The sequence below is a fragment of the Lycium barbarum genome, chromosome 6 (assembly GCF_019175385.1).
Source record: "Lycium barbarum isolate Lr01 chromosome 6, ASM1917538v2, whole genome shotgun sequence".
In the NCBI taxonomy this organism is placed as follows: Eukaryota; Viridiplantae; Streptophyta; class Magnoliopsida; order Solanales; family Solanaceae; genus Lycium; species Lycium barbarum.
Genome location: NC_083342.1, coordinates 108,853,556 through 108,997,734, shown reverse-complemented (window position 1 = coordinate 108,997,734; position 144,179 = coordinate 108,853,556). Strand labels below are relative to the sequence as shown.

General features: G+C 35.9%; 10 protein-coding genes, 2 long non-coding RNA genes and 1 pseudogene across 14 annotated transcripts; 5 read left to right on the top strand and 8 right to left on the bottom strand.

Annotated features, from left to right (window-relative positions):
- Positions 1 to 2,815: 2,815 nt before the first annotated feature.
- On the bottom strand, positions 2,816 to 5,448 carry LOC132599960 (uncharacterized). Its single transcript, XR_009567084.1, has 3 exons — positions 5,219 to 5,448; positions 4,946 to 5,137; positions 2,816 to 2,869 (listed from the first exon to the last, which is right to left on the bottom strand). It is a non-coding gene; the product is annotated as an uncharacterized LOC132599960 (long non-coding RNA).
- Positions 5,449 to 8,536: 3,088 nt separating this feature from the next.
- On the top strand, positions 8,537 to 12,589 carry LOC132645376 (aspartyl protease AED3-like). Its single transcript, XM_060362329.1, has 3 exons — positions 8,537 to 9,056; positions 11,023 to 11,497; positions 12,074 to 12,589. Exons 1-3 carry the CDS (start codon positions 8,574 to 8,576, stop codon positions 12,433 to 12,435), a joined length of 1,320 nt encoding a protein of 439 aa, XP_060218312.1. The 5' UTR covers positions 8,537 to 8,573; the 3' UTR covers positions 12,436 to 12,589.
- A 6,339-nt stretch (positions 12,590 to 18,928) lies between these two features.
- On the top strand, positions 18,929 to 20,229 carry LOC132645374 (U-box domain-containing protein 11). The gene has a single exon (XM_060362328.1). The coding sequence runs from the start codon at positions 19,113 to 19,115 to the stop codon at positions 20,049 to 20,051; it is 939 nt and encodes a 312-aa protein (XP_060218311.1). The 5' UTR covers positions 18,929 to 19,112; the 3' UTR covers positions 20,052 to 20,229.
- Positions 20,230 to 29,219: 8,990 nt separating this feature from the next.
- On the bottom strand, positions 29,220 to 35,308 carry LOC132645375 (uncharacterized). The gene is made up of 3 exons (XR_009584094.1): positions 35,171 to 35,308; positions 31,490 to 31,578; positions 29,220 to 30,830 (listed from the first exon to the last, which is right to left on the bottom strand). It is a non-coding gene; the product is annotated as an uncharacterized LOC132645375 (long non-coding RNA).
- Positions 34,669 to 37,634, top strand: LOC132645373 (trihelix transcription factor ASIL2). The gene is made up of 2 exons (XM_060362327.1): positions 34,669 to 35,458; positions 37,055 to 37,634. The coding sequence occupies exons 1-2, from the start codon at positions 34,835 to 34,837 to the stop codon at positions 37,460 to 37,462; spliced, it is 1,032 nt and encodes a 343-aa protein (XP_060218310.1). The 5' UTR covers positions 34,669 to 34,834; the 3' UTR covers positions 37,463 to 37,634.
- Positions 37,635 to 47,125: 9,491 nt separating this feature from the next.
- On the top strand, positions 47,126 to 50,760 carry LOC132645372 (thioredoxin-like protein CITRX, chloroplastic). The gene is made up of 4 exons (XM_060362326.1): positions 47,126 to 47,448; positions 47,973 to 48,095; positions 50,143 to 50,223; positions 50,409 to 50,760. The coding sequence occupies exons 1-4, from the start codon at positions 47,257 to 47,259 to the stop codon at positions 50,523 to 50,525; spliced, it is 513 nt and encodes a 170-aa protein (XP_060218309.1). The 5' UTR covers positions 47,126 to 47,256; the 3' UTR covers positions 50,526 to 50,760.
- Positions 50,761 to 51,126: 366 nt separating this feature from the next.
- Positions 51,127 to 70,022, bottom strand: LOC132645371 (E3 ubiquitin-protein ligase KEG). The gene is made up of 16 exons (XM_060362325.1): positions 68,951 to 70,022; positions 63,852 to 64,214; positions 63,508 to 63,738; positions 63,152 to 63,274; positions 62,518 to 62,851; positions 61,847 to 62,004; positions 60,582 to 60,739; positions 60,309 to 60,430; positions 59,504 to 59,638; positions 56,162 to 56,286; positions 55,943 to 56,047; positions 55,585 to 55,827; positions 54,106 to 54,439; positions 53,535 to 53,723; positions 53,030 to 53,335; positions 51,127 to 52,881 (listed from the first exon to the last, which is right to left on the bottom strand). The coding sequence occupies exons 1-16, from the start codon at positions 69,664 to 69,666 to the stop codon at positions 51,658 to 51,660; spliced, it is 4,866 nt and encodes a 1,621-aa protein (XP_060218308.1). The 5' UTR covers positions 69,667 to 70,022; the 3' UTR covers positions 51,127 to 51,657.
- A 2,051-nt stretch (positions 70,023 to 72,073) lies between these two features.
- On the top strand, positions 72,074 to 72,886 carry LOC132644361 (uncharacterized). The gene has a single exon (XM_060360957.1). It carries the CDS (start codon positions 72,074 to 72,076, stop codon positions 72,884 to 72,886), a length of 813 nt encoding a protein of 270 aa, XP_060216940.1.
- Positions 72,887 to 77,252: 4,366 nt separating this feature from the next.
- On the bottom strand, positions 77,253 to 87,340 carry LOC132599959 (protein argonaute 4A-like; annotated as a pseudogene).
- Positions 87,341 to 93,859: 6,519 nt separating this feature from the next.
- On the bottom strand, positions 93,860 to 107,868 carry LOC132645370 (sphingoid long-chain bases kinase 1). 2 transcript variants are annotated; one of them, XM_060362324.1, is made up of 10 exons: positions 107,496 to 107,868; positions 107,296 to 107,392; positions 106,636 to 107,162; positions 106,176 to 106,544; positions 104,946 to 105,039; positions 104,802 to 104,839; positions 101,590 to 101,736; positions 100,096 to 100,195; positions 94,608 to 95,536; positions 93,860 to 94,295 (listed from the first exon to the last, which is right to left on the bottom strand). In XM_060362324.1, the coding sequence occupies exons 3-10, from the start codon at positions 107,056 to 107,058 to the stop codon at positions 94,146 to 94,148; spliced, it is 2,250 nt and encodes a 749-aa protein (XP_060218307.1). In that variant the 5' UTR covers positions 107,059 to 107,162; positions 107,296 to 107,392; positions 107,496 to 107,868; the 3' UTR covers positions 93,860 to 94,145. The 2 variants fall into 2 exon arrangements, with proteins under 2 accessions (XP_060218307.1, XP_060218306.1); XM_060362323.1 differs by lacking the exon at positions 107,296 to 107,392 and having other exon boundaries at positions 107,496 to 107,867.
- Positions 107,869 to 112,027: 4,159 nt separating this feature from the next.
- LOC132599958 (uncharacterized) lies at positions 112,028 to 113,037 on the bottom strand. The gene has a single exon (XM_060313105.1). The coding sequence runs from the start codon at positions 112,729 to 112,731 to the stop codon at positions 112,243 to 112,245; it is 489 nt and encodes a 162-aa protein (XP_060169088.1). The 5' UTR covers positions 112,732 to 113,037; the 3' UTR covers positions 112,028 to 112,242.
- A 10,789-nt stretch (positions 113,038 to 123,826) lies between these two features.
- Positions 123,827 to 129,299, bottom strand: LOC132645368 (serine/threonine-protein phosphatase 7 long form homolog). The gene is made up of 6 exons (XM_060362322.1): positions 125,761 to 129,299; positions 125,504 to 125,668; positions 124,961 to 125,395; positions 124,254 to 124,868; positions 124,101 to 124,169; positions 123,827 to 123,901 (listed from the first exon to the last, which is right to left on the bottom strand). Exons 1-3 carry the CDS (start codon positions 126,550 to 126,552, stop codon positions 125,324 to 125,326), a joined length of 1,029 nt encoding a protein of 342 aa, XP_060218305.1. The 5' UTR covers positions 126,553 to 129,299; the 3' UTR covers positions 123,827 to 123,901; positions 124,101 to 124,169; positions 124,254 to 124,868; positions 124,961 to 125,323.
- Positions 129,300 to 133,045: 3,746 nt separating this feature from the next.
- Positions 133,046 to 136,945, bottom strand: LOC132599957 (uncharacterized). Of its 2 annotated transcripts, none has more exons than XM_060313103.1 (4): positions 136,407 to 136,945; positions 134,869 to 134,941; positions 134,600 to 134,784; positions 133,046 to 134,013 (listed from the first exon to the last, which is right to left on the bottom strand). In XM_060313103.1, the coding sequence occupies exons 2-4, from the start codon at positions 134,903 to 134,905 to the stop codon at positions 133,927 to 133,929; spliced, it is 309 nt and encodes a 102-aa protein (XP_060169086.1). In that variant the 5' UTR covers positions 134,906 to 134,941; positions 136,407 to 136,945; the 3' UTR covers positions 133,046 to 133,926. The 2 variants fall into 2 exon arrangements, with proteins under 2 accessions (XP_060169086.1, XP_060169087.1); XM_060313104.1 differs by lacking the exon at positions 136,407 to 136,945 and adding an exon at positions 135,074 to 135,206.
- Between the last annotated feature and the right edge of the window lie 7,234 nt (positions 136,946 to 144,179).

Sequence of the window (144,179 nt, the reverse complement as noted above, 5' to 3'; positions counted from 1 at the left end):
CACGTATTCAGTTCTCATGATCCATGACCATGTTCCCACGTAACCATGTCAAGCTCTTATGTTTTACGTCATGTTTCTTTAATGTTCATGTATTCAACCCATGTCCAGCCATGTTCTTAACCATGACCCATCATTCGAGGACGAATGATCCCAAGGGGGAGATATTGTAACACCCCGTACCTTTAACCTAAGCTTTGACCATGATCCTAGACTTAGAAAACCAGATAAAGAATGTGGGAATTTGAAATTTCCTATTCAGTTGTAAGATGGTGGTTTACGCCCATGAAAAGTGACCGTATTTCAGTATACGACCCATATTTTAAGTCGTAAACTGGTACCAAAGATTTCTGAGCATTCTGGAATTTGACACTTAGAGGTTACATCGTTAAATACGGATCGTATTTCAAAATATGGCGCGTATTTCAAAACTTATTCGGAATTTGGGAAAACTTCCTCGATAAAAGTTGTAGAGCTTTGAAATACCTTTCCAACGGTATATTATGGGAGTCAAACGGACATCATCCCAAAGAGTTATGGCCATTTTACTGAAGAGACGCAGTGCACTCCATACGGAATACGGACCGTATTTCAAAATACGGCCAGTATTTAACTGAGTGTAAACTTCAATTTTCCAGAACAGTATATATTCATCCATATCAGTTCAAATCAGTATTTTTCATTCCTTCAAGCCCTAGAACGACCTCCTACCCTCTTCCATCATCAAGAACACCAAGGTAAGCCTACTCTAATTATTCCAAGTTAATTCTAATACATATCCTTGTAATCTAAATAAGAAATCATCATTTCTAAGCTAGGGTTTTCAAGAAAACCCATCTCAAAGTTCAAGAATTCAAGATTTTGGAAATCTTTTTCAAAGTTCAACTCTTTAATTCAAGTTTTGGAGCATCACCAGGTATGTAGAGTTACTATCTACGTGTGGGAACATCATTATTCTTCCCCACACCTCCTAATCCCTAAATTATGAAACTTTACAAAACTAGGGTTTCTATTCTATACTATGCTCATGATAACCCTAGGTTCATGTCTATGACTATATTATGTTTGAATTGCTATTATTCTATCATTGTGTTCTTGATACTCATTATGATTATTGAGAATCTGTCCGTAATCCATGAAAACCCATATTTTGTATTCCATGGGTTCTTGCATGCATGTTTTTGACTAAGAATGATTATTTCATGAATATCCTATATGTCTACAAGTTTTCATGCAATTAAATCATATAATTACTTTCATGCCATGATATAAGAAATATACATGCTAAATACAAGTTATTTCATGAAACCATGCTACAAGTTATCTCATGAAACCATGATACAAGCTATGTTACAAGTTACTTCGTGAAATCATGATTACAAGTTATTTCACGAAAATCATGGGCATCTTATCCAACTATATTATGTTCATGTTTTTGGGAGTTGCATGAATTACCGAGAAGGCTCAGATAGCCTAAAACTATGTAGCCACCGTTAGACAAGGATCGCTCCGCCCAGTTAGGACGATACCTTAATTTTACACTGAATGGATCCATCAGGCACGTTACCACCTTATACCCTGGCAAGGTATGGGGGCTCTGCTGGTCCGGCGAGGTACCAGACTCCACGTACCCACGTGGTGATATCATGTTGTCGGTTTATGAAATGCTCTCCCTACTTATCATGTTTTACTTATGTTTTTTATATATATACCCATGCTCATGCTCATGTTCATGTCCAGGTTTTCAGTTTCAGTTCTTATTATGTTATTTCATGTCCCATGTTATTTCATTCAGTTGCTTTACATACCAGTACATTCAATGTGCTGACGTCCCCTTTTATTGCCCGGGGGCCTGCATTTCACGATACAGGTACTGATTTACAGGACGACGCATCTGCTCAGTAAGACAGCATTCGTATTAGCTTATTGGTGAGCCCCATCTCATTCGGGGTTTAATCAACTCTTTATTTTATGATTAGCTATGCATCTAAGGTATGCTGGGGGCCTTGTCCCAGCTAGTATGTTTTCCATGTTCATACTTATGTTAGAGGTTTCATAGACTGGACAAGTCAGTTATGTCATGTCACACTTTCGGAGTCGTATAGCCATTTTGGCTCATTTATGTTATTTCCGCACTCATGTTTAAACAAGTATTTTGATTAAGTATTATGACTTATTGCATTTTATAAAGGCTCATCATGCATTCACGTTGTATTCTGCTCATGTTATGCCTCATGATGATTCAGCAAGCCATGTGGTTCGCTCGGTCACATGCAGTAAGGCACCGAGTGCCGTGTTACTCCCAGGCTATGGTTCGGGGCGTGACAGTAAGCTACAACTGCGTCATGTCCTGTCTAATCACTTCTCCCCAATACTTCTTCGGCCTGCCTTTACTTCTCCTGAAACCATCCATTGCTAACCTCTCACACATCCGCATTGGGGCTTGTCACGCCCCAAAACCCACCCTAGACGTGACCGGCATCCGACGTCATGAACAACATCGGAAGAACCTAAACGACATAATAATAATACTTGAACCCGCCAGGTTCAATATTCGCCTCCAACAATTTATAAATTAAATGTAACACATGAATTAAATCAGCGGAAGTCTTTATAAGCAATGGCCATCAACGTGGCAAACACCCATTAAGTCGTACGAGACTTTTGACAATCTACCAACAATTCTGACAACTATCTATGGAGCTTCTAAGAGACATAACAATCGTCAAACTTCGGGACGCAGCCCGGAAATCTAGAATAATAAATGAAACGGAAAGTGTCCCACGAACAAGGATGTGGGCTCACCAAATCCACAACAGTAGCAAGTCCTATTAAGCGTCGAAAGTATCACGAACCTGCTCTTCTTCGTTACCTAACATACCATAAAAAACAACAATGGTATGCCTGAGTACTTTTGTACTCAGTGAGTGCCTCGGGGACAACAAGTATTATGAAAATAAAATATAATAATATATAAAGAAATCAGTTCTGAAAAAGATAGCATAAAAACAGCCATTCCACTTTGTGATTCTCAATATCATTTGTTAAACAGTTTACAAATCCATTAATCAATATAGAAACAAGTATTCAACATGTGTATCTCCATAAGAATTATCAAAAATCGATTATGAAGTCTTTTGTTAAGTTACAACTTTTAATTATGCCTTTCAAATTGATCATGATTGTCAACAACGGTTCCATGAGAGATTACGAATATTACACATATACGAATATTTTACATACTGACACAAGCCCAAGAATCAATCACATCGAGGGAATGACCGTAGGGTTCCCTTGTCACAACTCACCACACCGAATTATAAAGTCTCGGTGACCACTCATCCTCCCGAATGGCTAGGCATAAACACACCGGGATATGAAATCCCCGGTAACCACTCATCCTCCCGAATGGCTAGGCACACTGCGCAATACACCGAAATATAGATTCACGGTGGCTACTCTTCCTCCCGAATAGCAAGGCCATTAATGCACCCCAGGTAGCGAACCCGGGAGTGGCCACTCCTCCTCCCGAATGGCAAGGCAATTAATACACTAGGATCCATAGTGGCTACTCCTCCTCCCGAATAGCAAGGCAAACAGAACAACAAAGTCCATGGCATAGAAGCCGATTCACCAATTGTCTCAAAGCAGTCATACCGTCAATAACATTTAAGTTCATTACACATATCGATCAACGAAAGGCATATCAATTTAACTCTTTACCATTTACCATGCCAAGAATTTCACTTACGAATTCTATATCACTACAAGCCACTCACAGGAAACAAGATAGAAAGCAAGCCACTCATAGGCAAACTAATCAATCAATCGATACTCCTGGTTAGGAAACCACGGAGGCTAATCGTCCTCTGGACAAACACAACTTTACCATACAGTTACAAAAACACAAACAAAAATACAAATAATGTCATATTACTAAATTATCAATTATGGCTTTGGGCCGAACCTCACTTCTCAAGTCATCATCCCAAATAGAGGCATTTCAAGTTACCACCGATTGAGAATCTTATTCAAATATCTTATTCAAATTTCAAGTTTAAGAAACCCATTTTACAACAAAACAAGTTGAAGGTCTAACCTTTAGAAGATTAAGTTCAATCATCCAATAATGGGGAAAAGCGAGTTTCACAAAGTAGTATAGTTCGTGTAAGGTTCGATGCGGGCTTGACCCTACACACGCATGACCTTGTCTAAAAGAAATCATCTTTGTAGTCAAATTATCATTACGGAGCATTATGCCAGATTGAAAGGATAAGTTATTCCGACCAATGTTTGAAAACGTATAACTTCTTTACGAAAGATTTCCATGTCTTAAATCATCAATGAGAATATCATTACCAACCCTTAACCATCATTATTAAACATATCTTATAGAGGAAAACATTCATAATATCACATACATATATAGGGTTTGTTACAATCTAGGTTTAATGTGGGTTTGTCCCCTCACACACATTAACCACCATTTAAACATGAATTAGAGTTCAAGGAACATGAAAAGATTTCTTTTCCTTTCATTCATTAAAGGATCTTGAATAATATTTATACTTCCAAATTCAAGAACAACAACATCAACAACAATCTCAACAATTATTTTATATCAATATCCAACTAATTCTATCCATTTAATCATACCAAAACAGCCCACAAATCATTTGATATCCAAAAATCATAACCGAGCTTTCAATGCCATTTTCTCTATTCTAACCCGTCAAATCTATCAATGATAAGGGTAAGAACATTATTAAAATCTTAGACATACATTAGGGTTTTGTATGAGAAGTTCACCCTTTCTATTCAATAAAGAACCTTCAAGAAAAGAAGTCATGCATTCCAAAATAAGATTTTTCAAAAGAGACATACGAATCAAAATCAAAGAGTTTATAAAAAAAAATCGATCAAAAGAGTATGTTCAAAAGAGGCATACCTTAATTTGTTAAACAAGATTTAACAATTCACTTTTCTATTGAAGAACACCCAAAACCTAGCTTGAATCACTTTGGAAGGAAATATGTTGCAAACCCTTAATTGCTCCAAAACCTGAATTAAAGACTTGAATTTTGGAGAAGATTTCCCAAATCTTGATTCTTGAATCTTGAGATGGGTTTTCTTGAAAACCCTATATTAGGAATGATGATTTATTGTTTAGATTACAAGGATATATGTTAGAATTGAGTTGGAATAAATAGAATGGACTTACCTTGGTGTTCTTGATGTTGGAGGAGAGTAGGAGGTCGTTCTAGGGTTTGAAGGAATGAAAAATAATGAGTTGAACTGATATGGACGAATATATATTGTTCTGTGAAAGTGAAATTTACGACCTGAACACTGCTGGTCGTAAAGTCAGTTTACGGGCCGTAAATTGATTTACGGACCGTATTCTGCACTTTGGACTGCACTGTGTCGCTTCAGTAAAATGGCCATAACTCCTTGCACAGATGTCCGTTTGACCCCCGTAAGATACCGTTGGAAAGGTATTTCAATGCTCTACAACTTTCATCAAGGAAGTTTTCCCAAATTCGAAATAAGTTTTGAAATACGGGCCGTAAAGTGAAATACGGTCCGTATTTAACCATATGACCTCAAAATGTCAAATTCCAGAATGTTCAGAAATTCTTGGTTTCAGTTTACGGGCACTGTTCATGGTCGTAAATTGAAATACGGTCACTGTTCATGGGCGTAAACCACCATATCACAACTGAACAGAAAAATTTCAATTTCCACATTCTTTATCTGATGTTCTAAGTCTAGGATCGTGGTCAAAACTTTCGTTAAAGGTACGGGGTGTTACAGGGCTTCCCTGCATCTCCTCTATATATGTCCAAACCATCTCAGCCTCTCTTCCCGCATCTTGTTCTCCACCGAGGCCACTTCCACCTTATCCCGGATAACTTTCTTTATAATCCTATCTTTCTTAGTATGCCCATACATCCATCGAAACATCCTCATTTCCGCAACCTTCATCTTCTGAGCGGGAGCTGTCTTGACCGACCAACATTCCGCCCCATACAACATAGTAGGTCTGACTACCACTCTATAGAGCTTGTCTTTAAGTTTTAGTGACACCTTCTTATTACACAAGACTCCGGAGGCGAGCTTCCATTTCATCATCCTACTCCAATACAATGTCACATCATTGTCAATCTCCCCATTTCCTTGTAAAATGGATCCAAGATATCTAAAACTTCCCTTCTTTTGGATGGCCTGTGTCTCAAGCCTCACTTCCATGCCGCCTCATGCTCTACATTACTGAACTTGCACTCCAAGTACTCCGTCTTGTTTCTGCTCAACCTAAACCCTTTAGACTCTAGAGTCTGTCTCCAAACCTCCAGCTTAACATTAACTCCGTTGCGGGTCTCTTCAATCAAAACAATGTCGTCCGCAAATAACATACACCAAGGCACCTCACCTTGAATTTTCCGTGTTTGTTCATCCATCACCATGACAAATAAAAATGGGCTAGGAGCTGATACCTGATGTCCTGATGTATCCCCATTTCAACTGAAAAGTACTACGAACCTCCTCCCGCTGTTCTTACCTTTGTCTTGGCTCCATTGCATATGTCCGCATAAAAAGTTATTAAATTACTGATTTACAGTACATACCTTACTTCTAAATCAAACGACTGTACACAAACTTGCTAGATTGGCCTTAAGAGAAGACGTTCTTTCTTAAATATATTTTCTTTCTTCCTGTCCAATAACAAGCTAAAGCGTTAGAAGGCAGTACTAATTGCAATATATTTATGACAAAAAGCTCTGTCCAAAAGCAAATCTGATTTGACCAACAAGTGGTTTTGTTAATTTATGGCACTCTAAAAGAACTTCATTAAATGTTTGGAGGAAATAGACAAAGAAGATAGATTGTTATCAAAGATATTGTTTTTAGTTTAAATACTGAGTACTGTTCACTAAGCTTGTTGCTTAATGCATGTCGATATTTAATATTCCATTGGTCGACAAAAGAAAACAAGAAAATCGAAAATAAAATTTCCTCAAAAGATATTGAATAACAAAGTAATATCTTTTTATGTGGAGAACAGAGAGGGGAGGGTGATGACATGATAAGTAAATGGAATACAGTCTGTATCAAACTAGACACTACACACTCACTAGCCTGCACTTCACACCTCTCTTATTAGTCTTACTCCCAAGTCCCAGTACCCATGTTCTAATAAAGAAAGAAAAAAGAAATTTAATATAATATAAAGGAAAATGCTTCAGAATTACTAAATGGGCATCTTAGTGCTGATTGGTGGATAACTAACACTTAAATACAAAGATTACTGTTTAAATTTGTTAGGAAATTCTGTAACTTTTGTCTATATGCATGCTATTGTATATGTTTCATGGTATAATTTCCATTTATTCTATTGGCTTAATGCATAGGCGACCCCCTAAATTTGTCCCTTTTTTCATTTTGATACTTCAACTAAGTGTTGTTCCTATTGAACTCCTGAATTTGGCTTCAAGTATATCTATCAAACACAACCCAACTTACTTAATATATATGGTGAGTTTCAATTTTTTTTAGCCTTACGCGTGAATGTCAATCGCATCGTACGTTGAAAATTCAACCAATTAAAACACTCAACCCATTTTAATTATACACATCAGATATTAACTTTTGGTTTTGATTTTTTAGTTTTCAGTTTCGTTTCCAGTTTTGGTTTCTTAATTTCCAGTTTTTGATTTTTCAGTTTTTATTTTCCAGTTTGGGTATTGGTTTCTTATTTTTCAGTTTTAGTTTCCAATTTTGATTTCTTATTTTTCAGTTTTGTTATTTGATTAGTTTAAGTGGTGGTTCTTCACTTGTATGTATAACACAGTAGTGCACTTCTTCCTATCCGATGTGTATAATCAAAATGCGTGGGGTGTTTTAATTGGTTGAATTTTTCACGTAGGATGCTATTGACATTCACGCGCAAGGATAAAAAAAATTGAAACTCACCATATATATTATGTAAGTCGGATTATGTTTGATAGACACACTTGAAGTCAAGTTCAGAGGTTCAATAGAAACAACACTTAGCTGAGGTGCCAAAATGAAAAAAAAGGTTAGAAGTTTAGGAGGCCGCCTATGTAGTAAGCCTTCTTTTTATTTAGATCTTCCTCAGCCTTTTTGTTTTTGAAAACTTTAGTTGAACATCTTGATATTCCCCCAAAAGATTGAAAAAAAGAAAAGGGTAATTGCACTTTTGTTCTCGGCTATGTAAATCCTAAAATTGGTACATTTAGATCATTTTTAGAATAATATTCCCATGAATATGGAGTAGCAAGTAAAAATTAATCTAATACATAAGTAATTAATCCATTTAACAGTTAATAATCGATTAAATTTGTAAATATTCACCGGAATTCATAGTGCGCGTGTTTATTGATCAAAAGTTAAATATACTAACCAAAAAATTGAAATATCTAGATATTTCACCGATTAAAAGAGCAAATTTTTTTTTAAAAAGAAAAATTAATCAAAATAAAAGCACACCTCCTCTACTATATATACATGTATGCAAACACTCTTAAACCACATCAAAACCCCCAAAGAAAAGGCCAATGGAGGGCTCTATCAACATTCTCTCACTATCCCTTCTCTTAATTTTCTCTCTAGCCCAAGGGGGTTTAACCAATCCCAAATGTGCCGAGTTTCACCAAGACAACAAAGGCTCAACACTACAAGTCATACATGTAAACAGCCCTTGCTCTCCTTTTAAACAACAAAAACAATCATGGGTGGACAGTGTCCTTCAAATGCAGTCAAAGGATACAACAAGGTTGCAGTTCTTGTCTAGCCTTGTGGCTGGTAGATCTTTTGTCCCTATTGCATCTGGAAGACAAATTCTACAAACCCCAACTTACATTGTTAAGGCCAAGATTGGAACCCCACCTCAGACATTGATGGTGGCTCTAGATAATAGTAATGATATTGCTTGGTTCCCCTGCAGTGGTTGTGTTGGTTGCTCCTCTAGCACTGTTTTTGCCCCCGCCAAGTCCACCACTTTCAAGAATGTTAGCTGTGAACGTGCTGTTTGCAGCCAGGTAATTAATTTATACTTCCTTGGTACATTTTATCATGTTTATCTCGTTTTGTAGTATATGATAGTGCTAGAGTTGAAGTTAAAGAAAGAACGAAAGACATTTGGGTATATCAAAAGTGTTTTTTAGTCTTAAAAATGTGATGACACTGTTATAACTATAAGAGCTTGTCATTTCTGTAAAATACAGAAAGGTTAATATTTAATAAAGTTTTGAAACATTGAAATGTATCATTTTTTACATTAATAATTTTCTTTTTTAAACAAGTGTCCATAAGAATAACATTTTTGAAAGATTTATGCAACATATTTGTGTTTTTACTAGACAACAATAACAATATACCTAGTGTAATTCACAAGTGGAGTCTAGGGGAGGATGATACGTATGTAGACCTAACCTTATCTTATAAAGATAGAGAGTCTGCTTTTTATTAAATCACGGCTCAAGTAAAGCATAACAGAAAAATTAAGAAAGTAAAAAAACAAGTGTGGCCTTAAATATGTCATGGTTTGTTGGAAATGGAAAGTTTACTAAATACTCCCTCGGTTTCAATTTATGTGAATCCATTTGACTGGGTATGGAGTTTAAAAAAGTAGAGAAGATTTTAAACTTATGATGTAAAATGAGTCACATATATTTTGTGTAGTTATAAATCATTGCATAAAGATAAATTATTTTCAAATATAGAAAGAAATCATTCTTTTTGACTAATAAAAAAATGAGTTCACATAAATTAACAGAAGTAATATAAAAAATGCCATTTAGTTTGAAACAAGACTTGAAAGAAGACATAAATTGTAACACAACGAATATGTTGAAAATGACATATTTTTGAAACAAGACTAAAAAGGAGACACGTAAATTGCACTTAGTAACAGAGTGAGTTGTAACTAACTTTAAATATTTGTGGGTATATTTCTGCTACGATGGAATATCAACCATTTTTTCTCTGGATAAGTTCATATCGATAACATGAAAAACTAGCTTCTCCATCTGTCCAATTTGATGATCCTACTCAAGTAATATAAGCTTAGCTAGATCAGTACATACAGGAATAAACTGTGTTCAGCATTAATTCAGAATTAAAAACCGAAAAAGTAGGTATCAATTAGAAAAGCTAATCATTGTTTTAAGATCGTGTTAAACTCATTATTGGTAAAGTAAGTAACGCGCTAGATACGGCGCGTGAGGCCTGAAAAGTTGTTTCGTCCTTCCTGGCCTTTGTCGAATGTCGACATTTGAGCAAAATCAGCGGCAGGGTTGTCCGGTATATACTTATCCCGTGACCTTTGTCACATGTTTTGGTCAACATTCTCTCATCCACAAAAGGACATTACTTATTTGTAACACTTTTAAGTGGACATAAAAATATAAATAGTTGTAAAATGGATAGTATTTGTTAAATTTAATAAATTCTGGATGAATAAGTAACTACTATAATTATTATGTCTCAATATATTCTAAACAAGTTAGGTTAACTTTACGAACTATATATATATATATATATATATATATATATATATATATAAAATTCTATTAGGATTAGGTAAAAGAGTAATAGGTAGCGGAGTGTAATATTACTTTTATGTGAGATAGGTATGAGGCTAGTTTCTCTTCTCCTCTTCTTATTTAGTAGTAGGCTTAATAGTATTATCAAATATTCTCAACAATAATATATCCAGTGCAATCCCACGAAGTAAGTCTGGAGAGAATAAAGTGCACGTGGACCTTAACTCTATTTTGGGAGGTAGCAGCTTTATCTAATATTCTCATAGTATATTTTTTATTTTTACTACTAAGTACCTGTTACTCCATTTGCTGTATTTATCTTGCTATTTTGCTGCTGTTATTTTCTTGATTACAATTTAATTGAGCTAAGAATTTATCAGAAACAACATCATCCCACTTATGAGATTACATTGGATAGGTTGTAATTGTGTAATGCTAATTGCTAAAAGTATTTCCTCAGGTACCAAACCGCAATTGCGACGCCGCAACTTGCACCTACAACCTAACCTACGGCGGTTCCAGCATAAGTGGAAGCCTCTCAGTAGACACATTGTCACTCGCCAAAGACCCCGTGTCCGAATTCTACTATGGTTGTGTCCTAAAGGCCACTGGCAAATCAGCTCCACCTCAGGGTCTATTAGGTCTGGGCCGTGGCCCATTATCATTCTTGTCCCAATCCCAGAGCCTCTACCACTCCACATTCTCCTATTGTTTGCCCAGTTACAAGTCTCCCAACTTTTCTGGCACGCTTAGGTTGGGCCCAAATGGTCAGCCCCAAAGGATTAAGACAACCCCATTGTTAACAAACCCAAGGAGATCATCCCTTTACTATGTCAACTTGGTTGGAGTTAAAGTCGGAAAGCGAATCGTCGATATCCCTCCAAGTGCTTTGGCTTTCAACCCTTCCACCGGTGCCGGCACCATAATTGATTCTGGTATTTATATTTTAACTGTTTAGTAGTCTTGTTTAGCAAGTTTTTAAAATCAACTTATTTCAAAAAATGCTTTTTGAAAAAATAGTTTGTCAAACTTAAAAAGTGTTTTTTACGTGTCTCTTTTTCAAAGAGTTCTTATTAAAATTATTTTAGAAAAAGCTATATTTTTAAATTATTGAAAAACAGCTTTTGATACTCCAGAAACACTTATGTTTCTTCGAAAACTTGATCAAACACCTTGCGTTTTTTAAACTATACACTTTTCAAAAGAAACAAGCATCTTTGCCTCTCAAAAAACTTGGCCAAATAGGCTACTCCTCCATTTCAAATTATTTTGCATGTTTTCTAAAAATAATTGTCATAAACTTAAACTTTTTTATTTATTTTATCCTTAGTAATAATTGTGCGTAGAAATTACAAACACTGGTAAAATAGTTAAAACTCCTTTCTATTTAATGTTTTTTAAAGAGTGTGTAAAATAAAATCACGACACATAATTTAAGACGGGAGGAATATAATTTAACAATAGTACCAATTTTTCCTAAATGATTTTTTTTGTTGTTGTTGAATTGGCAGGCACGGTATTCACAAGGCTAACAGAGCCAGCATACACAGCAGTAAGGAACGAGTTCAGGAGGAGAATGGGTAGGAAGACGCCAGTAACATCACTTGGCGGATTCGACACCTGTTACACCGTCCCCGTGACTATTCCAACAATAACACTAATGTTCGCCGGCATGAACGTAACATTACCACAAGACAACTTCCTTATCAAGAGCAGCTCTAGCAGTACAACTTGCTTAGCTATGGCTGCTTCACCTTCAGACCCTGTCAACTCTGTACTCAATGTTATCGCCAGCTGGCAACAACAGAATCATCGATTTCTGTTTGATGTTCCAAGTAATAAGCTTGGTGTTGCACGTGAAACCTGTAGCTGAACAATTACTACTGCTACTTAAGTTGGATTTTTCTTTGTTAAGTTAAAATCATTTGATGGGACCTTATTTTTCTGTTTTTTTTTTCTTTATTTCTTTTTTCTCGTGTTTTTGAATTGGGGAATGAATTATTAGAAGATTGTTTCACGGTTTGGCACTTATGTATTGTCGGTGGGTGGGTGCATTTTGCTTATTTAAATAGTAATATTTAGCACTATGTTGCCCTTAATATGGAGTAACAAGCATAAATTTAACAGTTAATAATTCAGTTAGCCAATAAATTTGTAAAAATGCTCAATCAAAAGGAATTGAAAGTACACGATATAATTAATCAAAAGTTAATATGCTGAATAAAAGAATCACAAGGTCATCTAAGATTAGAAATATCTATATTTGAGAGACTAAAAATACAAATCTTAAAAAAAGTTAATTTGGATTTTTCTTTATTAAGTTAATTTACTATATCATCATTTGATTGATGGAACCTTTCTGCTTTTGGTTTTCTCTTTATTGTTTTTTTATTTGATTTTGAGTTGGGGAATGAATTATTAGATGGTTTCACGGGTTTGGCACTTTCGTATTGTCGGTGGGTGGGTGCATTTTGCTTATTTTGGAGTTATGTTATCACGGGTTGAAACTTGAAAGGTGCTATTCCCTGTTTCCCACGTACTTCTTTCTTGTTTTACCTACCCTTCAAGCAAAAAAATAAAAAATGATTACTGGTCCATTCCAATTGTGGCAGACATTTCTTATTGGTCATGGTTCGTGATTATAACGGTTTGAAAATATATTGTCCACTAAAGTAATCTAAGGGGTCGTTTGGTGGGTGAACAAGATATAACCAGATTAGTATAATTAGTGATTGTATTATGGAGATTAAATAATCTCATTAATAAACAAACTAGGTGTTTGATTTAAACTAGATAAAGTTGAATAAATTTCTTTCCCAAATTTTAACCTTGAGTTTACTAAAAAACTTTGAACAAAAAGTTTTGAAGAAGCTCAAATATGATACTTTACTAACACAAAATTGTTAACTTCGATTAAAATCCTACCAAACGTGAAGTAAAGCAATTGTATTTAGTTTCGGGATTGGTGTCCTTTATCTACCAACCAAACATCCTTGAGGGGTTGTTAGGTTCGAAATCAGATTATCCTATAATTATAATTGAAATTATTTTTTTGACCTTCTATATGGAATAAATAATCTAATGATTGTGGTATTTGTTGTTTAAAAATAATCTGTATAAGTCTAAATAAAGTTTCTGAATCTGTAAAACACTTAGTAAAAGCAGATTACACAATCTGTAAAAACTATAAACCAGTAAATTACAGAAAATGGACAAATGAACAGAAACAGTGTTAGAAAAAAAAAAAATATATTCAGAACATAATCGAGCCCACTTAGTTCAAAGTGTGTCCTTAAGGAAATTATTCCCCTCACAGTACTCGAGGTTGATGGAATATCCCCTCCCAGGATAGAACGATTATCTTACCAAAATAGTAGTACTCCAAATTCTGGTAGCGGCAAACCACTCAATGGCAGTATATCACACAGAAAAGAAAACTTGTAAGAAGAGTAGAAGAATAGAGGATTTCAGAAAAGGTTTGCACCTTTTCAGAAAGGGTTGCAACCTTTCAGAAAATGTACGTTTAAAAAAAAAAAAAAAACGGAGGGAAATTTAAATTAATCCGGGGAGAAACGGGTCGCGGGTCAGACACGCGGATCCGGGTCACTAACGGGTCAGAATCAGATCATTTGACCAAATCCAAATCCAAATCCAAATCCAAATCCAAATCCAAAGCCGAGCCGAGCGAGCGACGACGACGGCGCGTGGGGTCCTTTCCCCCTCAACCCTTTTAGCAACTAGAGAAGGTGTAATGTAATATGTACACCTCTCTTTTTCTCTCTTTTTCCTATGTGGGACAGATGCTTTAACCAAAGCACAAGGAACCTTTTACATTTCCCAAAGCAAAAAAAAAAGGGACCTTTTATATTCCCTTCACTTTTCATCCCATTCACCAATATCAAAAAACCCAACAGTATTAAATTAATCTTATTGGTGATAATATAATGAAATTACAATTACAATTGAAAAATAAAATGAAGAAATAAAAATATCTTCGGCTGAGACTCGAATATCTCGCTCTCTTTAAAGAGATTCAAGCCCACTGCAGCAAATCTACCGATCCAGCAGTAACCTTTCTGACTTGTTCCCTCCAGGATTCAACAACCCGATCACGTCAAATTCTGGATAAGAGGTTGAGTCCAAAGCTCCACCAAAAAGAAGAACACCTTCCTTCAGCCAATAAACTCTTTTTTTAACTCACTCTTTATACACTTTATATTTTTCTCTATATCCACAAAGTAAGGATGACAAACTATTTATAGTTGAAAAATTCATCCTTGAATTAATTGGATAAAAAAAGTGGATTATAGGGATAATAAAGTGGTGTGAATATGGAGTACTAAATGTGATAACGGGAAAATAAGTTACAAGGCATAATGGCATAGTCAGACAAGAGCCTATTTTCAGCTTTAATGGCCACAAATGTGAATGGTCAAACAAGAGAATGAGACATTTTAATATATCAATAAAATAATATTAAAATGCTCAAAGATCTATCAAATCTTAATTTAGGTAATTTCTCATTCAAGCAATAGATTTAATTCTTAATTTTGTATCGGAATAATCCACTTAGGAGTCATTTGATTGGACCCCTAAAAAAAATTTCAGCGTTTTGAAATATACTCAAAATTAGCAAATGGACAATTAGAATTTAGACATCTATACTTCCATAGAATTTTTTTTTCTCTCAATGTCATAAATTTTCATTCACGCACCTGAGCAATTTCAAAATCAGTAATTAGTCGTTTCTAACTTCGCCAATATAATAGGCTTTGTCATTATTACTCTTCATAAGAACTTATAAGAAAAATTTCGAACCCATCTCATTTTCTTTTTGGCGAAATATATGACCCTCTATACTGGTCCAAATATTTTCCACTTGAACACCTCAAGTGAACCCTTTTTCATTAGAACACTCTAACACAGTTTCACTTAAAACACATTTTGCTCAAACAATCAACAAATATAATATGTGCACTCTGCACTCGTTAATGTGGCAAAAAGTTCACCAATAAGAAGAAAAAATAAGTGGCTCTTTTAGTTCCAAGTAATTAGTTAAAATAAGCTTTTGGTAATTATAAAAAATTTAATCCCAAATATGTCCTTTCTTTCTCAAAATACGATTTCTTCATTTTTACCATTGTACCTTTGTCGGCTCCAACGGAAATTGTATGAAATCACAATGATATGAAGTTTGACGAGAGTAAATTCGAGGTAGTATTTGTGGTTTCTCATGTATTTTGGGTGGAATTAGTTGGAAATATTAATGAGGTTGTGAAATTAATTAAGGATGCGTGATTGATTGTTCTTTGCTAGTGTTTTGTTCTGATATAAAAGATCGGACCCTTAACAAAATTATGATCATCTCCATTTTTCCGACCATCTCATTTTCATTGAGGTACTGCAGTAAATGATACTCCCTCCGTCTCATAATAAGTGTCACCTTAATCAAAAAAATTGATCTCATAATAAATGTCATCTTAGGAAATCAAGACAGACAAAAATGACAGGTTAAGGTAATATCTAAATGATGATTGGACAAGCCACATAGTAACTTGGTATTGTTGGATTCCCAATGTCAAAAGAATTACTACTTGTGCATGCTCTAATCAAGATGAAAAGGTAATTTATTTTTATTATATAAGGTTAATTTAGTAAATTTCACATTGCATTATTGATTTTTTAATATGTGTGATTTTGTTAAGGTGACACTTATTATGAGACGGAGGAAATATGTGATAATGGTGAAGAAAATTTCTTGTGAGAACTTTTAAAATGTTGGTAGAGGGATTAAAGATTAGTTCGATAAATATTTTCGCATTGCTTCAGCGGATGCAAAAAGTTTGAATATTTGAAGAAATTAAACATAAATGAAATGCACCGCAGTAATTGTGAATAAAAAGAGTTGAAGGAGAGAGATTTTTTTTTTTTTTTTTAAGTCCTAACATGCAAATCGACGAACAATTTTTATGCATACGCTTATTTAGGAAGAGGGAAACACGTCTTAAGCACAATGAAAATCTTGTAAGTGTTCGGCTGGAGAGGAGCTCAATTAAGGTATTCAAGTTGAATATCTGAACTAGTTTAGAAGGTCGTCTATGTATAATGTATTCCGCCTTTCTTTCTTTTTTCTAGTTCACGATCATCGCTTCCTTCTCCGTCTCCATAATTCCCAATTTCCCATTAATTTCTTTTTCAGCCACCATGACGCCACTAGTCCACTAGACCACGAGGCACCCACCTTCCCCGACTTTTTCCATGGCCTAAATAAAGACTATCAACCACAAATCCTATCAATTCATGGAGAAAATTAATGATTTAATATGAATAAATGCCTTTTCACATTATAGGAAAAACTCCTAATTCGTAGTTGAGATATTATTTGAAAAGAAACATACCAAAATGTTGATTACAACATGTATACGGGTAAAACCGAAGACATAGGCACGCTCGGTTTCCCGTTGTCATGGTTATGCTCGGTCACAATACGATCGTCTCACCGGGAACGAGGCTTCGAGCTCGGGCGGGGATGAGACGATAAAGGAAGGGCGATTGACTGTCATTAGCAGGAGACCAAAATATCCGTCCTTACCCGGATATTTCGGCGTCGATCTCGGCAATACAGCTGTCACTAGATTTACTTGCTTTATTTAGAATTGTACTATGGTTGAAACTTCTCTACTATATAAAGAGGAGGTTATCATTCATGAAAAGGGTTGACAATAGCAAGGAGAGAAATAGTTTACGTGAACAATCATAAGAATCTTATTAAATCATTTTCCATCTATTCTTAAGTTCATTTTTTATTATACCTCGTGAGAGCTTGTAACAAAAGAGTATCGACCTCGGTTTCTATACCCGAGGCCATACGTATTTAACATTTGGTTAGATCTGCTTCTCTGTTCATTTAGCCACATATCTTTGGCATCACGTACAAATTTAATTGTTCTCTGTTTTAAGGTTAAACACAACCAATGCCACAATTTACATGAGTTCAGCTTAATGCAAAGACCTTTTCTTTATGCTATTAAGCTTTATGATATTTGTTTACCCGTAAAATCAGCTGACTTGAATTTGTATACGTGGTCAAGGACACGCGGATCAATATGACTGAAATAATGAGATAAATAACAATAGAACGTAATATGAACGAAATGTAATTGAAAATAAGGAGCTAGGATAGCCTGAGAAGTTAGAATAGCCTGAGCCTTGGAGAAGCCTTTGAGCTAGAGTCTCCGGGCAAGCGAACAATCAGAACTTTGCTTAATTGAACAAGAGCAATTAGGAGCTAAAAGCAAAATAAGAGGAGGGTATTTCTAGTATATATTTTCAGATGTCTTACAACAGAATGAGAATATCTATTTATACTAGAGCTTTGGGATGCATGATCCACAAATCATGCCCCCTTAATTACCAATATTAATGCTGCAATAAAAGGTAATAAAGGGCCGAAGAATCTTGGGTGTCTTCTGTAACGATTGTGCATTGGATGACATTTGACCGATGAGTTGGCATGCTTTTCCGGATCTTTTATAGTTTCTGTCTCTGATAGCAATTACTTCTCTGGAGCGTCGTTATGCTTTCCCGAAGCCTCTCGCTTGCTAACTCAAATCTAACATGTCCCAATCGCCACGTGTCATCTTTTGATACGTCCACTTAGTATCTACGGATTCACCCTATACAATATTAAGAATTTTTCCAATCATTAGAGTGGTGAGCTGGGAATCGGCTTGCAAGGAAAATCTTGATTGAAAGTCCATATCTTTCTATTTTCCTCTATCTCAGGTCAGAAAAGAATATATGGGTCTTTCTATTTTCCTCTATCTCAGGTTAGAAAAGAATATATGCGTCGAACTTTAATGTCTCACTGATTTGGATACGCCGAGATATTGGCTATTGCCTTGTAAATCAGAATGCTTCAAGGATATCAGAAAGTTTACCTATTCACATTCAACTCCTTCCAATTAATTCAATTCCTTTTATTCCTTTTACACTTAAAACGTTTACATATATCTTTACTTGTTAAAAGGTTTTAAAAGTCCAAATGCTAATTTTCAATCTCTTGTTTATTTTCCACAAATGAAAAGAACGTCTGTATAGAAACCTCACACGCGTGACCTGTCTGTCAAAACGTAAAAACCACAGCACACCAAACTCTCTTAACACAAAGTCAACAATGGCGTATTTAAATAGTATTACCCCGTTCCAGTTTACGTGTCATTTTTCATTTTAGAAGAGCTAATTTAACTAAATTTTAAAATTAAATTAGATTAGATTAATTTAATATTTTAGCATTAAAATTTTATATATTGAAAACTATATGAGAAAGTACTATAAATTATAATTTTTTTAATATTAATTTGGTGGAAAAAAATCTTAAAATGTTGCATGCTGTTGGAATTTTGAGAAGAGAAAAGTGACACGCAAATTACGAAGAGGGAGTATTTAAATTATTAGTAATATGTATATCCACTACATAAAGGAATTCATGATCGATTCAACGAAGACAAATACTTAGATCACCCTCGGAAAACTCGAAGATTGCCAGAAATGGAGGTCAAACGAAGAGCAGTAAAGAACCTCGTTATGAAACTAAGTTCCGTCTCAGAGCAAACACGAACTGAAGCAATCTGCGAACTCAGATTAATTTCCAAAAACGATTCCGACAGCAGACCGTTAATCGCAGACGCCGGCGCAGTTCCATACTTGTCGGAATCCTTGTATTCATCGAACAAGTTGTCTCAAGAGAACGCAACCGCCACGTTGCATAACCTCTCAATTTCCTCCAAAGACTTGCTGATGTCCACGCGCGGACTCCTGGACGCGCTCTCTCACGCGCTCCGAAACCCTAGTTCCCCTTTCGTTGCTCAGTGTGCTGCTGCAACCATCTTCAGCTTATTAACGTTTGAATCTTATCGGCCAATCATTGGGCACAAGAGGGATATACTTTTTGGGCTTATAGATATTATAAAGAACCCTAGTTCGGATTCAAGAACTGTTAAAGATGCGCTCAAAGCGCTTTTTGGTATCGCGCTTTACCCGTTGAATCGTGCTCAAATTATCGAGCTTGGAGCTGTAAATCCGTTGTTTTCGTTGTTATGTAATGATGGTAGAGTTGGGATATTGGAAGATGTTACAGCTGTGATTGCTCAAATTGCGGGCTGTGAAGAGAGCTGGGAGGCTTTTAGGAAGATATCAGGTGTTGGGGTGTTAGTGGATTTGTTGGATAGTTCTACTGGATCAAGCGGTAGAACTAAAGAGAACGCGGTTTCAGCCTTGCTGAATTTGGTGCAATGTGGCGGTGAAGAGACGGTCAATAGTGTTCGGGGTGTAGTTTTAGGGGCAGTGGATGGTATTATTGAAGTGGCGGAAAATGGAACGGATAAAGGGAGGAGCAAGGCGATGGCGTTGTTGAAGATACTCGATGCGAGTTCTTGTATGTTTCAAGAGGAGGAGGGGATGGATTGCTTATCGAATCACTCATTATGAGTATGTCAAATATATCTCTATGGTTATGCTTGTAAATGCCTTTTTTGTGTTTGTACTCTTTCTGTTATTATACACAGTGAATGGGGTGTGAAAATGCATTAATGTGGTTGAAACTTGGAAGAATTAGTTTGGATTGACTGCTAACTAAAACAAATTGAATAACCACTTGATTTGTATTTTCCCTTTTCCTATTTCTAATTTTTGGATGCAACATTTTTTACAAATTTTAGGCGTTTCTTATTTTGTATTAACAGAATATTCAGAAATGTATTGCAGTCGCTAGATAGTTCAAAAGGACTATTGCATTACCTGCTTGATGATAAAGTTATTGCCTCTGGGAGTGAAAACTAGAGAGCAGAGAATAGTTCAGTCAATTGAGTATGGACTTTACTATTGGATTTGATCACTGACCCGAATACAATTATACATACAAGACGGTTGGCCCATTTTTATGTGTGCCATTTCAGTATCCTTCATAACTTACAACAGTAGTTTGTTGGTTCATCATCGATGTGTCGCTTTAATAGGTGTAAGTCATTACTTGTTATTCACAGTACAAAAAGACATTTGACTCGGGGGTTTACATTTAAGTGTCTAAACCCAGCAACTTCCGTTTCTTTGTTTTTTCTTCTCTCAGGCCTTTGAAATATGTGTTATGCTTATTTCAAAATAAGTAGTTGTTCAGTCTGTTTTTCTTCAACCAGTTTGATGCTTTCAGATGAACAACATTTAACCTTATGGGCGGGGTCAGTATTATGTTTACAAGTGGGAACAACAGGGCGTCGTTGGTAATCAAGGCAGTCTAACAGGCCTGATCAAACAAATTATGTTTACCATTGGGAACATATTACTCCTTAAACTTGTGACAACTCGAACATAGTAGGGTAAAGCAGATAAGAATGAGCTGACAAGTACAAAATATGTTCTCCTCTCTCAGCCGCATTGCCACATGATTAAAATGTGGGACTCGGCGCAAATCCAATTAAGAATTTTGACTAAGCTGAGTTTAATTTGATTTTTCTGCTTTAAAATTGTTTTAAAATAGACATTAGAGAGTTTGACTAAGTTGAGTTCTATTTGATTGTTCTCCGCTTTATTGACTTATTGTTACCTCAAAGCCATGAACTTTTTCCAAAAGACTTCCACCTTTCTCTCTTTATGAATGTTACATTAATGTTCACTTAGCCTAGCATACAAATTAAGCTTTTCCTTCCATTCTAAATACATGTGAGATGGACTTACTTTCCTCTTTTCTCCTTTTTATCTCTTTGTTAGGCTTAAATTATACTCTGTTGTTACTAACTCCACAGGAGGAAGAACCCTTTGTATCTTGGGAGAAAGGTGCTTTATAGTTGTAGCAGGACTATCCTGTTCGATGCATACTTGCACAGAACCTTTTTTCCCCCTTTGTTTCTCAAAATAGTATCTTCTGCATCCCCCTTGCTCGCTGCTGCAACGAATGGATAAGCCTGTGAAGGTGATGCTGCAGAGCATTAACCTTCTAGTGTGGGGGTTGTGCAATGTGCGTGACTTGGCTGCAGCATGTGCTACAATCTCCATACGTGAGGCTCCTGCTCAAAATGTTGTCAGCTAAAGAGGTATTAAGGGCTAGAAACAACTGAAGAAATTAGGAAAAAATAGTGGTGACCTTAGGCTATTGATGAAATTTTTGGAAGTATATGAAATAGAGTTAGAGAAAGATTAAGAATCATAGAAGATTACTAATTCTATTAAAAGTGATACATTTTACATTTATAAGCCAGTCATAGGTCTTGCTGAAGAGAAGAACACGTGATATCAGGTTTCTCTCTCCCCCAAAGGCTCGTGCAGTACTCTCACTATCTTGTTCCCATCTCATACATATTCTAAAAACATATGTTTCAATTATAAAATTAAAATAAAAGCATAACAGGCTGACTTTGTCGGGCTATTTTGTAGATTCTTTTTCATGTGTAATATATGGTACAACAAATATTTATAAGGTTTAGAAGGGGACAAGAGAGAATAGAGGGTGGAAAGGAAAGGAGACGGTGTTACTCGATAATGACTCCTGAATACTCAAGAAAGCCTACCTTACAATAAAAAATTACGCATACTCAAGAAAATTCCGAGAATCTAACCTGGGTTGAATCAGAGGTTGCCTCCGATGAAGAGAATTCTGGTGACCAATGCAACTGCTGTACAGAGGATAATCACATACCAGCTTGACTAATTTTTTTTGAGAAAGAGATGAAAAGGAAAGGATAAGTATATGAGTTGATTTGTCGAGTATTGTGGTTGATTAGATTGGTTCTGACTTCTTGTCTTGTAACCAGGCTGTAGTTGAGTAATCTCATACCAATTAGTTTAATTCGGGGAAAAACATTTGAGTTGATTTGTGTTTGCACATGATACAGTTAGAGTAGATTGGTTTGTAACTCACTGCTTTATAATTGATTAATTACATGTTAACTTTGATTAATTCTAGGACACCTGAGCTGATTCATTTTGTTTGCATATATTGTGGCTAGATTGCATTGGTTTCTGCATGTTTAACAACTAAAACCCACTATTTAGTGGTGGATAAGTTCTACAAGGAAAGTGGAAAACAGTGTAGACAGCAACTTAGAAGTATCAAATCCTGGCAAAAGTTGGTGAAGCTTAAGAAATTATTAAAAATTGTACTCAGCATCCCCGAAAGACATCTTGATGTGGTTAGTTGCTCCATCTGGAGAAAATCTGAGAACTGCTCCAGGAATATCAAAGTTCAAAGGTGTGAAAATGAGTACAGTAGATGGACGTTGAGATCTTTATCTGTAAGTACCTTGACTAGCTTTACAGCTAGTTCTTTTGCTTAAGTTCCGACCCTTCTGTATGGATTGAATACCTTGGGTAGTCTTAAGCTTGTTACTTAGCAAATTTACCTTGAGGTGATATCATTAAGCATCATCACACAATCTTGAACTTGCTTCTCTAGCAATTTGGAGCTTATAGGATGCGTTATTGCAATATATTTTTTTGATGACGCGTTATTGCAATATATTCATGTTTGTGTTCTCAGTATTCTTGAATTTGTTTGATACTAACGGGGTAGTTGTCTTCCGTTGTCCTTCCCTCATAGAAAAATGAGGTACCTAGACTTATCAGAACAAGAAATGAGGTACCTAGCGTCTTTACTGGTCTCGGCCAAGGTTCCAACACTTTCCGCTAGCCTTGTCCATTTCTAGAAAATGTGGTTTAGTTGCTCAAAATGCATTGACTATCTGATCTATTAACCAATTGCCAATTTATGAACTAGGCAACTCCAAATTGCTTTTTGGTGCATGGAAGTATGTTTTTAAGGAATTTGTTTTTATCCTTTCAATATTTGTTGTTCCTTCTTTGCACTCTTTTTCTTGTTTGCTCTATGTGAGAGAGAGAGAGAGAGAGAGAACCAGATAGTGTGTTTGTGTTGTTGAACGAATGGCCCTATACCTTTCCCTTCCATTTGAGTTCATGCTGATCTGGCTTTCAGTTTGTTCTACCGTCTTAACATTCCTAGCAAGAGAAAGTTCTATATAGAGACAATACTGATTTGACACAAATCTCTGTGCGAAGAGGTAAGTTGTATGTAGACTTAGAGTCTGTTTGGATGGGCTTATAACTTAAGTGCTTAAAAACACATTAATCTTACCTGAACACTACAAAAGTGCTTAAAGGCTATTTTGGCTTAAAAGCACCTAACTAAGCCGATCCAAACAGGCTCTCAGTACTGTTATATCTGGTACTAGTTATACACAATGAACACAAATTCACAGATTATCCACTAGTTTCTGTCGAGACTTTCAGCAACTGAGGCAAATTGAAGTGCATTTGTACCTCATAACACAGGAAGAAATGCTCGTTGGTGCCCTAATGTTCGAGCAGTGCCTGCTTTTGCATGTTATTTGAGCCTTCTTTTTTCTTCTCTTCCCCTACCCATTGCCGTGGGTGTGCTGTGGATCTAGCTTATTTTGGGTTGGGGAGGGCAATTCGGTAAGGGGAAAGGAAGGAAAGAGGTTAGTGAGTATCGAGCCTAAACCTCTTTCCTTCCTTGGATTGAGAGTTGTATTCAAGTAATTTTACTTAGTTATTGTCACTCAAGCCTCATGCTAAAAGAGGTTCAGCAGAAGCGTCAAGATTACCCTCTATTTGTCTCTTTGTTTCTGATGAGGTGCAAAAAATCCTATTGAAATCAGTAATGAGTTTGCTATACTAGTTGTTGACGCTACTGGTTGGGTTTAGATCCCCTCCACTTAGCTTCCTCCAGTTTTTGTACAATAGAATTTTTAATAATGTTGATTAATGTACCCTACATAAGGACTAACTCTAGTGTTAGACATGGGTTTAGATGCCATCCCACTAAACCTTACCTGATTTTTTGTCCTAATACATTTTCTAGTTGTGTCTTGTCTTCCCTCTTTTCTTTCCATGTTTCGTGCCCTTAGACGGAAGTACTGACAGGTGTATGATCACCTACTCGGATACTAGATGCTTCTATTTCTTATTTGTAGATTAAGATGTTATTAGGTAACAGAAGGCTATCAGAACTCCATTTTAATCGTCTTCTACTCTTCTGTCCAGACTTCTATACCATAGGTAGCTGTTCCCCTATCTTGACTTGCTTCAGAATCCATTCTTCAGTACTATCCAGCAAATTATAGCTGGCTTTGCATAAATGTGCACAAAGCATCCCATGTTAGGAGGGTCCGGGAAACTTTGCACAACTATCGAGATGTTTTTTATGCACAAAACTCAGTTAATTGTGTACTAAAACAGAAGAATCGAACACGCACTGTAACAAAGGAACTTACTGATAACTAGAATATGTTGATAAATTGAAAGAAAAGGTAGCCAGCCAGTGCCCAGTAGTAAAGGTGTCAACCGGTTCCGTGTAACCGGTTTTAACCGGTAACCGGACCGGTTAAACCGGAACTGGAACCGGTATAACCGGTCCGGTTCCAAATTTTTCTTAACCGGAACCGGTTAAACCGGTTAAAATTAAAAAAAAAAAAAAAAAAAAAAAGGAAAGAGCCGTTGGACTTGGGCCTCGGTAATGGACCGTTGGCAACGGTCCATTTGCAAAAATGGCCGTTGCCAAACGGTCATTTTCTTAATTTTTGGCCCCCAAATTTTTTTTTTTTAACACTTTAACCCCTTCCCCACCCCTATATAAACCCTTCTTCATTTTCATTTCAATTCACTCTTCTTCATCTTTCTCTCAAATCTCAATCTCTCAATTATAGTTACTTTGCAATAATTAGCCACAAAGTCTTATTATAGTTTGAACTTTCAATTATTAATTTTGCAATTATAATATTGTTGGTGGAGTTGGTGATTTTGCAACAATCCGAAGTAGCTTTGGTGGATTTGCAATTCTAGCCGCCTTCGCTTTGTTGGAAATTATTCCGGCAATTTGGTACCTTCGTTCCAACTCTATCTTTAATTTTTGCAATTTAATTCTAGCAATTTATTTTTCGAAATTTAATTTACGCAATTTAATTCTAGCAATTTAATTTGTTGTAATTTATTTTCTTGTGATTTATTTGATTGTGATTTAAATAATTTCTATTTAATAATGTTAAAGAGATTAAGACGTGGTGCCGGTAGTAGTAGTCGTACTGTTAGGGGTGCGCTTAATGAGGAAACATTTGTGGAAGAAACACCTAATTTAGGTATTGATGTTGGTGGAAATAATCCACTTTTAGGTCATGAGGCAATGCAACAACATTTTATCGACACTTTTAATGAAGACTTAGATGATGATGATGATGAAACACAACCCCCCGAAAATCCTATAGGAGATACAGGTCCTGCACAATCACATACACAAGACAAACCGCCTAGAACTCGTAAGCCAACAGCTAAAGTTTGGAAATTTATGACTAAGGATAGGGAAAATCAATCAGTTACATGTACCCTATGTGGACAAGTATTTAGTTTTAAGCAAGGAACTGGTAAGGATGGTGGAACGGGTATACTAAATGCTCATATGAGAACCAAACATATGGATGTTTGGGGAGAGCAAACGGGTTCAAATGTGGGGGGATTCAAATGACGATAGACCCACGAACCGGTAGAAATTTTAAGTATGACAAGAAAAAAGAACGCGTAGAAGTAGCTAAAATGGTAGCTTATGATTGTTTACCATTTTCCTTTCCCTCGGGTTTAGGGTTTGTTACTTACATTTAACGTTGTTATAACCCGTTATTTGAGGGTATTCCTAGAAGTACTTGTAGAGCCGATGTTATAGATTTGTTTAAAAAATATAGATTTTATTTGCGCCATGTATTTAATTCTTTAAATTGTAATGTTTGTCTTACCGCTGATTTGGGTCTTAGTATTAACCATTTAGATTTCTTTGCTATTACATGTCATTGGGTTGATGACAACTGGGTTATGCAAAAAAGAATTATAGCTTTTTTATACGACGAAGGAAAAGGTCGTCACGATGGAAAATTTTTAGCCGATTCAATGTCTACTATAATGAGATTTTTTAACATTTATAGAAAAACACTTTGTATTGCTTTAGATAATGCTTCTAATAATACAAAGGCAATTGGTCTTTTAAAAAGAGAAATAAACCCTCCTCTAAGAAATATTTTTCATGTAAGATGTAGTTGTCACATTTTAAATTTAATTGTTAAAGATGGTCTTATGCATTTTGATGATTCTGTTCAAAAAGTTAGAAATGCTGTTGCGTTTCTTTTTTGTAATGCTAATAGGGGAAGAATTAGAGATTTTAAGAATGCTTGTGTGGAAAATAACCTTAGACCTAGGAAAATTCAAGTAGAAATTGAGACTAGGTGGAACTACACTTACATTATGCTACAACAAGCATATGAGTATAGGATTCCCATACAACAAGTTCACAACAAATATAATATTGATAGTGAGGATTGGTTAACTTATAGGCATTGAGAAGATGTTAAAGAATGTATTGAACTCTTAGAAATTTTTTATAATGCAACTCTTGCTTTTTCTAGACAATTCTATCTCACGGTAACCGAAATTTTAGCCTACTTAGCGGAAATAGCTAGAGTTTTACAAGAGTATAAATATAAACTCGATTATCAAGTGGCTATTTTTGAAATGATAATCAAATTTAAGAAGTATTTTTTTCCCATCCCAACTTTATTTATATTGGGTTCCCTTTTAAATCCTTGTTTAAAAGTGTCTTATACTAAAAATTTGGTTAGTCAAATTTATACATTTTTAGAAATTGAAGAGGGAGTTCAACCATCTTTAGCTGAAGCCGATCTCGCTATTGATGATGAGTTTAGAAGAGTTTTTACTCATTATTCTAGTTTGGAAGAACGTGCTACACCAGTTGCTCCACGCCCTACTACTTCTCATAGTAGCAAAAAGGACTTGTCGGGTTTAAAAGTTTTACATTCACAGCCTACATCTTCTTCTACTGCAAACTTTGATGAATTTAACTTTTATTTGATGCAGCCAAATGTGGATATCAGCCAACTGGATGAGGTGGACGTCTTAGCATGGTGGAAGAAGTACAAGGCAAGCTATCCGATACTTTCAAGAATGGCTCGAGATATCCTTACGGTTCAAGTATCAACCGTGGCTTCGGAGAGCGCATTTAGCCAAGGAAGACAGCAAATTGGAGACCATAGACATTCATTATCCGGCTTTAGCTTGCAAGTACTAGTGTGCATTCGAGATTGGATTAGATCGGAGCGACGCAACCAAAACTCAGAAGCGGAGCAAGGCGAAGAGGAAGAAATTGAAGATTTGATAGCTAGTGGACCGGACCAAATGGAAGACTTTGAAGATATTTCCATGACCGAATATGATGTGGGGGAAATTAACGAAATGGTTCAAAATTGGTGATTTTATTATTCTACTATTTTTGTATAACTCATGTATTATTTGCAAGTTAAAAAAAAATACAACTTGCAAATAAATGTTATCCAAGAATGAATAAAATATATGGCTCATTGAGCTTTCTTCTATTTACTTGTGTTTATATTTTTACTTTTATTAAGTTAGGAATATACCTAAAATATACTAAGAATATACTTAAGTTATATAGTATACTTAAACATATATAAGTATATATAGTATATATATAAAAAATAATATATATAGTATATATAGTATATTCTTAGTATATTTTAAGTATATATAGAAAAAATAGTATATATTGTATATACTATAGTATATAAGTAAGTATATATCGTATATATAGTATATAAGTAAGTATATATAGTATATAAGTAAGTATATATCGTATATATAGTACATATATACAAGTATATATAGTATATATACTATATATATTAAGTTATACACATATATAAGTAAGTAAGTATACTATATATACTTACTATATATACTTACTTATATATAGTATATAGTACATATATAGTATATAAGTAAGTATACATAGTATATAATAAGTAAGTATATATAGTATATATACTATATATATTAAGTTATACACATATATAAGTATATATATTATATAAGTATATATAGTATATATATTAAGTATATATTGTATATATAGTAGATATGTATATATAGTATATATATTAAGTTATACCTATATATATATTAAGCTATCCTATATATAATATATAGTACATATATATAGTATATATATTAAGTTATACATATATTTAGTATATATATTAAGTTATACATATATATAAGTATATATAGTATATATAGTACATATATATAAGTATATGTAAGTTATACATATATATGTGTACGAAAAACACTATTCTGTATTGCTGACTTGCTGTTAGGCTGTTAGTCAGTAAATATTTAAACTTTAATTATAAAATTGTATAACATATGTAAATATACCTACAATATACAAATAAATACTATAATATATATATATATATATATATATATATATATATATATATATATATATATATATATATATATAATACAAAAAATATAAAAAAAAATATTTTAACGAATTCAAACCGGACCGGTTCCGGTTTGGACCTTAAAACCGGTAAACTGGAACCGGTTAGGCAGTTCCGGTTTTGGAACCGGAACCGGCCGGTTTCCTAACCGGTTCCCGGTCCGGTTCCGGTTGGAACCGGTTGACAGGCATACCCAGTAGTATAAGCCTTTCATGGAGAAAGATCCTGCCATCACCTCATAATATCTTTGGGTTGATAGTCCTGACGTGTACGTGAAAAGTCAGCAAAACGGTGGAGAATTAGCAAAAAGGTTGAAAAGGAGAGTGGAAAGGGCCCTAAAAGTAAAAAAGGAGCAGCTAATAAGTTGGAATGACGAAAGCGCATTGGCCAGTGGGCAAAAGGAAGAGAAAATCATTGAGGAGAGTGCAAAAAACTTTTAAAAGGAAAAAAAAAATGAAAGGGATATCAAACCTAAATTGTGTAGGAGCTCATTAGATAATCTTTTTGTATTATTCTAGAGATTGTTTTTCAGAAGTTTTCTCAATCTTTGAAAATTCTTATTACTCCCATCTCATGTTGTCTGAAAAGTTTATAGCTTTTTCCACAATATTTTTCAGTGAAAAGTTTTTACTTCCCTCACATAATACTCACACATCTGTCAAAAACTTTGAATTGTCCAAACAAAATTCTCAAAATACTTTTCCTAAAGGTTGTCCAAACGGCTAAAATTTCCATACTTACCTCTTTCAGTTTTTCTCTTTTACCTTTCATAGGCCACAAATACACTACCACTCTTAGGAATTAGGACAAAATGAAAAATGATAAAATAATAAAAGATATCTTTTAGTTCCATAGAGTTTTATGGAAACTCAATTGCTTTAGAGAGGACCAGCACAGAGATTAGTGAATTGGATCCCAAATTTTTTTCTTCTCAATATAGCGTTTTCAGTTTACAGTGTTTTTTGTCTGATTTATGCTTTAACTAGTGAATTTACTCGCTCTTCGCGCGGTCACGGAACTACTTGAAATTTAGAAAATAATATTTTTCGAATACTTGATTAGGAAAATTAACTAAAGTATGCTTTTGAAAAACTAAAAACATCTTTCATTCATTTCTCAAAGAAATAAAAATACAAGCTCGGAACTTTGCAAAACTTGATATATAAAAATCTAAGGCTAAAGGATGGATGAAAAATATTTAAGAAATAAGTAAATTGTAGGGGAAGCGAAAAATTGAACATACAAAGAATTTAACCATTGAATTTGAAATAAATCATTACCAGAAATTTAAGATTCAATGCCCTAAAAATTAAAGAAGAAAGTCACTTGGGGAACTCTAGATTTATATTATGAACCTATAATTTCATGAAGCATTATTTAACTTCGACATATAACTCACTTCTTTTCACCACTAAGAGCATTCCGATCATTTTACGAAGAATGTACATCGGACATATCTTTAAGCTTCTTCTCTATATGTTCTCTTTTGATTGCCTTGTATTGTTTAAGAGTATGGTTGTCCAATTTCGTGCCATTATGTCTTATCTCTTAGGTTATAAAGCATTGCAAAAGTCGTTCGATTCAAGACAAAATTTGCATAAGAACCTTTATACGAGACAACAAGAGAGTTATTTCATCGAGAGGAATTAGATAAGATGTTAATATGCAACTGCTATATTCACACTTCAACAGTCTTGATCCCCTTATATATAAATCCACAAAGAGTATGTAAAAAGATTATGGGAACTGCGAAAAGTATTTACGTCAACCATCTAGAATAAAGATTCATACAACCTTGTATTTGTGCCTCGCAACGTTACTACCGTGACTTGATCCTTTATACTGTTGGAGACGCAATGGTTGAAAAGATTGATAAATTCTGGCATACAACAACACATGAGTGAAAAGTGCAATTTAGGGACAAACTTTGTCTTCTTAAGTAGCGAGGGACACTAATTCACCGATTATTTTTTACAAAATACGTATGCATAAATAATATTTTCATTGAGGCTATTAATTATGGATAAATTCAAAAAATTGGAAACTCCTCAAATTTGTGTTTTTTGATAGAGTATATTTCACATAATCCCATAAACCTTCAAGGTTTGGGAAACAATATACCCCTTACACTTTTTGAGTGAGACCGTTAACCTTCTTGAACAACATTTTTGGTGAGCTTTAAAAATCTAATACAAGAAAAAAAGGGTTTAACTAATATGATTTAAATTATATTTTTTGATATGATATCATTATAGTAATTTATGGACAGTATTTTGTTAAAAGGATCAAGATAATAAAAATGTCAAGAAATGTTGAAAGAAAACAAAGTTATCCTATCACCTTACTGCATTCATGGGTACACATTACACAAGTATTACACAAGTATAAGTTAAACACACAATAATTAACTTTCTTCTGTATATGCTTCTGAAGTAACCAGAAGTACAAGGTTGTACAGTAGCTTTCTTTGTAAGAGAACACTACGAAAAATTAAGCTTGTAGTTTAACCAGTATATAAGAGTGGATGAGGAGACATACCAACAAAGTGTTCATGGCCGCAAGCAAATGGGCTTAAGAGTCCTAAAGACAGGAACATTTAGATGAAATTAACCGCCAATATTGGATCCCTGCAGAGATACAAAATAATCTCATCACACAAACCTACAAAGGAAAAATAGATGGAATATTATTTACAAACCTATAGATGGTGATTGGTGACCCTTCATTATCCGTTACAACTATTCATTTCCTTCCTTAATTAAAGCAATAAATAATTAAACTTTTATAAGAAAGGAGAAAAGAACCTAAAAATAGGAAGGAAAACATAACCTATTATCAAATGAAATGTAATGTTAATTTATAAGAAATTTTTGGATCTCACATTTCGGACTGTAGAAAAGATTACATTTATATCCAAAAACTCAAACCTCTCAATTTTCATCATTAAAACATGCTTATGCGTAGAGTTGTAATTGATGAGGGGATAGGAAAGGGTGGATTAATAATAAATGGTGATAGTTTTACTTTAATTAGCATTATAGTTATAATTTAATTAGCATTAAGTTCATGTTACGTGGGGTGATACATGGGTTTGTCTGACTTGATGACTAATACGTGGCCTTTAGTTCATCATTTATTCTGTGTGGCTTTTCTAAGCAATTTAGTTAGTAGATTAGGAATAAGAAAATCCAAAAAATCCAAAAAATGGAGATAAAAGATAAATGTCAATGGAGGTCATATAGAGGTGTCACATTATCTTGTCTATGCCTAGCTTTATATTATATATAGATTTCAGGTTTTCTATAACATTATTGAAGGTAATCAATAACTAAATATCAACAGTTAATATTTAACCCAAATGACATATACCTGGAATAGTTACAAATGCTTTGGCTAATTAATAATATCAACAGTTAATATTTAATCTAAATGAGATATACCTGGAATAGTTACAAATGCTTTGGCTAAAGTTAATTATCTTTGCTTTGCATCTCTTAAGTGGACGGTATACTTTGAGGTCTCAAAGTGCTTACTGCTCATTGATACTCCAATACTAAAAAGTGAGATTATCTCATTTCACAAAAATTAGAAAAAGCAAGAGAATGGCAGGGAATCCTGTCTTCACTCCTCTTGTCTTACCGATCCAATTAATTCGAATTCATCATAAAATATTTACTTAAAATAAGGAAGCATTCTCTACTAAAAATTAATTTTAATTTTCAAAACTTTGAATTGAATTTTGAATTTCAATTAAAGGTGAAGAGATTTTATCCATACCGCTAACGTCCTTTGGTTATGCTAAAATGGCACGGGATGGTGTTGATAAAATGAAGTGGGTGACAGTCCCACGTGACTGACCACCAATTATCGGTGGATGTCATGGTTGGCTTCATATCAACGCTAACAGCCAAAAGATATATGCCCAAAATCACATTACAAAAGTCACAAAACCAACACGTACATATTCACTAAAAAGATAACACTAACAAAAAGTTGGCAAAAAAGTTGGATTACCATCATTAACTCATTTGACAAAGTTAACACTGTTGCCCCCTCTAGTCTCTACTCCTTTCGTTTGGTTAGGCACTATAACTTGGCCTTTTCCTCCATTTTCCACCTCTTATGCTGTTTCTTTTCATTTTCAGTAATATGCTAGGGTGCTCCTCTCTTACAGTCTCCCACTTTTGTTTGACAAATTAGGTGAAAAGAAACCAGTGAACTGCACAAAAGCTTAAGCGTATAGAGTGAAATTTATACTTGACAAATTCAGCTTAAAGTACAAACTTTTTTTACCAAATGTTCAACTATTTTCTTTCATATGATAATAGATATATTAGTGAAAGAGAACTGTATTTCGACATACATGTGAGAGTATTTCAATCTCTTTTTATTATTATTTTTATTTAATACGAGTACAAGTACACACACACATTGGTAATGTATCTATCTGACTATCTCCTTTCCACATATGTATAGGGAGTTAGAGAATAATTACGTCTTTTGAGCAATTAATTAGGACGATTAGAGCCCGTTTGGATTGACTTATAAGTTGTTTTCAGCTTTTTTGAGTGTTTGACTGGCCAGCTTAAAGTCATTTTGTGCTTAAAATAAGCTCAAAAAAATAATTGGGTCCATTTGACTTAGCTTATCTAAAGCAGCTTATAAGCTGAAAACAGCTTATAAGCCAAAAAAAATAAGTTAGACTACCTCAACTTAATTTTTTTTAGCTTATAAGCATAAGCCCATCCAAACTGACTCTAAGATATGCCGCGTCCATTTAAAATCTTTAAACAGTCACAGCTGTCGAACGGCGAGCATAAGTTTGATTCGGTTATTACGGTATGAAATTCGTTCAATATCTTAGAATAATCTAATAACAAGATTTTGTTATGTCACTCTCTTTATTCTAGAAATTCCATGATTCTCCTTAATGCATAAGAATCCTAAAGTTGACAACCTTTAGAAACTACAAGAGTTGCTCAAAACCCTACGCTAAACACTTTCCTGCCTCTTGCTAGGCAACTCGATTTTTTTTTTTTTTAATCATCGAGAAATTGTCGAGAATCAATGGTGGTGATGTACGATTCGAGATTCGATCGATAACATATTTGATTTTTTTTCCCACTTAAGAATTGGTTTTTGCTGTGGTAGAATTCGAGTTTGTAATGTGTCTAATCACACATAAGTAACTGCACTTGTGCCACCATTTGGCTAAATTTATAAACTGGTTAAATGAGCTAATAAACATTATTTGACTTATCTACACACTTGATAAACATCAAATTGCTTATAAGCCAAATGTTTATAAGTCAAAATCAGTTAAAATACATAAATTGATCACCCTCAATTTATGATTTTGCAGCTTATAAACACTTTTGATTTGATCAAAAAATTTATAATTTTATCTCTAATGTCTTTTGTAATCTCCAAAATACTCTTCCTACAACATAACTTTTGATTATCTCTCAATTCTATTTTGGTTATTCATTCTTTTTGTGTAAGAATACTTTAAATTTAATTTTTGTAAATAGCTTTACCAAACATACTTCCACTAATTAGTATCTATTTTAGACTTTTATCTAAGTAATTATTTATTTATAATATCAACTTAAATACTTGATTTTTTTTTCAATACTTAATACTTATGGCTACTTTTAATAATTAACTAACTCAAACGGTTTCTAAAACTCCACTCGAATTAATTAGCTATTGTTTCACCTTTTTCACCCTTTAACTCTAGTGGCTTGACCTCCCATCATTTCACCCCTTCTTTCTACCACTTAATTCCTCTCTCCCGTATTGGTGTCAAATATAATTCGCGGCTAAGTATAACAGCTAGACTAGAAAAACTCTTTAGGAATGAAAGAGGATTAGATAATACTAATGGATCATAAAGTAGCTGGGAATCATCAAAATCAAGAAATCTCTAACAAAGATGATTTCTCACCGAGGATTATTAAGCCTCAAAATTACCATGCTGCCACTGGCACTGGCACTGGGAACAGTGACAGACTGAAGAGAGATGAATGGAGTGAAGGTGCAGTTTCGTGTCTTCTCGAAGCTTATGAAGCTAAATGGATACTCCGTAACAGAGCTAAGCTTAAAGGACAAGACTGGGAGGACGTCGCCAAACACGTGTCCGCGCGTGGTAATAACACGAAATCGCCTAAAACTCAGACGCAGTGTAAGAACAAAATTGAGTCTATGAAGAAGAGGTACCGATCGGAATCTGCTACTGCTGCTGATGCTTCTTCGTGGCCGCTGTATCCTCGACTCGACCTTTTGTTACGTGGAAATAACGCGTCTGCGGCTTCATCTTCTCTAATTCCTCCTCCTCCGCTGCCGCCGCCTCTGCCGACGCCGCCTAATACTAATTGTGTGATCGACGTCGTGGAACCACTGCAGCCACCGGCGGTACAACCTCCACCTCCGGCTCCGGTGACTTTGCCTGTTGGGAATGGTGATCAGAATTCACATGGCTCTAATGGTCTTGATAGAGGAGCAAAGGTTAGTTTAGTTGATCATACTATGCTTCCATTTACTAATTTGATTGGTTTCAATTTAACTAACTTTGGTTGTTCACTATTTCAGTTAAAGAAAAATACTAATTCGGTCCCACTTTTCTTTTCCATGTGTGTGTCTTTTCTAAATTTAGTACATACTACATAGTAAGTTAATAATTCCAAGTATTACGATACTCATATTTGATTTAGGATCACAAGATTTAAAAGTTTATTTTTTATTTTTTAAATTTCATGTCTATCAAATGGTGTCCCGTAAATTGGGACGGAGGGAGTAATTTTTAAGTTCAAATAATTATGATCTGCCTTTTTTGCTCTGATTGTTTACGTCTTTTTGTATCCTTTGTAGTAAGTAAATTCAAGAGAGTCGAAAATATACTTAATGCTACTGAGATTCAAAAAATGGTTCAACTCTAATCGGTTAGCTGAAATAATTGTATAGAAAGAGATTAACCGTCTGTGCTTAAAATGATATTCTTGCATTATAATTACTCACGACTAGAGAAATTTGAACCTCACCTTTTTCATAAAGAGCTTTTTATCAGGTACTTTCGTTTTTTAGGTGAAAGACTTGTTTTGAACGTTTTATGTTTCGTCTTAGATATACAATCATCATAAAAATAATATTTATTATTATTGTTATTATTGCTATTTTAATTATTATTAATGAAATTGCACAAATAGTTATATAATACTGCACAAGGAACCACCTTCCAACTAAGGGAGCTCACTAAAGCGATTTCACAACAAATAGTATTCCGGAAAGGTATATATAACGTAGAACACCTTTCCACGTACTGATGTATGTATTAGCTAAATTATCATTTGAAGATTGTATATAAGGAGAAAAAAGAAAGTTACTAAGTCTAGTTTTCTTTATTTTAAATATGTGAAAAGGGCTTACTTGGATTACTTTGCCAACATTGTTTTTAATTTTAACCTTCTCATTTTATCCTAAGTCATACTTTATAGGAAGGACATATTCAAGACCAAGATTCGAATGATACACTCCCTCTGTTTCAATTTATGTGTACTTATTTCTTTATTAGTCTGTGCCAAAAAGAATGACCTCTTTCTACATTTGGAAACAATTTACCTTTATGAAATGATTTATAGCCACACAAAATATGTGACTCATTCAACACCACAAGTTTAAAAGTCCTCTCTACTTTCTTAAACTCCGTGCCTCAAATGGGTTCACATAAATTAAAACGGAGCGAGTATTTAATATGTGACCGCCATTTTTAGTTTCAAACCGCAAGATGCAACAAATTCTTTTACATTCTTTAAGTACAAGTCCAGTCAAATTAAGTCACAAAAAATAAAACAGAGGGAAGGAGCACTACAACTAACACAACAGCTAGCTGAAAAATGTTAGTCAGCTAGGCTAGTGTCTTAGCGTGCAATGACTTTCTCTAATAGGGGCTTAGTTCTTTAAGCTCTGTCTATTGGCAACAAGGAAATCAACTTGCCCGTTAGTGGGAGTTACTAATATAACCATGCTTTATAAAATTGTGCATGCTATTAAGTTGTGCAGTGTCTTTTATAAGGAGCATGAAAGTGGCCTATTTCTTTTCTTCAGGAAGACATAATGGATAGCAAATTATCGGACAATGCAGCAGCACCAGACAAAAACGCAACAGCGGCTACAAATAGCAGCAGCACGCCAGCACTCTACAGCGACAAGAGCAAGTCGAAGAACGTGAAATTGAGATCAAAGAAGCGAAAGAGGGCAGCACCGGAAGGGTGGGAAATCGGAGAGAGCATACGTCTGCTAGCTGAAGTAGTCGTAAGGTCAGAGCAAGCACGAATGGAGACGATGAGAGACATTGAGAGAATGAGAGCTGAAGCTGAGGCCAAAAGAGGAGAAATGGACCTTAAGCGAACTGAGATCATTGCCAACACTCAACTTGAGATTGCTAAGCTCTTTGCTAGTATTACCAAAGGATCAGTTGACTCTTCATTGAGAATTGGAAGAAATTCATCATGAGCAAGTAATACTCCGTGAAAATTAAAATAACCTTGTCTCCATCTTTAATTTGGTGATATCTTCTTGACCCAGCCACTACCTGAATATGGAGGACATTTTATTTAGATTAGTAATAACTACCACTTCCATTATCTTGTTGATTTGTATCTTATAAAAGGACTTTACGGTATCACTTCTTCCTTTCTCAATCATATGTGAAAAAGATAGAGGAATAAATTAAATCAATCCGACTATGAGCCTGTTTGGACGGGCTTAAAAAAAGCAGCTTATAAGCTGCTTTAGATAAGCTAAGTCAAACGGATCCAATTGATTTTTTGGGCTTATTTTAAGCACAAAATGGCTTTAAGCTGGCCAGCCAAACACTCAAAAAAGCTGAAAACAACTTATAGGCAACTTATAAGTCAATCCAAACGGGCTCTATTTGTCGATCTTAAATTAGCTAAAACTCTTTATAGGGGTGTGCATAATCTGGTCTATACTGAATTAGCGAATCGAAATAGTAAATTTCGGTACTCGATTTGTATTCTTTGTTAAGCTTGCGTTAACATTGAGAGATTGTATGTTTATAGCTAGAGAAATTTCCTTCATATGACTTTTTGACTTTAGGTTATCTTTTTTATCAAGAAAATTAATTTTTGACTTTAGGTTTATCTAATCCATTTTTATCACTTTAAGTTATCATAGTATTGCACTATAAACCAACGAACAGGGCGGCTCAAGGGTAAGGCTATTAAAGTCTTTTCTTCGGGCTTCCAAAATTTTGAGGCCTCAAAAATTTTTAATAGTGAATTTTATGATTTTATTTTCTCTTAAACAATATTGAAGATTGTAAAATAAAAATTTAGAAATAAAGAAAAACTTCTTACTTTTTAACAAAAATATTTTAGAAGTTTGAACTAAACTACCCAAATCTTCATGTTAATAAATAAAGTTTTTACAACAACATCCAAAGTAATGTATTGATAACACATGGCTAATATCTTATTGACTTGAATTAATCTTAATAAATTTATTATGTGAAGTAAAAGGCTCTATATCCATTAAGGATAATATATTAAAACAAGTATGAAAAAAAAAGACGACACTAAATGCTTTTGTGCATATGCATGTATACTTAAGGCCTAAGATTAAAATTTACCTTTAGGCCACTAATTTATTGAGACACCCTTGATCTCGATGCTATTGATGGTGTCCATCTTGTTGCTGCAGTTCTTGGTGGAAATCTTGTTCTCATGGAAAATCATGTGTCAAATCTTGGCCAAGTTATTGTTCCTGCTGAAGTTCTGGGTAAGGTGGAATGTTTGGGTGATAACAGAGATACAATGTAGAGATACAAGTTATTCTCACTCAAACTGAAGCCACAGCCAGTCTGCTGACAAGAATATTTGTGGTTCCCAACCTACATTGAAATTGCATTTCAAGGTATATATTTGTATAAAAATTAAAAAAATTTGAAAAAGTGCTTTCAGGTGTTCAGGCGCTGTTAGCGCGACACATGTCATTGAAAATCCGGGACAATCTGTAACAAGTGATTTGTCAAAATATGAGATTATGGACTGCATTCCTCACAGGGACGAGCTTAAGTTTACCTGGATATATAACTATATCCGAGACCATGAGGTCCATACTGAGGATGTATATGAGTATGAGGGTTTGGTCGATGAAGACTGTAGGTGTTGGATGCACGTGGGAAATCCCAAGTATAAGATCGCTAGTTCGCCTTATCTTAAGAAGAAAGAGGTCTTGGCTACCTTATCTAAACACTTATTAGCTGCAACTCTTCTCCTTTATAAGAGTTTTCAGGATTTTGGTCCTTCCAAGGATATTTATGAGCCTCTTCCTGGTGAAAAGCCAAAGCTTCGAGGTCGTCACTATGTTACTGTTATCGGGTTTGGGTCTGAATTCGTGGATGGCTATCAAGAACGAGTGGAACCTCAGATGGGTTTGAATGGGTATGCTTGGATCGAAGCCAGTTTCCTCTCTGAATTTACTAGTCCAAAAGGTGTTTATATGGTGGAGACTTGAAAGAGAAATATGACAAGACTTTATATAGTTTGATTATGGTTTAAGTGTTCATTTTCCTTATTCTGTTCAAGTTGAATTGTTAACTCTTGTTATGGTTGACTGGTGTTGTTGTAAGTATGCAATATCTTATCTTTTCCTAGTTAAATGATTCATAATTCTTATCTTTAACGTAAGCTGAGTTGTATTATTAATTGGATGTATTGGGACTGTAGTTTGTTCTTTAGTTGTTACTTGACCTTTATTGGTAGTCTATTAGAGTGGGACGAGGAGACATCTGGCAAGACTGAAGACGAAAATAAAGTTGTACTCAGCTCATGATCCATTCACTCTTACTTTCTTTGTTGTCTATTTTCTAGTTATTTTTGGAAGTAATACAATATGCTGATTCTATTATATTCCATTTAATATGATATATTTATTTTAACTTTTAAATATTTTAATTTATCATGACATGTTTAAAATCACAGATATTAAAAATACTTTTGAATAAAAAAATATTTTAAAAAAATGTCTTGAGAATTCATACTTTTGGCATTTGCAAGTGGATGTTTCAATGAGTGTATCTCCTTAGTCACTCCAAGAATGGGGTTTTTGATTCTTGAGTCAGCAAGCGAGGGGCTCCGGAAAAAGCATAACGGCGCTCCGGAAGAGTAACCTAGCAGCCGCTACCGGAGATAGAAACTACAATGGTCCAAAGAAGCACGTCAACTTACCAGTCAAACGTCATTCAATGTGCAACCGATACAAGAAACCCCAAGTCTTCCTCCGGTCTTAAATGCGCATTATTGCCCTTCATTGTCATTCATTGTCATAGCATTAAATCCCTTTATTACCTTTGGCATTAATATTGGTAATGAAGAGGGCATGATTTGTGGATCATGTACCCCATAGCTCTAGTATAAATAGATGTGCTCATCTCATTATAAGGATCATCTGAAAATATTTACAAGAATTACCTTGCTCTTAGTTCCTAATTGCTTTTGTTCAACTAAGCAAAGATCTCATTGTTCGCTTGTCCGGAGACTCTAGCTCAAAAGTTTTTTCAAGGCTCAAGCTATTGCTTTAAATTCCTTTAGCTTTCTTTATAATTATCTTTGCTTAATTTTACATATTATCTCATTATTCGGTCATATTGATCCACGTGTTTTTGACCACATACACAAATTCAACTGTAAAGATTTTACGTGTAAACAGTTTGGCGCCTACCGTGAGGCAGGACAATTGTGGTATCATTGTGACCCACTTTCTTATATTACTTCTCTTAAGTCTTTGTTGTTAGAACATATATTTCACTTAAGTGTAAGGAGTCGAGTATATATGTGTTTTGCCTTTATTTTTCTTCTTCTATATTCCCTTTTTATTTCTTTCCTATTTAACCCTATCTTTTTCTTGAGTCCGGAACCAAAATGACCCCAAAAAAGTGCTTCTGAACCAAAATACCCCAACAAAAAAAAAAGATTACAAAACTACCTTTAACGCAGTAATTTACTGCGCTAAAGGAGTTAACTGTAACGACGATGTTAGCACCTTTAGCACAGTAAATTACTGCGCTAAAGGGCCTTTTTTTTTTTTTGGTTAACCCCTCTTTATTTACACTTTTTAACATACTTTGACCATAGATTAATCATGCTTTGGGACCCCGAAACTTCAATATTTTATGTAGAACCCTACTTATTTTTGTGTGATTAATAAGGTAGGCTCAATACATCAAGGATAAGCAAAACTTCAGATTGCTATTTTAGTGATTGAAAAGTGCTCGAACTCCATTTTTGTTTTAAGACTTGGTGTCATTAGCTTTAAGTTCTTTATGAAAATACTTAAACTTATTCATTAATAATAAACCGAAAGCAGTAAAAATACAATCATCAAAAAAAGAAAAATTTAAAATACATTCATTAATTCATGCCCTTGAGTTGATGAAAAACTAAACATACTAATATTCTTCAAAATAACAACATCATCATAAATTAAACTTAAAAATAAAATCACAATATTCTTAATCATCATCAGAATAGAAGTCCTCAATATCGTCCTCAGAAAAATATTGGCGGTTTCTTAAGACACGTCTTTTTTCAGTAGATGTTAGTTCTCTATCGGTTGATGATGCTTGTTCTTCCGCCAAGTTTAGCATGTAAAATCTATATCGTCTTGCCAGCATTCTGTTGTTTTCTTTTCTAATCCTTTGTACGGCAAGCTCGCAAGTTTTTGTACCTACTCGAGGCATGGTTATTGAGTACCTTATTGGGATTTGAGCATTGAGATTTTCCAAGTCACGAACAAGACATTCGGATTCGGCAAGCCGATGTGACCATTCTCGGCTTAAACCGCAATAATATTCTCGCGGATCTGAATATTTCACATTGCAGAAATCATCATTACGCTCTATAAGAAGGTGGGGATTTAGTTCGTCTAGTTTGAAATCACTGTTATCACTCAAAAAACTGCTATGATTTGAACTCTCATCATCACTGCTATTTGGTTCTTTTAGAAGGAGTAAAGACCAAGCTGCGTTTCTACTACTCGACATTGAATACGTTGTAGTCTAATAACAAAAGAAAGCGCTACTTATATAGTTGTAATCCCCCATGCACCCTTAGTTGGGAGGGGGGGAGGTGGTGGTATTTATGACCCTACCTACTTATTTCATATAAAAAATTATTAATCTTCATCGGACATCTCACAGTCCGAATCCCGCTTGGATCTAAATCTTGTGCTACCATATACACCATATTCTAACCTAAGGTAACGTATTTGCATCCGATTGTTCTCTTCGCAAAAAAGGGTAAGAGAAAAATTAAACTTTTGTGGAGTTCCACGAGGCATTGACATAGCACGTTTTTTTGGGCGTTTAAGCCCTACTGAAGCTAACTTTTGCTCCAGTGCTGCAGCCTCCCTAACACGCCAATTCCACTCCTCTGTCATCATATCGTTGTAATGTTGGTTGTATCTCTCGTTCGGTTTGTTCGAGTATTCAAAATCTTCACCCAATTCCCATGTCCTACCCATTGCGTCGAATGTGTCTCCTGGAGAGAACGATATAACACGACCAATCTCTAAATTGGTAAAATGACTTAGTAACTCAATTTTGTGTGGAATTTTGTATAGTTGGTAGTTATTCGTCAAATTACATTATATAACACTTGCTGCATGAAACCCAAAGTTTGATTCAAATTATGATGTTTTTCTGTATGACAGCTGAGGGTGACAACACAGTGCAGTGATATAGCGCAGTCAAATACTGCTTTATGTCAGAATAACGCAGTAGTTTACTGCGTTATACATATATAACGCAATAAATTACTGCGTTATGTCAGTGGGTGGCGGAATAACGCAATAAATTACTGCGTTATTCTGACATAACGCAGTATTTTACTGCGTTATTCTGCCACCCACTGATATAACGCGGTTAATTCATGCGTTATGCCACACTCCGTACTTAATTTGATTTGACGTAACACTGCAAGACACATTAATTGCATGCATGCGTTAGTTGAATATTCAAACTTCAAACCTTATTAATGCAGATTTTGTATGAAAGAAAAAATTCTAAGTTTCATCCAACTTTCACATTTTTTACTCCTCCTAAATTAGTCAAAAAATGGAAGATGTTCCAAAATTTAGAGTTTCTTTATTTTGGGACGGAAAAATCATATTCGAGGAAAATAATTTGCCCTATAATTCTCCCCCAAAATACCATGTTAAGTTTCCACTTGACTTAAAATTCTCAAAACTACTCCAAGTCTTGTATAATAGACTACAAGTTAGTAGGAGTGATTCTGATTTAAATATAATTGGAAGATATCCAATGTCATTTACGCCGCAAGGTGTAACTAGTTATGGACAGTGATACATTCAAGACGATGGTTCTTTGACGGATTATTTGAAGGCGCCGTATGATTATAGGGAATGCATAACTTTAAACATCCTTGAAATGTACATAGAGAAGGTCCCCATTAATCGACTTGAATTCATGGCTAGGGCTCCTCAGGAAGCCCGAAATAGACCTCGGCGGGAAGCCCCGTCTAGAATTCAGGCCGAAGCCACTCAAGCGGAACCTACTTATGAACAAAATTACCTTGACATGAGTACTTATGAAGGCATTTTGACGAGCCAAATGCCTCTGGATAGTTTAAGTCAGCAATTTGATGGGCAGTGGTAAATATTCATTATTTACATTATTATTATTATTATTATTATTATTATTATTATTATTATTATTATTATTATTATTATTATTATTATTATTATGTGTAGTGACACTTTAATGCTAGCTACTAATGATGTTGATTATATTTTTTAGGGCAGTCCGCTCAATCGGGATAGATGAATCAGGTTGGAACATCCTCAGCCTATCCAACTACTCAAAACGATGGTCCTTTCTCAAGTTTTGGTGTTGTTGATTACTATCGGTATGTCTATTTTTTTTTTAACATCAATAGTATTATTTGATGTGTAGTAGTTAAAATAATCTACTTTCTTATGTAGGGAGAATGTGGTGGTTGCACCAAATTATAGGCAAAGACCTACTATGGATGGTCCGAATTATCCGAATTATATAGTGACATCATCGAATGATAGTGAGGAAATACTTAATGTGGAGGAAATTGAAGATGAATAAAGTGAGGATGAGGTTCGGGTTGGAACTAATCCTCAATATCAACTAGAACTGTTGCAAGACATGATGAACAGTCCGGCACACTAGGAAGAACTGAATTCAGCACCCATTTGAACAGCAAGAGTCGACCCCGGTTCAGCCGCAAAGCCAATTTCAACAGCAAGAGTCGACCCCGGTTCAGTGGCATTCCGATGAGATCCCCTATCTTGGTCATTTTCAAGATCGCCCAGATGCCTTTGTCTTTACTAGGGATGATGATCATTTTCGGTGAAGTTTGTGGAAAGAGCCAGTAGATCTTGTAAAACAAAAGACTCGTATTGAAAAAGCCATGATTTTCAACTTGAAAAAATCATTGCAAAGGGTTGTTAAGATTTATTGCATCCAGGGGATGAGGGAGTTCAAAGTTGATAATTCCACACGAAAACTTTGGCGATTGGTCTGCAAGCGAAAATATCAAGATTGCGAATGGATGCTCCGTGGTAAGGAGACTACTGAAAAGATGTGGACTATTTCAAAGTTCTACACAAAGCACGCTTGTGATATGAGTGACCTCGAAGATGATCATTGCAATCTAGATACCAATATGATTGCTCGTGTGTTAGTTGGCGACATTGGAAAAAGCCCAAAGTATCCCCTTCGCCTAAGTTTATCTTAATTTTGATGTTCATGTGATATGGGTGACCTCGAAGATGATCATTGCAATCTAGATACCAATATGATTGCTCGTGTGTTAGTTGGCGACATTGAAAAAACCCAAAGTATCCCCTCCGCCTAAGTTTATTTTAATTATGATGTTAATATGATGTTCCTCGTTGCTATATGATGATATTTCAACTTATTCAGGTTCCCTATTAAAGATTGTATTACAACCGTCCTGAAAGTAAATCGCAAAACTGTTAGTAGGCGGAAGACGTATCTTGGGCGTAGGCGTGCACATGAGATAGTCTACGACAATTGGGAGGGCTCTTTCAAGAAGTTGCCGAGATACATGACAGCTCTACAACACTTCAATCTTGGTATTGTTGTTGAATGGAAGCTCAAATCGAAGCCTGGTGTGCCCAATAATATTTTTGAGTTTGTGTTTTGGGCATTCAAACCATACATTGATGGTTTTGCTCATTGTCGGCCTGTAATATCAATAGATGGAACACATGTGTACGGGGTATACGACATAAATCTACTAATTGCAGTTGGAATGGATGCAAATGGAGTTATATTCCCTCTAGCTTTTGCAATTGCAGCTAAAGAGAGCATTAGTACGTGGGGTATGTTTTTGGACTACTTGAGGCAACACGTTATTAAGGATCGCATGGGAATATGTGTTATATAAGACAGAAATGCTGGCATATTGCACAATATGTTTAATTTGCAGGGGTGGCAGTCGCCCTTTGCCTACCATCCTTATTGTTTAAGGCATTTGAAGGCAAACTTCCAAAAGGCATATCGAAGCCCAACACTTTGCAATTGGATGTGGGCGGCTGCAACAAAGCATCAGAAGAAGAAGTTTCACCTGCAGATGAAGATTATGAGGCGGGCAGATGAAGAAGCCTTCCACTAGTTGAATGTAATTGATGACAAATGGACATTACACCCAGATGAAGTTAGGCAATGGGATATGCTGACAACAAACATCTCTAAGTCATTCAATGGCTTGTTGAAATCTGCACGAGGACTACTCGTCACCGCAATGGTGAGAATGACTTTTAAGCAGGTTGTGGAGCGGTTCGTCAATAGATCAAAAGAGGCCAAAGCATTTACTGCAGAAGGTCTAAGAAGGATGCCAAAACTGTCAAAAGTGTTCGAGTACCACAAATTTAAGACTCAGCAACATGACCGGATGGAGTACAACTATGCAGAGCGCCTATTTGAACTCACACCAAGTGTGCACTAAGGTAAAGGAGGTAACGTCCACACAATTTGTGAGATTCCAAGAACATGCACATATGGCAAGTGGCAATCATATCACGTGTCATGTTCTCATGCCTTCAAGTGTTTTATCGCAATGGGAAAGAACGTCTCCCCGTACATGGCTGAGGAATATACAGTTCAAAATTATGCAAAAACGTATGCTGGAAGGTTCTACCCACTTGGTAGTGAGAGTTATTGGCCATCGGATCCATTTTCTATGATTGCAAATAAAGCATTTATCCGTAAATTCAAAAAGAAAGCATACTCCTGTATTCCTAATGAAATGGATGTTCCACCAGGGAGATACACTCGAAAATGCTCATTTTACAATTATATTGGTCATGATAAGCGCAAGGGTCCCTTACGGCATGGTGGTCAAACTACATCTCGCGGTGGAAGTACCTGTCGTGGTGGAGGAAACTTTCATGGTGGTGGAAGATCTAGCGGTGGTGGCACATCTCGCGGTGGTGGCGGAAGATCAACTCAAGGGCATTAATTGATGAATGTTTTTTAAGTTTTTTTTTCTTTCTTTGATGATTGTATTTTAAAAAGTTTGGGTTTGTTATTAATGAACAAGTTTAAGTATTTTCATATTGTTATGACTTATGAATGATGCAATTTAATTATTTTGAGATTGGTATGAATGCTGCAATTTTGACTAAAAAACAGTACACTTAAATCTAAACCCTAAATCATAAAGAACTTAAAGCTAATGACACCAAGTCTTCAAACAAAAATGGAGTTCGAGCACTTTTCAACTACTAAAACGGCAATCCGAAGTTTTGTTTATCCTTGATGTGTCGAGCCTACCTTATTAATCGCACAAAATAAGTAGGGTTCTATATAAAATATTGAAGTTTCGGAGTTTCGAAACATGATTAATTTATTATCAAAGTACTTAAAAAGTATAAAGAAAGAGGGGTTAACCAAAAGAAAAAAAAAAGGGCCCTTTGGCGCAGTAATTTACTGCGCTAAAGGAGTTAACGTCGCCGTTACATTAACTCCTTTATTTACTGCGCTAAAGGTAGTTTTGTCAATTTTTTTTTTTTTTTTTTGTTAGGATATTTTGGTTCAAAAACATTTTTTTTTTGGAGTCATTTTGGTTCGGATCCCCTTTTTCTTTCATTTAGGATAGTCTCTCCTTCTCCTTAACCCCTATTGAATTTTGGATATCTCTGTTGCTCCTTAAACCCCTCTAACAGAGTCTCTCTCACTCACTCAGGCAAAGCAGATAAAGCCTATAATAATGCAAGCTGCAACTCTCTCCTTTCGCCCTCCGCCGCCACTCCATCACTTCTCCACCAAACCCCATCACCTCAAATATTCACTCTGTTCATACAATCCTCCAATTCCCACACTATCTACCCAAACCCTTTCAAGAAAATACATTTGCAAAGCCTCAGCTGCTGGAAAGTATGTCAGGGAAGATTATCTTGTGGTATGCCTTTCTCTACATACATATATGAATTTTGACACTTAAAGCTAGCTACCCATGTGGTTGATTATTTTTTTTTTTTTTTTTTTTTTTGGGTGTTCAATTTCATTTAGTTTCTCAATTTTAGTTTAATATTTCCAAATTTAGGCTATTGGGTTTGTTCATCTGCTGGGAATCTTTAGAAAATTCATATCAATTTGGGAAGTTGGAAGTATGTGTTTTATTTGTACAGAACATTGTGGATAAGCTTTGTTTATTGCTGAAACTGGAGCAATTGATAATTGGGGGGCTAGGATTTTTAGTTTATGGGTTCTGGACCGTAATTCTTTTTGCGTACTGGGTTCTGAATAAATTATTAGTTCATGTTGAATGAAATTTTTGATATAAATACAGGGTTGAGCCAAAATTAGTGGGTTCTGCCGAATCAGTAACTCTACATTGGTCCCACCCCTGTTAATTTCTAATGAGCACAGTATGCAAAGGTTGCTAATTCCAATTCCTTTTAACCTGATTACACGGGTTTGCAGAAGAAGTTGTCTGCCAAAGAGATTCAAGAACTGATAAAGGGAGAACGAAATGTGCCAGTGATTATTGATTTCTATGCTACATGGTGCGGTCCTTGTATTTTGATGGCTCAAGAACTTGAAATGGTATGTTTGGATTTCACATGACAATGTCTTAAGCATTTCTTTAATCTGCTGTTGATGGTTTAATGTAGTTCAAGAGGATTTGTACCATAGTTCAAATAAGCTTGGTTATTTTAATTGGTGAATTTCCCCGTTCGCAGAGCCATTTGGTTTGATAATGATTCCATCTTCTAGCTCCAATTCTAAACTAGTTGGGTCGCCTACAAAATTAGAGTATTCCATAATAGCTTTACTTTTTAGCAGACCACCAACCTATGCAGCTTCTCGCTTATCTGGGTTTGGGACATGCTATGTTGGTAAAGATTTCAGTAATGATTAGAAATTGTTTTAAATGCTTAAAATTATTGTTGCAATATATGAGGAGAAAACAAGAAGGGTAGAGAGGCGGGCCCATTATCACCTGAGTTTCGAATGCTACGAAATTTTGAAGTTAGGAGTGGACAGTTTTCTATCAAAGTGAATAACATAATGTAAGTTAGACCTGTTAACTCTCTGAATAAATCACGATTAATCAACCCTGGCGGTGTAATATTTTTAAACTCAAAGGAAACCTTATGCTCATTGCTATGCTCTATTTAAAGATATAGCAAGTCAAATTTGCACAATTCTGGGGGCGGACATTCAATTATTGAAAAGATAGAGATAAATCTCAGGTGATTATGATTGTCACGTGGTTTGTTTTATCCTCAATCTCCTTGAGCTCTCACTTGCTTGGAGAAAAGCTTGTGTTGACCTTTTTCTTCACCAAAAAAAAGCTTGTGTTGGCTTGTGTTGACCTTTTCTTCAGTGTATGGAGAAATGGATATAAGTAGACAAAGTGCATATGGAGAGTGCTAGTGATTTTCACTTTCCCTAGTTGCTTATTGAACAATGTCACATTGAGGATGGGACAAATCATCCATTATTTAGTATTAAAATGCGGAGTGGACGAGCAGAGGGTTTGTGTTAAATGGATGAGTGTTGCTTATGTGGTGAAGGAAAACTATTAGCTAAAGAGTAACTATTTTGTTGCAAAAACTTTAGAAGTAAAAGTTTGTATTTTGATAAATTTTAAGTAAGTTGAGAAGCTATAAATAACGAAAGTAAAGTCTGCCGTCTAGTAACTTTTACCTATTCTAGTAGTCGGAGAAAAGATTAACGTTAAACTTGATATGTTGCTAAAATGCGTGATGTCCTCGCAAAATTTACCTGAAAGGCTAACATAAATTGCATGTCGCAAGTCGTAATCAAAGGATTGTATTACTTCTATGCCTTTATAAGTTTATCCTCTTGGAACCCTCAGGGGTTGGCCTGGTGGTAATTGGCTTGAGCCTTGGGGTGCTCCCTTTCAAGGTCTCAAGTTCGAAACCCACTGGGTGCAAACAATTTCTGAGGGCCATCGGACTGGGGTAAAACCCTGAATTACCCGTGGTGCACTTGCGGGAAACTCCTTGCCGAGGGCCTGTGCACCCCCGGGATTAGTCGGGGCTCAAAGAGACCCGGACACCCGGTGCTTAATCAAAAAAAAAAAAGTTTATCCTCTTGGATAGGAATAAGGAGTAAGCTCCCTCCCTCTATTAACGTGATTGCAAGATTGGAGATCCTACAGTCTATTTCAAGTTAGCTGATATCTTTGAAAAGAAAAGGATATTGTTTCACAATAATGAGAATGTTGCAAAAAGCATCAAATATCTTTTTAATTTCAAGTATAGTTTTGCCTTTTGGTGTAAAGAGAGCCTCCCCTTATGCATGGATAGCTGAGCCAGTCAGTTGGATGATTGGCAAAAAGAGCCACAATAAAATATAAATACTTTGGGACAATCTTGGTGTATTTTATTATGAAATATATTCCACTACCCCCCCCCCCACACACAAAATCAGTAAGTCGAGTTCCATTTGCAGTAGTCTGCTTGGAGTTTAGTGATATCTTGCTACACACTAGGTTATCTTTGCTGACGTCAAAATTGTTCTAATCAGAGCTGACTATCTTTTGCTTCAAGGATATACTTTCTTGGCTGATAGATATGTTATTTGAGTTTTTCTGTGGTATAATTCCAATTTCATCTGACAGCTTGCTGTAGAGTATGAAAGCAATGCACTTATTGTGAAAGTAGACACAGATGATGAATACGAATTTGCACGTGATATGCAGGTACAACCACTTATAGTCTTCTTTGAATCAAAATTTGTTTCTTTCGATACTATAGATATTTTTTAAGAAAAGTTCTGTTTTCTCTCCTGTCGCTCGTGAGTATACTTATCAATTATCATTTATCAAGCTACTGTCTTTCGAGAATTTGCAAAGCTGTATGGTACACTGAAATAATCTCCTCTCAGGTTCGAGGACTACCTACATTGTATTTCATAAGTCCAGATCCAAATAAGGATGCTATCAGAACTGAAGGGCTCATCCCAATACAAATGATGCGGGACATTATTAATAATGACTTATGATGAATAATTCAGTAGGTTCTTTGTTAGTGGAACTGTGCATCCGATGCTCCTTGCTGCTATTGTCAAGCTGCCTTTTATTTGTTCGTACGGATGTACCAATATGTGGTTCTCAATATAAATCTTCTGCAATTTCTTTGTGAATCTCTCCAGCTTGGTATCTTCCTAGCAGTGTAAGAGTTGCAAGTTGTAACACAAATTTTGCACTTGGAATGATTAAAACAAGTTGTGCAACAAACTGCAATATCTGATGTTAACATAGAAATGAATGTCACGTGTAGAATTCCTCTAGATTGGAAGTGTTATGTACTATTCCAAATGTTCTCATGGTAGCTTCTTGTAAGTAGTGAAGTTAGATTTTGATAAACGTTTTGATAGTTTGATCTTGCAATATAAACTTTAACTTCGTTTAAGGAATTGATAGTTAGATTTTGAATTTATCTTACATGCCATGACAATCAACGATAGTCATAGAAGCAAATAATTTGGAGTTTCGTAAGAAGTTCACGTGTCTTTTCTACCTCTATAATTTAGGTGCCAAATCTTTCTTTTTTCTCCTTTTTGTTTCCCAAGTTTGGACAAATGTTTCATAAAACTCAGAACATAAAGGAAGATCCATTGAAACCCAATCATATTTCACCAATATAAAGAGGAAAGACAATAAATTCACATGCTTCTCTATTCAAACGGCTAAATAAATTTTACAAAAATGTGAGCGGTGGCCTCAGCATTTTTAAATGACAAGATATAGGAGAGAAATGTTCAAGTCTAGTGTAAGTGAACTATGTTTGAAAGCTATGAACCCAAAAATTACTTGTGATTTGTACAGAAGAGAAAACAAGCATATTACCGTTAACGAGCTAAAACGAAACACTCTGCAGAAAAATCCCCAACATCTGGTTGAACTTCAGCAATGACCGTAAAAAAAACCCCAGCTTCCTTTTAACCTTTTATCCATCCGTCATCAAATCTACTTAGTGTACATCGGTCTTCATGGCTGTCAACTGCACGGGGGCAGTTTATAACGCCATCGCATAGACAGCACATGGGCTGCCTCTCCTATAAATTAAAGAAGCCCTTGGCTTGCCCTGCCCACTATCTAGTGAAAGGAGGAACTGTAATAAAGACAAACCCTTCATTGATCATCGTGCTCATGAAGAACAATATCAGCAGGGTCTCCAATCCATGGACGGCCTTCTCTCCATTGAAACTTGATTCTTAGCTTCCCATTAGCATCTACTCCAACCACCTCACCTCTACTGGCATGAGTCTCCATCCCCCATCCCCACCGAGGTGCCACTAGCCCATCTCTGATCTTCACCTTATCCCCAATTTTAAATGCCCTAATTCTTTCCATTTCCCCGGCCTTGCAGAGCCATAGCCTATCCAAAAAGCAGAATGCAACCCAAAGATCTCCATCTTCTATGCGGTGCACTACCCCAATACTTGAATGAGAGACATCCCCCCACTGGTGTGTTGGGTTAGACACATTGTCCTTAACCCTGACCCAGTCGCCAACTTGGATTGCCTTTTCCTCCACAAGGTCTACTTCTGAAGGATCAAGCATCCAAGATTTTGAGCCTGCTGGTGTGTAGATTCTTAGTTTGCCATCTGCATCAATTGCTGCTATAGTTCCAACACTTGCATGACTATGACCTGACCAACCAAACCTTGGCTGCTTCACCGAGTTTCTTACTCTAACACGCTGACCAACTAAGAGCTTGTTTACTCTCTCAAGATGGTTACAATATCCCTTCCACTGGTCCTGCTCTCCACAAAAAGCGACAAAGACATTTCCATCCCACTGATCTCCTTCATAACTCATTCCTTGCACAACTCCAATGCTACCTGGCCCTACAGATTTCCAACCACTTGCAATCTCTCTCAACATGATCCACTCTGCGACTTCAAATGTTGGCTCTATCTCAAGATCTGCAGGATCCCCCTTCCAGAGACATTGCAAACCGAAAAACGCAACCCTAACTTCTCCATCAGCATTAACGCCAGTTATAACACCTCGAGAATCTGGATTAGTGCCTCTCCAGCCCCATCTTGGTTCTACCAGCCCAGCCCTAAACCTAACATGCTGCCCAATTCGAAATCCAGAAACCTTTTCAATGTCGGTGTAATGAGTCATTAGGCGTCCTTTGCGGAAACAGCATGCGAGCTCCAAATAACCAGTGTCTTGAACACTATGCACAACCGCTAAACTTTCTTTGCCTATGCTGTACCAATCATAACTGGGTCTAGTTCCCAGGCTTGGTTTTGAACGTACCCAATCACCTACTTCAAATCCTGAAAGTCTTTCTGCATCTCCAGGAGAAACCTTCCATAAACTGCCTCGCCCAGCAACCGTAGCCTAGAAAGCATCAAAGTCAGCACTTCATTAAATCTAAAAACTAAATGAATTGGAAGTCAATTCAAAGTTTCACTAGATTTCATGCTACTTATAAGGTCAATTGAAACTCTCCAACGATTTTAAAATGAGAGAAGCATCGTAAGCTTACATTTAGAGCACCGTCCATGTCAATTCTCACAATCTTTCCAACCGTTGCTGGCGTCTCATTGGACCATCCAAGTCGAGGCTGAGAAACAGATGGCAGAACATGAATTTCTTGTCCAACTTCAAAAGGCGGCACCTTCTCCACGTCTGTCACTGAACAAGAGAAAGGCTTGCTACGGAAGCAAAAAGCAATGCCAACATCACCATCTTCTTCCAAACTGTGTATTATACCTACGCTATTCCTTGTGATGTCCTCCCAACCATATTTTGGTGATGGAACTGAAGCTTTTACTCTTACCCAGTCACCTACCTGTTAATGGCAGAGAACAAAAAAATTATTGAGAACGCTACCTACATATACTTTATGTCCCACAGACTTGATCATTTTTCTTTCATTCTCATGATCTCATCTCCCCAACCCCCAAAACAGAATGGAAGTTCCTAATCACCAATAACCGCATCTAGCATCCTCATTAAAGAACAAAACATTGATCAATTACATGTATTACCTTGAAATCCTCCACCTTCTCCATGTCAGAAGGATCTGCCTGCCACGGGATGGGCCGATTGGGAATTTCTATGATCAACAGACCATCAGCCTCTATATCAATTATTTTTCCTACACTATGATGTGTTTCACCACCCCAAGCATATCTTGGCTCTGCAACAGAGCGCTTCACACAGACCCTATCAGCAATCTGTGAAAAGGTACAGAATGTAGAATTTAACCAATGAAGAGGGTTAATGGAAATTCTGAAAAAGAACTCCCTTAGTTTCATTTTATTTGGCGATGTTTGAAGGGGCACAAAATTTAACCAATAATCATCTCTTGACATTTCTATGACTATAAGAGCATGTCATCAACGGCAAAATGGATGGGAAGTTAAAAGTTAAAAAGTTCCCAAATATGAAAGGGTGTCATTCTTTTTGCAAAAAACTAAAAAGAAAAGAGTCATATAAAATGAAACAGAGGGAGTAATAAACTAAAACTAAAAAGAAAAGAGTCATATAAAATGAAACAGAGGGAGTAATAAACTATGGGACATCAGTACAGTCACTGTACAATAATATATGTCTTACTCTGAATGGCTCAACAGGTTCAACCTCTTCTGGCTCACAATGCCATGGATGAGGAAGGTAGCTTAGTTCCACCATCAGACTGTTGTCTGGTCTGACGCAGTACACTACACCAATGCTTCCTGGTGTTGCAGATCCAAATCCATGTTTAGCTGTTGTAAGTGTAGGACGAATCCGCACCCAATCTCCGACCTTGAATTCCTCCACGCGTTCCATCTCTGCAGGATCAGCCTTCCACCCTCTAGATGCTCCAGGAAACCCAACACGAAGCACCCCATCATCATCAACACATAAAACAGTTCCTATGCTGTCATGGGCATGGCCACGCCAACCAAATCTGTAGAAAAGCAATGTTGTTACTATTAGCTAAAAAGAAATGCTAATATTTTCTCAGTCAGTTTGAAACATTTCAACTTAAACCTGGCTGCAAATGACATTCATGAGTCAGCACCACAAAAGCTAAGCAGCAATAGGCAAGACAGAACTCCGAAAGAAAAAACTTGACTAATCTCATAGCGATGCAACTTTTTGTTTCTCTATACTATATTTAAGCTGTTTATACCTCCAAATCACTTTCCTCTTAATATTTAGGTCAATGAGCGAGGACAAACATAATACATTTCTCAGTTTAAACCTGGTTGCAAGTGACACTCATATATCAGCACAAGAAAAACTAAGCAGCTATTGGCAAGGAAAAAGGCTTCCTAACTTTGGGTAACCGTACGATTATAATATATTTTTGTAACTTCTGCTACTCTATTTAAGAGCCAGATTTCCCTTTCTATACCTCCAAATCTTCATTACTGCTAGGATTATTGCACTTAGAAAGACCTAGTTATGAGCTATAAATTCATATATTATTTATCTATTTAAGACTTTAAGGCATCTGTTTCTTGGATCACTAAGTTATTGTCATGTACTGCATCTGAGTCATCACAACTTATAAAAGAAAAAATTGATTATACATATATGAATCATTACTATGTAAGGAACTCATACCCAATTTAACCATAATGGTCGCTAGAAACTTCCATTGTACATACATAGCCAACTATTCATGAGACATTACAAAAGCCAAACCCAACACCAAGAGGGGGGAAAAGGCAGGCCTGTACAAAGTAATAACAGTAACTCGAAGTTAAGCAGGCCCATGCAATTTTTCTTTTATAAACAGTAAGATGCTGAAATAAGAGGGAATGCACTGAACCCTTCCTGAGGGAATGTCTCCAGCGGGGAATGAGTTTCGAGCAAAGTTCAACAAATCAGTCAAAACCGGGGCCTTCCTTGTCAATTGCAAGAGCGTGTACATGATTCCTCTCCAGAGAAATAATTAACCCCCCCCCCCCCCCCCCCCCCCAAAACCCCAACACACCTTTCTGATTTAGTGCCAAAATGTTCTAGCTCGAGAAAGAGAGCAGAAAGGACATAAGAAGCACATAGCCCTACTATAAATACAACGTGAATAACAGTTTTATGTCAAACCTTGGTTCTCTCACATCTGGCTTGAGCTTCACGTGTTGGCCCCTGTCCAGTGGAATCACTTTTACAACTTCATCTACCAATACTTGAGCCTCCCGGCCATCCCCAGAGCAAAAGGACACAATGAGATTGTCTTTGTCAAGGACATTTTGAACAAAACCAACACTCCTATGTCTAGCACCTTGCCACCCATAAGTTGGTGTCACAATGCTTCTCTTGAATTTCACCCAGTCCCCTACTTCATATCTGAATAGCATATGAACATGCAGCTCTTTAAAACATCAAGCCCAATCAACAAACAATTTACATAATTATAAAATAACGACCAAAATAGCAACAGAAAAAAAATCTTTATGCTCACACTGTGGGAGATAAATGGACCCCCTTTTCCCTAAGTGCCTCTATCAAATCTTCTGAAATCCATTCACGAGGCAGAGCCTCCAAATAGTCGCATAAAGTTTTGCCACTGCAACAGTACAGTAGACATTGATGAAGTTAATGCCAAGCTCAGATACAAGAGTGTAAAGTCAGTCCCCCATGATAGCATATAAAGGAGTGGTACGGGCTAATTGGAACTTGCCTGTGATTCCTAACTTCAACAGCAGCATTAGGATACCTGAGCATAACTACAATCCAATCAAGATTTTCGCGTATCATATTAGCAGAGAATGCTGCTACATGAAAAGCATTATCACCTTCATCATCCTGATATCAGTGAGAAATTCAAAATTAGCTAAAAGAGGAATATAAGAGATAGACAAACAAATATCGACAAATATTGAGATGTAAACCAATATGTCATGAGCAAATGTAATACAGAGCCATGACCATAATGTTGGAACTATGGTTTACATTTAGGTGCCTACATAGGTGTACGAGCTTCACAAAAACAATTTGCAGAAGTAGAATTTCATTCAGGGTCATTCTTGTTTGAATAGGAACCTTTGGAAAAAAAGGGACTACGACCATAAACTACAAAATTCAGCAATTTCTCAGTTTGAGGTGTATCTGCTAAGGATTTGCACATCCAAACTCTTAATGAAGAACTTTCCGGCCTCGAACTTTGCAATTTTCAAAGTCCAGCAAAGTTGCAACAAGCAATGTATTTTGATGATGATAACAATGCCATCAGGTGCAGATATGAACAGAGCAAAAGCCAGTTCTTTTATAATTGCAGGGAGCTGAGGAATTCTAACAAAGCATCTATATCAAATACATTCAGAAAATTACCCCCAAATGCCAAAAAAAATACAAACCCTTGTACTTGAGCTCGTGTAGAGTTTCTTTGTCTCCAAAAGTATAACAAAGTTAATTGTTAGAACTACCATTATGATTTATTGTGCTTTACATTTAATACTTCTTCTAATTACTTATGTGCTTTTAATTATCTTGCGTTACATTCAACAAATAATGTTCCTCGGAAGGAGGATGGCATAGGAAAACTCTAATCATTATTTCCAATCTTTAGGTAAAATAACGCACTAATAGATGCGTAAGAACTGGACTCTCAATAGAATCTGCTAGATTAGTTTATTATATTAAGACTAAAATTTGTTACATTCTTCCCATGGTAACATAATTTTACATACTGCACAAAGTAACAACAAAAGAATATTCATTGCATTCCATAATCTTCTTCTCTTCTCTTATTTTCTTCTACCCGCAAGGGTGGCTCAGTTGGTTGAGCATGGGGCTTTCATAATGGAGGTCTCATGTTCGAAACCCCTGCCTGCGATAGCGGGGGATTTGCTTTCTAGGTCGAGCTCGTCGCACGGGGCTTGCCTAGTGCGGGTTATCTTTCCTGTGTGGTTTGCAGGCTATTGCACTGGAGCGGGGTTTACCCTGTGCGCACCCAAAGGATAGCGGCCGCGGGTTCCCTAGTCATAAAAAAAAAAAAGTACCTAAGCTACATATAGCTTCATCAAGGTTTAACCTCTACAAGTCAACATCAAGCTGTTGGAAGCCTGTTAATACCTTAATGTTTTTGAGAACAAAAATATATTAAGTCATTTATGCAGATCTCTCGTTTATGCTTCACTTCCATCATTATGCAAGTACTTTTCCTTCTACCTCATTCTAGTTAGCAAGGGCCTAATTAAGAGCTTTCTGCAGATCTCTCGTTTATGCTTCATTTCCATCATTATGCAAGTACTTTCCCTTCTACGCAAGGGCCTAATTTAAGAGCAAGAACTTTGCATAACCATATAAAAGGCTTCATTAGTTGAGCCATAATATTCAATTGAAGAAGCTCTTACAGAAATGCATCTTTTTCCTCCTCAAATGAGAAAGGAAAGGGGGTAAGGCAGAGAAATGATTGTTTTTTTCTTAACAGTTTGCAGCGAAAAAACTTAGTAAATAAATGAAAGATTAGTAAGTCAAAATGCAGAAGTCCAATCACTTATTCTGTCCCAAAATGCTTGGCCAGCTTTCTGTTCTAGGATGTCCAAACATTCTCAAATTTAATTGGAAAATTATTATACATTTGGGGTTTGTTTGGTATGAAAGAAATTGGAAAACGTTTCCCGATTTTCTCTTGTTTGGTTTTACTAAATACTTGAAAAAATATTTTCTTAAGTAAAATGTTTTCCTAAAATAAGTGGAAAATGACTTCCCTAGAGATCCAAGGGAGAACTTTTTCCAGTTCCCTAGCTCATGAAAGAGGATTGTCAAGACCATATCAAGAGACAACCCATTCCCTCGACAAATGTGGGACTTAACACTTCCCCACACAACCAGAACTGGACAATTGGAGCGTGGATAACATAACACCGGGGCCCAACATGGAGAAACACAACAACAAGGTTTGGCTTTGATACCATGTGAACCTTGAGCCTAACTCAACCCCAAAAGCTAGCTCATGAAAGAGTCCTATAAGGAGACAACAATTCATTCCGTCAACCAATGTGTGACTTAACAATTCTAAACTAAAAGCATGATCCACAATTCTCGACAAACATTTAACAACTCATATCATCAATTGTTCTTATAATAAAAGAGGACAAGCAAATTAGGACAAGAGACAATATACAAGAAGTCTAGATAAGGACAATTATGACAAATAGAATTACCAACCATAACCAATTATTTAGTCAAGAACTGATGAAATTCTCAAAGTCAAAAAAAAAATTCCTCCTATATTTTTGGTGTTAAGTTATACAGTCGACAAAATTCCTGGGAAAAAAGAAAAAAGGCACTGGGTTTCAAAAATGTCATCTGCCCATCTATACATGTTGGAAGGAACACTAGCCATGCACCACCTAAACTCTTAACTCAAGAGATATGTGCGCAATTATGTGTACACCTAATACCCTTTCTTCAGTCCTGACTATGCCAACAAATTTCCAGCGTCCTTCCCTTTCTCAGGTGCAAATATGAGAATGAAGTCTCATTAAGCACTTAAATGGCCCAAGTGTTAGTCTAATCCACAAATTTCTCTCTTTTCTTCCTTTTCTTTATTTTTTAATTATTTATTTGAGAGGGCAAAGCAAGATGTGATAAGCTTAGACCCCGAGGACGCATGACAAGAACAACAACAAATGGTAATTTCCAGGTTAATTTCAAGCAAATTAAGCGGCCCAAATGTAGAATGGACCAAAAGATAATTTCAAGTAAGTTATTACTGAGGTTTTTCCTCTGCCCCCTGTGGGTTGTAAATTCCCACCTCATCATATTTGTATGATGAGTTTTTGTGATTATAAATATAGTTACCTTTACGTCAATATGTATATGTATATATATATATATAAATATACTATTAGGTGCTCTAGTGATAAAAAAATGACATCATCGCAAAGATAAAACGGAAAATTCCCAGAGAATAGCAGCCAAAAGACAATTCATACATATATATATATTTATTTGATCAAGTAACAATTCATATATTTGTATCTAGTGATAGATCCAAAAAGTGTCAATTAGAGACCTGCATATTACAATTTGCCCCAGCAGACAAAAGCAATCCGACACATGATTTTGCACCTCTGTTCAATGCCACATGAAGAGGTATCGTATTATTCACATTCTTGATGTTTACATCAACTCCAGCATCGAGGATGATCTGAAGAAAATTTGAAAGTTCGTGAGACAACAAAACTTATAATGGTTAACAGATTTACAATGAAAAAGAACCCTCACTTAACTACAGAGCAGAATTAAGAAACTAGTCTCTTGGCAATAAAGGTGTGCACTGGCTTACAAGGACATGAAGACATGCATATTTTAAAATAACGGGGGCCACAACAGAATATGACATCAAATCACTCCTGCACCTATTCTTTTATATATCATTGATCTATCAAAACAAGAATAAGAACCCTCGATCTTCATACTGTATGAACTCGCACGTAACTTGTGAACAAAAAACTGTTCTGCTGGAAGCAAGGGTTAAGTGGAGCGATATAAAATCATGTCAAATAGAGTACTAACTTTCGGTCCTTATAGTAATGACCCATTTATTTGATGAGAAATACTTTTATATCCCCTTTTATCTGTATCAATGGAAAGCAACAGACCTAACAAAAAATCATTTTTTTATCAAAGAACTAACCAAAATTCATTAGAGGTAGTGTCCTGAAGATTAACATGAGATCAGTGAAACATTTAACCGAACTGATGATAAAAAGTGTCACTGTCCAGCCGAAGCACGCTTTGGACATATAACCTACGATTTGTGTTTTTTTTCTTCTTCCACAATAGCACTTGTCGAATTCAAGTACATATCAGCCTACCTTGACCAACTCAATATCGTTTATCATAGCAGCAGTATGCAAAACAGTTCGAAAAAGTTGTGTGTCTTGTGTAGCTGGATCCGCTCCAGCAGCTAAAATTAATCGTACCAGTTCTCTCCCCTCTACAAAATAAAAAATAAAAAATTACTAGTAATGACAACCAAGAACATGTACGCGTAGTAAAAAGGAAGTCAGAAAAGAGAACTATCAACTGTCATATCTTGTAAAACAACTATATCTATGTTCATCCTTGAAAAAAGAGAGTCAACCCACCTGCTTCACGATCTTTCTTTAAGGCTGCTGCCATGCACAGTGCAGTACCAACAGGACTTGGAATATCAATAGCATCGGCGATATCTTGAATAGATGCAAGTTCCACCCACCTCTTGACAACAGCAACATTCCATGTTGTGATGCACAAGTGCAGTGGCCTGTAGAAGGAAAGACACAAGATATGCACCATGTAGAAAAGGGAGAGGGCGGGAGATAAAAGAATATATAAGGGCAAACATGCTCAAGCATCCACCGTCATGAGCAGTCAGTTTTGCTCGGTTGCTTTTCTAAAAAGCCAAACTTTGAACAACTAGAGTAGAAGTGAAGCAGGTTTAACGAACAATTGCCAATGCTAAACTTCTAAGTAGGCACCTGAAAAAACTGTAGAATTATCGGACACCCTATCATCATTTTTCAACGCATAGATCATCGCCGTCTAAACTCATTAGCCACATAAGTAATCTTCTGATCACTACTGTCCCAACTATTCTCTCTCAAAGTTCGTCATTACTGTGATTTTAAGTCACTTTTTTAGAATGGGTGATTTTGAGTAACATATTTGAGTAATTAAAACAGTGAAACATAACGAAGGACAAATTACTCAGTAACTTCCCATGTTGCTTCGACTAATAAGAGTTAAAATTATCTTACGGACAATATGCAGGAACCCTAAATAGATAAATACAGTTAAAACATAATAGCGACACTTCAACAGTTAAATCAATTATAACGCACCTTCTAAATACACAGAAGGGACCACATCAGAGACCTTTAAAAAGTTTTAATATGATTAATCAGCTCCAAAAATTTACTTCAAGCTCCGTTCTTAACTTAAAGAGGTCATAAACTCGATTTTCTTTCCATCAAAAACAACAGTAGTCAAACAAGTGGACCACAAAATCGTTTTTGCAAAGGAGAGCCATGCTTTTCCTAGTAAACTTTGAGCTCTTTTCTTCATGATTTCCCTTGATATATACACACACTTTGGATGAATTAACAAATCTGACTGACATAAGATGATACTCTACCCCTCGGGAGACATAAATTCGAAACATGTACTTCTAATCTGCAAATCCCACAACCACCATGATCTCTTCTCATACTGTTTTCCTGTGATTTGACTTAAGATTTATTTTGCACTTTTCTCCAACCTGCTTTTTATCTTAGTCTTTTTCCAGCCTCCCCAGCTATAGGGTTACCCCCCGACTAGAGTTTTTTTTTTTTTTTTCACAAAACATTTGAAAGAATGAATAGGAATCACTTACGTCAAATTTTTGGAGTTTAAGATACTCATCGATTTACAGCCTCCATTTTCCAGTATGATCTTAGCACAGTCTGTATATTTCTTAGCAACTGCTCGATGAAGCACTGATTCACCTTCATCATCAACTGCATTCGGATCAGCCCCAGCCAATAATAATTCCTGTGAAAGGAAACATAAAAAGGTTAGATAGGTACTAACATAATAAGTAACAACCAACAGATACCAAAGATTTCTATTCCAAAGAAGGATAAAACAAAACAGCATCCTATTAACATGCTTTGTCTTCTTCCTCTTCCCTTTTTTTTTTTTTTTTTTTTTTGGGTTGAGAATAGGCCTTGCTGAGGACAAACCTTTGAGATTTGAAATACAAAGCAGGGAGTTTCATCAGTGAACAAGCAAGAATCTCATATTGGACTACAGAACCTCTTTTACCTTGTTTTGTTTACTTTTAATAATAGAACGGGTAGAGGAGGATTGCCAAGAGGGGAAGGACAAGAGGACGAATGAGAAATTGAACCTGCACCTCCTCTGAAGCCATTTACTTTTACTTTTATAATCTAAAATAGTATTCATCTTATCTCTTTGGTAGCCAGACTTTCCATTTGTCCCCCACATTTTAGTTTTAGCCTAGCATCTTTCTCAACAAACACATAGAAGGACGAAGAGACCTACACGCATGCAATCTGGTTGGCCATGGTATGCACAGACATGAGCAACGGATGGACCAAGGCCCTCTCGAAGTCTAGATGTGACATTGGCGTGCCTCCTGATAAGAGCACGAACACATTCAGGTGATCCAGCCGCAAGAGCAAACACAAGGGGTGGATCACCATCTTTGTCTAGAACATCCACATTTGCCTGAGAGTATTCCAGAATGGCCTCAACAAGTTCCACACTTCCTCGTCTACAAGCAAGGTGGAGAGCAGTTTGCCCATCAGCATTTTGCGCCTCTAGTACAGAATGTAAAGTGCTAATACGTTGTCCTGAAATCTTCGCTAGCAAGTCTCTGCACTCAGAAGGGCAAAAGAGATGAAGTACATAGAAAAAGGATTCTCAGGAGAACTGCCAGAAGTTGTAAAAAGACGATTCAGGGAATAATGTTCCTGAAATTTCTTGAAGGAATATGTGATTAAGCAAAAGTAACTTCTGTAAATTCCCTTCCCAAATTTGAAAAATCTTGATGACCTGATTTTTTTTACTTTTTACTTTTTGCTTTTACATTATGAAACTTAAAATTTCTGGTAATCTCTCGATTAATTTTGCAAAATAGGATATCCTACCACCTAAGAAACACGGCAAAGCTTACCGAACTCCATTCACATTGCCTTCAGAGACAAATTTGTGTAGAAGACTGGGATCATCAAGAGAAACCTCCACATGATATGCCGCAGAAGGTACTACACCATTCGTTCCCAAGTACTGCAAGTTACTGCATTTTTAAACATATAATAATCAGCATTTATCTGAGTGGCCAATGATTAAACTCGAAAGAAACTGCTAAACATTAATAATTAACAATCAGAAATGAGGAACACGACAAACACTGCAGCAACTTCTATCTAAGAAGCAAGATAATTAAGTATTAAATGCTACCTTCCAACAGCTAACCATATTCATATGACAATTCTGCTACAAAATATCAGCTTAGCTAAATGTTCTTACTGATCAGGGCTGGCAGGAGGGCTTCGAGGGATCTCTTGCAAGTGGCGAAGAAATGTGGCTAACATTGAACTAAAGGTTGGTCTCTTGGAAACCTTGAACTGCAGACACTCACCAATCATCTTCCACAACTCTGGCGGTATTCCAACACCCACTACACTTGCATATTGAGGAGGTTGTCTCCTTGCCTTTATAACAGCCCGATAAATTTCCTCTGCACTTAAGCCAGCCCAGCTGCATAAGAATGACAAAGGGTTCTCTAAGTAAATCATATGGAATAGAAGAAATTATACGCTAAAACGTAATAGAAGTGAGTAGTTGGTAAAGAAATATAAGTTGTCACTTACGGAATAGAACCAGTGCACATTTCCACCAATGTGCAACCAAAGCTCCAGGCATCTGACTCTGGAGATATACCAATGGCACCATCCCAGAAAAGATTAAGTGATTTCTTTACAGGCTCCCACGCTTCTGGAGCAGTGTAGTTTGGGCTAAGCATAGTACAATCCATGCAAGAATGGGTTATTGCGGACTCACACTCCAATCGAGCTTTCCTACAGGCAGGCTTCTTTAGAATTGCTGGAATCCCATAATCAGATACCACAGCATGACCATTTGCATCTAAAAGAAGATTGGACGGCTTAATATTCATGCAAACAATACCAGCTGCATGAAGTTCAGCCACCCCACGCGCAATGTCTGCTCCATATCTGGATTTAAGATGGGATAATACATTAAGGTTAGGAGATACTTTTTTTTTTTTTGAAAAGGTAACATTCAAGGTTAGGAGAAACATGAAACACTAAAGCCACCATCCTCAGAGTACTCATACAAAAATGACTAGATTCGGTAAACTGGACTCCAATGAGGAGCCTCGGGAAGAGTTGAAAAGGGATGTAGGGAAGCACTGGGTGGGAATTGAACCCTTGCTGACTCTCTAGAGCATCTGTAAGCTAGACTTTTGATAAGCTTCGAAGTTTGAAAATTTTATTCAAGCAGTTAAAATTCTAGATAGTTACAACATATCCAACCAAATTCATTTCCTTATTATTTAAACCTTTCAGTTATGGCGGATGAAATCGATCATAATTAAATTGAATAACACTGGTGATTGGTTTAGATTCTACTGAAGAGCTTCCGGAGCTCCCACACGATAGAAGTGCAGAAAGGATTTGTAAATTATCTAACTGAGTTTGTCAACCGTATTCCATACACAAGCTTCTAAAAGCTTGTTGGCAGGGTCTTGCACTTCTATGGAGAACCTTCCCCCCAGCTTTATGCTTTCGCGCCTAATAAACAGGCTAGGGTTACAATTTATCTCATCATTAACACACATGTAAACTCTTGGACATCATTCTCAGAGAACTGAATTATTATTAGGAAAATACCTCAAGCTCAACATCAGCTTACATCACTCACTGGTTATCCCATTTGGAATGGATCCAATGATGCGTCTTCTATGTCAAATCTTACTAAAATAAAAAATTCTGCACAATGAAGAGTTGAGATCTTTGCCATGGCAACCCTTTTGTTGGAACAGATGCCTCCAAATTGTATTTGTGGCCCAGCACTTATAAGCTGCCCTATTTTTTCTCCTTTCATAAGTACAACAGAAGTTGTCCTTGGCAATATTTGCAAAAAAGAGTGGGGAAAGACTACTTGGCAATACATGTACGAAAGAGTAAATGAGGGACTGTTAACCGCCTTTCATAATACAGTTAAGTGCTAAAAAAGTTTTGGCTGGTTTTGCACTCTTTTCCTTCCCCAAAAAAAGGGAATGGATATAGAAGCCTCATATAGCCAAACCGAACTAGTTCAGAATTGAGGTACAGTTAATTGGTTTTTGACTCTCTTTTTGATAACAGTCAGTAATGTCTTTATCCATCCAAGCAGGTTGCTTCTTGGTCTGAAATGTGAATTGGCCAATAGAGGGCAGAAGTTGAAAATGGTGGGCTCACAGTCACTGCCCCTTGTGTACTTTGTTCAAGCAAAGAAATGGAAATGATTGCCCTTGGGCTTCGGTTCAACGGTTAAGAAGCAACACATGAAGTGTAGGTTTAGCGCGCATCACGGGTTTGAACTCTGCCTTGGACAAAACCTAGTATTTTAGTTTGAAGATGGGTAGAGTACACTTACTTCAGAGTTTCAAACCTACTGATACCTCACAAAATGGGGTCGGTCCGCAAATGAGGCCACAGGCGATTTCTCCATTATCAAAAGAAAAAAATGGAAGATGATTTAACTATTATCTAACCTATATCCATAAAGTGATATTTAAATATCAGAGCAATCTTATTTTTAGGAACAAAGAAGAGAACGCAGAAGGGACTGAAGAGTTTGTGCAGTCCACTAACTCTCTTGCACCTTAATTATGTACAATGTAAATCTACTAGATATTTGTGCATTGTGTATTCTGCTCTTTGTTATTTTTGTGATTTTGGCAGCATTTCCAAAGTGCTTCCCTGTCCAATAATGGACAATTCAGCCGATCAATGAAAAAAAAACAATCTCATTGCTTAACTGCCCCCCACCACTGTTTTTCTGCAAGGTAATTAATTTTATTAATAAAGGGAAACTCTCCTGTATACAAGCAGTATACCAAAAGTAGCAAAAATACAATAACTGCCTCTCAAGGTTTGTTCATTGTAAAAGCCAAGGATACCAAGAGTATCAGGGTAACAGCAAGCATTTACACGACAAACATATTTGAGCCCCCATTGAGAGGTCAAATGACCAAGCCAAACCCGCTAGATGGCCAATAAAGCACAGATTAAGTGTGCATTATGCACTGAAAGTTGTCCATGACGGTCTTAATTTCCCCTCGTACCAGCAACCAATGGCCTTGGAAGAAGATACGGAAAAAAAATGCTCCAAACAAAGTGGCATGTTTTACCTGGATAGCTACCCGCTATGCATGTTTCACTCAGACTAGTCTGCAAAGGAGGGTTTATCACTTTTCACCAGATTAAACCTATGTGGTAAAGCTAGTGGGGACACTGACCAGCTATTTCCGTTCTGCCTTACACTGCCACACCCATGGGGACTTTCCTTAAACATTTTTGGACTTCATTGAACCATGCACAAGTCAGTCAAGGATCTTCTGTAATGCTGGAACACAAGGAATCTGGACAGAGAAAAGATCTGAAGCACTATTCCACTCAACATTTTGTGGGTAATCTGGAGAGAAAGAAACAACAGATCCTTTGAAGAAAAGGATGACAAAATGGTTAAAATATAGGTGCTTATACCAATTAGTTATACGGTGCAACTTCAAGAATGTATATGATATAGATATTTTGTTAAATTTCCTAGCATCAAAACAGGATTAGATAGTTACAGATCTGGACAAACTTTTGTAACCCCCAGTCCACAACAATAACATACCCAGTGTGCACATTGCACAAGCAAAGCACAATGAGACATGCTTGTGCACAATCCCACTTATTTTTTATTCTTAAGAATCCCCACTTCTTTGTGCCAAAGCATCCTTCAAATCACTTGAAAAAACTTGGAGGGAACGAAGGGGGGGCCTAAATTTTCAGGTGAAATTCACTAGATATGTACCAAACTGATCTTTTGATTATCAAAAAAATTCAATGAATATTTACCATGTCACTTGTCCTTGGAGAATGAAATTTAAATTTCAACCATGTATTTTACGAGGTAGATGGTTATAACGCATTTAAGCATTCTCAGATTGGCATACATTTCTCAGTTTGATATTTGATTTAGTTATGTTCGATATTATGTGGTGAAACAGAAGAGTTGCACCTGCATTTTGAAGGATCAAGCTACATTACGATGTATCAACTAATACACAAGTGAACTGTCAAGATCTGCATTTTGTTGCACTTTAAGACGCTATCTTGACAGCATAATAACAAGATGAGTAGTGATATGAATGGTGTAGTATCAAGTATCAACAAATCTGTCATTAGTCCGAGACATAACGACTAAACTGGCAACATATCAGCAGTTAAGGAGAATTTGAATCACCAGTTGATACACTGTCAGAAAGCAAGCCAATTATGGTGGGCAGCAATGAATCTCTTCGGTATTCAGTGGATGATGCCAGCAACGTTGCAAGACGTTATGTCCAATTAGGCTTTCAGACAAAGGAAAAAATGATGGCCAGCATCGGATTTATCTCCTTTGACACTAATGAGGGTATAATGGAAGGAGACCGGAGAGTTTTGCTGGGATGGAGAATACACTTTGTACAAATTAGGACAAATTTCGCTTCTGGTAAACTTTCAGCGCACCCACAAGGTCCCAACTAGCATAGACGACTGGGTGTCATTTATGAGAACAATGTCTTGGTGTAGGTTCACCAATTTTTTGTATAGAAACTTTTGTGCCGGTGTCTTCGTCCCCACCATATCAATGAACTTATCATTTATCAAAAATAAATATCAACGTCTTAGTGCGGCCTAATGGTCAATGAAGTGGGATAAACCATGAAAGACCAGGGTTCAAATCTCACCAGAAAGAAAAAATACTAGGTAATTTCTTTTGTCTACCGAAGCCTTGGTGAATATAGTTACCATATACCTTTGTTGAGGGAAGGTAGCAAGTATTCGATGATTAGTCAAGTGTGCACAAGCTAAGCCGGACACCATTATTACCTATATATCAGCATCTTACTGGCAATGCTGTTAGTATAGTGATACTAATCTAAGCGTGGCAAATTTCTTTTATCTAGGAATTTTCCTGCAAAGACAATCTCAAGCAAATAATGTGGCCTTGGACTATTGAATTATCTTAAGTGCAAAAGTAAGTTTGTCATACACTAAAAGTTAGTCTTTTTTTTTTTTTTTGATGATGACAAGGGAACCCCTCAGCCGCTACCTTTTACACTAAAAGTTAGTTCTCCATTACTTCTTGATTAAAATCATAAGAAAGACACCTAGGATACTTAGAAGTCAGCAGTTTCTCTTCCATTCTGTGAGCAGATATTGCTTTTACATCTTGATACTCGATAGTGGATATTGCAATTCAACCCTTCGTTTCCACTTTGTTTATGCTAGTAACAGCTTTTCCCTCATGGTAGTTTTAGCTCATTTGATTTCTTGTCAGTAAACAGAAAGAATTCATATAGTGAACTTGTATCTTTGTTCCTCAATACCTAGGCAATGCTACTATTTTTCTCATTCTTGTTATCTTTTAGCTACAAATTCATGTATTTACTCAAGGTTTGGGTATATAAAACATCATGTGCAAGATAGTAACAACATTTCAGCTCCTGAGGAGCATTACAAAGCACATGTGGTAGTTTTCCCATAATTTAGAGTTCTAATTACACAAAAGTTACAGTTTTTTTTTTTTTTTTCAATTCTCTACTAACCCTCCAAAATCTGGAACAACAAAATCAACAAGCTAATGGATCAATTGGAAACAAGATTAACCCTTTATCCAACACAAAAGAAAAAAAGATCTAAACTTTTACCTCAGAATCTGCTCAAGTGTGAGTCTCCCTTCGTTCCGCTGCATCTCGGTCTGTACTGACCCTTTACACCTATCCATAATCAAACACAAGCTTCTATCCAATTTAGTCACACCATGAAAAGCACACACATTTCTACACCACATAGATTCCCTCCTCAATTTCTCCAACTTCTCTTGCACCCATACCACATGTTCCACATCCATTTCCTCTCCAACTCCCACTTTCTTCACCGCCACTTTATGCCTACACCGCCTTCCACCACCCGAAATCGTTGCCCCCCACATTTCTACCCCAGGCCTCATAGACTCACCACCTATCCTCCTAATCAACTTAACCGCTTGATGTGCACCAACCTCTATCCTCCCACCACCACAACCCGAACTCGACGCATTGCGGGCCCCATGCCTTCGCCTGGAATCATTATTCTCCTCATCCTCAACATTACCCTCAGCATCCTCTTCATCCTCATCATCACTTGAATACCTGGAATCCCTAATTAAAGCAAGGATCGCGTAGTTCTTCTTAAGGGCAGTAACAGAGTTCCCCACAAGGGACACGTAGCGACACCTAGGGCAAGATAAACTAGTATCTGGTGAAGCTGAGAACATTCTAGAAAGACACTCTCGGCAAAATCCATGACCGCATTGGAGCAGTAAAGGACAACGCTCCTCTTCATCATACCTATTCTGACAAACTGAACAACAAGGTACTCTCATAATAATAATAATAATCACTAACTGTAAGTAAACCCTCAAAATTTGGGATTATTTGAATCCGGGTCGGGTCGGGTTGATTAATGGGAATTGCAGATCCACTAGAGAGAGAGCGAAAGAGGGTTTTAGAGAGAGAAAGGAAATGGTAGGGGGATGGGTGGGGGTTAATAGTTGAGTTTTGAGGAAGAAGACGGAAGCTTTACTGAGGGGTTTTTCTTTCTTCTTTTTTTTTTAATCTAAGTACAAATGCTGAACGGCATAGTACAACTCACGTGATGCATGTTTAGCTATCTGCTGGTAGGAACTAGGAAGTCTTCACTTTCTAAACAAACAGTACGAATATGTAAGGCTGATTGAATTCTTTTTAATTCCTGTAACTTTTGAGGAAAATGAAATGATATGTCTTGTCCTCTTATCATCTAAATAAAAGTAGGGAAAAGGATCAAAAATATTTTTCTATTTTGAAAAAAGGGCTAAAAATATTCTCCGAACTTATTTTGGATCAAAAATACCCCTCTACTTTGGAAAAAGGGCTAAAAATATCCTCTGAACTTATTTTGGATCAAAAATACCCCCAATATGTAAGTTTGAAGTTTGAGGGAATTGGGGGAATAAGGGAATCTTATGGATTATTATTTAGTTGTGTCAGGTTTAAATGATGAAGCGGGTTTAAAAAAAAATTGAGTTATTTTGGGGGATAATTTCCGCCAAGACAGGGGTAGATTTGAAAACTTTAAGGATGAGAGGGGTATTTTTGACCCAAAATAAGTTCGGAGGATATTTTTAGCTCTTTTTCCAAAGTAGAGGGGTATTTTTGACCCTTTTCCCATAAAAGTATATCAATTATCTTATTAAGTGAGACTTAGATAATGGAGTATGTAAATTTACATAATAAGCTTGATGTGGTAACCTAAAAATAAAGTAATACAGTATTTTTTTTAATTTATGATAGAAAGATTGCAATATCTTGATACAACAATACTCTTGATTAAAAAAAAATTCCAGTAACCAATATATCAAAACAAGTTCGTAAAAGATTTTTTATTTTAAATTGTGTTTTATTCCTAAAGTATATACTGGAACCAACTCAAAAAGTCTCGTCCTTGATTCCTAAATGATTTGATTTGTAGTTTGACTAAACATAAATTTAGGAATAGCCAAAGATCTTTAACACAAACCAAATTTGAATTAAATACAAATTTGTTATACCAAATAGTTCGTTTTCTATCCTTTGAAGCCTGCAAACAGATCATATCGATAACGAAATGCAAATGCAAAGTCACTTTCTAAGTAATAAATTGCAATCCATCTAGAACAAATAAAAAACTAATGTCAAACAAATTGGACATTCATATCTTATCATGTTCTTATAAAATGTGGCTTTAGCAAGGTAAGCGAAAACATACACGAATCTAAACATATGTCATGGTTAGCTTTTAAATTTTACGACGTAATTCAATTGAATATAAAAAATACATTAGTCAATATATATCAAGTCTGAATCATTTATTTACGATTCAAGCTGACAATATATAACATTACAGTTTATCCGGTTAACATGATTAAAACCATGAAATGCATTAGTACAGTATCCTTGATGGGTGCTTTATGGAGGAATTTTGTGTTTTTCATTTTCATTGTTCTAGATAGGCTTAAAAATTTGCAGCCTCTAAACTTGACACCTTTTATCGTTTATAGTTGAATTATTGTTGGTCCTATTTACCTCCGAACCTAGTGATTTGATAACCTTCATCCTCACCGTTCCTAAACACTGACACGGAAAGAACACTCTCTTTTAGGTGCGCAAGAGTGATGAAAAATTGATAAATCAGCTTCCAAGTGGCAAAAATTTCAATAGTTAACTGTCACATATATGCAATAGTTTATATATTCCAAGCTCGGTATTTCTTCTTAGTACACTGCACATATTTTATCTCAACTTTATAATTTTTTATTTCTTTTTAGGTGTAATTATTATTTGTGCAATTGTGTAATTTTTTTAGGATCCAAATCTTTAAAAAGAACTTGATTGAAATTCTATTATTTTTGATAGATTATGTAAATATTAATTAGAATATTGTGTAGTCTACTATTTTAGGTTAGAAATATTTTATATATTATGTAATCTCCTATTTTAGGTTAGAATATTATTCTCCTATTTTGTATATAAACCAATTCAAGTAATGAAAGGATTCAAGGAAAATATTTCCTACATGGTATCAGATTAGGATTTCTTTCTTCTTCCTCCTTCCGCTACGCCCTAATCCCTATTTTTCCTCCACTAAGCCGTCCCCCCCCCCCCCCTTATCTTTTTCCCATAGCCAACGCACCTACCACCCCAGCTAAGCCCACGTTCCACCCGGCCCTCGCGGTCTCCAATATCAAGAATCACATCTCTGTTACTCTTGAGATGGAAAATTCACAATACGGTACATGGGCAGAACTTTTCAAAATTCATGCTCGTTCTCACAAGGTCCTTCGTCACATCATTCCTCCACCCAAAGGTAAGGAGAAGCCGGCTTCCAAAACTGATGAGGAAGTTGAATTATGGACCACCATTGACGCCACTGTGCTTCAATGGATTTATTCGACAATTTCGAATGATCTGTTAAACACTATCATCAAACCAGACGCTACTGTCATGGACGTTTGGGATCGCTTGCGTGATATCTTTCAAGATCATCAAACTTCTCGTGCGGTGACTCTTGAACAAGAATTCACGACGACTCGTATGGAGGATTTTCCCAATGCCTTCGCCTATTGTCAACATCTCAAGAGCCTTGCCGATCAACTGAAAAACGTCGGGGCTCCAGTGACGAATAGCCGCCTTGTCCTTCAACTGGTCTCGGGTCTCACTGAAGCGTACAAAGAAGTTGGGACACAAATTCGCCATGCAAAGTCGCTCCCCCTATTCACTGAGGCTCGGTCTTCCCTTTTTTTGGAAGAACGTGAACTTGCGGCTATAGTGTCTCACGGGTCTGGTTCGGCTATGGTGGCCTCGATCGACGACGCGCCACTCCCCTCAGACAACACAAACTCACGCCGAGGGAAATCAAAAAATTCCCGCGGCCAAAATTCTGGAACTGGCTGTAAAGGGGGCTCGGGCCGCGGCTCAGGCAGCGGCAAAGTCACCGGTGGCCACGATAATTCTGCTCGAAGCAGCGGCGGTCAGCAGCAGTGGACTACCGGCAGTGGCGGTCAGCAGCAGTTTGGCCACTGGTAATGGGTCCCCCAGCCCCGCTGGGCAGCTCCTCCCCCCTGCCCGTACCCGACAGCCTCTTGGGCTCGTCCGCCTCTAGTCCCGCCACGGCAGCAGGGTATTTTGGGCCCTCCTCCAGCTCAGCAGCTCTACACGGCGGCAGTGGCTTCTTCCGGGTCGTATGTTCCAACCGAAATTGAGTCCACAATACACACAATGTCCTTGAACCCGCCCGATCAAAATTGGTGCATAGACACCGGGGCCACTTCTCATATGACATCTTCGGACGGTAATCTCACGTCTTATTTTAATTTGAGCAATCAAAATAATGGTATTGTTGTGGGAAATGGTCATTCGATTCCAATTCGTGGTTGTGGTCATACTAGTTTGCCTCCCCCAAACCCCCTTTATCCTTACAAAATGTCTTACATGCTCCTAAACTCATTAAAAATTTAATCTCAGTCTGGAAGTTTACTACTGATAATTCTGTATCTGTTGATTTTGATCCATATGGGTTTTCTGTGAAGGATTTTCAGACGGGGATGCCACTAATGCGGTGTGATAGTCAGGGAGATCTTTATCCGGTCACCACCATCAAATATCCAACCACCACTTCATCAACCTTTGCGGCGTTGTCCTCTCCTTTTTGGCATGCTCGCTTGGGTCATCCAGGAAATTCTATCTTAGATTGTCTTAGGGTTAATAAAGCATTGAATGTAATAAATCTAGTCTTTCTAGTATTTGTCGTTCTTGCGTTCTTGGTAAACACATTAAGTTGTCGTTTAATTCTTCTATTTCCGAAACTTTGATGCCATTTGATATTATTCATAGTGATTTGTGGACCTCTCCCGTGTTAAGTTCATTGGGTCATCGATATTATGTTCTGTTTATGGATGATTTTTCGAAATTTTTATGGACTTTTCCTTTGGCTAAGAAATCCGATGTTTATCCGAAATTCTTAGCTTTAAAAACCCACATTCATACCCAATTTGAACGTCATATTAAAAATGTCCAATGTGATAATGGGAGGGAATATGATAATGGTCAATTCGGGAAATTTTGTGAGTCTAATGAGATGTCATTTCGTCTTTCTTGTCCACATACGTCTTCACAAAATGGGAAAGCCGAAAGAAAAATCCGTTCTATCAATAATATCACTCGGACTCTTCTTGCTCATGCTTCTCTCCCCCCTTCGTTCTGGCATCACGCCTTACAAATGGCAATATATCTTCTTAATATTTTACCAAGTAAATTATTAGGTCACTTTTCTCCTCTTCAAGTGCTATACCAAAGAAAGTCATCTTACTCTCATCTTCGGGGTTTTTGGGTGTTTATGCTATCCTCTCTTTCCTTCTCTGACTATCCACAAATTGCAAGCCCGGTCTACACCGTGTGTCTTTTTGGGGTATCCTACGAATCACAGAAGGTATAAGTGTTATGATTTATCGTCCCATAAAATCATTATTTCTCGTCACGTGATTTTTGATGAGAATGTCTTCCCCTTTTCCAATTTCCATTCTCCCACTTCTATTACTTATGAGTTTTTGGACGATGGCATTTCCCCATTATGGTTGCATCACTTGGCTTCATCTACCCCTCTTCCTACCGTGACCCAGCCCGCTGCCCAGTCCCCTTCCACCGTGACCCAGCAGCCCGCTGCCCAGTCCCCTCCTGCCGTCACCCAGCCCGCTGCCCCTCTCCCCTCCGCTGGCATTCCCCTCCCACCGTCACCTCAGCGTCCCCCTTCTACCAATCCGTCCCGAATGGTGACCCGGAGTCAGCATGGTATTTTTAAGCCAAAACACACGTTTAACTCGAATACCATGGTTATGAAATCCCCTCTCCCTCGTAACCCTGTGACCGCCCTTCGCGACCCGATTGGAAAATGGCTATGGATGATGAATTTGATGCTCTTATTAAAAATAAGACATGGGAGTTGGTGCCCCGTCCACCTAATGTGAATGTTATTCGTTCTATATGGATTTTCACTCATAAAGAAAAATCTAATGGTGATTTTAAGAGGCATAAAGCCCGTCTTGTAGGTGATGGTAAGACTCAACGGGTTGGCATTGATTGTGGTGAGACCTTCAGTCCAGTGGTCAAGCCGGCTACGATTCGTACCGTTCTCAGTCTTTCCCTATCAAAGAAGTGGCCTATTCATCAGCTAGATGTCAAGAATGCTTTCCTACACGGTGAGCTCAAGGAAACAATGTATATGCATCAACCTCTGGGTTTCAGAGATCCCACTCATCCGGATTATGTATGTTTACTCCGTAAGTCCTTATATGGGCTTAAGCAGGCCCCGAGAGCATGGTACAAGCGTTTTGCAGATTATGTCTCTTCTCTTGGTTTTTCAAACAGCATATCTGACAATTCTTTGTTCATCTACAAAAAGGGGTCCGATATGGCATACATGCTACTTTATGTTGATGATATTATTCTTACTGTTTCCTCAGATTCTCTAAGATGCTCCATTATGGCTCTCCTTGCCTCGAAATTTGCTATGAAGGATCTGGCTTCTTTGAATTATTTCCTTGGCATTCATGTCACTTGACATAAGGATGGCATGTTTCTTTCGCAACGTAAGTATGCCGAAGAAATCATTGATCGAGCTGGGATGTCTTCTTGTAAGGCTACTTCTACTCCGGTTGATACTAAACCGAAGATGAGCGGCACATCGGGTGCTCCTTATGATGACCCAACTCACTATCGCAGTCTCGCAGGTGCCCTTCAGTATCTTACTTTCGCGAGGCCGGATATCTCTTATGCTGTTCAACAGGTATGCTTACACATGCATGCACCGCGACAGGTTCATATGCATGCACTTAAGCGTATCATCCGTTACATTCAGGGTACACTTGACTATGGTTTGCATCTTTATCCGTCCTCAGTTACGGACCTTCTTTCCTACACTGATGCGGATTGGGGGGGATGCCCTGACACACGTCGGTCAACGTCTGGTTACTGTGTCTTTCTTGGGGATAACTTGATATCGTGGTCTTCGAAACGCCAACCTACCCTCTCTCGTTCGAGTGCTGAGGCGGAGTATAGGGGGTTGCTAATGTTGTCTCTGAGTCCTGCTGGCTTCGCAATCTTCTGTTGGAATTACATTGTCCTATTCATAAGGCTACTATGGTATATTGTGACAATGTGAGTGCCATTTATCTTTCGGGAAATCCGGTGCAACATCAACGCACCAAACACATTGAAATGGACATTCACTTTGTTCGTGAGAAGGTTGCGCACGAACAGGTTCGTGTCCTTCATGCTCCTTCTCACTATCAGATTGCCGATATTTTCACCAAGGGACTACCACAGGTCTTATTTGAAGATTTTTGGGACAGTCTCAGCGTTCGTAAACCTCCCGTTTCGACTGCGGGGGTGTGATAGATTAAGTAAATATTAATTAGAATATTGTGTAGTCTACTATTTTAGGTTAGAAATATTTTGTATATTATGTAATCTCCTATTTTAGGTTAGAATATTATTCTACTATTTAGTATATAAACCAATTCAAGTAATGAAAGGATTCAAGGAAAATATTTCCTACAATTTTAGCCACGTAAAAGAACGTTTGCAACTTGGAACTCCACTTGCTCGCTTAGCTGTCATGTTGTGTGAATCAATAACCTGATCTAAACTCTTAAGCTATTAGAAAAGCATGGTTTGATTCATTTATTTTTATGTTTGGAACAATGATAAATCTCAAATGTGGTTGATTCAAGTATGCATTATTCTTACATAGTGTGTGTTTCCATCAGTCCTTCGTGGCTTTCGCTGCCATGACAGATGGATTAGCTCGAGTTCAAGTGGAATGCAGTATTCTTGATGAAGTAAAAGTCTCTGTTTCCAATTTTCAGGTTTTAGTGTCGGGATTAAGGTGTAGTAGTAGTACATGTTGTACTACTTGTTATCATCGTCATGTGTTAGTTTAGAATACTAGAGTTTGGATATCTTTGGCCTGAATGCAAGTATTCTTGGATTAACTACGGAGTCAGAATATAGTAATCCCTCCATCCCAACTAAAAAGAACGATACATTGCTATATTTAGAAATACTTTTAACCAAAAACTTCCCCTTTTACGGCTACACAAATATCTATAACTTGTTTTTAGACTACCAGTTTCAAAAATCTTCATTTCTTTCTTAAATTCCGTGTCTAGTCAAACTATATCACATAAATTGAGACGGAAGAAGTAGAACCTTTCAACACCTCTAGTTCCCTAATGCTTCCAGAATATTTCAATGAACTTTTCATTCAGCATCTTTATACTGTTTTTGGCAGTTGAGGATGATATTTTGGCGTTTTTGAGGGTCATATATCAAAGAAAAAGTCGGTAGTTGGCGAAACCACAATGAAAGAAAAAAGAGGAAAAACATGAAGTTAGCAAAGATACTCAGAATATGCACCAAATTTGATCTGTCTCATAGCAAATCTTACATCTAAATAGCAAAGCTAGAGTTCCCTAAAAGATTTCTATCATATAACCTATATATCTGGCATCCATCACAACATAACCAGAAATTAGCAGAAGTTAGTTTTTTCCACCATCAGTGGCTTAGATAAATGTTGACAAAAAATATGATAATACTGAGTTCTAAGATTCATCATTACAGAACCAGAAATTTTCCCCAAGAGTAGTTTTTCTCTCCAAATCTATTTCCAGGTGTAGGACTTAGCAGAAAAACATGGAACTGCGAACATTCTTGTGAAGTCGAGGCAATGGAGGGACCAGAACAACACCAGCTGTTGTAACTCCACCATGGCTTGAGGACGTCTCTGACAGTTCATCAAACTTGATAAACTGCGCCACTTGTGCTGCTGCCAAGTGGGCATAGCATATAGGTGCAACTGCACGAAAAGAAAAGAAAAGTTCATCAGATCACCATAGGAGGAATAGTATGTGATGTTGTTCAATCTTTAACACCTTTAAAGCCAGTAAAGAATCATAATTTCAGGAAAAACAATACTAGTAAAACATAATAATTATTCTTACCAACAGAGGTGGCTATGGTACTCCTCTGATACCTGCAGTCCAGAAGTAGAAAAGATAAATAAACCTCTCAAGGAAGGATTTGAACTAGTAGTAACATTCATTCATAGAAGTAGATTGCTTGCTTACACGTAAGACAGAGAATGGACCAGCTCTTGCATGTCATCTGCTGAGAATCCAATTTCATCATGCAGAACATGGTAGTGTGTGGGTCTTGTTGTTCCCTAAATACCAAAAAGATGACAGAAGCTTATTATGGGAGAAATTAATATGAATCGCGGAGCAAACTCAAAGAAGAGATTTACTAACTCACAATAGGCCCAGCATGAGCACACATGTAGAAGTCGTTGGCCTTTGGATGGCATATTGCATTGTCAATCACAGTCCCTGGCATACGAAGATATTTCAAGGAAATTTTTACAGAAACAGTAAATCAAATTATGCTCCACTAATAATACAAGCAAGGTAGCTAGAAGTACAAACCAGGAGGAACATTATCCGGTGAGTTGGTCTGGAAAAACTTCGTGTGGTGGTTCTTTTGTGCAACAATTACAGTGAACTTTGGAGACCAATTCTCGTCCAGATGATTGCAGGCCTAGAAAATACGGTCATATTTGGTGATCAGAAAAGGAATAGGTGTCATGAAAAAACTAAGCTGATGTTACTGCGTATTCAAACCTCGATAATCTGATTGAGCTCAATGTTTATGACTTGGTTGAACTGGGACTCACTAACTCCATCCCTGTACATCGACAACAACTTAATCATTAGCAATGATTCCCTTTTAATGAGCAGGAATGAAAAGAAACCAAAAAATATATATAGGTCTCGAGAGTAGTTCTATGATATGTTAGTTTAAGTCTATAAAATCAATATAGCCCGAAATCAGAGAGCTTGAAAGCATAGTGAATGTACACAAATTAAAGCCCTCAAAAGTAATATCTTCCATTGTTTTTATGTTTTTGCTTCAAGTTAACTTGAAAAAAGACTGTGACGAACAGGGAAACTTTGCACAAAATGTAGATATGACTTGAAAAGCACAACAATATCAGAGTTCCGTTACAGAACTGCATTTGAGCAACTGGTTCAAGACTGAATCAATTTGCTTAACTTGTTTTTTTAGAAATTATACCTGAAAATAATGATATGCTCAGGTTTCACATTGTTCGAACTATGGTAGAAGTCCTTCAGCAGCTCCCTGGATACAGGACAAACTTCTTAAGCAACAAAGATATAAACATTTAACCACAAACAACTGCACTGAGACAGCAACTACCTGATAAGTCCCTCATCTTCGGTATCTGATACTTTCTTGTACAAAGAATCTATCATTTCCAGCTTTGGTGACTGAGTACAGACAACTGCTCGATAGCGTGAAATAAAGGGCCACTGTCTAGAACTGACCACCTGGTGATCTCAAATCCATAAAATCAGTGTCATATAAGACCAGGGAAAGTAAGGAAAGTATAAAAATGAGCAATAATCTTTTACTACCGCTGCAATGGATGGAACATCTGCTCGTCCAGGTGAGCCATGAGAAACATCCATCCCAATAATGATAGTTGGGACTTTTGAAATCTGAGGTAGTACAAGGGCTAGCTCCATAGTCAAAAACGAATTCATGCCGCCCAGCTGCAAAGAAGCACCAGATATGGAAAAGGTGTTTAATAAATCAGGAGACACTAATAATGGGTGTAAAAACTTTGTCCATTCAAATCTTGCCTTTGCATTGATTTTCAAGAGCACGTTGGTAAGGTACTGATCATTGACCTTTGTAGGAGCAATACATTGGTTTACAACTCCAAGGTCAGCTAAATTCCTTTTCTTCCAGGGGCCTTCAATAGGGAAAATTGCCAGAAAAGAGACAATTAAAAAAGATACTCCAGCCACTATTATATAAAATTTTAAATGTAAGCTTAGTTGGTTCGAAGAAAGCAACCATATAGGTCAGAGTTCTTTCTCTCTGGTAGAATGCAGAGAAGGAACTGAGGTGGAGCTGGAAGTTTTGATTTCAATGCTTCTAGCATCTTCTCAACTCTCACAGGAGCAGGGTTGCGCCTGAACTGCTGATTCTCCTCAAAGATATGATTATATGGTGGATTGATAAACTACATAGATGATAGAACACGTTACTGACGCAGAAATATGATTATACACACACATATTGCACCCCAGAGTTGGAAAGGTACTCACCATTCCTTTCATTTTCCCACACCTCTGTAGATCCATACATAGCTTATGGACATCACAACGGGCAGAGAAGTTCACAACTGCCCAACGCTCGAGTTTGATCGGTTCAACCAATTGCTGTGTTGTTATAAGACTCAAAATCAAAGGACTAGCATTGACTAATCATGGGAACAAAGTAAAAATTGTTGAGCAAGATATGTACCTTCTGGTTAAAATTCCACCTTCCATTCCTAGGAACCAAGTCTTGTTTATCCCCTACCCTCAACTGTAGTGCAAATAATAAAAGATGTTCAGTCTTGTCAGCCATACTGTAAAAACTCAAATTCGATAATCTAAAGTGCAACTTGAGAAACTTTTAGAAATTAACAAAGACAAGAGATCAACAACAGAAGGACATTGAACATCAAATATGTCACCTTTGGAGTTGGCAGGACACGACCTTCAACTTGAGTAAATTGATCAATAATTGAAATTCCAGCAGATCCAAGAAGAGGGTCAGCCTTATAGTTGCTGGTCCTTAGAGCCTGCAAGTTTACATGATAGTGAAATGCATAGCTTGAACGAAATGAGAACAAGCTACATATGAATCAATAAATTACATCGGTCAATGTTCTCATCCTTTCTTGGGGCTTTTGTCGGGATTTTTCTACAAGGGAAGCCGTTTGTAGATTGGACAGCGCCTTGGTGTATTGCTGCAGAGACACCAGAGAGCAAAGCTAACAAGATAGAAGGAAAAACTGTGAGGTCACAACCTTAAAAAATAACTGCACATATTAAGTGTAAAAAGTATATTGTCTAGTACCTCAAGAGGAATATAAGTTGGGTGTTTTGGTTTGCCAACATTAATGCAAGGGAAATCTCCAGAATATTGTAAAGGAATACGGCGATGATGAGTGAAATACTCATAAACAGTCAGCTCAACCTCTTGCACTTCCCCATTTCCACTTTTTTGCTTCAACATGAAACTGAAATGCAAAACAACTGAGATTTAATATGAGCTCAATAGCAAATCAGTCCAGAGAATATGGAAAGGCAAAATGGATTGATAATGAACAAACTGACGTCTGCTCTTTGCAAGGCCTTTCAGTGAGGCCGGTGATTTTGAATTCCCTATTTGAGGGGCTGGCCTTGATCCTCAGACTCTTCAGCGTCCTCTTTGCCTGGAGAGAGGAGCAAATATAAAAATTAAATAGTTACTGGTGCAAGGAAAAGAGAATGAGTAGTAGTTACCTTGGACCAATCAATTTGGTAAGGATCTCTTGCATTTTGATTTGCAAGAAGGAAGTCTATCACTGGTCCTGGCTGCACAATCATTGTGGTTGATACATCTGCAGATTCATCAAATACCATAAGATAGTGATTTGGGGATGAGAAAATGTAGTGATTTTCTGGATAACAAATTTACCCATGTTCAATGAAAGGCCTCCCTGCGTGGCCCGGAAGCTTGAGTGGAACCCCCGGCATCCTAAAACTCCTCCACCAAGTTCAACAAAGTTTCTAGGTTCATTGTGGAAAAAAGATTGACGCACTATAAGGCAGCCCCTGTAACAAAAACACATGAGTTTTAGAAAAATCAGATTAAGTTGTCAAAGCAGAAAATAAGCAGTTCCATACCGTTTGGCAGCATGTTGCCTCAGAACTATATCAAGCACTCTCACAGCGTCTTGATATTGTTCAGAGTCTTGTCCTCGGAGTGCGTTGGCAATAGCTTGGACCAAGGCTGCCTCTTTGACCTTTTCCGGTCAACTTCACTGGGGCTTCCTTCAGGGCTGCCACCTCGAGTGCTTCTATACACATTAAGCAAAACTTTAGTTGATAAATACTATTGGATTATATTAGAACAAAAGCAATTACTATTAGAAATGCAAAAAGAAGTTCAGAACTGCACCTAGATGATGAAGAGATATCCTCCAACACAACAGTAAACTCAAACTTGTTCCCAGGAAGTGCACCTATTGTGAACAGGCTCTTCTCCCCATCATATGCAAAGTCTTTGTCGGCTAGCTCCATTGCATATGTTTGTTGGACCTTGTCAAGGATTTTCCGTCCAATACCTTTTACCTCTACGGGATTTCCATCTTCATAATATAGAGCAACCTGAGGCAATAATGATCATTCTTTTCCAGTTTAGTTTGAAATTTATTCAAGTCAATCATAGCATGGCACTTTGTACTTCAGCTCAATGAAATTGAATGTAATATAAATAAACGAGAGCTTACACTATAATGGTAGAAGTGCCCATCAGAGTTGGTCATCCCTATTTTAAAATGGTTGGTGAGTAGGCGAATTTTTTGGCCTTTAGATCCTACTCCTTGTCGAGCCATCGAAACACGGTTTGGCTTTGTTGTTGTAGCTTCATCTTTTGAAGATGACATTTCTGATAGGCGAAGACCAAAGGAACTAACTCAATTCATTAATTAATTCAGAGAGAAATTAAAAGAAACAGTAAATGGAATTGTAAGTGCCATTAGCTTTATAAATTGATACAGTATCATCTTTCAGGTGAGACAAAACCTAGATATAATCAAGTCTGCTTTATACATCCTTTCAGTTTGTCAATAGCTCTAAATGAGCAGTAAGTGAATTCACATTTACTAATAAAAAATGATGTGATATGATAAAATGTTGTAACATGGTGTAATTTTACCAGGCATATCAATAAAGGACTATGGCTAGACAAGCTCAGTTTTGTCATCTTTAGATTCAGACATGCTGCAATCTGTGGCTAAATAAATTATAATCAGAGAATTGTCAATTACAGGTAAGGGGTGGAAAAAAGGATAGATTTCAAACCCTTTATACAGGCAGCAAAAGCTTCAAAATGGGATGGCAGATAGGATAGTACAACTACAACTACATATCAATAAGGAGTCAAAGTAGAAAAAGTAACAGATTTGAGAAGAGGAAGAAACATAAGCTCAACATATATGCTTGCACAGACAAACAAAGGAACATACATAGACCAAAGAAAGGCCTGTATTAATTCCACTTAGCCAAATGAAAGACAAAGTTATTAAAACAGAGAGCTGAAATGAAATGGAATAGGACATCCAAACATGATAACAAACTGTTACCTACCACTGATTAACAGAGAAGTTCAAAAGTTGTTTATATGGTTGATCATTGCATACAAATATAAAGAGTGCCACACAACCAACAGAGTTTGAAAACCATACTACAGAATTGTTCCTAATTTAATCTTGTGTCTGTAAGTATTATGGATCAAGGCACTCATAAAAAACTTTAAGAGAAAAACAGGAAAAAGAGAAAGAATATGCTAAAAGAAAGAGCCTAAAAAGATTAAGACGATGGGGAAAAAGAGGAAGAGAAATTAGTAGCATCATTACTAGTTTTCATCTATCTCTCAGGAAATTAACTGCAATAAATCTTGAGCTATGACAGTAAAATACAGAATTGACAAAACTTATAATGATCAGTGAATGCAACTTTACTGGACAACAATTTTATTGGTACTGTAAAACACACGAGAAAAAGAAGAGAACTACGAATGGTTCTCTATTATATGTAGCTCAAGCTAGGGGAAACTGCAGATAGTAAATATAAGAAGAATAACATTGTACAATGTACACAATTGAATTTTATTTTGGTTGTGTAAGGGCTTCAGAGAGGTTTTTAAAGGTAGTGGATTACTCCAACCAGGTTTTGAGTTGGATGCTTAGATTCTTTCGCATACCCAGACACGAAGGGACAAGATAATGCATTTAATTTAATTAACATGCACGATCTCAAATAACATAAGGTTTAAGATGAGGCAGGCACATACTCTAATATAGTAGTAAAGCCAACTCATGGTAAGGCCAGTCTTTCATAAACAATTTTGTAAACCTCAAAATTAATTACATGAGATTTTCAGTGCTTCCAAAAAGGTCCATTATAGTGATCTTGAACTACTACACCCATTGTCTTAGGGGTTTTGGGTCCTGTGAAATTCTCTCACATATACTATAGGTTTAGTAAGATTAAGCAGCTAGGAAAAAACAATGCAGTGGTACTATAATCACCTGCCCGCAAAGAATTTACCAGTACTAGACCTAAAGAAGATATACTTGTACAGAATTGACAAAATTTTTAATGATCAGTGAATGCACAACAATTTTATTGGTGCCGTAAAACACACAAGAAAAACAAAATAATATGATACTGCTGTGGTAACAGAAATATTCAAATGATACTAAACAGCATAATATTTATTATTCAGACAAAGGGAAAGGGAAAACATTAAACCACAACACACAATAAAGCTCCATAAAAGATGACTAGAGCAAAGGAAGAGTATACTTGAATAAAATAGTACTATACTTTTGGCCCCTTTATCCAAAAAGGAAAATAAAAAGTAAATAAAAAAAAGTCTTAGTTAGTAGGAAAAGAACATGAAGCAGAAAGCCAGAAACCATAAAACACGTAGAGACATGAAGTCATGCATGCAGAGCAAACATGGTTTACCTAATTAGCATTCTAATTTCTTATGATTCCATTCAACAAATATATATTGAGATGCTTGATTAATCCCCTTCTTCAACTAAGATAACTAACACACAGCTAAGAAAAATGAGCTATTCAAATTTTCTTTGCTTTTGTAGGTAGAGAAAATCCATATCCCTGTTCCACTTTTATGCAAAAAGAACTAAAGGACAAACATATCCCCTTTTTGGCAAATTTCACTATTAATGAATAATATAGATTGTACAAAGAAGAAAATTACGAGTATTGTTTTATCAAAAAAATAATAATTGATCTTTATAGCTGGACTGATAGTATTGTTATAGACCAAAAAGAGCTAAGATTTCCATTTTTGGCAAACAGATTCAGCACATGGGCTGGACCAAGAAGTTGACTAAACAGACACTCCATTTATGAGGAGCTAAAGACACACACACAACTTAACATGCAGATAGCACTAAAGCAGAGACACACACTGATACAAACAAAAGTCAAAAGTAAAATAAATCAAATCATATGAAAGAAAGGGAGTAAAAAACAAAAACTCTTTCCCCTTACAAATACTGTTATATGCATATATATATATATATATATATGATTCAAGCATGAAAACCCAGACACATATCCAGAGAGCAAACAAAATCTCACCATAAACAACTAAATCCGCCTTATAAAACACACACACACATATATATATATAGAGAGAGAGAAGATATGAAGATACCTCTGTTTTTCAAAACCCCAGAGAGTGGAAAAGTAGACCTTAGAGGATCCCTGCAAAAGTTTTCTTTCCTTTGTAAGTAATGGTAGTACAATATTCTTGTAAAATTAAAGCATTGTGGTTTAAGACAAATTAATACAGCTATTGAAGGATAAGCAGACGGCTAATATAAGATTAAATGACTGCAACTTTAATTTGCTACTAACAATAAATATCAAAGAAACGAAAAGACGGATAACAGCTGCTTTGAAACTAAAGTGCTTTTTTCCTTTTCTAGATAACTGAAGAAGTGAAAGATGAAGAAGCAATAATAATGGTTCATTTTCAAAAACCCTTTTACCCAAAAAGGAAAATGGATCTATTTCCCATGCACTGTGTTACTGTAAAACTGAAATGAGTAGTAACAATGGAAGATGAAGCAACAAAAGATCAAAAACCATGTATTTTCAAAACCCCACACCACCACCGTCCGCTAGCAGCTTGCACATGCAGAAAAAATCAATATACACATGAGATCCTTACGTACCCATAAAAACATCCTTCTTCAAAACCCCATATTAATTGTAGTACAAAAATAATAAAATCCTTCAAGAACTATGGTATACAAACAAAAAGCAAGAAATATATCAAGAACACAGACACAAATAAAGATACATATATAGTCAGGTAAGCATAATGATCATTACATTATATTATACCCATGAAAACACCCACCTCAAAGAACACAAGCTCAGAGAGAGAGGAATAGAGGAAAAACCTTAGAAAATAAACTCTGTGATCTCAGAAAGGCAGAATTGTTTTAACTTACTACAAAGATGTGTATGTATATATCTGTTCTGGTGTATGCATTTGTAGGGGAGTAGGGGTAGCCTAGTATGCGTCTGTTGCCTACAAATCTCACCATAAACAACTAAATCCACCTATACAATACACACACATATAGATACATAGAGGGAGAGAGTAGATATGAAGATACCTCAGTTTTTCAAAACCCCAGAGAATGGAAAAGTAGTCCTAGAGAACCCCTGCAAAAGATTTCTTTCCTCTGTAAGTAATGGTACAATATTACTATCGACTCTTTGACCATTAAATGACTGCAACTTTACCACTAAAAGAAAATAATATAGCTCAAAGAGAAACGAAGAGACTGATAACTGCTTTGAAATTAAGGTGTTTTTTCCTTTTCTGGCTAACAAATAAGCCAAGAATAGCTCAAGTGAAAATCTGTATAAGCAATAATAATGGTTTACTTTTCAAAACTCTTTTATCCAAAAGGGAAAATGAACAATTTCCAAAGCACTGGTTACTGTAAAACTGAGATAACAATGGAAGACAACAGCAACAAAAGATCAAAACCATGTATTTTCAAAACCCCACACCACCACCGGCCACTAGCAGCTTGCACATGCAAAAAAAAAAAAAAAAATGAATATACAGTCATGAGTATGCATGAGGATCATTACTACCCATAAAAACATCCTTCTTCAAAATCCCATAGCTAATTATAAATGACTGCAACTTTACTATAACAATAAATAAAAGGGTAGTAATCAGCACAACTAAAAGTTCAAAGAAACGAAGAGACTGATAATTACAGTTTTTTTTTTTTTTTTTTTTGCCTTTTCTGGCTAACTAATGAAGCCAATAGTAGCTTCTTCTTTTTTTCAGTATGAAGCCAATAGCTCACTGAAAATGAAGAAGCAATAATAATGGTTGGTTTTTAAAACCCTTTTAACCAAAAGGGAAAACGGAACGATTTCCAATGCACCATTATTTTCTGTAAAAACTGAAATAGTAACAATGGAAGATGAGAAACAAAAGATTAAAACCACCACCGGCCACTAGCTAGCACATGCAGAAAAAAATCAATATACACAAAGATACACATGAGATCCTTACGTACCCATAAAAACATCCTTCTTCAAAACCCCATATTGTAGAAATAAGAACATTTATCAAGAACTATGCATACAAACAAAAACAAGAAATCTAGCTTACTGCAAAGATGTGTATGTATATAGTAGTATCTATTCGTTCTTCAAAACCCCATATTGTACTACAAAATAAGAAAATCTATCAAGAACTATCTCATACAAACAAAAACAAGAAATCTATCAAGAACACAGACACACGTAAAGATAAATATATAGTCAGGTACGCATAAGAAAACAACCTTAGAAAATAAACTCCGTGTGATCTCAGAAAGGCAGAATATATTGTTTTAGCATACTACAAAGATGTGTATATATTTATTCTGGTGTATGCATTTGTTGGGGTAGCCTATTATGTGTCTGTTGCTGCTAGCTACAGTAGGAGCAGCAGTATACCCTTTTTTAACGTACGGACAGTGGGTCCACCTCCATGTCCTTTTCATATAGTATGCTTTTTCTTTCAACTCTCCTAAATTTCACTCCCTTTCAAACTCCACTCTTCTAATTTGGAAGTAAGTTATTTTGGTCCCTAATAAATAAATAAGGGATTTATGTGTTATTGTTATTGTTATAATGAAAATATGTTTGACAATAGTGGTGTGCGTGTGTTATGTAGTTTTGTCTGCGGAGGCTTATGTAGATGGAAAGAATTTTTTTTTTTTTGTATTTATTGGAATTTAAAATTTTAACTCCAAATTTCAAACCACTTCATTGACCAATTAGCTAGGTTCGTCCTTAGGTCAAAAATCATCATATAATAATTCACAAAAATATAAGTAATTTTTCAATTTTTTGTTCCCAATATTTTATCATGGAATTGAATTTTCCTTCATAATGTTATAAAGCATCATGAAAAATATCATTATTGCCCCTTCTTCAAAGGCACTTTCATTTGTTTATGGTTTTATAAGGTCAATTTATTTTCCTTTTTATAGATTTGGATTGATTTGTACAATATTTTTAAGATTTTAAAACTTAGAGGTTTGAATAGCTAAGTGCAAAAATTTTCTTGTTGTAGAATTAATAATGTATGTTTAACTAAATTTCATTAAAAAGGATAATTAAGCAAAATTATCTTAAAAAATTTATTAAGTTAATAGATTTAAAAATATAAATAAATTTCCTTAATGATTATTTTTCCTTCAAGAAGCAATGTGTATGTCACCTCCCGTAGAAGGGTAGTACATACTTATCCGCACCCAATATTTACACTTAATCTAGCAATTTTACAGATGTTAACATAGAAGTACAGTTGCACACAATTAGCAACGATTAAGTGATAAAAGCATGTATAGTTAATTTGATATAAACACCGGGTGCATATAAGTTTTTATCAAAAGAGGTTTGAACTTCCGAACCTTAGCTTAGACTAAAACTATCTTGCTCACGTATCAAACTGTGATGCTACTACTAAAGGACACTTATTTCTTTGCCAAAAATTTGGTCAAACACTTTCATTCTCTAAAATATATTTTTTCAAAAATACTTTTGATCCCTCAAAAATATGGCCAAACAGGATAATATAACTTCCATTGGGTTTCTTCTTGACATAAAATAATGTTAGAAAGGACCTCCAATTTTTAGCAAATGGGTACAAAAAAAAAAAAAATCACATCTCGAATAAGCAGTTCGAAATCAGACAAGTCCAAGAGTTATTATAATTTGCATAATTTGGAAGATAAATATGGAAAAGATAACCTTTGTTGAGATAGTTGATTAAATTATTCACATGAAGTGCATCCAAAATGATCAATGGAATCTATGAGGCCGAATATCTCAATAAGTCATATAACTAATCCTTGAAAGTGTTTTTAAACTTATTTCCAATATTGGAACTAAATGTGATACTCGAATAATATATAAAGAGCTCAAGAAGGTGTATATTGTAATTATTTCCTTTAATGTTAGACTAGGTGAGAAAAGTATTACCCTATTTCATATTGTTACTTTACAAAGGTTCAGAGGCCTTATAATGATGGATAAGTCAAATCAAATACAATTGGCATTGAAATTGAAGCAAAGATTAAAGTTGTTAAAATAATATCTAGAGTCATTAATAGGGAAAATCAATCTATCAAGAACTAGCATACAAACAAAAACAAGAAATATATCAAGAACACAGACAAATATAAATAAGTATATAGTAACGTGCGCATAATGGTCATTACATTATATCAATTATACCTATGAAAACACCTACCTCAAAACACACACAGAGAGGGATAGAGAAAAACCTTAGAAAATTTCTCAAATATTCTTTAGCTTACTACAAAGGTGTGTATGTAAATATTCTGGTGTATGTAATAGTGGGACAGCAGTGGTAGCAACAGGTAGCCTATTTTCATGTATATGCCTGTGCTGCTATAGTAGCAGTAGTATACCGTTTTGAGTGGAAAAATACGTACGGACAAAGGGGCCCACCTCCCTGTCCTTTTCATATTCTCCTCTCTTGCAAGTCTTCTAATTTCACTCCTTTCAACTCTTTAATTATTTAATTAATATACTCTTCTTTGGAAGAAAGTAATTTTGGTCCTTAATACTAATAAATATAAGAGATTTATGTGATTTTGTTATTGTTATAATTATATTGAAAACATTTTTGACAATAGCGAGGTACATGTATCGAACAACTCTGTTCATAGAGACTTACATTGATGGAGACAAATTATCTTTTTGTATTACAGGAATTTTAATTTTCATCTCTAAAATCCGGACCACTTCATTGAACAATTTGGTCTCATCCTTAGGTCAAAATCATCATATAATAATTCACAAAAATTGCAATAAAAAGAATAAGGAAGGTTGTTTTCAATTTTCTTGTTCCCAATATTTTATCATGTAATTGAATTTTCCTTCATAAAGTTATAAAGCACCATGGAAAATATCATTTTTGCCCTTCTCCAAAGGCACTTTCATTTGTTTTTTATGGTTTAATAGGGTCAATCTATTTTCCTTTTATAGGTTTGGATTGATTTGTACAATATTTTTTAAAATTAGTGGTTTGAATAGCTAAGTACAAAAAGTTTGATGTTCTAGAATTAAATAACGTATGTTTAACTAAAATTTCTTTAAAAAGAGATAATTAAGAAAAATTATCTTAAGAAAATTCATTAAGTTAATAGATTTTATAAATATAAATATATTTCTTTTATGATTAATATTCCTTCAAGAAGCTATGTGTATGTCACCTCCTGTAGAAGGGGAGTACATACTTATTCGCACCCAATATTTACACAAAATCAAGCAATTTAACTTTAGAAGTTATAATAAAAGTACAGTTAAACATCATTTAACAATGATTAAGTGATAAACGTATGTTTCATTAATTTCGTGCAAACACCGAGTGCATGTAACTTGTAAGTTTGTATCAAAAGAGGTTTGGGCTTCTCAACCTTAGCCTAGATGAAAACTATCTTGATCACGTATCAAAATGTGATGTTACTACTCAAAATCACTAATTTCTTCACCAAAATTTTGGTCAAACAGCTTCATACTCAAAAATATTTTTTCAAAAATGCTTTGATCCCTCAAAAGTATGGCCCAACAGGATATACAACTTCTACTGGGTTTCTTCTTGACATAAACTAATGTTAGAAAGGACCTCCAATTTTTAGCAAATGGGTACCAAAAAAAAAAAATCACATCTCGAATAAGCAGTTCGAAATCAGACAAGTCCAAGAGTTGTGACAAGTTGCATAATTTGGAAGATAAATATGGAAAAGATAGCCTTAGGTGACATAATTGGTTAAATTATTCACATGAAGGATTAGGGGAAGGGGAAGTGCATCCAAAATGATAAATGGAATCTGTGAGGCCCAATATCTCAATGAGTCATACAACTAATCCTTGAGATTGTTTTTAAACTTACTTCCAATCTTGGAATTTAATGGTATATATATTGGTTTTTTAAAATGTGATACTCTAGTAATTTATAAAGAGCTTAAGGTGTATATATAATTGGTGATAGTTTTTAATGTTAGACTAGTTGAGAAAAGTTATATTTCATATATATTGTTACTTTACAAAGGTTCAGAAGCCTTATAACGATGGACAAGTCAAGTCAAACTCAAGTGGAATTGAAGCAAAGATAAAGGTGGTTGAAATAATATCTAAAGTCATTAATAGCGAAAATAAGTATTTGTTTTATTTTATCTTTTAAATTCAAATCTTGAAAGAAAAGATATTTTTTAACCGATTTGCAGCTGGTTCTAAACAAGTAACATTTTCAAAATAAACATGATTATTTGTCTGAATATATTCTAGTTAAACAATATTTAAACTTCCTCTTCTTATATTTATACAATGCAATTTTGCAGGTTAAAAGAAGAACATTTTCTTTTGACGAAAAATATTATCTTTCTCTTCTATTCTTTCAGATATATTCTTTTTACGAAATTATCCATTCATGCCAGAAACGCCGAAGAAAAATCTTTAAAAATTACTTCGATTTTCTAGGCTTCATTGTATTATTTAAAATACATTATCAATCCCAAAAACAATCATTCAAAGTTGAACCAACTAATACTACCACCAAAGGATGTGATGCAGTGGATGAGACTGCTCCTCCCTTAACAAGAGGTCTAGGGTTCGAATCCTTGGGTATGAAAAAATCTTTTGTAGGGAGCGCTTTCCTGAGCTACCCTTGCCCAAGGGGTGTAGCAACACTCCTTCGCCGGAAAATTACATTGTATAGATAGGTGGAATTTTGATTTTATAGGTATGTATACTAGTGTTGACACCCCTTGACACAAGTTGAAGGCTTAGCGCACATTTAAGGGGTTGCAAAAAGTGTATGTAAGTTTGCGTGTTCAAACCTAGGTCGCGACATTTATATTTTTTGACACCCCTTAATATGATTCTTGGCTCCGCCACTGCTACAGTGTTCATGGAAAACCAAATGAAAAATTGACACTTTTTGGTTTGGTTTGATTTTGGTTTTCAATAGTAAAAACCGAAAAAATATGGTTTTCTTTTGTTTTTAAACAAAAAATAGCCGAAAAAAATCGGACGAGGGTGTATTTGGACCGAAAGTATAACGTGGAGTATATCTTAACTATTTTTGATAGTACAGGGTATATTTGACCCTTTTCCGTAGAGAAATTCGTGGGATTGTTTGTGAGAGATTGCTCAATAAAATCACAGGTTCCATAATTTAAGCTAACGACGGGCATGAGATTTCTTCCCTTTGTTTAAATATTATACTGTTAACAAGTTTATGACTATATTTTGTCAAGGGCTAAATTAACACATACTATCTTATAGTTATAGGGCTGCTAGTTATGTTTTTTTAACCACGGCTAAGGAAGCCCTAGCCAACCCCATGCTCTTCTATACATAACCATAAAACAAATTTACCAGTTTTATAATAGCATAGCATATTTCAAAATGGCTGCATTGTCCTTCGATGGGTGGTTACGAAACCAGAAGTGTGTTATCTGTCTTGACCATATGCAAATGCTTCGTTATGTGATTTTCCCTTCGTGCAACCTAAAGCATGTCATCCACAGGGATTGCTTCTTACAAAATACCAATCGAGAAAGTTGCTCTGGTTGTCGCGAGCAAGTCACCCACTATATCCCGTTGCTCTACAGGTGTATTCCAGAGCCAGATTTAACTAATGTGCGGATTGATTTACCTCCTGATTGGAAAGATCCAGGCAAGGAGTGGTCGGTTTTCGGCACGCATTCAGGGTGTTGTGAAAACCCTCTCATGGATGGTAATGAGTTGGGTGTCATTGAGTTGCTTCCATGCAACCATGTAACCCATTTAAGATGTTACCTGCAGTTGAAATTAGGAGATAGCTCCAATGATAGAAACGCTGAACCAATTAATTGTCCAATATGTAATGAAAGATGCAGCGAAATATCTGTGCATCATCGGTTTGGTTTTACATAGGATTACTATACAAGGAAGGAATGGAAGGACTCTTTTTAATTTAGTAGCAATTTTGTTGCTTGTGTTTTGAAATTTTCACTAGGTAATATTCGTAATGAATTTCCAAGTCTTTGTTTGCTTGGATAGTTTCAATTACTATACGGTATTCAGTACCTAGCTAACTAAACATAACGAATTCTTATATTCAAAACTGGCCTTGGACTGATCTATATATGTGATTAGAGACCGTTGGGTGGTTACATACGTTCTGAACCTTGATCCTGTTACTGTCTTGACCCTGTAAATATTGATATCTGAGATATTGTTCGATACAAGTCATGAATCAATTTCAAATGAAGGAATTCTTAATTCACTGAATTTGTTTGCCACAAAGTTATGCTGTAGTAGCCTCTTGATTTCTCTTATGAATGAGATGTGAGTGGATCCTTCCTTTTTTCCTTTCATCTTTAAGTATGTGGTTTAGAGGAATGCACGTGAAGAGACACAAGTAAATAGAAACTTGCAACCTTTTTGCCGAACTGACATCTTTCAACCTTACAACATTTTAAAATATAATCTCTTTTAATTCAACAGTTATTTTCCGAAACTTACCACGTCAACCAAAGTGGCCTTGCATGACCACAAGAAAAAGAAAATAAAAATGAAGAAGCTCAACAAATTATTGAACAAGGCCAAGAGAACAACTCATAATTGCTAGAAGCACACCCCTCTCCCTAAGGCCTTTTTCTTTTTCTTTTTTGTTTTTGTTTCCTTTCCCGCTGGTGCTAGGGTTTATGTGGCGAAGAAGGGGAGAGAGAAGAAACTGTTAGATAAATAAAAATTTCTTTCCTCAACAATCACAAACCAATAATTTACACGCTTTGTCAAACCAGTACAAGGAACATGGCTAATATTTCATACCAAGCCAACTCAAAAGGCAAATAATACAAGTTACGGCAAAGGGTACACATTAATACTATATAAGGTGACATATAATTTGAAAAATTTAAGCAACATTGACAAAATTTACAAGGACCTCAATGACAAATAAAGAGCTGAATGCTGTAGCCGGAAGGCAGAGACCTATTGAAGATATACAGCGACCGCATCAATCACCTGCAATTACCTGGGGCGCGACCAATAAGCCTGCACTGTTCTGGAAGCAAGGACGAAATCACTTGCTCGTTTACTGGGAAAAGTTCACCATCAATACCACAGCTACTGTTAGAGTGCTTCCCGGGCTTAACCTTTACTGCTTTAACCTGCATTTCATAGAAACAAAGCTTAATTTGATGTCAGTGAGCACCAACCAACAAAACCGCATTAAAGTTTATAAACCAGATTTTCTCAACAACAACAACAACAACAAAAAAAAAAAAAAAGGTCGAGCTCTAAAGTGATACTCTAAGTATCTTGGGGCAGTTTATCTTTGCAAAGTAGATTGATGTTTTGAAAATATCCATACAGTAATGGCCTCCGTGCAAAAAGGGAATTCTGTATTAATGCTCTTAAAAAACTCTCTGCCTTCGAGGAACAAATGTGTAAAAGCATCTAAAAGACATTTGCTGCTTTACCTTGACATATTCAACGTATGGGAGGGAAAGGTGCCGGCCCATTTGCAGAAGCAAGAAGAACCTTATAAGCTTCAGTCTTCCACTTCCATGGACCAACAACAGATCTAACGTGTTATCATCAGGCTCTGCTTTTGGGGCCACAACCTGTGAACTTAAGCTTTGAACAGTTCTGCATGAATGATTGCATGCCAGGACACCAAGAAATTGACCTTTGGTAGTCACCCATTCTTCAGCAGGCTTCTGGACAATATCCTTCCGCACAGCATCTTCAGTGTCGTCTGCTGGTCCAGGCAATTCAATAGGATTTTCCATATTCCAATGAGGTTCTGTGTCCCATCTTGGTTCTGTATCCCAAATTGGGCCCGGGTCCGACATTGTTGATGAGATATCCTCTTTATCATTTGTAGTTGTATTTGCCCAAGAAGATCTAGTGGGGTCATTTGCAGCAGTCAACCCCGTCCATCCTTTATCTGTTTTTGATTTGGACCTAGTCCTGGGCCAATTCGGGGTTACTGAATGTGGAACTTGAGGATGGATAACTTCCGGTTCAGAAGTTGTGTTGCCAGTCCGTCCAGCAGACAAACGCTTAGATTTTGCATCAATGGCTCGCACATATTCTGATGGCTCAGTGCTACTACATGTAGTATCCAAGTCTGCTCCAGACATTCTACTCGGGGTCATTATTGAATCAATACTTGATAAGCTAGAGGGTCTGGGAAGCCCTTCCTTGCTTGACCTTCTCATAATGTCTGTATACAATTCAGACATATCAATGACCGAAGCTTTTCCTTCTCCAGTTGCTTCTTTCAGTGCTGGAAGATATTCCACTTCAAAACTGTACTTTGGTAAGCACATGAATTTGAGGAAACCAGCAACAAAGTAGCGTAATGGACCAAACCGCTTCTGGTATTTCTCGGATAGTTCCAACACTACAATAGATAATTGAAGTAAGCTATCTGAAAATATATGCAATTCAGATAAAAATATTATACGGTTACAAAATATCCATGTGAAAGACTAGTGATACTGCTACAGCAATGGAAAGTAGAAATTCATACACACAAGCCAACCTTTTATTTACTTTTCCTTTTTTATAACCGAGAAATCCTCAAGGGCCAGTGGCGCACGGTTAGGCCTGCCCCTTTACCCCTTATCCACTTAACTACCAGGCTTTTGTTTGCAAAATGCTTCGAAACTGTGACATGCACCTAACCCACACATTACGCGTTGCGCTCTCACCACTAGACCAAAGCCCAGGCGCCGACATGCCAACCTTTTCAATCACCAGACCAACCAACTACATTCTCAAAATTACTTGATCTTAAATCCTTGCTGTCATCACAATTTGCACAACAGCTATAACAAACAAACCATGCACACTTTAGAGCTATTCTCCAGTATTTTAGTTGGCATCAAGAGGTGCAGACTACCATTCATAAGCAATGTCATGCTGGATATCCCAAGTTGCACATATGCATCTTAGATAAGGAAAAAAAAAAAACACGTGCTGAGAAACATAAATTTGGACTGCACAAGCATTAAAAAGCTTCAAGGCAATAGCCTCCACTAGCATTTTTGCATTCGGAATCGAATTTTATAATGCCAATTCTCTAGGCAAAAATAATAAGCATACTGATGATACAAGCTAGCAGAATGTGACAAAGCAGACCCAGGTAAAATAGTGTCAAATGCTACCTCTAGAGTTACTAAGTCAACTTGTAGCATTTCTTTTTTTTGATAATGGGTGTCCGGGCCAGCTTGGGCGCACCTCGATTAATTCCACGGGATAACCGCCACCTCCCACCAGCAATAGGTACCAGGTAACTCTATCCACCAAGGCTAGAATAGATTGGAAGAAATCACTTAGTGTTTTTGTCTCTACTGGGATTTGAACCGAAGACCTCACGGTTCTCAACCCACTTCATTGACCACTAGGCCACACCCTTGGGTGCAACTTTTAGCACTTGAACCCCATAAGGTTTCTAACAATGGAAGTAAACCGGGAATGTAACCCCTAAAATCTAAACACTAACCAGAGCCTTGGTTTAATGAAGACAAACCCAAAGCTTGATGAATGAAATTTTCCTCTGCAAATTTTATTTGTAGGAAGTAGAAAAGATAAAAGAGGAGCACAACACCTTGCTTATTATGTTACACGACCCAATTTCCCTCCTAGTTACACGTAAACCTTCCATTTCAACACAATCAACAGACTATCCGCGAACTATTACCGCTAATTTGTCCTATACCCTAATACAACCCAAAGTACTCCCATACCCTAGACCTCCATGGTCCCAGCAGTCACAATCATTACATCAGGTGGGTTCCAAGGATCTAATGGTCCAAGATGCAGGAACCATGTCGGTCCAAGACCATGGGAGAAATGCTCCAATACAACCGACATTAGTCTTTAGGACTGACCCATTGCCCCACAAGAAGTAACCATAAGCCATATAGAATCCGTGAAGGACACGTTGTTAGAAACGTGTTCAAATAAGGGGTGCAACATCTCTTATTCTATAAGTTTGCTTGACTGATTTTCAATCTGTACCTAAGATAAGAAAGGAAGTTGGTCCAACACCATGGGATAAATGCTCCAATATATCTGCTACCACCAAAGTATCCCACTGTGATCTTTACGACTAACTCATTGCCCTAATGAAGCAAACATGAGATTGGTTAGAAGCTGGATCGTGGTCAACTAAGGGGTGGAACATCTCCTATACTAAATGTTTGCTAGATCGAGTTTCAATCTGTACTTAAGAAAGAAAGGAACATCAACATCAACTCTACAGGTTCACTGCAACTCTGGATCTATTTCCTGGACAGGTTTCAGTCTAACTTGAAGACGACAGAACTGTAACTCTTAGGCTAACACAGTTGTATCCCCCAAATTCCCAAAAGATACCCTAACGTCCAACTTCATATCCTAGTTGACATTGTGTCCATATCCTCTTTCCTTGCAATAGCACCTAGCACTACAAAGCACCCCAAAAGGGGAATGGATGTTAGTTTGGATTTAATACCATCCTATTTGCTTTTCGCTATATTTTTGCTATAGTAGCATCAGACCTATACCTATTTTTATTGAGAGAAGCACACAACTGCGGACCAACCAACCGCACACCAAATTTAAGGCTAACAACATTGTATCCTCTAAAATTTTAGAAAGTTAACATCAAATCCAACTCTATGTGCAATAGCACACAGCACTGAACAAGGCCCCCAAGAGGGGCATGGACGTTAAGAATTTCGGATTCAATGTCATCTTTGTTTTCACTATATTTTTAGGCTTAGCAGCATCAGACCCATACATAATTTCATGAGCAGAAGGCACATAAATCTGGACCACGTAACCGCCACCCACCCAAAAAAAGCACCACAAAAGGCAGCATCTAATGTCTAGTAACATTGCAACTTGAGAAGTGCAATAGGTATGTTTCCAACAACTGGAGTTCGTATAATTGTGAAACTTGAGAAAGTATCTCCAAAAATTCAAAACCTCTAGGTGGCTTAACTATATCTATTTCTTTCTTATCTTTATGGTAAATGTATATAGGGGTAGCAAAAATTTGCAACACAACAGTGTTGTTGAAAGTCGCCGCTTCATCGAAGAAGCGACGGGAGGGGATATCATTTCATGGGCGAAAGTCATGTACTGCAGAGGAATGTGTGTTTTAGACAATGACGCGCAAAGTGATCCTAACAAGGGGCTGATTATTTTGAATCTCAACTTTGAAGAGTTATATTAATATCAGCATTATTTTATATTGGAAATGAAATTAGTTACTTTAGTAGAAGTTTGAACTTTATAGTGCTAAATTAAATATGTTTGGTGTTTTTATAATTCTCATAGATTGTGTGCTTCACTTCGAAGAAGCACATGCTTCACTTCTTGATTTTCACTTCCCACAGACTTCGTCACTTTTTCTCGCTCTTCGTTTGCAAAACTCCTACAGCACAATTGTGCCAGCATACTTTCCCAGTGCTGTATCCTAAAGCTTAATCTTCAGATAAGGAATGAATGTTAAAACCATTTGGGAAAGATAACCTCTTAATGGGCATTAATCACAATGCACAATCATGGTGAGTAATGTAAAGAGGGAGGAGCAGAAAGGCAAGAGATGGGAAATGCCGAAATGTATAAATGATAAGATAGGAAAGACTCAGCAGGTGTCTAGCTTCACTATTATGGATCCAAACCAGGAGCCTTATCTCAAGATATGCACCAATTACCAGCCAGCAAATTTTGAACTTTTTTAATAAAGATATTTAGAACCAACGGAAACAGAGACATCAAAAACAAAGATAATCGATACTTGTCTGCAACAAAATTTTGTTCCACAGAGCAACCAATAAATTAAGTAAAAAAACCTCATCTGTTTTTGCAGCAATATCATGCTGGAGAAGAGGAAAGTGTCAATAAGACTCACTGTTTTAAGATAGGAAAAAGATTCCAACTTAAAGTAATGTTTTACTATGTGTAGCAAAATTATGGGGTGATGATCTTTTTATTTATCTTCTGTTACAGCACAGTTTAATATTTCAAAGAGGATACCCTCCCAAAGGCACCTCACAAGATCCACTAATGACTGACGAGATATTTCTGGTTCTATCTGAGAAGAATTTGAGGGCAAGACCTATAATAATTGTGCAGTTGAAACTTCTCCATAGCCTACATGATACATGTCAGCTTGTCAAGCGACAAGTTATGAAGCACATACACAAAATACATGCATTCTTTTTGGTGATAGTCAGACACCAATGCTCTTACAACATCAATCCTGTTAGTTGCGTCCCAAATTTTCCCTCAAGTTTTGGCACCATCTCTTTAAGATGGAACAGGAATCCCGCAGTTGGAAGGCCAAAAAGAGAATTATATTTATCAATTATTCCCCAATTCATAATTTTGGAGAAAAATTATATTAGAGAAGGTAGATATTATGCATCATATATGTAATAACAATAAATTAAACAATTAAAAGAATTCATTAGGATATAGAAAGCTTGATAGACAAAACTCAAAAAAGAAAAAAGAGTTGCCTTGAGTCTTAAGCAAACACATAACTTGAGGTGCTTTCATGTAACCAAATGCTAATATCGATAGACTTCCTTCTTCGAGTAATCCTAGTAAACTTTGTCATCTGGGACAATTTCTGTGATAATGGTAAATTATGATTTTTTGATACATATTTATTAATAGTTTTTTATTAGAGATTTCAGACTATAAATGAAAGATCCAAGTATCAATAATCATGTTCTAGGGTTTACCAATAGAAAAAAATCATGTTCTAGGTGATGCATCCCCTAATTATCCAATAATATTTCCTCTTTCGCGTCTGACTCCTTATCTTACCCTACTCAAGTATCTGCATTCGAGTACGTAACAACCACAAAGTGTTCATATGACATGAATAATTTAAATAACAAAAGTTATTGTGGAGCATAACATTAATAACTACTAGGAAATAAAAGATAAACAAATTACCGTCGCTTACAAAGCCAAAGTAGGTGACAGTCGTTCCAAAGTGAATTCTACCACTTTGAACCCACTCAACAGCAAATACATCTGTAGGTGTAAGCCCTCCCTGAAAACAAGAAATCGACCCTACATATGAGGAATAGATGACCTAGCAACAGTAATGAAATATTTCAAACAATAATTCACAAGTTTCGCTTGTGAAATCAATGCCTCTGAGTGATAGCATTGAGGAGGGTCTTTCTTAACCAACAGCAAAAAGAAAAGAAGGTATTATAGAATAGAAAGAATACATTCAGAAACCGAGAATATAAAATAATAGAGAACTGAGAAGATAAAACGATAAACCTGAGGAACACTATGGATCTAGAGCAGACGAATAGAACCAGTCTTCTAAAAGAAACTGCCTGACCAAATAAAGGCTGTCCTTAGCTTTGAGAAAGGTTCTTATTGTCATAAAGTAATAATTTTATTGATTATGGGAATTTTTCGTGGAACAAGTGGTACAAGGAAAGTAGAGAATCTAAGCAAAAGTGTGATTCTCTACCAATAGCATCCAATCATCTATGCTACATGGATTCCCATAAGCAGTGTTTCTGAAAGCGCGAAGCAGGAAAAAGCGACAAGGCCCCATTTCAGCGCAATTTTTAGGAAAGGCCAAAATAAACCTTGCACAATAAAATTAATAAACCTTGCAATGTCTTTTGGTAGAAGGCATGGTCCATTGTATGCCAAACAAATTCAAAGCAGTGCTCAATAACTCAGTACTTGACTGTAGTTTTTGTGAAGTTTTTACTTCCTAAACTTCCAATTATACTAATTTCACCCTTAATTCCAAGATACAGATGGTCACAAATCCATCACCACTTTCAACACAAGTTTGCAACTGAAAACGAACAGTAGTATGGGACTTAAAACCTTTTTTTTTTTGTAAGGTAAAAGCTAAGTAACAAGCAAAACTTAGTAGTGCTTCCATTTGATGTTCATAACATATTCCATGCATTATCACTGTAAATGAAAGCCAACAATAAACGTTGAGACTCAGTCTTATACCTCTTCTTGTGATATCTACCTTTTCCAAAGAGACAAAAGATGGGACTTAAAACCTGTTTTTTTGATAAGCTAAAAGTTAAGCAACTAGCAAAACTTAGTAGTACTTCATCTGAATCAGAGTTCTCTTTTCTTTTTTGGAGAAAGGTAACAGTATTATATATGTAGCACAGAGAATGCAAATAAAGTTCTATCAAATACTTTCTTTAGAAAATGTTAATACCACTTTCTTTTCTTGTTCCATTTTCTACTTTGTCACTCTAATTACTTTAAATTCATTCTTCATATATGGAACTTCTTTCAACAAATATCCTTCTTGTTATTTAATGAACAACATTTATTCTTAATGTTATTCCAGACAACAAATAATGAAGATCTATAAAACAGGAGTCTATCCACCAAGTTGAAATCTATAATGAGCACGAAGACGCATTGAAGAAAGATGAGACATACCTTGACAATTGCTATGGCAGCGGACACTGGATCTCTAACTCCAAGCACAGTCCAGACCAAAGAATTATCAGAACCAGCAGGAATGATTCCAATTGGAATCGAAATTGCTTCTTTCTGGTTGTCCCTACTGAGTAGCCCGTTTAAAACCTGAACCAGAAAAGCTACATTAAGCAAGTTCAACTTATTTGTCTGGGCGAGGCAAAATTAACTAATTCTGAGTCACATGTTTCAAATATCAACCAACAGCTATTGGTACAGTTCACTTTTTGGTTCAGAATGACCAAGTTAACATTCAGAAATTTTCAAGAAACAATAGTAAAAGTCATCTTATTATAATAAACAGTGTCAAGAAACAATAGTAAGACTCATATTAAGACCATAGCTCCAAAAATGTGCAAATTCTATTTTAACACAATCAAAAACTACATATAGGGTGACTAAGCTCAAGAAACTAAAAAATAAAAAGAGCCTGAGTGTAACAAAAAGAAAACTAGAAAAGAGATTGCAAGAGGCAGGAAAGGGGTCTGTTGGTTTTGTAGCCCATCTTCAGATTTGTTTTAGTATTATGTCTTTTTTACTAGAGATCTTTATTTTTACTCTATTTTTTATCAGTTTAAAGTATTTCATTTATAAACATGGCCAAACAATTGGCCGTATACAAGGGGCATACCAAAAAGTAAAGAAACTACAAAAGGACATGATTCTCAACAAAGGCACCCATTCCTCTATACAACAAGGGATTTTATGGGTGCACCGAAAGAAAATAAGTGACCGGAGGCTGCTCCTCAACTGGGTAAAACTCGACTCTACCCCCTTAAAAGTTCTCCTATTTCTCTCTTTCCAAACAACCCAAATCATTGCAAGAGGAACCATGTTCCAAGCTCTACATCTTCTCCTCCTTCTCCCGCTCTTCCAACAGAACATCAAATCTTTCAGTCTTTGGCATTACCCATGAAGTTCCAAACCACCGAAACATGTCCCACCATAACCTCATAGTAAACTCACACGTCCTCGCCCGTCTCCTTGCACATGTAGCACCAACTGACAAAGACAACCTTCCGCTTCCTAAGATTTTCTGCCGTCAAGATCAACCCTCTAGCAGCAAGCCAAGGGAAAAACACACTTTCCTCGGCACCTGAAGTATCCAAATTGCATCACAAGGAAATGCATCCTCCTCCCTAACCAAAAGTCTCTCATAGAAAGATTTAACAGAAAAAACTCCGTTATTCACCAAAAATTAACTCTCCTCCCATTTCCTACCTTGAATGAGGTATTTTCACTAAAATCATCCCATCCCTTCAATATATTCCTCCATAAACCGCACCCGAAAGGCATATTGACATCTCTAGTTCTCCATCCACGTTCCTTTTCCCCATATTATCAATTATCAACCCCCCCCCCCAAAAAAAAAAAAAAAAAAACTTGTACCTGCATCCCAAATCTCCAAAGCCTTTTGCCCAGTAGAGCTTTGTTAAATTATTTTTACTCATAAGAGATCTTTCCAGGGTAATTTTCCTCTATTCAAATTGTGAAGGGCTGGCAGGCATTGTTTTAAAAGGCAGTGTCAGGACTCGCCCTGGGGCTCGCCTCGGGGCAGGGCAGTGGCAAAACGCCTTGGGGCTAACGTGCGAGACTTAGTTCCTATGAGGCTTACGCCCTAAGCGCCCAACCATACGCCCTAAACACGCCTAACGCCCAGAGCTCGCCTAACAGTTCTTACACAAATTATATTTTAAATTCCTTAATTAAAATCATTCACCCTCATAATTGTTTAACAAAATAATGATACTTAATAGTTTTTCATCTATAGAAATAGAAGATTGGGTGTAACTCATATAACAAGTCGTAGTATTGGATATTTACTATTTGAGAACGTCGTGAGGGTGAATATCACTTAATTTTAAAAAAAAAACACACATAGCGGAATTGTATATTTTCACTTGTCATTGGTCATAAGTCCTATGTATCAGAATTATCATATAATTTTATTTTTTGTTCATGAAGAAGTTATGTTTTAATTGTAATATTGATAAATTTTATTGATTATTTGCTTATAGGGAGATAAAATGAATAGTATGATAGTAATAGTGTTTTAAGAAACTGTGTTTTTTTCCGTGTTTGAAAGTTAAAATGTTAGAATTGATTTGCATTTCATAATAGCTTTTATTTCATTGTATTGTTTATACTTGTAAAATTATGTTATATATATATATATCACTTATTTATAATTTTCTTCATTTTTTTACGCTATTTCACCTATTTAAAAGTATTTATTATAATTATATCATTTTATAAAATATTAAAAATTAAAACCCCATGGGGCTTACGCCCCGTGCCTCGGGGCTTACGCCTGACTAAGGCAGACATAAAACGCCCCGCCTTACGCCCTCGCCTTTTAAAACACTGCTGGCAGGAAAGCTAATAGAAGGTATAAAAACAAAAAGAATCTAGGACACTCATCCATGATCAAACTGTATATATTTTGGTGCACCAATGATGCTCCAGCATTTTAACGATGATTGGTCAGATGCCATGGAGAGAAGCCCCTTTATATAGGCTTTGTTCACTCTATACTCAAGGATCTTCTCCCTTTTCTCAATGACAATTACTTGCTTGGGTAAAATAAAGAAGTGAAATTCCGCTGGAGAGGCCTCAGAGAGTGATTATTTTTGCTGACTTTCAAAAATTAAGGGTCAGCCTTTCATGTTCTTTAACCTTTTTGTGTAGCCTTTAACAAGATTGTCCCCTTAGGTGAAACTGCAATACCCAATACATACAGTCCCCGTACTTCATAAATGAAGCACTATCTTAATAGGAAAGCATCCAACCATAATTGACAGACCTTACAGTTTGTTTTACAGGGTATGGGAAATTTCCAAAAGGTCAATGGTTGTACTAAATCTCAAAGAAGCCAGCCGTCAAAGATCTTAATCACTCCATACAAGCAATGTGGAACACTTCCATAAAGTTTGTGCCTATCCTAAAGAAGAAAGAAGTGATATTAAAGAAAATATAGCAAATCAAGTAACTCTGTGCACACATAAACTACGCCACGCTAACTCACTCAATCTAGTGCTACTCAAAAAAAACTTTATGAGCCTAGTAACTGACTTATTGATGAAAGAAACTAGACCCATTGAGCTATATAAGCAGACATGCAGTGATACACACTTGTCACTTGTGAAGTTTGAGAAAGAGAGACCATAACTAACCTCATTCACTATTCCATCGCCTCCTACACATATAATACCTGAACATTTTGCAAATCAGAGAATATAAGAAAAAACAATGATGAAGATGATCCAAGACATCTAAGACTGAACAACAGAAAAGCCAGATAGCATTGAAAGAAATACCATCAGGACATCTGCTGAAGTCAACCGTGCTTGCAAGTTTCTTGGCATGACCTGCAGATGTGGTTTTGACTACTTCCAACTTAAAGCCAGCAAGCTGTTAATTCAATAGAAACAGGCCTAAAACTTGAGTCAACAAGAACAAACAAGGATATCCAGTCTGAGATGATTTGGCTTGAATCAGAGAACAGCCAAAAAGAAATTCTGAAAAATGAGAATCTCAAATATGCACAACAGAAGGCATACGTGACAGAAACAGAACTTTCTCAACCTGCACCTTATGAAATCAATAGGTAATATCCACAATTGGCTCCCACGACAAATTAAACATGAAAAGTTAAAACCAGGAAGTATCAGAAGAGAATCCTCCAATACTTACAGGAATAATACGAGCAATTTAGACTACGTATTTTATGGCGCTTATTCTGAAGAAAAAAAAAAGTTAGCTTGAACGCTAAAGACTTGAGACCTATAAATCCAGCAAAAACCATCTAGAAGATTTTTGTAACGGTGCTTCTCTTTGGACATACTAAAGCATCAATTGCGAACGAGTTAGTTGATTCCATGTAAAAAAAAAAAAAAGGAATCAAAACTTGGAAAAGGCATATGATTTTGTAAATTGAGGCTCTGCACTTCATAATTGAGAAGATATGATTTGTTAAGAAATATTTGAAGACAATTATCAAGAAAAATAGTTATTATGATGACAGCATTCGCATATATTAATCTTTTTTTTGGATTAGTAAAAATTGTATTTATTTTTCTCAGACATCTCGTAAGTTTTGCCAACCCCAATTAACTTGGGATGAGGGGTAGTTGTTACATATTAGTTGCATTTTGCGAGTTTTGACAGTTGGGGACGGGAGAAAATATAAAAGACATGTGGACAAGAAAAGGAGCAACCATATAATTGGATAAACACAAGAAAGCAAAGAATAATGACCATAAGTAATGTCGGGAGACAAATCAGATAGCAGATAGCAGATAGCCTGCATATCGCATTGAGCAAGCACCCCTTTCTAGTAGCAAGGATGGTTGGTGCTAAGAGAAAATGCTATCAGAGAAATGATTTATCTCATTTACATCCAACAACGGCAATCCTAGACAATTGCAACCACTATAATATTATTATGCATTTAGCTTTACCTTTTCAAAAAAAAAAAAAATCGTGCAATTAGAGGTGCAAAAAAAATTTGCAGATAGACAACAACAGATTACACTTCTAGTGCATACCTTGAATATAGGTTCAACCTTGCGATGGAATACTTTACTTGAACGACCACGGCCAGACCTTGGGTTTAAAATGACGAGCATTTTAGGAGGATTTTTACATCGTACAAATGACTCAGGAGGAAATTCATTAGTAACCACATCAGAAGCCTGCTTCTTTGATGAAGCCAGAGGATGAGCCAATAAATTCACATAACACTGTTGATCTGCAAATGCATTTACCCATTGAAGTGCTTCCTCAGATGAAGAAGCTAAGAAGCGAAAGTCCTTCTGACTTTTTCGAGTTTTTTGAAAACAAGAAAGAGCACCAGAACCTCTTCTCAGGGGATATGAATGGATGGTGAAATGCCGGAGTCCAGGACAGTATGATACCTGTGGTACGTGTAGAACCTATTGCTTAGCAAAACTCAAACGGAAGTGATATAAATTCTGTCAAAACCCATAATCCCTTAAAGAACCTTACCGAAATAACATCTTCTAGACGCAGCATACTAGAACCCCAAACCATAGCCTTGCTGGTAAGTTTGGCTTCAACAGCATCCTTGTTAGTAACCTCCTTTGAGGCTTCTAACTCTGCATTTTTAATTGCCTTTCCCTTGTCCAAAACCAGCTTTCCAGAAAATACTTCATATCCGAGCAGGTCAGATTTCTCATCCCCTATGTCAATCCTATGCTCCACACTTTTCTCTTTCTTAGGATCATTATTACTCACACTAAGTTCTCCACGCGTCAAATTCCTTCCTTTGCTTCGTTTTTCAGGGAAAACAACAGGAGATGAATGCTGCCCTGCTGCTGTAATCTGGGAACACAAACCGAGACGTCGTAGAGACTGCTGAGTTGTAACTCTCAAAGAATTATTTTTAACAAGATTCCCACTCTTCTGCATATTTCTGCTCGCCGAGCAAAAGAGAGAGAATACAATTGAACTATAACGAGTCGCTATACTGCTAAGTGTATCAAGATCCACAAAAATAGCTAATTCAGAGCCTCCTGCATCATGATAATTTAAAATTGGTAAACAATTTTTTTTTAAAATCACTAAACTATTACATAATTCAGAGCAAAACAATGCAAACCACACTCTCCAGATCAGAATAAGCAAAATTGTCAAGCCATAAACTACCTGTAATCTCTCAACAACAAAAACTGCATATTTACGAAAGCATTCACTAAATCACATGAACATGCAAGCAACACACCACTCTCCAGATCAAAACTACCTAAATTGATCCCAAAAAATAGAGAATTATTTACCAAACCGGTTAAAATTGACGAAAACACGGACACAAACAACAAAACAAAAAGGAAAAAAAGAATACCGACCTGATTTCTAGGGTTTTTGAGGTCAAAAATCAACGGTCCAAATCGGAATCCTCAATTGAAAATCTCATCGGAGAAAATGCGTTTTATAGTCGGGGAGATGACCCGACCCGATAATATTCACTTGGGAGTTGTTTGGGGAGAAGGAGGAAAATACAGAGAAATGAGAAATGCTTTTTCCGTCCACTTTCTCTCATCTACCAAACACACCACCAAATAAAAAAGAAGGAATTCCTTCTCTCTTTCATAATGCTACTAAAAGTATATTTCTTTCTAATTTTAATGGATCTACTTTAGTTCTTTAGCTTTAGGACATGGGAAATTATAATTTGCCAATTGTCCTTGTTTTCGGGATAAAGTAATATTTTATGTTTCGATTGAATATCTTAATTTGGTTTTGTGCTGATTATTAGGTATATCCGTATATGGACGAGTAGTTTAATAGGTGTATTATGTGAGGTTAAGTGTTTCTTTTTAATGGAGTACTAATTTTTGGGGGAGAAGAGAATATATAAAATTTTGAGAATATAACGTGGAAATAATATATTTTGAAATTTTCCTTTTTCAAAAATGTGACATTATTTGGAAAAAAAATGGACATTTAGTTTTTTAAGATAGAAAGTAATAACATATTTACATAGTGCTAAAAGTATTTCTTCTAGTGTGGGATGATATAGTTTGTTAATTTTAGTGGATCTACTTTAGTTCTTTAGCTTTGGGACATGGAAATTATAATTTGCCAAATGTCCTTGTTTTTGGGTTGAAGTAATATGTTATGTTGCAATTGAATATCTTAATTTGATTTTGTGTTGAGTATTAGGTATATGAATGAGTAGTTTAGTAGGTGTATTATGTGAGGTCAGGCGTTTCTTTTTAACAGAGTACTAATTTTTTGGGGAGAAAGGAATATTTAAAAAAAAATAGAATATAACATGGAAATAATATATTTTGAAATTTTCCATATTGAAAAATGTTTGAAAATGTGACATTATTTGAAGAAAAAAAATTGGACATTTAGTTTTTTAAGATAGAAAGTACTAACATATATGCATAGTGCTAAAAGGATTTCTGCTAGTGTGAGATGATATAATTTGTTAATTTTAATGGATCTACTTTAGTTCTTTAGCTTTAGCACATGGGAAATTATAATTTGCCAATTGCCCTTGTTTTGGATTGAGGTAATATTTTATGTTTCAATTGAATATCTTAATGTGATTTTGTGCTGAGTATTAGGTATATAGAAGAGTAGTTAGTAGGTATGTGTTATGTGAGGTCAAACGTTTATTTTTAATGGAGTACTAAGTTTTGGGAGAGAAGAGAAAATTTTGAAAATATAACGTGGAAATAAGATTTTAAAAATTTCCTTTCTAAAAGTGTGATATTATTTGACAAAAACTAAAAGAAAATATGGACATTAATTCATTTTTCAGAAAGTACTAACGTATTTACATGACGGCAAAAGAAGCAACATATTCACTTGCATAGGAAGATTATGTAAAATTGAATGAGTTATGAAAGAAAAACTTTAAAATATTTTTTGGTTAAAATTGTGAACTAATATTCGCTTTTTACAAAATTTAAATGTTGATTTGGTGTAAAATATTGGTAGATTAAAAAATTGTACGATTTTTTTAAAAAAAAAACAGTATAAAATATTTCAAAATTTATCTTGAATAATTAGATAAATTTATATTCTTGAGTCTTTGAAAGTAGAATAAAATTATTGACGGAATACTGTCAACATGTTGAACATTTCATATTCATAAAATAAAAAGATTTATATTTTTTTTAATAAACAATAAATATAGATGCATGTATGTAACTAGATATATGTGTATGTATATACACCTACTTATGTGTATGTAACTAGATATATGTGTATGTATATACACCTACTTACGTGTATGTACATTGTTCGATTACCTTTTGAAACAATTATCAGACATTAAATAAAGTACCGTTAATCCTATGCGATATAAAAGTTAACCTGAAATTATATTTCATATAATTCAGTCTTAAATTATATTAGATGAATCAGTCGAAATTATTTAATCTAAACTTATTATGACAAAAACATGCATCTAACGATTGAAATAGTGATTTAATGGAAATGATAATTGGTTGGAGGAAAGAATCAATAGAAGACAATATTAATAAACACCGGAGCTATAACGTTTTGTACAAATATATAATACACTACTCCACATTAGTGCAGAAAAAAGGGTCAAACAATGTGACATGATACCAAAAAATTTGCTACATATATATAAGTTTTGGATTATAATTTATAAGCTAATTAGATACTTTATTTCAATATACAAGAGTAAGTTTGAAATGCCGAAAATGAAGAACCCACCGTCTAAAATACACTATGGAAATGAAATTCAAGTCCAAAATTAAACACTCAAGCATTTCATGCTTACAATAAACAACTACTGACGATTTTGCATAAAAAAATATGTTTCATTTAGCAATAACAAAGGCTTGTGACTTTTTTATTCTAGAGTACAATTTTTCCAACGTTTAGGTTGTCTAATCAGCTACGTATTTTCCATATCAATTACATGCAAGAATAGTACGTAATCACAAAGCTAGACAATTTTCTTGAAACAAAATACAAAGTATTTAATTATTTCAAACTTATGATAAGTAGATAGTTCAATTTATTTTTAATTTTTTTTAAAAGATAGTGTGCGTATAATTTGTAAAGCTTCATTTCAAAGAGAATATGTTTAATAATTTGGTCTTTATAAAGTCTAGACTCTTCATTTCAACTTTTCACGTGCACATTATCTTACTATGCATCACATATAAATTAAATTCCAAAAGATAATAATAATATCCCGGTTTATAGATAAAGGATTGTTTGAAGTATAAAAAACAACAGTCCAACAAAAAAGGCGACATTTCTTATACTTAATCGTTTCGGTTTGAAAAGGCACAAACCTTCATTTTCCTTTCACTTCTTTTATAAATACTAGTATTAAGTTTTTCTTATCATTTAGCTATATAAGAAATTAGTTTTAAGGTTTTCTAATCATGGCTGGTAAGTGGTAAGCCAATTGTAGGAGCAAATTGGAGGCAATTGAGAAGATTTTGAGGCAATAAGGTGTCGTTTTGACGATTAAAGCCAGCAAACAAGATGATTATTATTTGAACTTCTCAAGCAGCCACTATTCCACTCTAGCTACCACACTCTCCCTCAGTATCCTAGTGCTTTATTTATTTGTATTATTTTGTTGTGTGTATTATGCAAGTATTGTTTTGTGTATTATGTACCAAAAAAATAAATAGATGTAAATACCATTGGTATATATGTGTAATACGAAGCTCAGTTCTCCACTTTAATTATTTGCATCTGTAGTTTACGAATTGCAAATCAGCATGAAATCACCAATTAAGGCACACATCTATCATATGTGTCATCAATTAAAACACGTCATAACCGTTATTCCTTTAGTCATAGCTCATTAGTTGAAACTACTTTGAAAAATGCTAATTAAATTAAGTGATATAATCCAAATCAAACAGCTGCAAGTACATACGTAGTCTCATCATTAGTTTAGGATCACTTTCTTAGAATGATCAACAAACAATTACTCTATAATTAGAGCTAAAAGAATTGGCAAAAAGGGTTCAATATTATCCCACCAGGCCTCTATTAGACTAAATATTATTTCAATTTTACACTTTAAAATCATTCGGATATCATTATAGTTAATTAGTAAATTGTCTCATATTCGTCATTGATTTTAATTAAGCTCCAACATGGATTGAGTGAATTTCACATGTAAAAATTCTTTGGGAAAAGTACAAAATTAAATTTGACTACGGTTTGAAACCACACTGCTATATTTATTAGGTTGAATCCATGTTAGAACCGATGACAAATATTGTGCGATTTGCTAATAACAAGTGTTTTTCTTACGTAATTAATTGAATTTGAAGAATGAAACTGTGTTAGTAGTATTTTGTGAGTTTAAGTTATATACATCATTGATGTAAGTAAACCATCATGTTACCTTTATATGTTTTATCAAGTAGTTTTTTATTTTCAAGATAATAAATTGTATCGCATATTTTAAGAAGATTTACCCTAAATATCTTTTGAATGACTTACTAGTGAAATCTTTACACTAACTGTGTTTATAACTTAAATTCTTTTTCTCCATAATAAGATTTTTCAAATCGTAAAAAAAAAAAAAAATCTCTAAAACAAAGAGAGATCTAGAATTTCTATAATATGAGTGCACCATTCACTAAAGTGGTTCTCTCCTTGATGTACATGCTCCAAATCTTTCGAACTCCTAAAGTCTACTAGATAATATCTTAAGTTATCTGTACTTCCAAAATAATACATGATATAGTACAATGTAACTATCTAAAAAATATCTGTCCCGTACACGAAAAGAAAAAGAAAAAATACATACACCCACTATTAGAAAAAGAGATTTTCTCGGCTGACATTCAAATTTATGATATAAAACGTGATTTGTCATCTCATTCTCACTGAATAGCTTCACTAAAAAAATGCATGATAAGAAACGCATTATCGAAATGCTGGAAAACTTCATAAATATTCCTGAGTGAAAATTCTACTATTTATGTTTTTTTCCCTCGATATTCAGTGAGACATAACCACAAAAAAATTTCAGTGGGAAAATAGCAATTTTTCAGATAGACCTTAATTCTGAGCCTTATATATTCACCAAAATCACTCAAGTAAACTACAAAAACAAACATAAGAAATCTACAGTGCATCATAGCTTCCGAGAACATCAACCTCAGCTGAATAATCAATACTACTAGATGGCAAATAATTTGACGAATTAGCCAATAAATCAAGGAATTGCTCTTCCATTTGGCCGCTAAATAAATCATTAAAATTAGGTTCCATAAAATAATTAGACTCCGAGCTCACTGAAGATGAATAACTAGACGACTTTGCTGGCAACAAAGATGATGACGGTGATGGTGATGGTGATGGTGATGGTGATGACGACTTTGTTGGCAGCAACTCATGATGAATATCTTCGAACTCCGTCATCCCATTGGTCTCCATGATTCTAGCTATATCCGAGTCCCGTCCTGTGAGTTCTTGCACAAGTGACCTAAATCTCGTGGCACTAGTCTTTACTTTCATAGGCGTAGAAATATACACAACTTTGACATTCGACTTCTTTGAATTATGGTCGTCTCTCTTCCTTTGTTTCTTGTTATTCTTGCACTTCATCATCATTACTAGATATGCCTGAGTCCCAAATTAGTTCACGTGATATAATAACTAATTTGAGCAGAACCTTAGAATTCAACTAACAAGAGTAGTTATTAGTAGTAAGTTGAGGTGAGTAGGGAAATGGAATTCGTTGAGAGGTATAAATAGTTACGGATTGGGAATAAATTAGGTACACAGAGGCGGCTTCTTGGAAGGGGATAATGAAGAAAAAGTAAAAAAGGACAAAAGGGATTGGAAAATAAGTCTTGATTGAAAATGGGAAGCTTGGAGGAAATTAGGGTTTAAGAAGAATCTATTATAGAGACGGATACTTGGGAGACCCCCAAACGTTATGTGCGGTTAATGGATAAGAGAAGTGAGAACTACGTACATGAACTGATTATAAAACAAATTTATTTCTGATACATCCCAATTCCCACGTGCGCAGACAAGGATGACTCTTGAAAAGATAAAGTATTCGGTGGCTCTTGAAAAGGTATAGTACATATGGGAAAGGTGATTTATTCGTTTTCTAGTTCTAGTAGTATATAAAGTACGGTACATAATTAAGAGCTACTAGAGCTGGCTTATCTGTGTACATGTTATTGGTGTTTCTAGAAACGGACCAAGACTTTTTTCGGAAGTACTTGGTTGGAAGTTCCACGAGATTTCTAAAGATGATGAGTGTCCAATTAAAGAAGAAACTATGGACTCTCCTTTTTTTTTTTAATAATAAATAATTATACTTATTCGGTGTTTATATTAAATCAAATAATTTATATTAGTAATTAAAATTTAAATTGAATACATATATTGTTTATATATTAAATCAAATAATTTATATTAGTAATTAAAATTTAAATTGAATATATATATTATTTAATTATAATTAAATAATAATGAATGAAAAACACGTATCATGCATTCATTTGATTAATGTAAACGATCAATGTGAGTAAGATTTTACCATATTATATATAAAATTTGATGGTCTATTTTGATCCTGTATTGTTATCCGAAACAGTTGAAGATGGGCGAAATACTTTACCAATAGCAGCCATACCATCGCGATAGGTAAACTGAATGAATTAACTTATTAAAATAATGAAGGCTTAATCATTGTGCTTCTTTACTAGCCGTAATTAAGGTAATAAGTTCAGTTGTTCAGGATAGAGTTAATTAATAGCATTAATATTTTTTCGGCCTACCTCTCTACCTTTCATGAATCCGTTCATAGTCAATCTTTCACACCTTTGCACTGGGGCGTCTATGCAAAGGAGATGAACGGACGCCCACTGCGGAGATGTGGGAGGTTGGCTATGAACGGTTTCAGGGGAGGTAGAGGTAGGCCGAAGAAGAATTGGGGAGAGGTAATTAGAGAGGACATGGTGGAGGTTCAACTTACTGAGGACACAACCTTAGATAGGAGGTTATGGAGAGTAGAAGGTTAGTAGGTAGTTGAGCATTGTCCTGCTTACTCTTTCGTACTAGTAGTCCTAGTATTACTCTTGTAGTTTCTTGTCCTTCGATTTCTACTACTATATGTTGTATCTTATACTTCGATTATCGTATTAATTTGTGGTAGTTGTAATTTGTGGTAGTTACAACTATTTTTTTCCCAAACATCTTTATCATGATTTTTATATTATTTTGTTGTGACTTTCTATACTGCTTTGAATTGTTTGTCCTTGTGCCGAAGGTCTACCGAAAACAGCCCCTACCTCCAAGGTCTGAATACACTCTACCCTTCCCAAGCCCACATTGTGAGATTTAACTGGGTATGTAGTTGTTGCTATATTTTTTAAAATTTCCAACAAATTAGATAGTATCACCTCTCAAAGTAAAAGTATAACCAGTAGTAGAACATGAATCACCAGATAAAATGTTTCAATTTACATTAGAAAAATCTTCGAATACAACAAGATGTTTTTGAAAAAAAACAACACCATAGTTTTTGGTATGTACCCAGTAAATATCTCATAACTCTCGTTAAGACATGCCGATTTTAATGGTTCGGACATATGCAGAGGAGATGCGTAGATGCTCCAGTGAGTAGGTGTGAGAGGTTGGCCGGGGGGGCTGAGGAGAGTGAAAGGTAGGCGAAAGAATTCCTGGGGAGATGTGATTAGCTAGGATAAGGCACAACTTCAGCTTACCGAGGACATGACCTTTAATAGGAGGGTGTGCAGGTCGAGTATCAGGGAGAGGATTAGTAGGTTGTCGCGCAGATCTCTTTTCCGTACTAGGAGTACTAGTAGCTTTTACTCTTAGATCTCTAGTGTCACGACCCAACCCCGTAGGCCATGACTAGTGCCCGAGCTGGACACTCGTATACACCTGTTAACTACAATCATCTACAGCTAGCATAACAAGTATTTATATATATAAAGGCAAGACGTTGCCTTAACACTGTCGCATATATGCATATCATGGCCACCTGTCTCCTGAGGAGTTACAACTTTCACATCAAATATATATATGTCTACGCAGGCCGACAAGGCTGCCACTACGCATAACATCCCAAAACATATGTATATATACGCAAGCCGACAAGGCTGCCACTACGAATGGGTACGCCCCAAAACATAAGTCATGTCTACATAGCAAAACAACAACTATATACAGACCCACACATATGTCCACAGACCTCTAAGAGTAACGACAATATCATATGACGGGACAGGGCCCCGCCGTACCCTGAACAAACACATACATATATAACAAAAGGGATCTATACCACAAGCTAGGCTCCGGAACAAAAGAGCACTCCAAAGTGGTTGAATAGATATCCTAGGCTGGCGGATCTCCGAAACGAGCGTCTGTACCTGCGGGCATGAAACGCAGCCCCCCCGAAGAAAGGGGGGGTCAGTACGGAGTATGTACTGAGCATGTAAAGCATGAAATATAGTAAATAGGATCATATCTGAAATGGAGAGTGTAGGACCCAATGTAACAATCAGAAACCATAGGACTTACCTTTGAACATAAATCGTATGTGTCAACATTACACCCAAGTCATTATAGGATTTAATAATCATAACCAAATAATTATACTGTATATAAGCATATATAACGTGTCCCGGCCCTCTAGTGAGGGTCTCGGTGAATAAATAATCATATGCCATCCTGGCCGCCATCCCCATATCATCATATCATCATCTCATCATATACATATATATATATATATATACATAACGTGTCCCGGCCCTCTAGTGAGGGACTCAGTGAATAATGCGGTGAATCTGCGCACGAAAACATGTCCTGGCCCGGGACTCAGTGAAGAATGTAACGGTAAGCACGAGCAGAGTAATAAGCAACCACATACATACAAATCATCTTTTGAGACTCAATAGATAAGTAAACTAATCAGCTCTCAAGTATAAGATAATGATCATATTAAGTTCTTTCTAAATGTCACTATAAACTATAACAAGGAACGTTTCAGGATTCATACACATGTATCAATTTAACATGATATAGCTTATCAAAGTCAAGTATACCTCTAATTATGCAATTCTTTAAGAGTAGGAATTTCTATACATCATTTATTAGTTAATCATATAATAGACTCGAAACAATAGCTCGACTATCCTAAAAGTTCTAACATCAAGAAACGAATAAAAATCATGAGTCATGCTTGGAACTAGAGAGTAGAATTTCCCCAAGGTTTATATCATATCTTACTTACATCTAGGACATGCCAAAAGAAAGAAGGGATGGGCTTTACATACCTTTAGCGTTTAGTCGTAATACAACTCGTACACGTTGCCCAATAGTACCTTATCCTATATTAAGATATCAAGAGCTACGATTAGGCTACGAGGGAATTCAATACGTATTTTAACGTTAATAACCCCTTTCTAAACATTTAGACGACGTTTCGTTCGCATTCAAACCAACTAATACTACAAGCTAATATTGCTAGTCATATATTCAAGTATCAACCCGAGGCTATTTAACATGACTCGAGGGAATCTCGGACAACCCGTACAATATTCAAAACAACTCACTCCATATACCAAACAACCCGCAATCTTCACACTTGACAAGAATGACAATACATACTTTCTTCCAATTCACAAATCTTATCAACAATCACATGCTAACAACGTCACTTACACGATTGTAAGGAGCTATATTAACGTTCTATTAGTTTATACAACAGCCCGCAACAATCACAATTCCAATTTTTAACCATCAATATCCTTATTCTTATTTTAGAACCCATGATAATAACAATCAACATTCAAAATAAAATTAATCCACCATTTTTTCCAAAACAGTCCACGGTTCCAACATCAACATATGAAACTTCTTTACACATTCAAATCTAAAAATAGTTCACGGCTCCAACATCAACATGTGAAATTTCTTTACACATTCAAATCCAAAACAGTCCACGGCTTGGACTGTTTTCCTTCATCACACATAGCATTTCTTTTACACATCAAACTCACATATTTACAATGCAAACAATGCACCACAACGTCCCTAACAACAACAACAACAACTAAGGCACCAAATAAATCAGTCCACTAATCCCCTAAACCAGCCCCTACACGGCCTCAACATAACCACATACAAAATTCCATAATTTTCATTCCTTTCATACACACTACAACATTCTAACCATCCTCAATGCATGTACAAGAAATTTGAGCATTACTTCATATAAGCCTATCACACACGGCTCACTTTAAACTTCAACAACAACAATCCAATACCAACATGCAAAATTATATACATTCAATTCATCATAAAACACATAGAAATGATCAACTCTTACCTTGGATACTTGGCTCCAATTTGTGTCTTAAATCTTTATACTTATTCTTGCTTCTCCACCTCTATCTCCTTGTCTTCTCCTTAGAATTTTTACTAAGCAACAAAACTGTTTTTTTTTTTTTTAAACCTCAATCTGGCCGTGAGCAGCCATGAGCATTTTTTCTTGCTCTTGAGCTTTGTCTACCAACAAATGACTTGAAAATGGTCACTTGCACTACATCCAATTGAATATATATTATTCCCCATATTGCTACACGTATTCCCTCTTTTGATGACTCACTTTTGCACCTTGTTTTGTTATTTTCTAATTTTGATTTTATATCATTATATATTTTTTTATTATTATTCGGGTGGTGCCCACACGGCCTCTTAGGCTTAATTATTGAAGTGATTAAATTTTAATCCCACTTAATAATCTAATCATGGTAAATTAATCCCAAATTTCCATTAATATTTCTATACCAAATAAAATTTATAGGCGACTTGTGCATTGAAATAAAATCGGAAGTTAAAAGTCTCTACCTCGTACCTTAAATAGTCTTGTCTTTAACTTGTCGCGTTTAGCTTAAAATATCCCAATGTATAAGAATACGGGATATAACATCTAGGTCTACTTGTTTATTCTTAGATCTTCTCTAGGGCTACCTGCTTGCTGTTTTCGTGCGTTTATATTATTACCTTGTTGCTGATATTGTCTATTATTAGTGTTGCCTTTTCATCTTTCCTTGGGCCAAGAGTCTATCGGAAACAACCTATCTACCTTTAGAAGGTAGGAGTAAAGTATGCCTACACTCTACCCTCCTAAAGCCCACCTGGTGAGATTATACTGGGTATCTTGTTGTTGTTGGTTTGCTTGTAAACATGTTAAGTACTCAAACTACATTTGCAAAACTGAGTGCAATCAATCACAAATCTCAAATACACAATATTAGTTTCACTTTTAGGAGAAGAAAAAGGTGAATGATCACTTGAATCTATAAAATAACATGCTTGCGATCAATAAAGTTGTGCTTCCCCCGTCCCAGTTATGATGGTATTTCATTGGGTATATAGTTTAAGGAAGACTGTAGATTTGTATGACTATAAATCGAAAGGAAGACTTTAGAAACTTATGGTCTAAAACAAGTCATATATATTTGTATGACTATAAATCATCTCATTAAGGTTAAAATGAGAAATTTAAAGTAAACTATTTGTTACTAAATATATAAAGACGTCATTCCTTTTTTGATTGACTAAAAAGGAAAAAGCGTTACAAAAATTAGATTATGTAAAAAACTTATTATACATATCAAGTGAATATTTTAATATAAATATAATGTTTTCGCCAAAAGTATTGAGTTCTCCAAAACCCATAACTAGAACTCTAATTACGCTTGTGCTATGTGCAAACGATCGTAGCAATTTTAGTAGCTCGGTTGGTTGGCTACCTGAACTTACACCTTGTTGGTGAGGATTCGAGTCCCCATGTTGTAATCCCCTCTCTCATTTCCCTTTCCCCTACCCCTATGTAATTTTTTTTTTTAAAAAAAGTGCAAACGATCAAATCTCAGCAAAAAAGAACACATTCATATTAGGTCCTTAACCACGGGCCAGAAGTAACTGCCATCCCTAAACAAAAGATAAGTACCGTCGAGTTTGAGCAATCAAAGATGAACACATCTGGTCCACCTGAAAAAAAAAATTCAAAGGGAGGAGAACAAACCAGATGCACAATGGATATAAATGTACATATATCGATGCACCCCATATTTGTTACGTATCTTATATGCAGCCATATTCTCAAAAAATGATAAAGGCACATAAGGTACGAGTATCAAATGCCAACTAGCTGGTACACATCTACGAGGACATAAAAGAGATGAGCAACGTCGCCCATGCGAGAATGTATTACTTTTGGAAATTCCAATCAGATATTTTATTTTATGCGAATGATAATATCATATTCTCAACATGATTTGTTTTTAATAGACTTAGTATAGGCAATTTGTGAGGATCGTTATAGGAGTCTCGAGCCTAAAGGTTATATAAATACACTGTATAAACCAAAAGGGGGTGACCAAAAATTTATATACCAAAAGGGGTATATCGTGGGCTGATCCACGTTATACCCCAAACTTTTTTTTCACCTGTCAGAAGAAATCCGAAAAATTTTAAAAATAATAATTTAAACGTATAACATAGACTGATCCACGTTATACAAAATATATTGTATAACGTGGATCAGTCCACGTTATAACAATATATATTTTTTTCCCCGTTTTACAAATACTTGGTAAGACGTCGCCTCTATTTAAATCATATTCGGTTGTGTTTTTAATAAAAAAAAATTATTGATTTTTTTAATTTTTAAAGCATAATTAACTCAAATAAATATTTTAACACATGAAATAATTAAATGTGTTATATATGCGAACAGAAATAAAAAATAAAATATAAGTTAAATAAACGTCACACATTAACTGAGTAGTAAATGTTAAATTACATACTAACTATTAAACGGCACAAGACATGTTATATATTCTTGGAAGATTACATAAGGAAACAACAATCGTACAACTTAAGAAAAAACATAAAAACCAACGAGCAACAACAACTACTGATTTCTGTCGGGGCAGCGATTCTTGTTATGACCTGTTTGCTTGCACGTACTACACTTTCTAGCCATGCGAGCAGGAGCTATATCCATTTCATTCCTCCTTCTAGTTGTACTCCGCGCTCCTGAAGTTCGCTTGTATTCAGTGTTTGCAATTAAACTGAAGGGAGAAGGTGGCCAATATGCCTCATCACCCAACGGTGAAAAATTTTCACTGTACGTTTGCTTGTAAAACCTGCAACTGTAGTACTTGCTAACATAGGTCTTTGGTTGAATTCCGCGAATATCACAAAATTTAATTGCATGTGAACATGGCATATGGTAGTTTCTCCACTTTCCACACGAACACTTTTTCCCTTCGACAGAGACTTTATGGATATTTCCGCCCTTACCTTCGTGTGCAAATGTCAGAATCTCAAAGACCCCTTCAGTTGCATTGTATTGCTGCATGTCAGTATGCTTTAGGGACCTCTCCCAGTATTCATCAAACTTCTTTTCAACAGCGCGCAGCTAAAACTTTTTATCCGCAATCAACAAATCAGCAAGGGTGCTTCTCTCAACAAACCGATCAATAAGATTTTTAAACGTATAACGGACCATGGCAGTAACGGGAAATCCACGAGCTTTCTTCAATAAACCGTTGTAAGACTCGGAGACATTCGTTGTCATAGCCCCCCACCTATGACCATTGTCCTTATGCAATGTCCATTTTTTTTCCGGAAGAGCTTTTAACCACAGATACGCTGGAGGTGGCATTGTTTTGATTTGTTTCATCCTCATTTTATACTTCTTCTTCTGGTGCTCTGTAGCCGCCAACCACATTAGCTTCTCAAGGTCACTGCTGAGGAACTTTTTATTGAAGTTGCTTTTCAAATGCCGAACGCAAAACCTATGGTGTGTGGATGGTGGTTGTAACCAATCATGTGTTTGGACACATTGCAAGATGCCTTGATGACGGTCAGAAATAAGTCCAATTCCTTGTCTCTCAAGAACAATATGTCTCCACAACAACACAAGGAACCACGTCCAGGACTCAAAGCTCTCACGTGCAACAATAGCATATGTAAGTGGAAAAATGTTATTGTTCGCATCAATTCCAACAGCAATTAGCAGTTTCATATCATACTTACCGTACAAATGAGTACCGTCTATTGAGATGACAGGCCTGCAACTTTTGAATCCATCGATGCTTGGTTTATAAGCCCAGAACAGAAACTTGAAGATGTGTTCACCTTGCATTGTAGTTGATTGGTGCTCCCACTCAACAACGGTCCCCGGATTGAAATATTTTAAGGCAGCCATGTATTGGGGCAATGTCTTGAAAGAGGTTTCAAAATCACCAAATACCATTTCAATAGCTTTCTTACGCCCCTTTTGTGCTTTTCTATAACTAGGAGTAAACATATGCAATCCTTTTATTTTTTTGCCGAATTGACTTAATACTGATGTATGGATTGACCATAATATATGGTATCAACGTAGTAGCAATTAGGTGACTGTTCAAATTGGAATGATCCTTTCTGTAATCATCCATCAGACAACTGTGGTGGAGATCCGCTTTGCCTGCCTTCCATATACCACTTGAAATTTCTCTAAAACGGATCATCCACTCACATCCCAACATATGACGCTTGCAAATAACCCTCCAAAATTTACCTTTGGACTGATCACAAATGAACTCTTTCCTTTCTTTGAGACAATATTGTCTCACTGCGCCTTTCATTTCCTGTTTGTTCTAAAATAACATACCTAATTGCATAGTATAAGGAAGATTATCAAACCCTTAAGAATGGGCCAACAAATAAAAAGAATATTCATTGCCACCATACTAACCTGATCTGATAAATTCAGGTTTTTTACAATCCCAAAGTGCAGATCGAACTGGACCGTCATCTCTCATGAAGGCAAAATCATCCGGGCCTTCTTCTGTGTTGTCCAAATATGGAATCGCATTAGAATGGTAGCTAACGTTACCATCACTTGGAGTAGTAATGTCTTCATAAGAATGACCATCACCATCAGATGAGTGATCATCGTCTGTTTCTGTGTGATCTAATGGGATATCACTATCTGACTCATCGGAGTGATCATTAGCTACATCATTATTGCTCACAATTTGTGTGAGCTGAGTTAATACGGGGTTTTCTTCAAAATCGTTACACCTACAAACATAGGAAAATTCAAGGGGTTCAAATCTCAGAAACAATTAGTTAGAAGTCTCCTAGTTTGAGTGAAAAAAACATCGTTATATTTACCTTTCTGTAAATGACTCCACTTGAGTAGGGCGATATCGAACTATACTCCCGCCACCTAATTCACTTGTATCTGGAGCACTACTCGGTCCAGGAATATCACAGCTCTACATAGTCCAACCAAAGTTATGTGACTGGCTACCAACTCCTACCATTGTTTCTTGTTGAAGTGTACCTCTTTGAAGCCCAATATTCATAGCGGGAAGATACGTAGTACCCCGAATATCAAACTCATCGTCAGTGGGTGCTTCAACATTAGTAGAGCGTTCAACAGTTGCATACATGTCAAGTGTCGCTGTACTGATATGATTGCTAAATATATCAGGACTTCGAAGAAATAACGATAAGTAGTCATCGTCCGAAATAAGAGTTTCCTCGTAAATGGGAAATCCCCTAGCCGTAATTGATGTTGGACATCGTCCAGTGATAACCACTGAAAGGTTAGGATCAGATATGGCCATTTTGCTTATGAAAACACATTGTAGACGATCGTATTTGAGGGAAATTGGAAACCTTTGTACGGCTCCCGGACGACGGTTATATCTCACTGAACCTTCTTCGTACACAACTTCACCACCCCAATATAAATTAACTCTTACATAATTTTCCGCCATATTATTTTCAATAGAATACAAAAGTAAAAATTAATGGAGAGTGCAAGAGAGAAGTTGAGAATTCGTCAAAAATGAAGTCTACAATAGAGAAGTGGAGAATTCAGGGAGATATGCAGAATACAAATCTTAACCGGTATATAAAACAAATGATTCACGGACCTTTGAATGTCATAATGCTGATGTTGAAAAAATATATTTACTGTTTGATTTTACGCAAAGCACGATTGATTTGACGATTGCATGGCAGATTCGACGACTGCATGCATTCTGCGATTTTACACCAAAATTTTTACAAATTATTGATCGTTTTTGCTTTTACAGCTGCATGCGTGATTTCACGACTGCAACGATTCTCTGGCGTAATTTTTTTTTCAAGAATCAATTACCAATCAACAAAATTTTATTGTTGCAAAATGTTGTCCTTTCAACGTTTTACAACAATTCATAGTTTGGAGGAAAAACGTTGGCAGCCAACGTTTTTGCAACAACAAAATTTTATTGTTGCAAAAACGTTGGCTGCCAACGTCTTACAACAAATTAATGACACACATTAAAAAAATGTAGTCTCTAGTTATACCCCAGCAGAGTAAAATATACAAAAATGAAATGAACCTGATTTTATACAGTCAGAAAATGCCAAGAACTAATGAGTTATGACTTTGGTTTATCAAACAGGTGGACCCCAGCATCGTCAAACCAATTTTTTCACAATTCATTCACAGTAGCAAAAAGACACTGGCAAATAAAAATAGAAACGTGTCCATCTTTTTCCAATTGAATAAAGTTTAAATACTAATACTTCAACACGAAGTTACCCACTATACAATAAAAATTTAATTTTTACAGTGTCCCTCCCCCCCCCCCCCCCCCCCCGTGCCACACCCAGTTTGCCCGCGCTCTTGTTTTGATCTACGTTGGTGAACCTCCTCTTGTATCACACCTGCATCCTGTAAATGCCATAAAAAAATAGAAGTTATTTTTGTATGCTTAGCAATTACTTTGATTGTCTACGTAAAATCGGGCAGCATCTCCCCTGTAACAAGGACTTCCTCCAATACCATATACTAACACAAACAACCAAAGCAACCAATACAAAACACCACATAACAACCACAAGTCTCCAAAAACTTTGAATTAAAAGCTAACCTGTGGCTCTAAAGTGTGTACATCCGGCACAAGAATGTGTGAGGATCCAACATCAAATGCCATGGGAGACTATGCAAAATAAATAATATAGACACATAAGGTAGCCATTACATTAAACAAGATACAAGCTATTTGAGTGGTTAGAATACTCACGTCGGTAAAACTCAGTCTCCTCCCAATTGAAGAGCTTTGTCCAGTGAATGCAGGTAAAGGGCCCTCAGTCATCCCATAAGAGCTGCTTGTCTGAACACCAAACTGTTGGGCCATAACTGCGAGGCTAATAGGCTCAGATGATGCGAATGCCTGAAAAGGCCCTTTACTTCTGATTACCGCTGGTGATTGAACCTCGGGAGCAGACGTCGATGAGCTGGACATAAAATCTATTATTGGGTAATATGCATCATCAGCTGCAGGCATCGTTGATCTGGGCATATCTTGATCAAAGCGAACCTCTTCCTCATCAACCAACTGGTGATCCACGGGACCTCGACCTCATCTGTTACCTGATTGGCGTCCTCTACCACGCGCCGCAGGTCTTGGTACATTAGGACGTTGATGACGAGGCACTTGCACTGTAGGCGGCTCACCATACTCTGCCGGTGGTGTATAATTGGGAGCGAAACTCAACATCGTCCCCAAAGAGGCAGCAGCCATGGACTCTGTATTAATGTGGCTAAACATCTCTGCTATTTCCTTCACTTCATTAGACTTGGTTGGATCTTGGATAGTCTGCTGAGCCAACCTGTATGATTCTTGATGTCCTAAAGCCTAAAAAAAAAAATTTTTTTTTTACAAGATTTGATAGTGGTCTAAGACACATATAAAGACATCAAACATTTAATGGAATGGAATGTACGTACCAGTGCCTCATGCCTGCCTGCCATGTGTTGGTATCCTCTATCTACTTTATGCGCAGGATTTCCTATGAAAGTGCGCGAGTGATGTCGATACCAACAAAAATACTTTGATAATGACTCGGGGTCTTGAGTTTCATACTCGGCCAGAATTACCCTTTGTCGACGATTTTCCCATAAAAAGTCCGTTTCTGCAAAATTTTGTTAATCCTCCACTGTTATAGCATACCGCTTGTCACGTTTGTGATGAAAAGGATCAATCTCAGCACATGGTCCCGGAATATGTTGCTTCCTACCGAACTGTCTGAGAACGCGGTCTACCATGTGCCACTCTCGATAGATCCCACAAATAAGGGGAACGTGTGCCATCTAAATATCTCGGCCACGCCGACACTCAGGGAGTCCATTAATGATGGCATCTGAATAAGGCTGCCACACAAACTAGGATAGAAAGGACATAAAATTACATGATAATAAAATAAATAAATTATACATAAGCGTAACTATTATATCAAAACGCCATTAACAACCATAACTATGATAAAATACCTGACCATCTGTTAGGTTGTCCAATACATCCCTACATATGGGTAGCACAACACGTGCCTCATTTTCGCGAGCTTTACGATGACTCCACTTTCGTGCAAGAGCCGTGTGTGGCGGAAGGGTCCTGGGTGGTGGCTGCATCGGTATAATTCGCTCCCAAGCCCAAACCTATATTAAAAATTTAAAATAAATACATAAAAACCTTATAACTATCAAATAGGACAACCAGATAAAGTTATATAATTTTAAAGGTCACGTACCTGCAATAAGGAAATGAATCCACACACATCCTTGGCTTTCCTCAACGAAGCGAGGCATAAACAAGTATACAAATATGACAATGCAGCCGCTCCCCAAGCTTGTCTACTCATTGCTCTAAGGTTACGCATGTCAAGCAAATAGTCTAAATTAAGTAAGTCACCGGACTTATCCGGAAATATCGTGCCGCCACAAACCCATAGCAAGTACAACCTAACCCGCTGTTGCATATCAATTTCTGGGGTCTGATCTGTAATGTCATCTAAGCCTCTAATATATTCAATTAATTTATGTACTTCTAACCTACTAACACCATTAAAACAATCCAGATCGGGTGCCCAACCAGTAAGCTCATGGATCAATTGTTGCCAGCCAACAATACCTATGTTTCTAGCATTAAGATCATTCAAGGAATTACCATCAACAACCAAGCCAAACCTGAGCTCAATATCTTGTAATGTGATGGTCGCCTCACCTGTACGCAGATGAAAGGTGTGCGTCTCAGGACGCCATCTCTCTATAAGTGCAGTGATGACTGCCCAATCATATGATACACATCCTACCTCTACTACTCCCCTAAATCCACACAGGCCAAAGTAGTCAAGGATGCGAGGATGAAAAGGATGACGCCTCACGTGCTTCCAAAATTCGATATCTGTGCGGCGAGGAAACAGGCATCCGGTCGGTCCTCTCAAGGAACCATCCCACACAGCCTGTGATCGATGCTTCTCCTGGAGTGTTAACATATCGTACACTTCTGGCCCCGGATGTACGCATACCCATGGAAACTCCATACCTTATATATGTTACACCTCGGAAATTTCTCCGTACTTGTATGATGAGTGGAATGATGAAGAGTTTGAGTGAATGATGTTTTATTAAGTCGGGAATGGCTAATTAAGAATTTTTGGAAATAAGAAAGTCGCGGAAATTTTTTCAGCCCAGTGGTCGTATATGGCACTATACGGCCCGTAAAGTGATTTACGGACCGTGTAGTGCAATCGTCCTCTAGCTTGTCAAAAATCCCAACTTTCTGTAAATTGTGAAAATGGTTAAAAATGACTTGGAGGACGGCCTGTAAACTGGTTTACGGACCGTAAACCTCAGTCGTAAATTGCCATAACCCTCAGCCAAACTTTCTGTTTCTGGGATGATTAAAAACGACCATGGAGGACGGACCGTAAACCACAATACGGTCCGTAAATTGCAATTTACGACCACTGTTCATCCCGACAATTTTTCATTAAAGACCAGATTTTGAATTATTAAAAGGGAACTTAAGCCTCAATTCACGTCATTTTCTCCCACACAACTCAAGAAACTTCTAGACCTCTCCACATACTTCATCTATAGAAATCCCAAAGAATCAAAAGAACATCAAGACCAACAACACCGAATTCATGAGATCAAGTGTAAGAACACAATAAAGGATCATCTAAGTGAAGAAATTTCAAAGAAGGTGGAACTAGGGTTTTGGCTAATTGAAGTATTTCAACTTAAGGATTGTTCCACCATCATCCAAGGTAAGTTTCATGATTATTCCATGTTGTTTGAAGTATTGGAAAGCTTAGACACTGGAAATGTAGAAGAACGTAGAAATGGGTCAGTATTGAGTGAATAGTGACATAAATGAATGATAGTGGAATTGAATTACGAATGTTGAAGTGTTGTGAGTACAAATACGTTATAAATGATGTTTATATCATGAAACAAGCGTTAAATGCATGAAAACGCAAGGATGAGCTAGAAGTAGAAATAAGGGAAATTGGAGGAAAATGGTGGATTTTGCCAAATTTACGTAAATGACGATTGTCGATTATGATATTGCGAATAATATTATGAATATTGGGAGCTGATATAGAACATGAGAAAAGTAGTATGAGAGAAGGAAGCGTTGTCCGACTTTTCCTAGAATTAGCGATGCGCTCTTGTAGTTAGTTTACTAATGTTGATACAAATTCTCTTATGAAGGTAACGACGTGATATCGACGGAGAACAAGTGAGCGATATCTTAGCTAAACGACCAAGGTATGTGAGGCTAGTCCTTCTTTCTAATGGCATGAATCTTTTAACTTGAATCCCTATTCCTTCCTACATTCTAAGAAGTTAAAAGCTTATACCTATGAATGGCTATATGAGATAAGTTATACGACACGATGACACTAGAATGATGATGATGTTATTCCTTGCCTACCCTCACCTTATGTACTAGTCCTTTCAAGGTGAGGCAGAATGTCCATAATGGTTCCATAATGTAATCGGGGGATCACAACCTTACGTATCCCCGATAGAGTAAAGTTGATCATGAGTCTTATATACGCATTATGATAAGATAAGTATTTTATGATAAGCATATTACTATGAGTATTTACATTAAGCATGTCATGATTGCATTCACACCGGGCCTAGTTGGCCGGGCAGACACCGCTTCGGCGGGCGGCGATACGGATACACCACGACCTACGGGCGTGGGCAGACACCACTAGTGGGCGGCATGAGATGGTACCCCGGACGCGGGAGGCCTGGACGCGGGCTAATATTATTGATTATCACACCGTTCCGACATGGACGGGCAGCTTGCATATGATGCATACATGTTATGATGATGAGTAATACAGCATGCATTACTTCATTTATGATTATCAGTCAGATTCAGTTGTCTCATGTTGATGTTATTCCCATATTATTGATGTCTCCTTTCATTATGTATGCCTCTCATACTCGGTACAATATTCGTACTGACGTCCTTTCTTCGGACGCTGTGTTCATGCCCACAGGTAGGCAGGGAGGAGAGCTTGGCCAGGGTCCTCAGTAGCTGTCAGCTGATAGATAGCACTCCATTGTTCGGAGGTGCTTATGGCTATTCTTTTGATGTACATTTATATATGCATATTTTGGGCATGACGGAGTCTTGTTCCGTCTATGTATTCATTATGTTAGTAGAGGCTCGTAGATACGCAGTGTGGGTTAGATGGTCTCACAAGATGTTTTCATATGTATGTATATTATTTTGATGGCCGAGAGGCAAATGTATATAAAGTATTTACGTTTTGATTAAATATGATTTTCCTACAATTGGTATGTAAAATTGATAAAAGAGTATTAAATGAGCAAGACAAGTAGTAGAGCGGGCGGTGCTCGGTAACTAGCTCCGGGTACCCGTCGCGGCCCCTAGTTGGGTCGTGACAATATATATAATAAAAAAAAATGAAGTCCAGATCAAGCTATTTGGAGTAACTCACTATTAAAAAAATATATTATTCCAATTTTAGCAGAACAAATATGCACTGCCTAGATAAAGCCAACTTCCATACGCCTTATTTAGAAACCACTGATAGTGGACCACATTAATACCTATAAGGTATAGACAAAATATTGTCCACCCACTTAGACTTAGGTCCTATATAATAAAGCATTATCATGACATTTTAAGTTTTTTTTTTTTTGGGCTACTGAGGCATCAATTAAGTTTCACTTTTCTGGCTATATAAATATCACATTAAAGGTACAATGAAATATATTGTATAACAATCCATAACAAAATATATTGTATAACGTGGAACTGTCCACGTTTCACAATTATATATTGTAAAACGTGGACTGATCCACGTTATACAATATATTTTGTATAACGTGGATCAGTCCACGTTTTACAAATATCCACAAAAATAACAAAAATAACAACAACATAACAATCCATAACAAAATATATTGTTCAGTTATTCAGATCTTTTATATAACAATCCACAAAAATAACAGCAAAATAACAACAAATTTATTCAAAAGTGCTACTAAACAAATCGGACCTTTTATATAATAATGCTTCTAACAATCATATCTTAATTTCAAATTAAAATAACACAAACATATATCTTATTAAAATAACACAAACGTATTAAAATAACACAAATAAAAAATAACAATTAAGATATATAAGACAAACAAATCTACATCTACTATAAATATACAATATTATATGAGTTAAAAAAAATATCTTAATTTAAATAGCAACAACAGATAAAGATGAAGAAGTTGCTCCAAAAATTAGACTGTAATGCAGGGTTTAAAAAAAATGGAGGAGAAGGAAAAGGAGAAGGAGATGGAGGTTCTGTAAGTTTTTAATGGAGGAAGAGGCGGAGGCTTTAGCTGAAAATTTTAGGGCAACAAATGTGAGTGAGTCGTGGACAGTCCACTTTATAAATATATATTGTTATAACGTGGACTGATCCATGTTATACAAAATATATTGTATAGCGTGGATCAGTCCACGTTATACGTTTAAAACTTTTTTTTTTTTTTAATTTTTCGGATTTCGTCTGACGGGTGAAAAAAAAGTTTGGGGTATAACGTGGATCAGCCCACGATATACCCCTTTTGGTATATAAATTTTTGATCATGCCCTTTTGGTTTATACCGTGTATTTTTATACCTTTTAGGCTCCGGACTCTCGTTATAGCTATAAACTAAGAAATCTTGAAAGATAAATTTAAATTTGTTGCTTATTGCTAGAAAATATGTGAGTGTTGAAATAGTAAATTCTTTATTTTAAGACAATCAAATACTGATTATGAGCTATACTGTTAACTTACCTTTAGGAGTGAAAGATTAATTGTGCACTCAAAACCTATAGATTTCTATTATATATAAGTGCCTAAGAGGTGCCAACATCTCATAACCTTATTGTACCAAAAGCTTTATAAATTGTACACGCAATGAATACACCGTATAACTTTATTGTACCAAAAGCTATATAAATTGTGCACGCAATGAATGTTTGTACCAAAAGCTATATAACTTGTCCACTTTAACCAACTGTTTTTTTATCTCACGTGGACATATGTCATAGTGCTTAATAAGTGCCTAAGAGGTACCAACACCGCATTATCTTATTGTACCAAAAGCTTTATAAATTGTACACGCAATGAATGTTTGTACCAAAAGCTATATAACTTGTCCACTTTAACCAACTGCTTTTTTATCCCACGTGGACATATGTCATAGTGCTTAATATTAATTCCCTTCTCATATATAGACGTATGCACTTCAATTTTAATTATTTGACACATTTATTTCCTCCGTGCACTTTTACTTGTTCACTTTTGTCTTTTCACATTCTTGTTGAATATTTATTCCTTTCTCATATATAGACGTATGCACTTCAATTTTAATTCTCCCACACAAATTTATTTCCTGCGTGCACTTTTACTTGTTCACTTTTGACTTTTCACGTTCTTTAAGAATTAATAAATCTCACGTGGACATATGTCATAATACTGAATATTTATTCTCTTCTCATATATACACGTATGCACTTCAATTTAAATTCTTCGATACATATTTCTCTCCTCCGTGCACTTTTACTTTTTCATTTTTGACTTTTCACGTTCTTGCTGAATATTTACATATGTCATAGTACTTAATATTTATTCTCTTCTCATATATAGACGTGTGCACTTCAATTTTAATTCTTCGACACATTTATTTTCTGCATGCACTTTTACTTGTTCACTTTTGACTTTTCACGTTCTTGCTAAATATTTATTCTTTTCTCATGTATAGATGTATGCAGTTCAATTTTAATTCTCCTACACAAATTTATTTCCTCTGTGTATTTTTACTTGTTCACTTTTGACTTTTCACGTTCTTTAAGAATTAATAAATCCCACGTGGACATATGTCATAGTACTAAATATACATTCTCTTCTCATGTATACACGTATGCATTTCAATTTAAATTCTCCGACACATATTTATTTCCTCCGTGCACTTTTACTTGTTTCATGTATACACGTATGCACTTCAATTTTAATTCTCCAACACATATTTATTTCCTCCGTGCACTTTTACTTGTTCACTTTTGACTTTTCACGTTCTTGCTGAATATTTATTCTCCTCTCATGTATATATGTATGCACTTCAATTTTAATTCTCCGACACATATTTATCTCTTCCGTGCACTTTTACTTGTTCACTTTTGACCTTTCATGTTCTTTAAGAATTAATAAATGAAGTATTCCTTCGTCCCATATTACTTGGCCACATTACTTGACTTTTCACATTCTTTAAGAATTAATAAATGATGTACTCTATTCGTCTCATATTACTTGGCCACATTACTATACTTGACTTTTCACGTTTTTTAAGAATTAATAAATAAAGTACTTCCTTCGTCCTATATTATTTGGTTGTACACTTTAAGCAACTAGTTTTTCATCCCACGTGGACATTTGTCATAGTAGTGAATATTTATTTTCTTCTAATGTATACACGTATGCACTTCAATTTTAATTCTCCGACACATTTATTTCCTCCGTGCACTTTTACTTGTTCATTTTGACTTTTCACATTCTTTAAGAATTAATAAATGAAGTACTCCCTCCGTCCCATATTGCTTGGCCACATTACTAAATATTTTTAATATATATAAGTGTCCAAGAGGGGCGAACACAACAACAACAAATAAGAGGAAAAAAAATATGTAAACTCACTACAGAAAATCGCAGTATCCTTTGCAAAATATACAAACCATAAAGACTAACTCAATTGAGTAACCAAATTAATCATGTTAGGTCCCGGACAAATCGACCAATTAATTTGATACAAGAAAAATCCGGACCCAATGGCACTTTTATATTCTTTTTCTGGTAAATAATAAACCACAGAGGATGATTGGTTGTTCTGAATTCCAATTTTTTAAGGGGGTCCTCTTAGTTCGCAGGCAAATTATATTTGGATTATAAAGCAGTTATTATTATGATACAGTAGACAATGACCTGATTAAGATATGTTTGACTTATTATACTAAAATCTTAATATTCGGCTTAGCATATGTTTGATTTAAATTGACAAAAATTCATTTCCAATAATACCCTTGGCTTATTTTAAATAACTGGTAGAATCCACTTTTGTTTTGTTATCATATTTGATAAAAGAATTGCGTAATGTAAATACAAAATCATTTTAAATACACCAAATAAAGTAAAATTAAGAGGAAAATATGAGGTATATAAATTTCAGGATAAATAAATTTATAAATCTTGTATTTCTCTTTTACACATTCAAATTTTAGTTTGCACAATTTCTTGTAAGATCATAAGAAATAAATTAAAATAGTAGATGATTGTATTTTGATTGTATTTTCTAATTGAATTCAACAGCACCAAAAAAAAAAAAATACAATACAAAATACAATCAAAATCTTACATTTTTTTGGTGCTGTTGAATTCAATTAGAAAATAGCAATAATTTTAATACCAATATAAAACAACCTCTTCATTATAACTCATCAATACCAATTTTAATACTATATTCTCACAGCGGTAATTCAAGAAAATAAACAAACAAGATTAAACAGCATAACCCCAAAACAGAAAAAGGAACACAACAAACACCCACTAGAACAACTAATAAAATAGATAAATACATTTGTATACATATGTAATTACTTGAAAATGCATCAACTATGAACAAAAAATAAAATAAATGAAGAAACTTACCGGTGAGTTGTCATCTCTAAACATTCCACTCATTAAAGATGAGTAAGTTGGTTGATTTTCAATGGTTCTCCAATTTAGAATTCTCATAATCGAATTCCCACGCTTAATGGCCGAGTTGAGATACACACTGGAACATGTCTCGTATAACCAAACTTGCATAGCAGGAGGAAAACCTCTAAGACAGAAGAACGTTGACTCGGATGTCATCTTTTGGTGAATACTTCTTATCAAATTATTGAGCGTTACCTTACCCTATGGGTAATCTTTGTATTTCTCATTCTCAATCAAGTCAAAATGAAGCCTCGAAATTATTGTAGACTTATGCTCACCAGACAAGATGTATGAATGGTTAAAATACAAAATCGCAAGCTTAACTGCATCCCCATCCTCAAGGTTCTTATTTTTTTGCTTAAAGCATAGTTCCAATTCATTTTTTCTCACATTAGTCTCGTATCCAGTAAAATATTTATCCATAAGCCTATTCTTACTATCTCCATTAACTATGTGAACCCCTTCATCACCATAACAGTTTAGTCCGGACATTATGGCAAATTCCAGGATGGTAAACCACAAGACAAAACCATTGATTTCAATAAGAAAAGCATTTGGTTTACTTTTCCTTAATTCTCTAACGATGAAACATCTAAACATATGTGCAGTTATTTCAAAGTGCTACATACTAAGGAATTTTTCAAAGATAGTTTTGGAGAAAAGTTCTTGCTGCCTTTTGGAGAGATTGGACTCCAAATCAGAAAATACCTATAAAATTCATATAGCAAGAATATCTTAGAGAAAGCCTTGACGGACGTTTGACATAGAATTTAGAATCCTGCATACAGTTTTAAAAAGAAACTCAACAAAATACATGTGTATACATACAAAAAAATTACAAATACATATATACCATAAAAATAAAAAATAAAATATACAACCAGTGCTAAAATAAAAATAATAATACATCCATATTAGATATATAATGTAAGATACAATTGTATCTAGAACTACCTTATCATTATTAATACATCCAAAGCAGCAAATTTTATGGACAAAATAACATGGAGAAATGCATATAGATAATTTGTACATATCAAAAAATACATATGGTTTTGGACAAAATAACATAGTCGGCAAATTATATTAAGAAATACATATAAATACATGTATTTTTCTGTATATATGTGGCTATTAAAGCATCAACTACACACAAATTACATAAATATATGAAATTTCTCCCTCAATTCTAGATAGAATACACAAAATGAAGTAATATCATAAAAACGTATAAAAAATCTAAGTATATTTTGAAATACATGAATACAAGTTACATTGTATGGAGAAATAATACCTTCTCCGCCACCTCTTCCATCTCCTCATCTGCTTCCATTGGTTGTTCCTCCACTAGTTTTCTAAGATTCTTTGCTTGTGCATCACCTTTGGTTTTGTTAGATTTGGGAACTTCATATTTCCGTCTTGGAAGGGGTTTATGCTTTTGCTTTGTATGCCTTTGAGCATACATTTTTTCGACAGACCCTGTAACAACATTCTATTGTTGTTGAGAAATTCCTAAGTCGAATGATAGAGCACCGATAAAATCGTTGGGATTAAAGGGAATACCGTTAGTAACCCTTGTTGGCGCTTTTGCATTAGCCATTGATTTCGAAGAAATTGGGACTTTTGAAGTAAAACCCTAAATATGAATGGGTTCTATTAAGTGAAATTGAAGAAGAAGGAACACTCACAAAATAAAACGAACAACCCATAAAATGGAAAACACACACAAAATAAAAACACCCAAAATTATTGCGAGAGAAACACTTACCTATTTGTGTGCAATAACGATCTGGGTTGACGGAGAAAGTGGGATTTCGATTGACAGAGAAAGTGGAGATAAATATGGTGATTGAAAACGGAAGAAAAAGAGAAAGGAATAGAGAGAGAAAAGTGAATTAAAAAGGGTTGAATTTTGACATACATGGCGTGAAATACAGTGTTGGGGTAAAGTAATTGTATGTTACTAATTGTAACTATAATATGTAAATCAAAAATGTTTTATAGCTACTAATAATAAATTTTAAAAAAGATAGTTATTATATATAAATAACACTTAGACTTAGTTATGCCAAGTAAATTTTCCGTTAAGTAATAATTTATTAAAGTGTACATTGGCCATGACTTATTTCAATACTAGAAAAGAAAAGGCCCGTTAATAGTTAATTTGTTTAATTAGGTAACATATTTGTTTTTTCTTCCTGACTAATTGTATTAACGGTCTAACATAAGAAATCATGTCATTTACATATAAAAAGTCGAGAAATTATAAGTAAACATATTACTTAGTTAATAACTACTCCCTGCATTTTGATTTGCCTGTCTTACTTTCCCTTTTGGTCTGTTTAAAATATATAGAATATCACTTTTTATATTTAGTAACTCTTTACACCTAACATCCTACGTACATATTTAAGACTACAATATTCAAAGAGCATTTTAGTACATTAAACACATGTTTAGTTTAAGACCACAAAATTCAAAAGTTTTCTTTATTTTCTTTAACTCCATGCCGATTGCCGAGTCAAATTAAGACAAACAAATTGAAACGCATGAAGTATGAAATATGGTAGAATTTGAACAATAACGCAAAATTCAAAATGTTTAAATAATTTATTTGTAATCGGTAATGTAATTCTCATAAATTTTAGTATTTGAAACAATGGTGTAATATGAAAAAGCTTGTTTAATCAGCATTTCATACCCAAAGAAATAAAGCTACTACTCACAATTTACAACCTTATTGTGAAGTTAAGTCCATGCCCAAACATAGTTATAATAACCTCCGAATATTATTTTTTTTGAACTTCAGCTTTAATTTTTTTTTACCAACTAAATATTGAGCGAATATTTTTATTTGACAAAATACAATGAATTACGATACTATTTTTCTTATAATTCCTTAAACTAATATGCACTAATCACTATAAATAAAGAATTTTAAGGGAGCAAAAAATTAACCTGATGCATTCTAACCCCCTCTTATATATATACACAAAAAATTGAGGAAGCAAATAGATAACACAATTAGGGAATCAAAATCAAAGCAGCGAAAATACATGTATAATAGCGAGATAAATTGCTGAGATAACAAACATGCTCACCTGAGATAAGAATAAGCTCTAAAATCCACTGAAGTGCAAAGTTAAGAACAAAAGGAGACAGACAGAGAGAGTACGGAGGTGTTTGGTGATGGCGTTACTTTGCAGAATGGAGAAACAAAGAGGTGAAGCAATACAGAGAGCGGGTGTAAAGGGAAAAGTTTGAAATGACAGAAATACCCTCTAATGCAAAGTCAATCTGAAGAAGCACAAATGTTGATGCCCAGGTGTGTGCTTATTCCCTCTTCTTAGATAGTAATATATATATATATAGATAGATACACACACTATTATAAATGGGAATAAGCTGCCAGAACGTCAACATGTCTGCCTGGCTGTTCAAGGGTAATATGGTAATTTCGTTGTCCATTAACTGATTGTTCTGTTAGCTTAACAGGCTTCTTGCAGGCCCCATTAAACATTTCCGTTCACACATTGCCTTTGCAGGCTTTTGTATTCAACAATAATCACATGGCTTCTGAGGTTTCTTGCGAGTCCAATTTAATCCTCTCTTAGGACTATCCATCACAGTGACAAAATAAAAATTAATCAAGGCTGGCACAGATTGATAATATGTTCTTGGGGAAGAGTTTATGGTCTGACTGGGATTTATTAAACAAGTGTGTTGATTGTAGTTTATCTAACACACTGAAAGCTCAGAATTGTAAAAGCCATGCATCATCTGGAGGTTAAGGATGAACCAACTTTGGCCTTTTGGGCTATATAATGTTGGAAATGCCATACTATCATTCATTTAGATAGATATTCGAACAATATTAATATCTACGCTAAACATGCGATAAAATATAAAGGAGCACTAGGATGTACTAACCATGTCATAAAAATATTTGGTTGACCCGTAATTAGCAGTTAATAGATGCTATGGTTTGTTTGCAGCAGCAAAAGAGATGTTTTCTTTTATATTTGTGCCCGTTCCCTCACGACTCGAACCGGAGGGCCGTGACTGACACCCAAGACTCTACTCGGCTGAGTGCCATACTACCATTCCATCCATGAGTCACAACTTTTTGGTTTAATCTATGAGATGACGCTTCCGTCAGGTAAAAAAAAAAAACTTTTCAATAAAACTCTTTCGTCAAATCAAGGACTTCTCCCTTATCGTTAATTCAAAGAAAACCTTTAGTCACAATAAAATCTTTAAAAAAACAAAGCATAAAAACACATCGACCTACATGGTCGCTTTACACAATTGTCGACATCTCGATGCACTATCCACAGGACACTGTCTGCAAAAGTCTTTAACATACACGAGATACCATAACGTAAGTACTCTGACTCGGCAACACTAACTGAGATGGAGCTCACCAATCCAGCTGATAGCCTGGAAACATCCTATAGCCCATGTTTTCTACTCATCTGTATACACCTGCGTGGCATGAAACACAGCGCCCCCAGGCAAAGGGATGTTAGTACGAATAATGTACCGAGTATGTAGGGCAGAACTGAAACAATATATCTCGACTCGGATGACAAAAGAGTAACAGACTCAATCTGTACCTGTAACCAACTCTGGTAAACATGTATGTGCATATGAACTTTTGATGCAGCATGAGTATGTGTGCGTGTGTGTGTGTGTGTGTGTATATATATATATATATATAATACATGCCTTCGCCCTGCTCGCAGCCCCTTTAGGCATAATAGCATAATGGCCCCTTCGGGCATCATAATCATCGTATACCAGCTGATCAGGTGGTTTGCGTATATAACGCCTTAGCCCTTTTTACCTTCCCCATGAAATGATGTCGTGTATGTATGTAAATATGCAAATGCATGAAAATCTTTGGAAACCATCAAAAGACTCCCTTCGGAGCAACTTTCAGTTCAAAACGAGAACTTCTTCCTCTTTTTAAAAAATGGGAACTTTTCCCCTTTTCATTTGTCTCCTTCGAGACTCAAAAATCAAAGGTGAAATGCATAGGAATAAAGAAACCTTATGAATGTCCCCTTCGGGAATTAGACATCTTTATGAAATCGTACAACTTATGGATGCCCCTTCGGGACTTAAGAAGTCAAGAAACTCAAGATATCCTACATCTAGGAGTGGATTTATGATCGATATCATTACGCTTCGCACTTGCCATAGATCATGCCAAAAAGAAGGAAAGGATAGCCTTAACATACCTGATTGATCTCCTACGAATTAACTCTTATTATTATACTCATATAATATAATCTTCATCCCTAATCCTTGTATAACTTTTCTCTCCCTTGAGCTCATACTAAGCCGTCTACAATCTTGGTAACACGAAATTTTCCCGGGTGTAACATCCTTCCCCCCTTAGAAACATTCGTCCTCGAATGTTTAAACTACTCTTGTACTCTGTCCCTGATCCCATTCTCTGGTACATCCCCTTATCTAGTCATTCTTCCCGTTAACATATCGCATTTAATCGTACCATCGCCATAACAGGTCTCCATTAGTTATTTACTCACTCTTTCCTACGCTTACTTCTGTCCTTCCCAAAATCCCGTCGTCCATTCCCCGACTTTTAACCTGTCTAAATCCACTCATACTCCTCATAGCCTTCTACTGAATTTACTAACATACTAGGTTTACAAACCTTTGTCTACTCTTGTAGCTAATCTCTTTGTTCTTGAAACTCATAAGTCGGAAAATATGCTTTTGAAAAAATCACTAACATGCCTGGATACCGAATCACGACGCTTCTGGCCTCTTAACTGAGGTCTGAACCAATTATGACCTCATGTACTCCAATAAGTACTTATGTTATGGTATCTCGTGTATGTTAGAGACTTTTGCAGACAGTGTCCTGTGGATAGTGCGTCGAGACGTCGACAGTTGTGTAAAGCGACCATGTAGGTCGATGTGTTTTTATGCTTTGTTTTTTCAAAGATTTTATCATGACTAAAGGTTTTCTTTGAATTAATGATAAGGGAGAAGTCCCTGATTTGACGAAAGAGTTTTATTGAAAAGTTTTTTTTTTTACCTTACGGAAGCGTCATCTCATAGATTAAAGGTTCACAAAAAGTTGTGACTCATGGATGGAATGATAGTATGGCACTCAGCCGAGTAGGGTCTTGGGTGTCAGTTACGACCCTCTGGTTTGGGCCGTGACACGTTCACAGCACGGGTTAATCTAGAAAAGATTTATATATAAAAACATCACCTAAAGCTTACACTACCGTATGTAATTTGAAAATTAATTCATCCAAGCATTTAATTATTGCCTAGTTTCGTTTCAAAGTTTTTAAATAAATTTGCTCCTCAATTTTTCAAAACTATTTTAGTAAACATGTATATTCATTTATCATGCAAATTCGTCCACCTAATATAGTACAAGCAGGTCCAATGATACATACATGATTAAACTAGTTGTAGAGGAATTTTCCATTGGGATTGGGGCTCTTGTAGGATGACACAAATGACATTTATGGTACAATACAACCAACCAACCAACCAATTGAATGTAAACATGTGAAGTTCTTGAACAATATGAATAGCGAGACGCTGGTTTAAGTTCCGATACACTCCAATTCATGCCAAGAAGGAGGGAAATAACCTTAACATACTTATTGCCCTTATAATCTGTGGAAGACGTAAACTTGTGGACACGCTTGCCTTAACACAAAAGTATAAGCTTCTTATGAAGGGGAGTCTAACGTCATCGACAACACAAGAAACTATAGAGAAGGAACAAATTATAAGACTTCATGTCTCTGGATATAAAGAAATCATGGCACAACCTTACTCCCATTTATAAGATAGCAAAATACATACATGATCTAAAGAGGTGTAATTATTTGTATAACAGGTGTCATCGTCGTGAGAATAGATATAAAGATCTCAGAACACGAAGGAATACAAAAGAGATTTAGAATATTAACTGAAGGAATACAAGTGAGATTTCAGCGAATCAAAGGGGTTAGTAGTTACCAAGTTAAAGAAAAGAGTGTGCGAATATAAATTGAACAAAAAATCCGAAAGGCTAAAAATACATAGAATGCAACATTGGGCCCGTGCTATCGCCCACTAGTATTTCAATATATATATATCACACTTACGGAATTACAGCAGGTACGGTGTTTTTGTACTTCTATCAGTTCATTATTCCTTTAATTTGACATACAAAAAAAATAAAAAAAAGGTCAACAAAGCTCACGTAAGGATAATTAATATGTAAGAATTAAAATTGGCTTAATGCATATGTGGCCCCCTAAAACTTTTTTTTTCTTTTTTCATTTTGGCACCTCAAGTGTTGTTCCTATTGAACCCTTGAACTTGGCCTCAAGTGTGTCTATCAAACACAATCCGACTTACATAACATATATGGTGAGTTTCCTTTTTTTAGCCTTGCTTGTGAATGTCAATCGCATCCTACGTGAAAAAATCCACCAATTAAAGCACTCCACCCATTTTAATTATACACATCAGATATTCAGTTTTTTTTTTTTTTTTTTTTTTTTTTTAATTTTCAGTTTTGGTTTCTAGTTTTATTTTCTTATTTTTTAGTTTTTGATTTTCCAGTTTTGGATTCTTATTTTTCAATTTTAGTTTTCGGTTTTAGTTTCCAATTTTGATTTCTTATATTCCAGTTTTGTTATTCGATTGGTTTAAGTGGTGGTTCACTTGTATAACATAGTAGCCAGAGGTGGACCCACATTGAAGGGTGGGAGTGCACGTGCACTACCACCCTCAGAAAAAATTATGTGTATATATGTGTGTATATATACCTTGAGAAATTAGTATATATTTAAAAAATATGATTTGATGTGGTCAAATAAGTCAGATCACAATATATATAATTGGGCCTCTACCCTTATTGCCAAACACTGCAGACCAAACCCCATTTGACACACTTTTAGGACTTGGAATAACATTTAGAAGGTTACAAACACTGCAAGAAAGCCACTCAATGGGTGATTAATAAAGGCACCACTGTAAGCCTCTGGCATGATAACTGGATTCCCCATAGCCCTAGTCTTAGAGAAGTTATTCAAGGACCATTAACCAGGGAGAAGGAGCACAAAAAAGTCTGTGACAAACATCATAATGAACTTGGCATCTAACAAACCTTTCCTTTGAGCTGCCTGATAACATTAAGGAGGGGATAACTAACACCCACATTAACCCCTATAGTACTGATGAGGACTTTAATAATTAGAAACTCACTAGTAATGGTAAATTTAGTTCAAGCTCAACCTACAAAATGCTAGATAGTCGAGCTGATCTTAGTACCAATGGACTCTTCATGAGCTTTAAGGAAATTTGGAAGCTGGAGGCCCCCAATAAAATCAAATATTTTTAAGGAAATTTGGAAGCTGGAGGCCTTCAATAAAATCAAATATTTCTTCTGGCTCTTGAACCATAACAGACTGCCAATAGCCTCCTACTTTCACAACAAGGCCTAAATATTAACCCTGTTGTGCCTCTTGTGGACAACAGCCAGTAGATATCAACCACATCTTCTTTGAATGCTATATCGGTAAACAGTTTTGGAACTGTGTGGCTAAAAAAACTAACCCCTCTATCCAACCTTCCTCCTTCATTAGTGCTAGTAACTGGATCACTGCTTGGAATAGCCTAAAGAAAAAAAAATTGACAGACTAATTCAGTGGGAAACCTTAATGCCTTTCTGCATTTAGGGAATTTGGTTAAATAGAAATCACAACCTTTTTAATCAAACTAGAGCTTACCCCTCTTGTGAAACCAGTTATAACCTTGCCATTGAGTTTAATATGCTAGCCAAAAACATTACTCCCTGTAAGCCAAGAACTACCATCTCCATTAAGTGGGAACCCCCTAATAGGAGCAGATTCAAGCTTAATACTGATGGGGCTTGTCGAAAAAACCCAGGCATAGGAGGAATAGGAGGAGTATTTAGAGATGGTAGTGGGAACTGGGTAATTGGTTTTATGAAGGGATTACCCCATACTACAAATACTCTTGCTGAACTAACGACTATGATGCAGGGACTCAGAATTGCAGTGGAGCATAACCTAACACCATTAGAAATCAATTCAGACTCAACGGAGCTAATCAAAATGATTAAAGAGGGCCATTTGCCTTCCATGTCTATTATTTCTGAATGCAGGTACTTTATGGAAAGGCTGGGACATCCGGAGCTAAGGCATAGCTACAGGGAGCAGAACAGGGTGGCGGATTTGCTAGCCAAAGAGGGAGGAAAGCAACTCTTATTTGATGATGTGAAGTTATTGGAAGCTCCTCCCATTTTTGTTAGAAATGTATATTTTGATGACCAGTGTGATACTTTTTTTAATCGGGTTGTAAATTTTGCTAACACTGTTGGAGGTGATGTTTTTGGACAACTAAACGGCCCTGAGGCTGTTAACTCTAATGTAATTAGGATGTAGATATATGAATATATATTAGTAATATCTATTTCACCAAAAAAAAAAAAGTAGGTTTTTTATATCATCTGTGCATCCCACTTTACTTAATATATACATGGATTAAAATTTTGATCATGTTACCAGTCTCAAATAAAATGGATTAAAAGTTTGAGTGCAATAAAATAAAATTGAATGACTATCCTAAAATTAACCCCACGAAATCATGGCATAAGTATTTGAAAAACTTCCCTCTGTGCGCAAAGCGGAAGGAATATTTTTAAAGTTACAACACTTCCTTGTAGAAATCTCCCAAAATAGTAGCAAACCAAGTAAGGGTGTTTGGATCTACTTATTTTAGGTGCTTGTTGGCTTTTAAGCACTTTTTTAGTTTTTGTGATGTTTGACAATGATAAAAAGTGTTTAAAAGTACCTACTTTTAGGCATGAAAAGTACAAAAATAAGCCAAAAGCTAAAAGTTGGCTATTATCAACTTATGGCTTTTGACTTTTACCTTATAAGCTACTCCCTCTGTCCCATAATAAGTGTCACCTTAGTAGAAAATAAGCATATTAAGAAATCAATAATGTAATGTGAAGTTTACTAAATTACCCCTAGATAACACAAATAAATTACTTTTACCTTTTGATTAGAGCATATACAAGAAGTAAACCTTTTGACATTAGGAATCTAACAATGCCAAGTTACTATGTGGCTTTTCCAATCATCATTTAGATGTTACTTTATTGTCTAGTGGTAGAATTGGAAAAAATTAGTCAATTTATGTCTTGATTTCCTAAGGTGACACTTATTATGGGACAATTTTTTTGGCTAAAGTGACACTTATCATGGGACAGAGGAAATACTTTTTAAAAGCCAATCCAAAATACTAAGTGTTTGGATTGGCTAATTTTAAGTGCTTATTGGCTTTTAAGCACTTTTCTATTTTTTCTGGTCAAAAGATAAAAAGTGCAGTAAACACTTACCCCCTGTTTGGATGGTGGTTTCCCGTGGTTCATTAATATATGATTTTCTATGATACCATATTTGTTTTCATTGTTCTTAAAATTATGTGATATGGTATTGTAAACCCATAGTTCATCCCATGATTATATAACCATGAAAAGTCCCAATTTTTGTAACCACAGATTTGATGATTTTTTCGTGGTTACGTATTTCATTTCTCCATTATACCCACCCTCCGCCATCCACCTCCACCCTACCACTCACCCCCACCCTACCCCTGCCCTACCCTACCACTCACCCCCCACTCCACTCATGCCCTACCACCCACCCCCACGCCAACTACCCCACTCTTCTGCCACCTACCCTCACCACCCAATCACCACCCACTACGCCTCACCACCGCCCAACCCCACCCCCTACCACCCACTACCCCACCCTCATCCCATAACCACCCACCACCCTCACCACCACCCAACC

Coding starts and splice junctions, on each gene's coding strand:
- LOC132645368 (XM_060362322.1), bottom strand. CDS start 126,552: ATGGAGTTTCCATGGGTATGCGTACATCCGGGGCCAGAAGTGTACGAT. Junction 125,669..125,760: donor GATTCATTTCCTTATTGCAG/GTACGTGACCTT, acceptor TTTTTAATATAG/GTTTGGGCTTGGGAGCGAAT. Junction 125,396..125,503: donor ACAACCTAACAGATGGTCAG/GTATTTTATCAT, acceptor TTTCTATCCTAG/TTTGTGTGGCAGCCTTATTC.
- LOC132645373 (XM_060362327.1), top strand. CDS start 34,835: ATGGATCATAAAGTAGCTGGGAATCATCAAAATCAAGAAATCTCTAAC. Junction 35,459..37,054: donor GTCTTGATAGAGGAGCAAAG/GTTAGTTTAGTT, acceptor TCTTTTCTTCAG/GAAGACATAATGGATAGCAA.
- LOC132645372 (XM_060362326.1), top strand. CDS start 47,257: ATGCAAGCTGCAACTCTCTCCTTTCGCCCTCCGCCGCCACTCCATCAC. Junction 47,449..47,972: donor TCAGGGAAGATTATCTTGTG/GTATGCCTTTCT, acceptor ACGGGTTTGCAG/AAGAAGTTGTCTGCCAAAGA. Junction 50,224..50,408: donor AATTTGCACGTGATATGCAG/GTACAACCACTT, acceptor ATCTCCTCTCAG/GTTCGAGGACTACCTACATT.
- LOC132645371 (XM_060362325.1), bottom strand. CDS start 69,666: ATGAGAGTACCTTGTTGTTCAGTTTGTCAGAATAGGTATGATGAAGAG. Junction 63,275..63,507: donor CCTCCTGCCAGCCCTGATCA/GTAAGAACATTT, acceptor TTAAAAATGCAG/TAACTTGCAGTACTTGGGAA. Junction 62,852..63,151: donor GGCAATGTGAATGGAGTTCG/GTAAGCTTTGCC, acceptor TTCTGAGTGCAG/AGACTTGCTAGCGAAGATTT.
- LOC132645376 (XM_060362329.1), top strand. CDS start 8,574: ATGGAGGGCTCTATCAACATTCTCTCACTATCCCTTCTCTTAATTTTC. Junction 9,057..11,022: donor AACGTGCTGTTTGCAGCCAG/GTAATTAATTTA, acceptor GTATTTCCTCAG/GTACCAAACCGCAATTGCGA. Junction 11,498..12,073: donor CGGCACCATAATTGATTCTG/GTATTTATATTT, acceptor TTGAATTGGCAG/GCACGGTATTCACAAGGCTA.
- LOC132599957 (XM_060313103.1), bottom strand. CDS start 134,905: ATGGCTAATGCAAAAGCGCCAACAAGGGTTACTAACG. Junction 134,785..134,868: donor GCCAACAAGGGTTACTAACG/GTATTCCCTTTA, acceptor ATGTTGTTACAG/GGTCTGTCGAAAAAATGTAT. Junction 134,014..134,599: donor TGGAAGAGGTGGCGGAGAAG/GTATTATTTCTC, acceptor TGAATTTTATAG/GTATTTTCTGATTTGGAGTC.
- LOC132645374 (XM_060362328.1), top strand. CDS start 19,113: ATGGAGGTCAAACGAAGAGCAGTAAAGAACCTCGTTATGAAACTAAGT.
- LOC132645370 (XM_060362324.1), bottom strand. CDS start 107,058: ATGCAGAAGAGTGGGAATCTTGTTAAAAATAATTCTTTGAGAGTTACA. Junction 101,737..104,801: donor GCGATGGAATAGTGAATGAG/GTTAGTTATGGT, acceptor TTTCTGGTTCAG/GTTTTAAACGGGCTACTCAG. Junction 95,537..100,095: donor CTTTGGCTTTGTAAGCGACG/GTAATTTGTTTA, acceptor TATCTATTGTAG/TGTTGGAACTATCCGAGAAA.
- LOC132599958 (XM_060313105.1), bottom strand. CDS start 112,731: ATGATGATGAAGTGCAAGAATAACAAGAAACAAAGGAAGAGAGACGAC.
- LOC132644361 (XM_060360957.1), top strand. CDS start 72,074: ATGGAAAATTCACAATACGGTACATGGGCAGAACTTTTCAAAATTCAT.